The sequence below is a fragment of the Podarcis erhardii genome, assembly GCF_964252035.2.
Source record: "Podarcis erhardii genome assembly, chromosome: 6".
In the NCBI taxonomy this organism is placed as follows: domain Eukaryota; kingdom Metazoa; phylum Chordata; class Lepidosauria; order Squamata; family Lacertidae; genus Podarcis; species Podarcis erhardii.
Genome location: NC_138510.1, coordinates 91,149,049 through 91,260,341, shown reverse-complemented (window position 1 = coordinate 91,260,341; position 111,293 = coordinate 91,149,049). Strand labels below are relative to the sequence as shown.

General features: G+C 45.3%; 1 protein-coding gene across 2 annotated transcripts; it reads left to right on the top strand.

Annotated features, from left to right (window-relative positions):
• Positions 1–4,325: 4,325 nt before the first annotated feature.
• LMX1A (LIM homeobox transcription factor 1 alpha) lies at positions 4,326–87,770 on the top strand. Of its 2 annotated transcripts, XM_081866078.1 has the most exons (9): positions 4,326–4,533; positions 4,798–4,926; positions 7,178–7,367; positions 69,760–69,992; positions 79,603–79,772; positions 83,416–83,493; positions 84,649–84,718; positions 85,854–86,027; positions 86,924–87,770. In XM_081866078.1, exons 2-9 carry the CDS (start codon positions 4,839–4,841, stop codon positions 87,082–87,084), a joined length of 1,164 nt encoding a protein of 387 aa, XP_081722204.1. In that variant the 5' UTR covers positions 4,326–4,533; positions 4,798–4,838; the 3' UTR covers positions 87,085–87,770. The 2 variants fall into 2 exon arrangements, with proteins under 2 accessions (XP_081722204.1, XP_081722205.1); XM_081866079.1 differs by lacking the exons at positions 4,326–4,533; positions 4,798–4,926 and adding an exon at positions 5,610–5,813.
• The last annotated feature ends 23,523 nt before the right edge of the window (positions 87,771–111,293 follow it).

The following is a 111,293-nucleotide window of genomic DNA, read 5'->3' as shown; positions in this document are numbered from 1 at the left end:
GAATGTGTCTTTTGATGACTACCCAATTATATGCATTTCCCGCCCTTGTTGGCTTTCTTTTAATATCTGTATGTTGTTGTTTTACCTCGACCCTTTTCGGTAAATGTCCAGTTGTTGAATGGGACGCGGGTGTCGCTGTGGGTTAAATCACAGAGCCTAGGACTTGCTGATCGGAAGGTCGGCGGTTCAAATCCCCACGATGGGGTGAGCTCCCGTTGCTCGGTCCCTGCTCCTGCCAACCTAGCAGTTCGAAAGCACATCAAAGTGCAAGTAGATTAATAGGTACCGCTCCGGCAGGAAGGTAAACGGCGTTTCCGTGTGCTGCTCTGGTTCGCCAGAGGCGGCTTAGTCATGCTGGCCACATGACCCTGAAGCTGTATGCCGGCTTCCTCGGCCAGTAAAGCGAGATGAGCGCCGCAACCTCAGAGTCGTCCGCGACTGGACCTAATGGTCAGGAGTCCCTTTACCTTTACCTGCTGCTGGTGGCGCAATTGCCCCGGAGCCGGTTCTTCCTTTCCCAAGTTCCATCATTGCCCACAAGGAGGCACCCAAAGACTCCTCTGATGAGTCAGCAAGCGAATTGCGGACATTCCTCAAGATGTTGAGGGGGAGCAGTCCAGCCCAAGCAGCGGCTAGCGCGCCTCTTCCTTCTCAAAAGCTCTAAAAGCTAGCCCTGAAGCCACCTTGCGCCTTGGTCCTTCTCGCCGGTATTGCCTGGCGTGGCAGAGGCTCCCGTGGAGCTACCCTAGACTTGCTGCCTGAGATGCTTCAGCTGGGGTTGCCAGAGCCCGAACTCTCTGCGCGCAAAGCGCTGCTCTGCTTCTTAGTTCCCACGTTCCCCCAGAATCTCGCCTCCCCGTTGCAACAATGCTTTGTGGATGCTTGACGCCATGCATGGCGAAGGGGAGGCGTCGCTTTCCCTAGAGCTGCGCCGCCCGGCTGCGTAAACGGAGTGGCTTGGTTGTGGTCCACGCGCCACGCCACTAAGGCGGCGCGGGGACTGGCTGCATACCCACGGGCAGCCGATAACTGAACTCTGCTCTTTAAATTACATTTCCCAGTTGGTATACCGCCTCGTGCTCTGGAGATGGCAGGATGTGGAAGCAGAGAAGGAAAGAGCGAGGATTGGGTTGGTTGTCTGGAAGGATCCTTGGAGGTTTTGCGCGCAATATCCAAGAGGAGAGGAGCAAAGGTTCCCGAGGTCTCTCGCGCCATCGCGCAATTCTTCCTGGAGAGCTCTTTTCAACTCCCCTGCCTTCCCCTTCCGTGGAATCAGCTATAACGCAAAAGGCGAGGCCAGAGGTAAACAGTAATGTCCCCCTGCCCCAGGTTGCTGGACTCCAAACGCCAGCCAGCGTGGCCATATCCCTGCTCCAAGGCCACACGAAAGGAAACAAGGCTCCTCCAGTCCCAACCCCGCTCCGACGCACACCCCTCTTTCTTATATTGGGCCAAACCTGCTGTTAAAACGCCCTCATCAGAGCGCGTTGGAGTCTATTGCCCTGCACACTTCACAAGGGAATACATCCCATTGCAATCATTGGGAACTTACTTCTGAGTAAGCGTCTATATTGTTCAGGGGCGCCAGCTTGAACAAAATATAGGGTGGGGGCAGGTAAGCCCCGCCTCCCGTTATGGATCACACGACCTGGCCCACGCGCGCCACTGGAATGGCTTTTATTGCGAGGGATGAAGTGACCTCGGCCCCTAGGAGTTGGCTCCTGTGAGATTGTTGGTCAAGAACAATCAAAGCGGGAAATGATGGAGCAGGAGAGAGGATGGGAGCTGAAAAAGCAATGCATTTCAAGTCTCAGTCAGTCACTTATCGTGGCAAGCTGCGATGGCAGTGGGGGTGCAGTGGTTAAAGTGTGGGATTAGGCCCTGGGAGGCCACGGTTGGAATCCTCACTGGCCTTGGGCCAGTCAATGTCGCAGCCTAACCTACCTCACTGCTGGCCACATGACCCTGAAAAACTGCGGACAAACTCCGGCTCCCTCGGCCAGTAAAGCGAGATGAGAGCCGCAACCCCAGAGTCGTTCGCCACTGGACTTAACTGTCAGGGGTGGTCCTTTACCTTTAGGTACCTCACAGGTTTGTTGTGGGGATTAAATGAAGAGGGGGAGAACCGTGTGTGCCACCTTGGTCATGGGCGTAGCCAGGGTTTTTGTTAGGGGGGGGCAGGCTTTTGTTGGGGCGGCAGAACCTCAGATTTGTATTGATTTGATTTTGATGGACTTTGGAGGGCAGCTGCCCCCTTAGCTACGCCCATGCTCCTGGTGCGGAGAAGACAGGATATAAATGCAAGAAATAAACAAAAACAACAACCTAGAATCATAGAATCATAGAGTTGGAAGAGACCACCAGGGCCATCGAGTCCAACCCCCTGCCAAGCAGGAAACACCATCAGAGCACTCCTGACATATGGTTGTCAAGCCTCTGCTTAAAGACCTCCAAAGAAGGAGACTCCACCACACTCCTTGGCAGCAAATTCCACTGTCCAACAGCTCTTACTGTCAGGAAGTTCTTCCTAATGTTTAGGTGGAATCTTCTTTCTTGTAGTTTGGAACCATTGCTCCGTGTCCGCTTCTCTGGAGCAGCAGAAAACAGCCTTTCTCCCTCCTCTATGTGACATCCTTTTATATATTTGAACATGGCTATCATATCACCCCTTAACCTCCTCTTCTCCAGGCTAAACATGCCCAGCTCCCTTAGCCGTTCCTCATAAGGCATCGTTTCCAGGCCTTTGACCATTTTGGTTGCCCTCCTCTGGACACGTTCCAGTTTGTCAGTGTCCTTCTTGAACTGTGGTGCCCAGAACTGGACACAGTACTCCAGGTGAGGTCTGACCAGAGCAGAATACAGTGGCACTATTACTTCCCTTGATCTAGATGCTATACTCCTATTGATGCAGCCCAGAACTGCATTGGCTTTTTTAGCTGCCGCGTAATGGTTTTATCACGCAATCATCATGATCATGCACTATTCTTAGCATCTCATTGTTGAGGTGTTTGGCGTTTCCAGTTGCTCACTGAGATTCCCTGCTCTTATTTGGAACGAAGGAAGCCCTGCGGGAATGAATGGGACTTCCTTCTGAGTCGACATGAAAGCGCCTGGCGCGCATCCACACGTGACTGCATTTAAAGGTAGAACTTGATCGTATGCATGAGCCCTCATAAAGGCTTGTGTGAATTCCTGGACTGACGCGAAACCCGGTTGCGTCGACGTTCCTGCAGCAACTGCCCAACAACTTTGATTTAAAAGAGAGAAAGGAAAAAAAGCTCAACCACTTTGGCTGCCCCCCACAACAAAATTCCTGGCTACGCCCATGGTGGCGTCTACGGATATCATACTAACTTCGGGCACCCTTGGTGCTTGCCAAAGCCCCCTTTTATCTGTTAAAAAGATATAGGGGTGATAAACTTTTTTCCACTGTTAGTTTGAGGCGGAGTTTCTTGATTTTTCGGTGGGCTGCGGACGTTGCCTGCTTTCTTTGTCTTTATTTGGGTGTGTTTAGTTTGCTTTGGGAGGGAAGGATGGATTCTGAGCATCCCCGGTTTCTTCTCCTCCTACGAAATGCGTATATTAGGGTGCCTGGGGCTGGGTCTCCCCAGAACCAGGAATCCCTGGTGCAGAGGTATTCGCATACCGGTTCCTTCGCACGTGGATCGGGGTCGAAGCCAATGTAGCCTTAACTGGGCTGTGGGTCCCAGTCGCAGCGAAACTAAGGCTCCCATTCGATGCATCCTGAAATCAGCGGCATTTACTCCTGAGTAAAAGTGCCTCGGGCGTAAAGCGCTTCGCACAGCGAAGAACTCTTGCCTTTCCCGACGGCTCAGCGCCGCCCCACCCGGTCGCGTCTCCGGATCTAGAGGGAAGAACGGATGAGAATCGTCCCAGGAGCGGCAGCAACAGCAGTAACAACAAAGCAAATATAGCGCTAACCCTGTTGAGCCAAAGTGTGCGTTTTTCTAAACAACACGTCGTCTTGCGACGTCGGTCTCAGAAATACTTCGGCTGCTGCAAGTTGCAGATCGCCCTTGCCCGCCTCCCTCCGTCACTCCCTCATCTCAACTTGGGGGCCTCTGTCGATCTTTTTGGCCGGCTAAGGACAACCCCTCCCCGCCCTGACGTGTGAACGCGTCTCCTCCAAGCGGCACGGGCTCCTGTCCTGCTCCAGCGCCGGGTTTGCCGGCTTGAGGTGAGGTGGGGGGCAGGGATGAGCCTCGCACCGGGGGGAGGAAACCTCCGTCCTCCGACTGCGGGGCTCGCCCAGCGGGGAGGGGGCAGAGCCCAGTCCGAGCCGAGCCGAGCCCACCTGCAGGAGACCCGCGCGCCTGGCCCGGCTTCCGCAAGCCGGGGATGGCACCGCGGCTACCTCGGGCCGAGCTCCGGGCCGCTGGGGGCCGCCCGCCGCCCCTTGCTGGCGGCGCCCACCTCCCGCCTCGGAGCGCAGCGAAGGACGTGGCGCCCTTGTGAAGGCTGGGCTTCCCAACCCGGGCTCCGACGGCAGCCTCGGCCCGCTGCAGCAGCCAGGTAAGCGCTTTCTGCCGCGTGCGCCCCGCGCGCACGGAGAAGGCGGGAGGCACGCCAAGCCAGGAGGCACCCGGAACGCGGCCCCTCTCCGCGGGTTGCGGGGTCCGCGAGTTCCCGCAGGCGCCTTCGGGGCGTCCAGCAACCGCTAGAGGGAAAAAGCTGCGCGCGGCGGGAGGGAGCTGCAGGCCCAGCTTGCCGGAGGCGTGGAGGGGGAGATCCCAAGCGCCCTGGCTCTGACTTTCCCCCCTCCGGCCCTTTTTAAAGCGGAGTCGCGGGCGCACCTGCCCACCCTGCCTCTGTGGGTCATGTTGGACGGCCTGAAAATGGAGCAGACTCTGCACGACGCGCTCGAGCCGCCTCCGCCGCAGCCGACCTCCCTCTCCTCCGTGCTGGGTGAGTGCCAAAGTTCCCCGCGCGCCGCCGCCGAGGCAGCCCCTTCCCAAAGCGAGCCTTGCTTCCGTGCCGGATCCCTTCGGGTGCCGGAGTTGCTCCGCCTGCCTTTCTGCCCCGCGGGAGCTGCCCGTTTGATCCCGATCCCGAAGGAAGAAACGGAGGACAGGCGGCGCCTGCAGTCTCGCCAGCCCCGCGGGGTTCAAACGACCAGCTCCGGGGTGCGTCTTAGGTGGGAGGAAAAGAGGGCGGGGGGAGCGGTTTTCTCCGTAGTGGGAAGAAAATAAGCGTCCCAAGTGCCCTCGCGAGGAAGGAGAGAGAGAAGGGACCCCTTGCAATCTTCACCATCACCCACAGAATTTAAGAAAGAACCTGCCCAAATAGCAATATCTATACCTAGAACTAACTCAGTTGGTCTTTAAGGTGCTACTGGAAGGAATTTTTTTATTTTGTTTTAGCAATATCTATGTCTTTATTAGTTTACTTACCCAAGCCCACAAACATAGAGAGATCGATGAGGGTAATAACTAGTACTGTACAGAAATCTTATTCTGTACGCGCTGCATGGAGCTGGAGAGGATAATCATCGCGCCAGGGCTAATAACGTTTCTTGGAAGGGAATAGCGGAGAACTTCTTTCCTCCGCTTCTGTGTGCCCGCACCCTGCACGGCAGTTGTTCTTCTGCCGTCGTAGTCGGCGCATCTTCTCCGTCGGCTCACTCGGCAGCGCCGCGCAATGAAAGCCTCTTTGTCCTGGACCTTGCACGTTTCAAGTTTCGAGGGTCGCGCAGTGGGCAGATGGAGAACATCGCGACCACAGGTGGCACGGAATGCGATTGTCCCACACGAGGACAAAAAGCAACTTTTGTCTCGACGAATCATCTCTAAATGGTAATATAACAGGACCGCAAATTCTAGGCAGGAAAGATCGATTCTGTATCTAAGAAAACATGGATAAATTTTGAAATATTTCGCCCCTTCCAGGGAGCAAAATCTTGGCTCTGTCTTTGCCCTTCCCCTGGTGCCCAATATTTTCCAGCCTGGAAGGGGCGGAAGGGGACTTCGGGGAGCAGCGCGCCTTTGAATCGTTTGTTCAAGTCACCAAATGACCGAGTCTCAGAAGTATATTTCACATTATATTTCGAAAGAGAAGCAGATATGAATAAGACACCTTATTTTAAAAGAATTTTTCGTTTAGAATTCGAGGCCTTTTTCGTTTACGCTTCGCTTTGGCCCGGGGGCGGCAAACATTCGCTCAGCCTGAATCTTGCCTCCTTTCTTCAAGTGTAATAGGATTTTATTAGTCACAGCCTTAGAAAAAAGAAAATCAAACGAACAAAAAAGAAAACCACAGAGCCCCGTTTTTGTTGTCTAAAATCCAACTGCTTTTTTTTAAAAAAAATAAACTTTCTTTTCTTTACGCCACGATGGCGGGCGGGATGCTTTGCATCTAAACCAAAGAGCGTTTCGACAGCGGCTCAGGATCCCGCGCCTTCGTTTTGAAAGGACATTAAAGATCAGCTCGCTCCTTACTGAAAACAGACATCTTTAGGGAGAGAGAAATCCCCGTCGGGGTTTGCAAGGCACGCGATTAGTTTGGGAGATGTAGGGAAACGAGATAAAGTTTGTGGACTGAGAGGGATCCGGGTGCGAAGGCGCCCCGTCGCAAGTCCATTTGGGGCTGCGCAGATTCCCACCTCAAGGTCATAGCCTTGTTTTCTCCGACTGGCCTCAGGCCGGTGTTTACTTCCGAGCCACTGCCCGATTCTAACGCACGTTCCTAGCCGGGAGTCCCGTCCGGCTCCATGGAACTAAGGCCGGGGCGCACGGGAGGTGGGGAGGAGGCGCGTCCTGGCGCGTCCAAGGAACCAGAAGCGCCTCCGCCCCGTCGGAGAAAACGGGTTTGAGCCTCCGAATGGCGGCTGCCAAGGGCTGGCCCTTCCGCAGGCTGGAGTAGTTCGTTCTCGCGGAGCCTGTCTAAGCGGCCCTCCGCGGCCCCCCATGCCGAGAGAGCGCCGCGCGCCTTGTTCTCCAGTCCGCAGCGCGCAGGGAAAGCGGGCGGCGGAGGGGCGGGCGCCACTTTTCAGCTCCCTTGCGCCGGGGGCAAGCAAATGGTGCTTGCCGCGAGGGGATGGGGACGGCAGCGGGAGCAGGGGGCTTTCTTGGCCGTCGGGCTGAGTTGCGCCTTAGATGGCGAGGCTGAGGGGATGGGGAGTTCCCGGGACGGCTCCTCACGGCCCTCCCGTTCGTTGCAGGGGGAGCCCCGGCGCGGGCGCGCTCGGTGTGCGAGGGCTGCGGCGGCATCATCGCGGAGAGGTTCCTGCTGCGCCTCAACGAGCGCCTGTGGCACGAGCGCTGCGTGCGCTGCGCCGCCTGCCAGGATCCCCTGCAAGGCACCTGCTTCTTCCGCGACCAGAAACTCTACTGCCGCCTCGACTACGAGAAGTAAGTGGCGCGCCGGCGGGGCGGGCAGCGGGGCCCCGCGCTCACCTTAACCCAAGACCCGCGAGCGGAAGGCGCGTCGGAGCCAGTTCCCACGAGCGAAGCGCAGCGCAGCGAAGGCGCGGGGCTGCAGTCGAGGAAACCCGGGCGGCCAGTGGGGTCCAGGCGCCCAGACCCGCCGGGACCTGTGCGCCCGGAGCGCTCGCGTTTCCTCTCCATGCTGCAGTCCTAGGAGACTTGGCGGGCCAAAGCAGCGGGAGGACTTGGATATGACTAGGTTCGGGCAGCCAGGAGACACGGGATTGCAGTCTTAGACTTGGGGCACAGCTTGGTCTGCCAGTTGCAAGACCAGGAGTGCGATGGGGGCATCCTGCGGGTCTTTTCTCGCTCCGGGTTGAACGCGGCGCATCTCGCTTTAGAGGGAAGCAAAAGGTTTCTCGTCATGGCTGGAGTCCCTCCACCCCCCCCCCCAGTAAGGACCAACTTGGCAGTTACAGATAGACAGGTGCCCACCACCTCAGAAATCGTCTCTAGGACAATGGGGCAAAACTCTCTGGATCTCTCTCACTGAAACTGAGGGCGGGGGATAACAGCTCCCCACCCCACGGTTTGAGTGAGCGGCTGGTGAATAAATGCTGCCCTTTCATATTAAGGGCAGCTTGAGAATAAACAAGAGTCACAATTTGGCTCATGGCTTCACACTGCAGACATGTGATCTTGCTGCATATATATATATTGCTGCATTCTTTCCGGTTTCCTTCAAAGTGCTACTGGTCGGATGGCCCTCACTTCAGTGTTGAACTGACTCTCATTGCAACCCATAATAGAGCCCTGTTGGGTCATGTGGGTCCAGCATCCTGCTACATCCAAAGGCCTCCAGGAAACCCACAAGCAGAGGATGGGGGCAACCATCCTCACACATTCCCCCCCTCCCCCAGAACTGCCTCCAAAATGGATGTTCCAGTTACCTATAGTGACTTATTTCTATAGCAGTTCTCTATTAATCTGTCAAATTACCTTCCACCTTAGCTAAGTGCTTTAAACGGAAAGCCCCTATCCACCCATCCATTAGTGGAGTTTTACAGGGTGGGATAAGGGAGGCACCCAGTTTCAAATTATGCCAAGGCTGACTGCTGTCCTCCCAAGGCCAGTGGTTCTAGGACAGATTTATCTGTGAGAAACAAAGCAGTTTTTCAGAATAGTGGTGCTTGTGTCAAAGCTGGTACCATATTCTGTAGTCCTGAATCGGAAAGGGTTTGTGTTGGAATTTCCTTAACTGGTTTCATTCAGTGATTTGTGGAAGTGTTTTGCTCATATCATAGTGTTGAGACATCTGGCGGTACTGAATGCCCAGACACACCTACAAGAATCCTGGGTTTTCTCCCATGGCTTTACAGAGTTAATGTGGATTGGCAAGAATGGGTAGTATTCAACTAAGTTTTACTTGCCTGGGTGAACTTATTTCAATGGGTCTACTCTGACTAAAACCACGTGCACAACGGTTGTAATAATAAGAGATTTGGGACTTCTCCAGATTACCAGTTTGCTGGGTATTCATCCTGATTTACTTGCACAAAGCTTACACTGAGGTTATATGATGTCTGCTATTTACTGAGCATACATTATTATTTGTTTGCGGGGAGGTTATATGACAGTGAGTATTCATCCTGATTTTATTTTTTTGGGAGGAATATGCATTTCCATCAAATTGCTGCTACCCCACACTTTTTAATGCACTCCCTTGCTACTTTCTTAATCACAAAATGCACTTTCTAAAAAAAGTGGACGTGTTCTGCCAGAGCACTTGAATCCACTTTAATTGCGCAACCTAAATTTTCTGGTATGCAACTGAATCGCTCCTGCAAAACATTGACAGCCTAGAGGCAACCTGAGATTGTCCTTTTAAAGCACTTAAAGGTAAAGGTAAAGGACCCCTGACAGTCAAGTCCAGTTGTGAATGACTCTGGGGTTTCGGCGTTCATCTTGCTTTACTGGCCAAGGGAGCTGGCGTTTGTCCGCAGACAGCTTCTGGGTCATGTGGCTAGCATGACTAAGCCACTTCTGGCGAAACCAGTGCAATGCATGGAAACACCGTTTTTATCTACTATTTACTTTGACGTGCTTTTGAACTGCTAGATTGGCAAGAGCTGGGACAGAGCAACGGGAGCTCACTCCGTCACGGGGATTTGAACCGCTGACCTTCTGATCAGCAATCCAAGAGGCTCAGTGGTTTAGACTGAGGAGACTGTGGCGGTTGTGGTGCTGCTGAGCAGATGCAATTGCAGGCAGCTGGATAAGAAGGAGGGGGTAGCACCAGTAATCCTTTGTGTTTCCATACTAAGAAAATGATAGTTTTTTTTTTTTAAAGGAGTAACAACCCATTTTAACCCATAAGACACTTTTGTGGCAGAATACTTTCTTTACAGAGAGAAAGTAATGCCTAGGAAGGCCTCTAAATCTTAGCCAGAGTGCTTGTCATAAAGCTCTGCGCCATACACTGAATTTAACCCTGGTATAGTCTCCCAAAAGAATCTGAGGGAAATGTAGGGATTGCTAACAGAAAATGTTCAGCACCTTGCCAAACTACAACCCTCAGCATTCTTTGCAGGAGGTCGCTACCATTAAAGTGACATAAAACTGATATAAATATGTAATGTCGATTTGCATTTAATTGTAATGGAATTACAGCTATTAATAACATCTTTGTTGACATGAATGTTGTGGTTTTTTTAAAGTAAATATTTTGTTCCTGCTTTGGGTTTCTTCCCCTCTCTTGACATAGCGCAACCCAGCCTATACCTTTTTTTTTGTTGTTGTTGTTTAGTCATTTAGTCGTGTCTGACTCTTCGTGACCCCATGGACCAGAGCACGCCAGTCACTCCTGTCTTCCACTGCCTCCCGCAGTTTGGTCAGACTCATGTTTGTAGCTTTGAGAACACTGTCCAACCATCTCGTCCTCTGTTGTCCCCTTCTCTCTCTCTCTCTCTTTTTTTTTTTTGTAGACTTATCCAAATGGCAGTTCCCCTGGTTAGATTAAGGGCTGGATTTGCAGTGGGCATGGTAGAGGGAGAACCTATCACTCTTAATTTGTGGGTGCTTGCCTCCATTAAAGGCCTGCTGTTCTGTGTGAGTTTATGTCCATTGCTATTTCGCAGAGGAAAGTTTGGTGCCTACAATACTCTTATGTTGTGTTTGCTGCAATGGAGTAACATGAATACCCCTTTGGAAGTATTAGAATGGACGAACGTTTTGTGAATACCTTGTCGTTGTTGTTGTTCAAAATAGCATTTGTCAATATCTTTGCTGTGTGTGCAGCAGGAGATTTAGTTCCGTTTGGCTTGCGAATGAGCTCCGTGTAGCTGGGAAACGGGCATGATCTCGGGTCAGAGTTATACTGTTACTTGCTCTGTTCTCTCTCGACCTGAGTTTCTTTGCAGGGCCAGATTGCAAAGAGACCTTGAGCAGGTGCTGGGAAATGGTTGTGAGGAAGGCGCAGGGGAGGTTGTATTTCCTGAGAATGCTCAGAGGATTGAATCTATCTCAGCACCTACTTCTGTCCTATTATCATAGTACCATTGAGAGTGTCTTAACCTATAGTATATTATCGTGGTATGGGAGCAGCTCTGGAATGGATAAAAAAGCTTTACAGAGAATAATTAAAATTGCCCAGAATGTTATTGGGCTCCAACTACCAACCCTGGATGAGATCTTCACGTCCCGCAGCTTGAAGAAGTCACACAATATCCTGAGAGATCCCACCCATCCTGCTCACAACCTCTTTGAACTGTTGCCTTCGGGCAGAAGATATAGGACAATGAAAACACGAACCACATGCCTTCTGAACAGTTTCTATCCAAGAGCTCTGATTGCACTAAATAATGATCTCAGGGCCAGTTGTAAGAAATAGCAAGCAGTGAGTAGTAAGGAATGAGATAGGTTTTAGGTTATGCTATGCTTCTAATAGGTTGTGTTATATTCTGGATTATGTATGTTTTAATAGATTATGTCTGAATAGGATGAGAGTGTTGGAGATACGTGCAAATGTGTATGTGAATCCGGTCTTGGGTGTTTGATTTTCGTTGTTGTGTATACTGTGTATATGCGGACAATGACAATAAATTTATCTATCTATCTATCTATCTATCTATCTATCTATCTATCTATCTATCTATCTAAATGTAGACAGTGAATTGAGAGTGCAGGGAAAGTTCGCTCATTTGAAGGGCCACTGCAACAGACAGTTGTTGCTCAAGAACATTCTCTGCCCGTGAGGCATGGCCTTCAAATGTCACATGGCAGGTATATACGTTTGCAAGTGATAATTAAAGCATAATGCTTGTGAGGAAAAGAAAGGCAGCGTGCCTTCTGTATGAACCAAATTACCAAATAATTAGACAAAAGGCTAATGTTGTTAAGATGTACTGTTCCACCTTTTGCCTGTTTCCCATCGTCTGAAAAATTCACTTTTTCCCTTTGATTGCAGGATCAACTTTCTGTGCTGTATGATAAAATAGAATAATTTTCTCTTCTCCTGCTTCTGGCTAAACTCTCACTATTTGTTTATTTTGAGTTATGGTGACTAGCTGCAGAACAAACCTATCATAATAATAAATAATAAATTTATTATTTGCACCCCACCTATCTGACTGGGGCGCCCCGGCCACTCTGGGTGGCTTCCAGCATAAAAAAATAAATTTTAAAAAACACCTAACCTATCTCATATCTGTAATTATACCACTATGATTACTTCCATCGACTGGCCTGGGACATTTTGGTATCTGATACAGAAAATCTAGATGGCACTTTTGCTTCCACTAACTGGCATGCTGGGGAACGATCTACAAACAGAATGTTTTCCTGTGGAAACTTCATTGAAATGAGCAACTGCTCTGCGAAAGCGCTGCCATGTCTACAGGGCTTGTGCAAAAACAAACAAACAAATAAACAAACAAACAAATTACAGCTTCCTAGTGGTGAGTCAGATCTGTCTCTTCCATTCTGCCACCCTCAAAAGTGCCCCAAATCTGCTAGCTGAGGTGTCTGCCTCAGCAGGGGTGTAGGAAAGGGGGTGTGGGGGGGGGGCTGCCCCAAGTGCCATCATGGAGGGGGGTGACAAATTATCAAGGAACAATTACTAAAAAACTAAAAAATTACATTAAAACCTTTTAAAAAAAAAGTCTTCTCCAAAGGTCTTATCTTACTACACTAGGGATTATATAGCTACATGTGAAATTTCATGCATATCAGTTAATATCTTGACCCTCCTCCACGAAAATAGCTGTTTACTTGGCCGTTTTCCTATGTCGTGAAGGCTGAAATTTCAACAAAGCATGTGCCTTTGCTAGACTCTTTTTGGACACCTGCTAAAAGCATCCTTTTTAAGGCAAGCATACCTAGATGCTTAGGAAGTTGAAGTAATTTTAATCTTAACATTTTAGCTTTTGTATGTTTTAAAGTAGGGTTGTTCATTTTTCTTGGTTTTACTGCTGTGGTGTTTTTTGTTTTGTTTTGGCAAACCGCTTTGCAGGTTTTTAAAAATAAATGTTGTTAAATAAATAAACAATAAATATAAATAAAATAACACAAGCCAAAACACAATCCATCCTGTAGATTTAAGTATCTGTCCATAGTCGCCTACTCTTGTTATCAGAGGCTCAGAATCCACATTCCTTTGTAAGAAAATATGAAATAACGTAAAACCATTTTTGCAGGCAAAAAATAAAAATAAAAAAATCAATGGGGGGGGGGGTGACAAGAAATTTCGCACACCGGGTACCACCTGACTTTCCTACGCCTCTGTGCCTCAGATAATCTTATTGTCTGGTAGAACTGCCTCTGATTCCCAAAACCTTATAGTTTTCCAGTTGCAGGGTTTATGCTGTGCTCCCTATACCCACACTGCCCCATGATATGTTGTTAATTATATGCTATTGGTTATTGGAGTGAAGGAAAGAGTATTCCTCTTTTCTTTCTTTATGTCTTCTTTTTACTCATATATATATATTTACAGTAAGATACAACCTAGCCCTCAAGCAATTGGAAAAACGTTCTGTTCCTACGCGTTCAGCGGGACGTGAGAATTAAACAGGTTGACAATTGTGACCGTGAAGCTGTTTTGGGACCCCTCTTCTCGGATTTTTCTTTCAAGGCAGCCTTGTTCAGGGAAGTTTTTAATGTGTGACATTTTAATGTATTTTTAATCTTTGTTGGAAGCCGCCCAGAGTGGCTGGGGAGACCCAGCCAGATGGGCGGGGTACAAATAATAAATACTACTACTACTACTAATGTGCCCATTTACCACCCATTAAGCAAAGGGGTGTGTGGGATGTGATAAGAATGGGAACTACTTCACAAAAACGCAAGCAATAATCTGATGAATGAAGTTTATTCAGGGTGAAACCATGTTGATATTCTGCTGGCTTCTTGGCTCTCTTAACAGTGGCAAGATTCGACTTGGCGCCTTCAAAAGTTTGAACCACTTTTCTGCCTTCCCAGCAGTATTGCAAACAGATTAGATTTAACTGCTGTTGTGAATGTCCTGTTTGTTGTAATTACTGTGTTATTTTACATGGTCATGGTTGAAACAGCAAAGGCTGGCTAAGGGGCTGGAGACTGCAGCCTTCGTGTCTTCTTAAGATAGGAAAAATGAAAATTAAGTTCTGTTGGTGGGGATTAAGATTGCGTGTCGTTTGAGTCGCAGAGGCTGCCCAAGGGACTTTGATTTCTGTCACCTTTGGTTTCTTTGCTAATGACTCAGGTGTATAGTTTAGATAACTAGTTCATAGCAACGTTCAGATTTTAGTTTTGGTTCCTTCCACGAGACAGATTTGGTTACAATGGTTTAGACGATATGGGACATAAACAGTGCAAAGGTAATAGAAGACAGCATATTCATTTGCACAAGAGTTAGATAAAGGCTACATGCCAGATTGAACGAAGCAGTTGAGCTGAAATTAATTACACAGGCCACAGAATGAAATATTAAAGCAACTATTGTAGGGATGCTCAAAATACTGGTTCTTGCCAAATTCCACTTTGAGCTGGCCTCCTGGTTGGAAACATAGGTATCCTTCCGATTTCAAACTTCTCCATATTGTGCAATTCAGTTCTTCACTCAGAAAGCTGCTTGGATTGCGGGCATAACAGGGTTTGGTTTACTGCCCTCCTTGAAAAAACACCTCATATACTAAAAGTATCTAAAGGGCAGAGCTCAAATGACCTATACTGCATGATTTTATTTCTCATATATCGAGGCACATGGTCACACCGGTATATGCAAATGGCTGGCTTATTTAAGACTATATAGAACCTTTATTCTCAATAAAGGCAGGGCGTACTTTTATTTTTATATATCTGTATCATTTGTAAAGGGAATATTTGCTATTATCCCTTTGGAACTGTGCTGTATCTTTGTATTTTTGTCCTTCCAAGCAGTGTCACTTCATGGTTTGAATTTCAGCTTTTTTTTTTTTTGTTACTTTCTTTTTGTTATGTTTGTACTTTTTTTTTGCTAACAAATCAATAAAATGTTAACTTTTTAAAAAGCTGCTTTTAAAAATGTATATTTTAGGATAAAGTGCCGTTAAAAATGCAGACAGAGAGAAATTACATGGCAAATTTAGGGCAATATAGGTTGAAAAGTCTGTGTTTAAATGGCATTTAATCTGATCTCTTTTTTAAAACCAAACAAACAGAAAACCTTGCAGATTAATGCAAAAAGAGAATGAAACGGGCTTAGCCGTGAACACACACAAGAATAGCACAGACCAGAAATAAACAACGCTAAGCATTAACTAATAAAAAAATACAAATTCTCCTGAAGTTAAGCTTTTTTTTTTTTTTTTTTTTAAAAAAAAGTCCCACCAATTTAAATGCAGCATATTAAAAGGCATGTTTGGCACGCCCATTGAAATCAATGTTATTTGAAAGTCCTCAACTTTGGCTGGATCATGTTTCATAGTACAGTACATTGATTATTGCTTTCATTTTATGGATCAATGGTCTCGTTAGATAGTAAAATTCATGTTAAATTGCTGTTTTAGGCGTTGTTTTTAAAAGTCTTAAAGGATAAATCCATTTTGCATTACTTTCTATGGGAAAATGCGCCTTGGTTTTGGAATGCTTTGGTTTTGGAATGGACTTCCAGAATGGATAAAGTTTGAGAACCAAGGTAAAAAGGTAAAGGCAAAGGGACCCTTGACCATTAGGTCCAGTCGTGACCGACTCTGGGGTTGCGGTGCTCATCTCGCTTTATTGGCCAAGGGAGCCAGCGTACAGCTTCCAGGTCATGTGGCCAGCATGACTAAGCCGCTTCTTGCGAACCAGAGCAGTGCACGGAAATGCCGTTTACCCTCCCGCCGGAGCGGTATCTATTTATTTACTTGCACTTTGACGTGCTTTCGAACTGCTAGATTGGCAGGAGCAGGGACTGAGCAACAGGAGCTCACCCCGTTGCGGGGATTCGAACTGCCAACCTTCTGATCGGCAAGTCCTAGGCTCTGTGGTTTAACTCACAGCGCCACCTGCATCCGCGAGAACCAAGGTACCACTGTGTGTGTGTGTATATATATATATATATATATATATATATATATATAGACTGCTATGAACCCTTTGGGTCATCAGCTTTGGTGGGGAGCTGCCACTTTGTTAATGGCGGCCAACATTGAGCACTGGAAACAGCTGCCTCTTTGCCTGTCGTTGGACTGGCACTGTCTGCAGTTCTTGCACCAAATACTTGGGAGCTGCTCTACTGTTGAGTTCAGCTGGCTAACTGCCAAAGAAGTGGTTTGGGAAATGTAATATGTTGTTTCATGATAAACGAATGATTCCATTGCAGTGCAGTGTGACTTTGCCAACATTGTTCGATCAAACCCTCCACTGGCAGCGCTTACGTTTTGCAGCAGAAGAAACAAAGATGGAACAGGGCTGTGTTTCATCACGGTCGGTTTTTGTGTGAGCGGGAATGAAGTTTGGGTACCAACTTGAAGCTCAAAAATGACAGCTGTGACTACTTTTCCAAGAACTGCTTTTACAAAACCGCAATCACAATCATTTACTCAGGCTTCCATTTTACTGGGGGGGGGGGATAAAATAAAAACCACATTTGTAAGTTTTAGTCACTTGTAGCTAAGGTTCCAGATGATATGAAGCATGCTGTCCCAGAGCCCTTGTGACGGTAGAGAGCAGGATCTGAGTTCCGGTTTAGTCAATTGTTGGTTCAGTTCTGAATGCTCTTTGGATCATAGCTGTCAACATACAGATTTGAAAATAAGGGACCAGCAGCCTTGAAAATAAGGGATCAGCAGCCAAAATAAGGGATTTTAGTCAACCAGCAGCCAAACGAAGCCTCAAGCGGTGGTTCCCACAGCGCAGCAACCCGGCAAAGGGGATGCAGCAAGGAAAACCACCGTCACCTCTCCGCTGGGAAGCGCTGAGCAAAGACGAGTCCCCAGGCAACGCGGCCGATTTGATTGGCACAAGGCATGCACGCTCCACACCCCAGTCGTTCTCAGACTTCTTATTGGGTGAGCAACGCAGCCAAGCAACACAGTTGGAGCCTCCCTCCTCCCTGGCCGGCAGGGAGGGAGGGAGAGGAACTGCTTCCTTTGAAACCCGGGAAATTTAAGGGACATCATTAATAAGGGACAGCAGCGGGACACAGCGCTGGGATAAGGGACTGTCCCACCAAATAAGGGACGGTTGACAGCTATGCTTTGGATGAATGATTGACCAAGTTTTTTTTTTTTAACTCAGTGCCTGCACAGAATACAATGAATTAAAACAGAACAAGTAAACCAGAAGATTGAAGGCATCCATGTCCCAACACCATTCTTTCACTGAAGGACACTGCATCTTCTTTCTGGCTTTAATCTAATAAACCAAGGATGTGAGCAGTTCATCACAAACCCATATGGAAAAGCACTTCGCAAAACCGCAAGGACTTCATACAAACACCCACCCACCGATAAACTTCACGCCAACACATGGGAACACTTCGCACAAGCTCACGAATACAAAAGCACACACCCAAGGGATTCACAAGTAAACAAGAACTCATAATCAGGGCTATTTTTCTAGGAAAAGAGGTAGTGGAACTCACCATGAATGCCTCCCTCATTCTCATAGAGTGGCAATGGCGCCCACTTGAGTGGGGCCGGAACTGAGTTCTGGAGAGTTCTAGCCGAAAAAAAGCCCTGCACCTCATACTCATACAAATGCACAAGCCCTCACAGATTCATACATCCAGGACCTTTTCCCAACCTTTCATTCAATCATTCCTATCTATATCAAGATTTGTTGAGAAATAAATGAAATATACCGTATTTTTCTGTCTGCAAGATGCCCCCATGTATAAGACACACCCCTTGCTCGCGGCAGCAACCAATCGCCAGTCCACCCTCGGCAGTATCCGTGTATAAGATGCCCCCTGATTTTTGACCTTATTTTTTAGGGAAAAAAACCTAGTCTTATAAATGGAAAAATACGGTATTTCATGTATGCAATTACGGCAGCTAGAATACTCGTGGCGAGAAACTGGAAAAGTGAAACAACACCAACAATAACAGAGTGGCAGACACTTACGATAGAGTATTTGCAACTAGCAAAACTGATGGGAAGAGTTAGAGGAGCTTTAAATCAGAAAGTATATGGAGAATGGAGAATATTTAAGAAATATTTAAGACTATACTGTACAAATAATACCATACTAGCAGAACTTGAATGATACCTGTAAGTAAAAAAAGTAATAAATATTTTGTTGGATTATATGAAAAAAAAAATGATATAACGTAAAGCTGTGTGAGAAAACAATGACAGTATAAACAGTATAATGAGAACAACTGGAAGTTTTATATCCAATTTTTTTATTTGATTGTTATTTGAGAAGCTGCAGTTTCTTTTTGTATATAGTTTTTTCTTTTCTCTCTTTATCTTGACTCTTTTTTCTTTCCCTTTTCTTCTTTGTTTCTGCTGTAAATGATATTTTATGTCTGTATTTTAAACCAATAAAGATTATTAAAAAAGAAAAATACGGTATTTCCGCTCTTTGCCTTTCCTAGGAACCTATCGTATTTTTCGCTCTATAAGACGCACCAGACCACAAGACACACCTAGTTTTTGGAGGAGGAAAACAAGAAAAAAAATTTCTGAATCTCAGAAGCCAGAACAGCAAGAGGGATCGCTGCGCAGTGAAAGCAGCAATCCCTCTTGCTGTTCTGGCTTCTGGGATAGCTGCGCAGCCTGCATTCACTCCATAAGACGCACACACATTTCCCTTTACTTTTTAGGAGGGAAAAAGTGTGTCATATAGAGCAAAAAATACGGTACATGTTTAAGGCTTGGAATAGATATAGGTTACCAACCAGACTTTAATATCTCAGAGCATCCATTACTTCTTGATCTCAGGATCTTAGGTATGTAACCTGATATTTGTAGCAATTTTGTATATTTTACTTTTGTGTGTGTGCGCAAATTATCTTTTAACGTCAGATTTTCAAATTCTGCTGTTCCCCAAAGAGGGGTGTGTTTTGTTATCAGAGTATGAGCTATGTTCTTTATCTTTAACACTGAAAGTTGTGGGAAAGCCTGTTGCGTTTCATTGTTAAATGAAAAGTTTTAGAGATGCCGTCTCTGAATAGCTTTCTTAGTCCCATTAGTCCATGATTAGAGAGAAGTTAAAGATTACCCATTAAATTTCCTTATTCCATTTGCTTATTGTATTTTTTTTTTAACAGTTAGATTCCTTTTAATTTCATTCCAAATACTGAACAATGTTTCAGTGCAGGGATTTGATTTAATTATTTCTTTGTCTGATTGTGTTCAATGCCAGTGCTGAGGATCTGTCTGTCTGGAACCAGTTTTTCAAAATCGTCAATATGGCGGCCTGATCATTCACATTTATACATGGGAAGGCCAGTCCACAATCCTCAATTGTACTATATAATACTTTCCTAGCCACTTTTAGTTCTTTTCTTATTCTAGAAAAAACACACCAAACTTCCATTTTTGCCAGTTGTCAGTTATTCTGAATGCCTGCGGTTGATTTGTGCATTTCCCACTTAATATCTTTTTACAAAACATTGCAAAGAGGCAGCCAGCAAAGTCTAAATGCTCATATTGTTTTTCTTTGGCAATAAGGAGCAGTCGTGCTGGGCAAGACTTGTGTATAATTCAAGAGGGACCAAGGTGGGAAAGATTTGGTGGCTATAGAGGAGAAGGGGAGGGGCTAAAGAGAGAAGAGGCGGGGTTAGAAAGAAGTGGGAGGCGTCAAGTAGGGAAAGATCTTAGTCAGCAGAAAAAGGGCACTGCCTTAAGGGGCTCAGTGAATTTCTGTCCCTCAAGGCCCTCCAAAAATCTGGATGGAGTTAAAGGTAAAGGTAAAGGGACCCCTGACCATTAGGTCCAGTCATGGCCGACTCTGAGGTTCTGGTGCTCATCTCACCGAGGGAGCCGGCGTACAGCTTCCAGGTCATGTGACCAGCATGATTAAGCCGCTTCTGGCGAACCACAGCAGTGCATGGAAACGCCGTTTACCTTCCCGCTGGAGCGTTACCTATTTATCTACTTGCACTTTTGCTTTCGAACTGGTAGGTTGGCAGGAGCAGGGACCGAGCAACGGGAGCTCACCCCGTCGCAGGGATTCGAACCGCCGACCTTCTGATCGGCAAGCCCAAGGCTCTGTGGTTTAACTCACAGCGCCACCCGCGTCCCTTCTGGATGGAGTTACAGGCTTCTAAATCATTTGGTTGAAGGGCATACGGAATGCGAGCTGCTCTCACCCAGTTTAAGAATTCTATTTTAGAAAGAGCAAAGAATAGACATGGATTCCTGCCATTCAGTTCATCCCTGATTAGATTTGTGTCTAGCAATTATCATTGTATAGGAAGGAGCAGAGATGATGGATGTTTGGCAGCCTCAGTGTTTGGCTTACTCCCATGGATGAGGCAGACAGGCCAAGCAAACACCTCAGCTGTGTCCCATGTTGACAGGTATAGGACTCAGCTAGGACTTAAGCTGAGAGTGGTTTTGGATGGTATAGTTGTGACGTACTAAACTACAGCTAGGTTGTGGGGGGGGGGAATCAATAGGTTCTTTCTCTCCCTTTTTTCTTTTGAAGAGTGTTGAAGAAGTTACAACAAGCTGCCTATTTATCCCAGTACAGTAGAACCTCGGTTTTCGAACATAATCTGTTCTGGAAGACCATTCGACTTCCAAAACGTTCGGAAACCGAAGCAGGCATTTCCGGAAACATTTACGTCCAGAAAACTCAATACGGAAGTCACGTGGCACATTCGGCTTCTGAAAAGTGTTTGAAAACCGAAGCAATTACTTCCGGGTTTTCTGCGTTCGAAAGCCAAAACTTTCGATTTCTGAGACGTTCAAAAACCGAGGTTCCACTGTAGATGCACTGCAGATGCTCAAAATGATGTCACGCGCATTTGCAGAAGCAGTGAAACTTGACCCGCGCACACGCAGAGGCACAGTCGCGTCTTACGTTTACTTCAGGATGCGAACGGGGCTCTGGAACGGATCCTGTTTGTATCTAGAGGTACCACTGTATCACCTCAGGTCAAACAGCTTTTGTTTAACCAGAGACAAAAGGAAGGAGTTTATGCACCACAGGCGATGATGACTCAATCATACCATCTACAGCTCTCTGAAGGATAATTGTCTGTTGCTACCTAGAGTCCTTTTATTGCTTCTAGTATTGCTGAGTTCTACAGAAAAGTCCAGTGGCATCTGGTGGCGGCTGGACCAACAACAGGACTGCTAGGAGGTTATGGGGGCAACACCAGGTTCTGATCATCTCCCCATCCTCCTCCTTTGCAAATATACGGTGGGCACCTAAGTATTGGAGTTAGCAACTGCCTAGTTGATATCGCATATATAGCACTTAACTAAACTGAAAGTTTAGTTCTTTGTTTCAGAAGGGGTCCCTTGCTTCTTTGCTGGGAGAAAAGTTGTGTGGCTGCCCCCCCCCCGCCTGTTGGGTTTCTTTGCCTTCACTCCTCCTTTGCAAAGAAGCTGCAGGTCCTTAAACACTGCCATTTTATTAACATTCAACCGTGTCTTGCCTTGGTTCAGGACTGCCTGCTGTCACAATTGCTAGTGCAAGTTCATACCACAATAACTGTTCATTAAAGGTAAAGAACCCCTGACAGTTAAGTCCAGCCGCGAACGACTCTGGGGTTGCGGCACTCATCTCACTTTACTGGCCGAGGGAGCCGATGTTTGTCTGCAGAAAGTTTTTCTGGGTCATGTGGCCAACATGACTTACTTATAAAACAAGAAGGGAAATAATTTTTAAAAGGCAGTCCATGGAAGAGGCCTAATACCCACCTGCCAGTGTGTGGAACTGAGGGACAAGGATGTTCTGATGTACATGGTATTCCAGGAGAGGCAGATCAGGTGAATTCATACCTGAATACGAACTGACCAAATTCCTCATGCGTTTCTAGGTGACTCTTGAGATCTTTTTGCGCCAGACACAGATGATCCAGTTTTAGGAATTCAGCAAAAATCCTCCTCCCATTTTAAGATTGCTATAGACTGAAAACGAAGGTTTTCATCACGCCAAGAAAGAGTTTCTTTTTTCTCTCCTCCCTTCCTTTTTGCTCTTTGGTTTGTTTAACCTCCTCCCTGAAGAAGGGATGTGGTGAACTGAGAGCTTACTCACCACTTTGTGAATTTTAGTTGCTCAGGAAAACTTCTATTATAATATTATATGGTGATATTAAGTCATATCATATGGGTAGCATTACAAAATCATTCTACAGCCAGTTGATGTTTTGAATATATGCCACGGTTCCTTCTCCCACTCTCTCTGTTTCTTCTCTTTTGTTACTGGAGTTGAAAAAGCAGATTGCTACTAGTTTGATGGGGAAAGAACAGCGTTTGCTTGAACTGTTCAGTATGCTAATCAATCCTCCTTCGTGCTCTTCTGAGAAGGGTTTGCTGGGTTCCTCTGTAGGTTGTCACTGTGCAACTTTTAAGGCACAAATTCCTAGATGAGCTTATCGTGTTTGCTGCCTGTCCCCAAGACACTAATTGTACTCTTGCAGTCCTTCAGGGCCCTGTATTGATTCTGCCCAGCTGCTGACCTGTCATGGTTGACTATACACTGTCTGTCCCAGTCTTCCCCCTGTGGGCTCTGTCTCCTAATGCTACTCTTAGGGAGAGCTTTCTCTTGTTGACAGCGGAACAAATCGCTTTGAACAGAGCCATCATTCCTCTTCCCACTGTCCCTATCCCTTCTCCCTCACCCTCAGTGATAGCCATGAAAATCAAGCCTGTCTGTCTGCTTCCTCCCATGGGAGAAGCTCGCTCCAGAGTGCTACACCCACATTTACTGACGAAGCAGGACCACAAATCCTCTCAGCTGAGCAATAGGTAAAGGTAAAGGTACCCCTGACCATTAGGTCCAGTCGCAGACGACTATGGGGTTGTGCGCTCATCTCACTCTATAGGCCGAGGGAGCCGACGTTTGTCCGCAGACAACTTCCAGGTCATGTGGCCAGCATGACTAAGCCGCTTCTGGCGGACCAGAGCCACACACAGAAATGTCGTTTACCTTCCTGCTGGAGCGGTATCTATTTATCTACTTGCACTTTGATGTGCTTTCAAACTGCTAGGTGGGCAGGAGCTGGGACCAAGCAACGGGAGCTCACCCTGTCGTGGGGATTTGAACTGCTGACCTTCTGATCGGCAAGCCCTAGGCTCTGTGGTTTAGACCACACCGCCACCCGCGTCCCCCAGCTGAGCAATACTTCTCTCCAAAAGCAGCCAGACCCCTTTGGTCAAAACCAGCCACTGTTGCCTGATGAAGGTAAAGAGGTAAAGGACCCCTGAACGGTTAAGTCCAGTCAAAGGCAACTAAGGGGTTATGGCACTCATCTTGCTTTCAGGCTGAGGGAGCCGGCGTTCGTCCACAGACAGCTTTCCGGGTCATGTGGCCAGCAGGACTAAACCGCTTCTGGTACAACGGAACACCATGACGGAAACCAGATCACACAGAAACGCCATTTACATTCCCACTGCAGCGGTACCTATTTATCTACTTGCACTGGCATGCTTTCAAACTGTTAAGTTGGCAGGAGCTGGGACGGAGCAAAGGAAGCTCACTCCGTTTCAGGGATTCGAACCGCTGACCTTGTGATTGGCAAGCCCAAGAGACTCAGTGGTTTAGATGCATCGCAGGGGGGTGGACTCCTGGGACTCTTTCCAGCTCTACAATTCTATGATTGTATGGCCACTTTTTATCTCCTAAATTTCAAATAATTTTCAAGAACGTCGGGCTGCTTTTTTTTATGGCTGGTTGATCATGGGATTGCCTTGGGTGTGGGCTGTTAGCTGTTCACTGTGCACAAACTATAGGCAAGTACAATACGGGTTAGCTGATTTTCCTCTCAAGTAGCACTGATCGAAGCTTTGGGGGTATGGGTTTGTTCCAGGGAATATTGTGTGTGTGTGCGTGTGGTTTAAAGGTTCCGTTGTTCTGGGGCTGCTGCCATGATCCAAATTGCACTCCTTCCACCCACCTCCAATAGTTTTGTGCATTACTTGCTTTCTTTTCTCTCTCTGAAGACTCTTTGTGTGGGTGAGGGTTCCCTGATTCTTTTTATCTGAATAAATGCATATGTTAAAACAATTGCTATACAGTGGTGCCTCGCAAGACGAAAAGAATCTGTTCCGCGAGTCTCTTCGTCTAGCGGTTTTTTCGTCTTGCGAAGCAAGCCCATTAGCGGCTTAGCGGATTAGCGCTACAGTGGTGCCCCGCAAGACGAATGCCTTGCAAGACGGAAAACTCGCTACACGAAAGAGTTTTCCATTTTGGAGGTGCTTCGCAAAACGAATTTCCTATGGGCTTGCTTTGCAAGACGAAAATGTCTTGCGAGTTCCTGCGGGGGTTTTTCCCTCCCCCCCCTTTTTCTAAGCCGCTAAGCCGCTTATCCGCTAAGCCGACAAGCAGCTAAAAGCCGCTAAAAGCCGCTAAACCGCTAATAGCGCTAATCCACTAATCTGTCAATGGGCTTGCTTTGCAAGACGAAAAAACCGCTAGACGAAGAGACTCACGGAACGGATTCTTTTCGTCTTGCGAGGCACCACTGTATTAGCGGTTTAGTGGCTTTTAGCGGCTTTTAGCGACTTGTCGGCTTAGCAGATAAGCGGATAAGCGGCTTAGCGGCTTAGAAAAAGGGTGGGGGGAGGAAAAAGCAGGAACTCACAAGACATTTTCGTCTTGCGAAGCAAGCCCATAGGAAATTCGTTTTGCGAAGCACCTCCAAAACGGAAAACCCTTTCGTCTAGCGGGTTTTCCGTCTTGCGAGGCATTCATCTTGCGGGGCACCACTGTAATTTAACTAAAAATGCAATACATCTCATCCTAGCGGGGAAAGCTGTGGTCAGCTGACCTGCTCGCCTGCTGCCATCCTTTGGTGCTTTAGGCTTAAATCTGTCTTGGAACAGATACAGGACTTTGTCAAACAGAGGACCGTCTTCTACAAAGCAGGGCGTGTGATCACCCTGCCTAGAACGCGAGTCTTTTTTCTTACCTTCTCGCAGAGTTGCATGTCTGTGAAGCTCCCCGACACCTCGCAGATGCAACTTAACTTCTTTATTTTACTCTGCAGTGCAAAGCTGCTCGGCTGATAGGAATACTAAGAATACTCACCGCTTGGGGGAAGAGAGAAAAGATTTAATTATTTATATCTTTTGAATTCTCTGCTGACAGTTAAAGAGCTTGGGGGGGGGCGGGCAGGCGGGCATATGAAATGGAGACTTCCTTTTAAGCAGCAACATGGACACGGTGCAATGGTATGAAAACCATTAGGGGGCAAATCTACTTAAGACAAGCTCAGGTAAAAGCTCTCTTTCCCCGCTTCCATCCATAATAATTAGAAGCTTACGGGACGATCTCGACGGACCGGCTTAAAAGTTTAATGACGCTTTAAAATGCTTATACGTTGGACTATTAGGACCGGGCTTGTTTCTGATCTGGCCCTGAGAACGCTGGTTAACCAGAAAGAAAGGAAAGAGTTTTTATCGTACACCCACACATTACCTGCAGGGAAGCCACAAATGGTTGCTCGGTGAGGGCTTGTATCATAGAGACAGATGGATGGAGGAAGTAATGGGAGAGAGGTTGGCCGTCAGAGTTAGGGAGATCTAAAGAAAGTGCAGTTCACTTCGAGAATGAAGAAAGATCTCTTCAAGGAACGTCTGATGGCACAATGATATTCTGCATGCAATTGCATGAGCACATGCAAGCGTTATTTGGTGAGCCGTGGTCCCTTCTGTCAAAAATACTTGTGACAGTAGCAGTATTCTCTAACATCTCATGGTTGAAAACACTCGGCTTTATATGCCATTTACTACACCCTTGAGGGACGCGGGTAGCACTGTGGGTTAAACCAAAGAGCCTCTTGGCTTGCTGATCGGAAGGTCGGCGGTTCAAATCCCCGCGATGGGGTGAGCTTCCGTTGCTCAGTACCGGCTCCTGCCCACCTAGCAGTTCGAAAGCACATCAAAGTGCAAGTAGCTAAATAGGTACCACTCCAGCAGGAAGGTAAACGGTGTTTCCATGCATTGCTGTGGTTTGCGAAAAGTTGCTTAGTCATGCTGGCCACATGACCTGTACGCCGGCTCCCTCGGCCAATAAAGCGAGACCAGAGTCGGTCACGATTGGACCTAATGGTCAGGGGTCCCTTTACCTTTACCTGTACTACACCCTTGGGAGAAATCTGAGTTCTAAACCCAAATTGTGCAGGCCTCAATCAAATAGATGAGTCTGAACAGGCCGGATCTGAATCCTGAAAAGATGGAAGAGGCAGAGTCAGTCAGGACATTTCTGCTCTCCCTCATGTTATGTGTGTGTTGAACACCAGAATAGGACTTCAGTCAATTCTGGATTCAGATTCAGCCTATTTAACTTAATCTACCATATTTTTCGCCCTATAGGATGCATTTTTCCCCTCCAAAAATGAAGGGGAAATGTGTGTGCGTCCTATGGGGCGAATGCAGGCTTTCGCTGAAGCCTGGAGAGCGAGGGGGGTCGGTGCGCACCCCTCTCGCTCTCCAGGCTTCAGGAAGCTATCCGCTAGCCGTGGGAGATGCAGCTCTCCCACAGCTAGCAGAGAGCTTGCCTGCACCCAGAAGCCTGGGGCGCGCTGAGCTCAGCACGCCCCAAGCTTCGTACTTCGTGCAGTCCTCTGCTAGCCGTGGGAGAGCTGCACGACTTCTCCCACGGCTTGCGGATAGCAGCATGTTCTGGGGGCTGGGGTCGGGGGAAGCTCGGGCTTCCCCCGCCCCCGCCCCGCACCTGGGGGGAAAAATAATTTTTTTTCTTTATTCCCCCCCCCAAAAAAAAAACTAGGTGTGTCCTATGGGCCGGTGCGTCCTATGGGGCGAAAAATAAGGTACTTCAATCACCCTGGGTATTTTATGATGGTCATCTATCAATGTATTAGCTGTGATTTTCCACTTGTTGATATATTTCCAGTGTGATACACACCTCAGAAAGCTCATTGCTAGCACACAGTGTGTTGAATGCACTCTTAAGAAGGGTCACGGGTGGTGCTATGGTCGAAACCACTGAGCCTCTTGGGCATGCCGATCAGAAGGTCGGCAGTTCGAATCCCCACGACGGGGTGAGCTCCCGTTGCTCTGTCCCAGCTCCTGCCCACCTAGCAGTTCGAAAGCACACCAGGGCAAGTAGATAAATAGGTATCGCTGCAGCGGGAAGGTAAACGGCATTTCTGTGCGCTCTGGTTTCGTTCTGTTGCACCAGAAGAGGTTTAGTCATGCTGTCTGTGGACAAATGTCGGCTCCCTCGGCCTGAAGTTGCCTTTGACTGGACTTAACCATCCAGGGGTCCTTTACCTTTTCCTTTTTACCTAAGAAGGCCTGCTTTCAAGTTCTCCTTCCACAATAGTAGCTGAGTAGGGTCTGCCCCTTGTATGAGGTGACAAGTCGCATCCTTCTCATTTTCTTAATTTGTTTAATTGGAGAAACACAACCTGTGGGCTGGGGTGATGTGTAATGGCTAATGAGATAAAGAATTGTCATAACCTTTGAACAGATGCCAACTTGCTTCCACATCCTGGTTACAATCCTATGCACCCTCATTTCAGAGTAAGTCTCACTGAACTCAATTGGTCTTTCTTCTGAGTAAGGATGTATAGGAATAAACTATGAATAATGTAATTTTTTAGAAGAAGCCCTTTCAAAATCTCTCTGTTCTTTTTGCTCACTCCTAGGCCAAAGTGATGGGTGCATTGCTCTCCTGTCTGCCTCCATTTCTTCTCTTTCCAGAGGTGCATTCTACCTTTGTGGCAACGATTAATTGCTTCCTGAAGTTAAAACACATGAATAAAATAGTTTGCTTGGGAACAAGCTAGCCAGTCACTGAATACTTTGCTGTTGTTAATGCATTGTTGACCCTGAACCTTGTGGATGCAACAGAGCTCTCTCAACAGATTTACCAGAAAGCTTTTCAGCAAGAGGTGCCCACTGTAAATCTTTAAGTAATTTGATGCATGAAAGTGGATTAGATAATAGTTTGCAGTAAACCTTCTGGGCACAAGTCCTTTCTGAAAACCTTTCAACTGCTATAAATGTGGCATTGTGATACTGTGTTTTTTTGCCTGTGGTGTTCACCAGAAACTCACAGTGGATTTTATGCACTAAGTGATGCACACGGTATAAACATTACAAGAATAAACCTCAAAGCACTTTCCTTTCTTCGGAATGGAAAATCTTAAATGAGCAGTACTTCTCTGCTTTCCAGACTGATGGCTACACCAATCCTGCAACCGTTTTATCACCTTTCCACCCCCAACTCTTTCCTTCATTACTTTTAGGTATAGCAAATTCACCAAAGAGTGATTTATGTAGTGAGTTTTGGTGCTTAGCTTGCAGATAGCGCTGTGGCCTAAACTACTGAGCCTCTTGGGCTTGCCGATCAGAAGGTCAGCAGTTCGAATCCCCGCGACAGGGTGAGCTCCAGTTGCTCTTTCCCAGCTCCTGCCAACCTAGCAGTTCGAAAGCACGCCAGTGGAAGTAGATAAATACCATATTGGCCTGAATATAAGCCTTACTTTCCCCCAAAATTCTGACCGTGAAAAGTTAAAGTGTGGCTTAAATTACAAAAAATTGACTTTTACGATATCGCTGCTGCAACAGACATACAGTAAAACGGAATGGGTGTGAGTGCCTGCAGAATTTTAAGGGAGCGGCTTATATTCAGGTATTGTCTTTTCTCTACCCCCCCCCCCGAATTTTAAAGGTATGGTTTATATTCAGGTGCAGCTTATATTTGGGCCAATACAGTAGGTACCTCTGTGGCGGGAAGGTAAATGGTGTTTCAGTGCACTCTGGCTTCCGTCATGGTGTCCCATTGTGCCAGAAGCGGTTTACGCAGGCTGAGACCCTATCTGCCCACGGACTGTCTCGCCAGAGGTGTGCATGCTCTAGTTATCTCCCGCTTGGACTACTGCAATGCGCTCTACGTGGGGCTACCTTTGAAGGTGATCTGGAAACTACAATTAATCCAGAATGCGGCAGCTAGACTGGTGACTGGGGGCGGCCGCCGAGACCACATAACACCGGTCTTGAAAGACCTACATTGGCTCCCAGTTTGTTTCTGAGCACAATTCAAAGTGTTGGCGTTGACCTTTAAAGCCTAAACGGCCTCAGCCCAGTATACCTGAAGGAGCGTCTCCACCCCTATCGTTCTGCCCGGACGCTGAGCTCCACGCCAAGGGCCTTCTGGCGGTTCCCTCATTGCGAGAAGCAAAGCTACAGGGAACCAGGCAGAGGGCCTTCTCGGTAGTGGCACCCGCCCTGTGGAACGCCCTCCCATCAGATGTCAAAGTGATAAACAACTACCTGACATTCAGAAGACATCTTAAGGCAGCCCTGTTCAGGGAAGTTTTTAATGTGTGACATTTTAGTGTACTTTTGGTCTCTGTGGAAGCCCCCCAGAGTGGCTGGGGAAACCCAGCCAGATTGGCGGGGTACAAATAATACCATTATTATTATTATTATTATTATTATTATTATTATTTAGTCATGCTGGCCACATGACCCGGAAATCTGACTTCCTTCCAAGCATATAGCTGGGGTGACTAACCTTTGGCCTGTCCCGATTTTTCTCGACCACATCTCTCCCCATCTCTGACTTGTGGCCATGCTGGACTGATGGGAGTTGGGTCCAACAACATCTGAAGGGTTGTGCTTTAGTATTTGATGGAATATTGAATCGTAGAATTTTAGAATTGGAGGTGACTCCAAAGATGATCTAGTTCGATCCCCTGCAATACAGGAATCACAGCATATCGTAGCTGGCATGCAACAGCATTTAGTACCAGATTGTATCTGAAAGCTGAAATGGAACATATTGGTAAATGGTAGATTTCATTCATTTTAATCCAGCACCCCTCCAATAAGCTTCTTGGATGCTGTACATAGTTTATCCATGACAGCTGTTTGAGGTGGGTTTCTCTGAGTGAGCATGTCTGGCCCAAGGTCATTGAGTGAGCTACATGGCTGAGTAACAATTTGAAAGCTGTCCATGTCCAACATTCTACCTACTATTCCCCATGGTGGTTCAGTGTATATTTGCAAAAACAACCAAGAATGCCAACAACTCTAAAACATCAGCATTTTGATTTATTTATTTTTAAAGCAAACATTCACATACAAGGTGTGAATTCAGATTTTGATTTTGAAATGGTCACAGTCACAATCTAAGCCATGACACTGGAATGTTAGTTCATATTTCAATATTTGTGATTATTTGTTTCAGCTGTAGTGAATTCACTTTCCTGATATCTATACTGTGGGTTTTTGTTCCTGGGAATATCCAGCAAGCTCAGTTGATTGTGATCTTGAAGACTGCTGTAAATGTGCTTTTATTCCATTAACAACAACTTTTAAAAACTGCTACTGTAGAATCAGGATGCAGGTGGCGCTGTGGTCTAAACCACAGAGCCTAGGGCTTGCCGATCGGAAGGTCGGCGGTTTGAATCCCCGCGATGGGGTGAGCTCCCGTTGCTCGGTCCCTGCTCCTGCCAACCTAGCAGTTCAAAAGCACGTCAAAGTGCAAGTAGATAATTAGGAACTGCTCTGGCAGGAAGGTAAACGGCGTTTCCGTGCGCTGCTCTGGTTTCACCAGAGTCATGCCTCAGTCCAGTACACCTGAGGGAGCTTCTACACCCCCATCATTCTGCCCGGACACTGAAGTTAGCGCCGAGGCCCTTCTGGCAGTTCCTTCGCTGTGAGAAGCCAAGTTACAGGGAACCAGGCAGAGGGCCTTCTCGGTGGTGGCACCCGCCCTGTGGAACGCCCTCCCACCAGATGTCAAAGAGAAAAACAACTACCTGACTTTTAGAAGACATCTGAAGGCAGCCCTGTTTAGGGAATATTTTGTTGGAAGCCGCCCAGAGTGGCTGGGGAAACGTAGCCAGATGGGCGGGGAATGAAGAAATAAATAAATAAATAATAAAATAAAATAAAATAATATAATATAATGCTGTCGTTCGCGACTGCACTTAACTGTTGGGCGTCCTTTACCTTTTGACTGTATAATAGTATTATATTATAACTGCTATTACAACACAATTTTATTGTAAGCTACTTTGAGGAACTTACAGCTGAAAAGCGGCTTTAGTCAGATCCCGCCTTAAAATAGTAAATTTAACATCTGATGCCTTTGGGTCCTGTGATTCAGTTAGCTTGGGGCATGGCTATTTTGCCCTTTCATCTGTTACCTAAAAAGTCTTTAGCAAGTCTGAAGTATATGCTCTCATTTCATTGCTATCTCTGGCACCTACTACCACCGCCAACTTGCTGCAGAGTTATTTCACAGGTGGGTGGCGACGTGTGGTTCTGTTTGCTGCCAGCAGAAAGCCCCTTGTGCTCACTCACCAAATCTGATGGTTTGCTGCTACCCCTTTCTCCTTCTGGTTCAAAAGAGCAGTTACCAAACCCCTGCTATCTGCACGCTCCCAATAACTTTTGGCTACCATTTCCCAGAGTGAATGCAACGAACATGTGATGCAACAGCAGTTGAGGAAGCCGTTACCATGCCTAAAAATGGAGAGGAAAATGACTGACCCAATAGAAGAGAGGTGTATCTGTGTCCAACAGAATGGAATACAATGGTTCCCAGCTGTGCATGAGACAGACAGAGATTCCTTTTTATCAGCTTGACATTTCCAGGGGAAAGTTCTCCCATTGCTTCTCTTCTAAAAAGATGTACATGTTAAGCCCTATGATGGATTCAATTGGGGTTACAGTGTTTTTGTGTGTCAACCTGGGAGGTTGACACACAAAAACACTGTAACCTAATTGAATCCATCATAGGGCTTAACATGTACATCAGTGCAACTGATAGATTAAACAACTAAACCTTGATTGATTGGTGGGAACAATTTTTAATTGATAGACGGCCTCGGTCCAGTATACCTGAAGGAGTGTCTCCACCCCCATCGTTCTACCCAGACACTGAGGTCCAGCGCCGAGGGCCTTCTGGCGGTTCCCTCACTGCAAGAAGCCAAGTTACAGGGAACCAGGCAGAGGGCCTTCTCGGTAGTGGCACCCGCCCTGTGGAACACCCTCCCGTCATATGTCAAAGAGAAAAACAACTACCAGACTTTTAGAAGACATTGGAAGGCAGCCCTGTTTAGGGAAGCTTTTAATGTTTGATGCATTACTGTATTTTAATATTTTGTTGGAAGCTGCCCAGAGTGGCTGGGGAAACCCAGCCAGATGGGTGGGGTATAAATAATAAATTATTATGATTATGATTATGATTATTATGATTATTATTAGATTTGATAGAGCTGAGGCCTATTTACTATTTGAAGCCAAGGTATGTTAATTTAATACCACAATGAAAAGCAAACAGGAGCCAGTTCTTCTAACAATGAGCAGTAGTTTAACAAGCTAAAACTGCGAACATTTCCTGACCCTGCATAACTTGAGTAGGGTGCCTGTGCCTTTCGTTGCAGTGTGGCGAAATCATAGAATTGAAGAGTTGGAGGGGACTCCAAAGGACATCTAGTCGAACCCCCTGAAATTCATCCCTGACAGATGGCCACCCAGCCTCTGCTTAAAAACCTCCAGTGAAAGATAGCCCACAACCTTTTCAAGGGAGTCCGTTCCACTGTCAAACAGCTCCTTCTGACAGAAAGTTCTCCATGATGTTTAGTTAAAATCTCCTTTGCGTGTCAGGGCCCCCAAGCCACCCCCAGCAGAATAAAGACACAAGGACACAGAATTTTAGGTTAAGTGTTAATGGGCAAAATTTAGGCCACAGCTTTATTGGTTACAGAATGTGAGCGGTATTGGCTTAGGCACTGGCATCAACAGACTATATCTGACTCCTGCCCGCCTTGCAGGAAGTCTGGTAAGGGCAAACCACCAGTAGGGGGAGCCCCGCCGATGTGGATCGACTCAAGCATCCCCTGGGTTCTGATGGGGTCGTGGCATGGCCCTAGCCCTTTCCCAGGCTTCGGACGAGATCCACACACCCGGATTCCTTTAACACAGCCTTTCTCAACCTGTGGTTCCCCAGATGTTGTTGAACTACAACTCCCATCATCCCTAGCTAACAGGACCAGTGGTCAGGGATGATGGGAATAGCAGTCCCAAAACAGCTGGAGGGCCAAGTTTGGCCATCACTGATCTAGACACTTCTGATATGTTGCTCCTCTTGTTGCTGCAGAGTTGTGCTGGAAGTAGCCATAGCCTTTTCAGAATTCCTACCTAAAAGGAGAACCTCCAACACCCCCCTCCCTTTGGTCCTTCTTGTCTTCCATGAAGACAGTTGTGAGTCCGTAAGTGACTGTGGAGGCCAATTCTGGATCCACACGTCCTTCCACAGTGGGGACATAGGTTTCCAGGCGGGAGTTGATCATGGTGAGGGTTTGCCAAGCGTGCCTTCCTCTTAGCACATGTCTCCCTTTTGTCCTGAGTCTGAGCGTCTTCAAAGCCCATGACACCTCTGGAAAAGGCTGTTCTCCAATTGGAGCGCTTGCAGGCCAGTGTTTCCCAGTTGTCGGTGTTTCTACTACATTTTTTAGATTTGCCTTGGGAGAGTCTTTAAACATCTTTTGTTGGCCACCAGCATTACGCTTTCCATTTTTAAGTTCGGAATGGAGTAGCTGCTTTGGGAGACAATAATCAGGCATCCGAACAATGAAGTTGTCATTGCTTCGACACTGATGATCTTAATGTTGTGCCCGCAGATGAACGTTTGGGTGTTTTATTTATATGTCCTATAGAACAGGGAGTATATGGAAGGGAATTGCATGTCAGGGATACAGCTAGGTTGTGAGTCGAGGACCCGCCACCCGCATAGGATTATAATAAGACACAAAGACACATTATTTTAGGCCACAACTTTTATTGGTTACAGCATGTGAGTAGTATTGGCTTAGGCATTGGAGGAAACAGCAATACCAGACTCCACCCCGCTCAGCCGGGAGTCATATCAGGGTTAACAACCAATGGGAGGAGCTTGTTGATGCAAATACAACTGGAAGCTCCCCCATGATGTCACCGGGGGTCGTGCCATGGCCCTTGTCAGACGGAGCCGATCGGCAGACCTTAGCGATGTGGCCCCTTCTGGAACACGTCCGACAGATGGCGTCTCTGAATCAACACTTGGCACGGGAATGGTTGCCTCTGCAGCCGGCACATTCCGGTTGGCCCTTGGACTTCTGTTGGAACTTCCTGAGCTCCCGCTTTGTCTGGTCACGTCATTGTCTTCACTGGAGGATGCCTCATCACTGGTGGCCTCTTTGTGATGCACTGGAACTGGCTTCCTAGCAAGACGCGGGCTGCTGGACTTGCGGATCTCCTGGGTGGAGCGTTCAGCAGCTTCTGAGGCCACAGCCTCCTCAATGGCTTTCTGTAGTGTGAGGTCTGGCTTGGCGAGGAGACGCCGTTGCAGATGGATGTCCCGGACCCCGCAGGCAATTCGATCCATCAGGGCACCGTCTAAGTCTTGGAACTCACAGTGCATTGCAGCCTGTTTCAGGGCGGTGGTGTAGTTGTTGATTGACTCCCCCTCTGCCTGGTTCCGGTGGTAGAACGCATGGCGGGCAGCAATCTTGGACAGCTTTGGCGTGTAGTGGTTGCGGAGCTTCTCTTGGATCATGTCCCATGGTGTTGCCTGGACTGCTTCAGGCGCAACCAATGCTTGGGCCGTCTCAAACACCTCAGGCCCACAGAGGCTGAGGAATAGGCTCCGCTTCCGTTCCATTGATACTGCTGTCAGCTCGTTGGCTTGGAGGTAGCAGTCAAACCGAGCGAGGTAGGAGTCCCATGATTCAGAGGCTGGCGCAAACGGCGGTAGAGGCACAAGTGAAGCCATGATTCTGATGCCGGCGTGGAGGGCGATGGATGGAACACAGTGCTCTAGCCAGAACAGTCAGCTTTGAATTGGTTCTGTCCAGTGATTTCGCTCAGTGATTCAGCTCAGTTCATAGGATGGCCGCATCTGGCTGTGCTCTGATGTCCTTTGATCCCATCCTCGTCGCCAGTGTTAAGTTGTGGGCGAACATATCAGACGACACAGCAATTCTTCCAAAGCAGCTCTTTATTTGTAAGCTGTAATAGAACTGAGCTGAGGAGCTCAGTCAGCCTGCTTATATAGAGCTCCAGAAAAATGTAAGTGTTGCCATTTTCTAAAGCTATCCAATCACTAAACGTCACTTTTCAATCCTTCATTTACATACAAAAACTATCCAATCACCGAACGTCACTTTTCGATCCTTCATTTGCATAACTATCTACAGTATCCCCCTGCTGGCCCAGGGTGAGAACTTCAGTACATAACAGCCCTAGCCACTAGCAAGGCATCGGATAGGATCCACAACCGCCAGATTCCTTTACTGGAATACCCAAAAGAGGAGGGGTAGATGATGGCGCATACCCAATCCTCCAACACAGCACACCTATTCCAATGCCTAACCACCAATACCAGAAAGTTGTGGTGAATTGCTACGAGGTAGGCAAAAAAACCCAAGAGGCTGGTGCCAATTTGCCAAATGGATAAAAAAGTCCTACCAGGCCCCTTGGGCAACCAAGGCAACCAACCGAAGTCCATAGTAAGGTCAATATGCAAAGGAAGCTGACCTAAAAGGGAGGGAGGGCGGGCGGGCGGGAAATCTGATGCAAGCAGGAACCGACTGGGAACTGAGCGCTGCCATGGCTGTTTAAATGTGACTAGCCCCGCCCACCAGCCGGCCCTATTGGTCGGCTGGAAGGCTTGGCCGCAGCAGCAGAAGCAATCGCCGAATACGCCTCCCTTCCAGGCTAGTTGAAACTCCCTTCCGCCTCACTTCCAGGCTAGTTGAAGCTGGGGGACAATTGTACTGGGACATTTGAGGATGATGTGGTAAAAGATGTCCAGAGGCGCACTGGAGAATGTTGAGCAGCTTTTCAAATCACAAGGAGCTGAGAACATTGACATGAAGGTGTGCAGAGTAACAAGGGTTTGGGGTGTTTGGGAAGATACTTGGCAGGTAGCTATGAATTTCAAACCAGGCAGAGATCAGAACAGTCTGTTTCCAGCTGTTTGTAAGGATCTACAGCTTGGAATGATTGGCGGGGAGACACAAACACTGCTTGCCTTAAAATCACAGTCTTCAATTTTTTGTGGGAGTATCATTTTGGGACGTACCAGACTCATCCATGGAAGAAAAAGGGAACTCTGACCCCAGCATCATGTCGGTTTGAAGGCCATCTCGGAGGGGGAAATGCAGGATGCAGTGACTAAACCCAAAAGTATCTTGGAAGATGCTTCTTTCACATTGTCAAGAAGTTTAGTTTCCAAGAAAAAATATGTACCGGCCAGTTCATACATTCTACCACAACGATTTTCAACCATGTTCCAAAAAACCTTCTAAGCTTATCGGATGGTTCTTCAACGGGAAGTTCACAAATGGCAGGCAGAACTTTCCGAGGAACTGTAGGAGAGTGTTGGGTGTGTTCCATGGGTTACCCTTGGCTCAGGGCATTTGATGGGGCAGGGTAAAGTGGTGGCAAAATCAGGAAGCCTCAGGTTGGCATCACCATCTGCCACTCTGCCACTCTGCTTCTCTGCCCCCATCTGCCACACTCCACTCTGCTGATGCACCTGCTGATTTGCCTGGTTTGCCCACAGGGGTATTTAAGCGATTGGGTTACCGTATTTTTCGCTCTATAAGACGCACTTTCCCCCTCCTAAAAAGTAAGAGAAACGTGTGTGCATCTTATGGAGCGAATGCAGGCTGCGCGGCTATCCCAGAAGCCAGAACAGCAAGAGGGAGCGCTGCTCTGCTGTTCTAGCTTCTGGCTTAGCCACAGGAAGTCTCTGCAGGGCACAGGGAACCTTCATCCCGCTGCCCTGAGGACGCTTCACAGGCTATCCCAGAAGCCAGAACAGCTAGAAGGAGTGCTGCACAGCACTCCCTCTAGCTGTTCTAGCTTCTGGCTGAGCCACACAAAGCCTCCGCAGGGCACGGCAGCCTTCATCCCGCTGCCTGCAGAGGCTTCACGCAGCTATCCCTGGCTTTTGCGGGAGGTGGGGGAAGGGACAGAGCTCGCGACTCTGTCCCTTCCCCCACCTCCCAGAAAAGCCCCCAAGAGCCGCGTGGAGTGTGTGTGCGGCTCGTGAAAGGGAGTGCTGAGCAGAGCCTGGGATGCATGCAGCTCTACTCAGTGCTCCCTTTAAAGAATATTTTTTCTTGCATTCCCCCTTTAAAAACTAGGTGTGTCTTATGGAACGAAAAATACGGTAACTTGGAAGCTTCTTCCTAAAGGTAGAACATTTAAAAATGGCTGGTTTACAACACGAAAGAGCTTGGCCTTACAAACTTCTGTATCTTGACTCTGATTTGGACCTTGATTATTACAGTGGTACCTCGCAAGACGAATGCCTCGGAAGACGAAAAACTCGCAAAACGAAAGGGTTTTTCGTTTTTTGAGTTGCTTCGCAAGACGGATTTCCCTATGGGCTTGCTTTGCAAGACAAAAACGTCTTGCAAGTTTGTTTCCTTTTTCTTAAAACCGTGCATTCACTTCGAGGAGCAACTCATAGCACGCGGTGTGGTAGCCTTTTTTGAGGTTTTTGAAGACTTTGGTGATTTTTGAAGCTTTTCCAAAGTCCGTGCTTTGCAAGACGAAAAAATCGCAAGACGAAAAAACTCGCGGAATGAATTAATTTCGTCTTGTGAGGCGCCACTGTATTTTTTTAACCCACTCCCACAAGCTGGATAACACCACTTTCTGGTTTCCCCTCTTTCTCATAACTTACTTCATTTTTATTTCTTTTCTATCCTTTCTCTCCAGTTTCTTGCTTTTTCTTCATCCTACTGAGTTGAGTCAGACAACATAAACACCCAGGAAAAACCTTGCAGCTGCACATGGTCAGAGATAACTACTGAATGGATGCAGTATTATAAATTCAAAAACTTAGCCAGATTCCCCATATGTGTGCCATTGCTGAATACAATAGGAAAAATGCAAACAGAACAGTTGTGAAAGGATGGGCTGTGTGTGTATATGTTGAGTCTTGCGATCACTCGTCATTATCCAGATTAATATTTTCCCATCAGTCTTTAGTTATTGTGCAGCACTAATCATTTCCAAATGGTTCCGCTGCTCCTAGAAATCTGAGCAAGTGCTATATTTGGCCGGGCTGCTCAGTAGTTAAAGAGAATTTACAGTTTCATGCCGGATTTGGGAATAGCGTACCGGATATTGGGGAGCATCAGTTAATGTCACGTATAATATAACAACTTTACCTAATCAAGTTACAGATTAAAAGGAGATTGCCAGACAGGGCCAACAGCAGCCTAAAGTATCCTTGGTATCCCTATTTCTTCCCTTTTACTTCATTTTTTATAAAAAAAATCACTTTAGGTTTAATACAGAATCCAGCTAGGACGAAGAAGTTAAATCGGTCATGATACATTGGGCCAGGGATTTTGGTTATAATATACAATTAGCAGATTGGGAAAAAGTATGGAATGAAAATATGAAATCCACTGCAGGTACGACGATAAAGGAAAATATTATGAAAATGGTATACAGATGGTATATTACTCCGGTTAAACTTGCAAAAATGTTTAAAACATGTAATAAGTGTTGGAAATGTAAAGAAAAGGAAGGGTCGTTTTATCATATGTGGTGGGAATGTAAGAAGGTGAAGGGCTTCTGGGAAATGATATATAATGAGTTGAAAAAGATGTTTAAATATACATTTGTGAAGAAACCAGAAGCTTTTCTGTTAGGAATTACAGGAAGAGAAATTAACAGAAGTGATTATAAACTTTTCCAATATGCAGTGACCGCGGCAAGAATCCTAATGGCCCAAAAATGGAAACAAGAGGAATTACCGACATTGGAAGAGTGGAGGCTGAAACTTATGGACTTTGCAGAATTAGATAAAATGACTGGAAAAATTACATACCAGAAAGATCACAAGTTCACTCAGGACTGGAGAAAGTTTACGATTTATCTGGAAAATATTTGTGATGAACAGACAGCGCTAGTTGGATTTAAAGAGGCTTTGTGATGAGAAAGGGTATTGTGAAGAGAAAATAAGATGCAAGGATATTATAAACTGGCAATATAATATAAAGGAAATGTGGAACAAATATAAAAACATGAGGATTGTAGGATGAGCTGGTGGAAGTCAAAAATTTGTAAATTGTTGAATATGGTTGTGTTGGAATAATTTGTAAAAGAAAATTTGTTTAAAATTGTCAGGGGCTCAGGAGCAGAGGCACAGGGAAGATGGGAAATGGAGAGCGAGGGCGAGGAATCAGAGGGCAGTGTAGGAGGAGACAGTGGTCCGAGGGATTCCATAAGCCTCTCCAGCGAATCGGAAGATTCACAGAAGGGAGCGCCAGTGGCCAGGGGTAGGGGGGTCCCAAGGGGAACGCCCCAGGAGCAAGGGGGGAGCAGGGACTCCCAGAGTAGTAGTTGGAGATCAGGACCAGCTTCCCCACCAGAGCAGAGTGGGGGGGAAGGGTCCCAGGCATCGGGACCAGTACTTCCCCCACCAGGGAGAGAAGATGAGGCAGAGCTGACCACGCCTTCCTCGGAGAGTCGTACAACGGAGGGGAGGTCAGATCCGGCCAGTGTCACGGAAGAGGGAAGCAGTGATAGAAGCAGTGTAACGGTTAGGAGAAAGGTCACTGGGTTGGCGCGAGAAGCAAGTTCAAATGTACAGGAGCGCGGGACAGCAGAGAGTGAGGATTGGGAACCGGGTCCTAAAGCACGCCGGAGGCAAGGGGAGGAGCTAAGCGACTCAGCGTCGGAAGAGTCCAGGAAGGGCAATGCCCCAGAGGGCAGGAGGACCCAGAGGAGGAGAGAGCAGCGCAGAAGATGGAGCAGGGCTAGGATCTTAAACTGGTGCGGAAGGGGAAGTGATTCAGATAGGACTTCGCCGATCTAGAGTCTAGACGTAGGGTTGCACGCTCTGGCTTTAAAATGGAAATTATACTTCAATAAAGACTTTTGTACATAATATCAGCCTGGCGTTGGTCCTCTGTGAGCTGGGACCTAGAGGCAGCCCTGACAAAAATCATAAAAAAATACAGAATTTAGCTAAACTTTGGAAAAATAATACAAAAAATAGAATCGCATTCAGGTTTCTTTTAGACTGAAACATCACTGATTTATTGTGGGTGTGCTATGCGTTGAGGGCCTACCTATTGCATATTGCAATGGGCATTGAGATGCCTTGCAGACTTACACCCCATGAGACAGGCATACATGGCCATCTACTGGTTGCATTTCTGTTTCATATTTTTGAACCCCCAAACCAGGATCAGGAATGAGACCTCCGTTTGTTACTTCCCTCCTTCCGCATCCCTTTTCTGCTTCCCCCACTTGCGTCGCTTACAGAAATTCTTCCCAATTTGATCATACCAAAGTTTGCTATCATGTCCAAGGAAATCCTCTGAACTAGGATTGCAAATCTCAGTTTGGACAACTCGCTCAAACCGCAGTTTCCAAGCTCCGATGCAAGAGTAAACTGTGGTTTGAGCAAACTGGAAGTGTTCCATGAAGCTAAAATAAAACCGATTATGATAAGCTGGTGAAATTGAAAAAAATATTTTTGTTGCTTGTTTACCTTATGATAGAATTGTTAAGATGTTTATTAGACCTGTTTACATGATTTTGTAATTTTTGTATACAGTATTGTCTTTCTGTCTTTAATTTTATTACTTTGTTCTGCATTCCGGGACTGAAAACATTCCATGAAGAGTGGCCTATCAACACTGCAAATAAATAAAATAATAAGTGGATAAATATGTGAGGGCACAAGGGAAGAGGTGAGAGTGAAGGAGCTAGGAAAACTCAGGTCTTGTTTCTGATCCTGCAAACCATGGTTTGGATTGGAGGGCTAGAAATGTGTTGTCTGAATGAAGTCACAAAGGGTGTATTTTGGCTTCAACTCTTGTAATCAGCTGTTCTTGCAAGGTCAACCCACATAGGATATCTGCCCAAGCTGGCTGTTCACTGGCATTGTGGGTGGAGAGACTCCTTACTTTCCACTGGGAGTCGACATCATTGAGTTATCATTTTGTGACTGAGTCTGGCAAAGGGAAAAATACTCTGCAGTGATCTTCTAACAGGTATAATATTGTTTAACATTTTGATTTTCACCTCCTCTGCTTCTGGAGATAAATTTAGTGGAGGATTTTTAAAACCTTCCAAGGATACCTTTGAATTATGCTGTGAGTTTTGACACTAGTAGTACATATTTAGCAGTGTATTCCTATTCTTTGTTTCATTTTTCTTCTTCTAAATTCCAGCTAGATAATTTCAAACCTGGCATATTTTATGTCAAAGCACCCCTTTAGTGGATGGAGAACCATTTCATATTGGTAGTTCTATATAATTATTATTATTATTATTATTATTATTATTATTATTATTATTTATTTATACCCCGCAGCCACTCTGGGCGGCTTCCAACAAAATATTAAAATACAGTAGCAACAAGTAGGTTTGACTTCCAAATGCAAAATCCCAAATGCACGCCACGTTCTATCTTGGCTCTTTCCCTTGTGATTCTTGTGTTTTTAGAAATAATATTGGTTGGTTTCATAGTTTAAATAGCAGCATTAAAAAGCTTGGAACCTGGACCAGGCTCACCACTGCTTGCTTGAAAAGGTAAATAAAAGACATATAGGTCCTTTAAAAAAAAAAGGCTCTATCCTTGCAGTTTCTTAATATTTACAAGGATGGCTTTGGATTCTAAGCCTACATGGTAGAGCAAGCTTGGGGGTTATCTGTTAGTCTCAACCCTGCCCTCTACTAAATGGAAACATGCAAGGTTGCTTACACCCAACAGTGAGCGCACTGTTATATGGTCCATGCAGACTGCTATTTGTGATGTGTTTTTAGGCACAGGCCTGTGCTTTATAGGGCCATGTCCCCCCCCCCCCCAAATGCTTTCGCTATGAAAACCCACTCTTCACAACTCAACTAGAGCTAATGGCAAATGGGAGCAAATGTGAGGAAAACACCAATTGCTGTTTGTTCCAATTTGGCATTAAAGAGCAGGGGGAAAGCTCTGTGGCAAAACAAAACAAAACAAAAACCCAACAGTGTTCGGACACAGCACTTTAAAGCATGGACCTGTGCCTAGGAAGTGCAGAGGAAAATGTGAGTGTGGATGAGATAGATTATAAGCAAGGTTATACACTTAGGCAGGAATAATGAGCGGCACAAAAATAAGATGGGGAACACCTGGCTTACCAGTAGTACATGTGAAAAGGTTCTAGGGGTCTTGATGGACCACAAACTTCACATGAGTCAATAGTGTGACGCGGCATCAAAAAAGGCTATTCTAGGCTGCATCAACAGAAGTAAAAGGTAAAGCTAAAGGACCCCTGGATGGTTAAGTCCAGTCAAAGGTGACTATGGGGTTGCGGCGCTCATCTTGCTTTCAGGCTAAGGGAGCCAGCATTTGTCCGCAGAAAGTTTTCCAGGTCATGTGGCCAGCATGGCTAAACCGCATCTGGAGCAACAGGACACCGTGACGGAAACTAGAGTGCACCGAAACACTGTTTACGTTTCCGCCACAGCGGTACCTATTTATCTACTTGCACTGGCGTGCTTTCGAACTGCTAGGTTGGCAGGAGCTGGGACAAAGCAACAGGAGCTCACCATGTTGCATGGATTCAAACTGACGACCTTCTGATTGGCAAGCCCAAGAGGTGCGGTGGTTTAGACTACAGCACCACCCACATCCCTAGCAACAGAAGTATAGTGTCCAGTTCAAGGGAAGTAATGGTGCCACTCTATTCTGCCTTGATCAGACCCCACCAGGAATACTGTGTCCAATTCTGGGCACCACAGTCCAAGAAGGATGTTGACCAGCTGGAACATGTGCAGAGGGGGGCAACCAAAATGCTCAAGATCCTGGAAACAATTCAAGGAGGAATTGGGTATGACTCAAACCAATGGGGGACGCAGGTGGCGCTATGGGTTAAACCACAGATCCTAGGGCTTGCTGATCAGAAGGTCAGCGGTTCGAATCCCCGTGATGGGGTGAGCTCCCATTGCTCGGTCTCAGCTCCTGCCCACCTAGCAGTTCGAAAGCATGTCAAAGTGCAAGTAGATAAATAGGTACCGCTCTGGCGGGAAGGTAAACAGCATTTCTGTGCGCTGCTCTGGTTTGCCAGGCTTAGTCCTGCTGGCCACATGACCTGGAAGCTGTACGCTGGCTCCCTCAGCCAATAAAGCGAGACGAGCGCCGCAACCCCAGAGTTGGCCACGACTGGACCTAATGGCCAGGGGTCCCTTTACCCTTTACCAAACCAATGGCTTCAAGTTCAAATCCAGGGAAGGAGATTATTTGTAAATAACATGCCTGCACTTGTGTGGTTCACAATTATAAAACACTACTAGATGGCATCAGTTTCATAACAGAGTCTTGACCTTGCATGAAGTGGTTGATCTGTGAGCCTCACAGACCGGGGTTTCCTACCTAGAAAATACTGCGGCTTTTGAGAATCCAGAAGTTGCTCTTGCTCTTTGAGAAGCTGTGCTCAACTGAAGTATAGTAGGCCCAGTTTTTCCCTGCATGCAGTTACACGACTGAAAGAATGGAAGAAGACGTTTGGAGCTCTGGAGCCAAGTGAGGATTCCCAGGTAAGATCCTCCCTCTATTGTGTGGGCAGGTAATCCCTCCCCTACCTGGCCTGGTCTCATTGGCAACACTTCCCCCAGGTGGGATTGGACAACTGACTGAGGTAGGCGGAGACCTCCAGGTATCCCACCTGAGGGAAGGCAAAGCCAAGCCTATGCTGTTGGGGCCGCTCCAGATCTAGGGGCTGCACGCGTCCACGCAAAGGGCGCCCCCCGTTTTAAGTGGGGAGCGGTCATTGTCGGAGATTGCAAGATAACTCTTCCTGGTGTTGGGCAGGAAATGGTTACTTGGCATCTTCTAAGGGCATCTTTTCCTGAAGTGAACAAGGCAGGCCTTCGTTGGACCAGGTGTGTTTGTGAGGCTAGTTTTTGGTGTCGTGCTCAACGTTCATGTTGCCATCCATGCAGAATGGAAAACATTATGCAACTTTACATTATTTAGCTAGCAGTTAATTGGTATGATCAATATTTGCCTTGTAAGCTGAAATTATGGGAAAGAAAGATTTAGGAGAATCAGAAATTAATGGGGCCTGTTTTGACACAGATACCATGGAAAGAAACCTTTCCTTTGCCGAGCAAATATTTGCAGAGCAGAAGCAATAAAACGAATAGGTTTAAAGGTAATATCCTCTCTCTGAGTTGCTTGTATGAACAGTCTTTACATCTCACGCAACAATAAAAGGACCAGATTCTTCATCCTGGTGGCATAGACAAACTCACACTGCTCATCACTGGTGCAAGTTGTTCTCCTCTGGCTTTGAACAGCTATAAAATAGGGCTGTCCATATTCTGTACACACAATCACAGATCCCAAATTTTCAATAAAAAATAGTGAAGAGTTGTGCTACTTCAAAGATTAAGAGATCTGTTCTGTGATAAACTTCCATGGATTACACTCCATTTCATGAGATACATGAAGTGTTATTCTGAATTTCAGAATTATATGACATCATGATCAGGCGATCAGTCATTTTATTTGCATGCAGCCTTTCCAGAGTTAAAACCTTATTCAAGGCGGCTTACAACATATTAAGGAAAGACAAACATAACAAACATCCAAGAGGGCACAACGAACTGAAACAATTTCTACATAAATCATAAGATCCAAAATAAAGGTACAAAAAAATAGCAGCAGCAGCAATCACCTGTCCCCCACAACAAAACCACCTAAACTGTACACCAGGGGTCAGCAAACTTTTTCAGCAGGGGGCTGGTCCACTGTCCCTCAGACCTTGTGGGGGGCCGGACTATATTTTGAAAAAAAATATAAAAATGAACGAATTCCTATGCCCCACAAATAACCCAGAGATACATTTTAAATAAAAGCACACTGATTCCCGGACCGTCCACGGGCCAGATTGAGAAGGTAATTTGGCTGGATCTGGCCCCCGGGTCTTAGTTTGCCTACCAGGCTGTACAGTACACTATGCCCTATTCAGTTCTGTTACATGTGGATTGAAGCAGGACAAAGTGTTTATAAAGAAAACAGGGAAAAAGAAATCATATTATTGGTGTCTCCCCCTGCCCCCCAACACAGAACACACTTTCCTAGGTAACTCTGCTTCCTGGACTATTTTGATTTGACTAATTTGGCTAACTGTTTTGGTTTTTTTTTAAAAAAAACTTTTTAAAAAAACAGATCCTAAGCTGTTATAATTTAAGAAATATAACCTCTTTTGATGACATTTCTTGCATCTCTAGTCTTCGTTATGGGCACGAGGCAACGCCAGCACATCTGAGTCATAACCAACAACTGTTCTGCGAATGATATGTGACACCATTACATTATTTAGTCACCTTTGAGTTTTGTGCAGTATGTACCACTAACAACTCTTGCATCATTCACTCCACGAAGAATACAGCCAAGTAGCATAGGTAGAAAACAATAGCAATATTATGTGGAAATCTTTTCACTCCATAACTAAGCGTGGGGCTCACTCAGTTCAGTGGGGCTTACTCCTGAGTAAAAATACAAAGCCCGTTTCCTTTTGGCTTAGCATTTCCTGTTCGTTCAAGATACATTTCTTCAGCAAATCCTGAGCAGGATAGAGAAAGCGCATGCATATAGATGAGGGAGCAAAGGGTTGTATGAATGAGGAATGCCTCTTTTGAGACACTTAGATCCACTGTCCAGTTGGGGTTTGGGAGATTCTCATCTGGCTTGTAACTGATACCACAACAGCTGTTTTTCATTTTATAAATTAAATTTTGAAAACCAGTGGATTGCACGTTTCGGCTATAGAGCTTTAAAAAAAAAGGAGGAGGAGGATCAACAAAAATAATTTCCCACCTGCCACAGGGGAGTGAGCTGATAAATGAAAAGATGAAAGATTAGATCATGAAGTCAGAGTCTAACTGGAAACGGATAACTCCATTTTACAATCTCAGGCTTCCCCTCCACAACTCTGTTTGTCAGCCGCTTTGTTCGTCGACTATAGTTTACTCTGATTCAATGTTATATTGCCCACTGATTTTATGGCAGCTAATTCCTACGGAAATATAACAAACCATGCCTCGTACTGAAAGGATATTGCCTTTCAGCTACTTAGAATTATCAATGATGGGAGACAAGGATTGACAAGGAACCCGCACCTTGAATGCACCTGACAGCTTCTTTACTGGCACACCTGTACACAGACTGAACATCTGTAAAGTGCTATGTCCTTTTCCAGCTCTCCCCAACTGGTCTCCGGTCATAAGGAAGGGAAATGAGAGTCCTTGACTGCAGCTGAGGAGACAAAGAACCGCTTAGACCCAGTTGGAGGACTGATCTGCTCCAATATATCTGTTTCCTACTAGCCACTCGCTCAAGTTATCTCCACCTAATCCCTCGAACAATATACCCAGCAAATAATACAGTTTGCGTTGCTTAATCAAAAAAGGATACAGCCATCTGCCACCTCTGTGGGGGCTTGCAGATGGGGTTTTCTTGAGGAATCAGTGCTGCTCACATGACATTGTTGTTACCAAAATGTCAGGCCGCTTTTTAAAAACATTTAATTCAACCGCATCGTCTTACGTTGAACGTAACCAAAAGACTTTATAATCTGAACAACAACAGAAAGAGACATTGTACAGTGGTACCTCCGGTATCATTCCGGAGGTCCGTACTTAACCTGAAACTATTCTTAACCTGAAGCACCACTTTAGCTAATGGGGCCTCCCACTGCCACTGCGCAATTTGTGTTCTCATCCTGAAGCAAAGTTCTTAACCCGAGGTAATATTTCTGGGTTAGCGGAGTCTGTAACCTGAAGCGTATGTAACCTGAAACATATGTAACCCCAGGTACCACTGTACGCTCTTTTGTAATTCATGAAAATCTTTAATAATTAAAAGAACAACAACACTTAATTCAGATTTCCTCTTAACTCAGAAAAGCTGCTAAGAAAAAACAGTCAGTTATACATCTTCAGTCACCACTGGTGTGGCAGATCATTAGAACATTTTTCTTTTTGCCGTGTGTGGTGGTGATTCTAGGGGGTAGTCCCTATTTCCACACCCTTGATTCCCTTTGCTCCTCACTGGAGCAGAACCTCGGTGCTTTGTGGCAGCCCAAATTTCCGCTGGCTGAGTGTGCCAATTTCCGCTGGCTGCATGCTTGAGGTATGTTTGAACCCAGTGAAGCTCTTCTTTCAAGATGTCCACATTTGTGGAGGGTTACCTCGGAGATATTGGGACGCGGGTGGCGCTGTGGGTAAAAAATCAGCGCCTAGGGCTTGCCGATCGTATGGTCGGCGGTTCGAATCCCCGCGGTGGGGTTAGCTCCCATCTTTCGGTCCCAGCTCCTGCCCACCTAGCAGTTCAAAAGTACCCCTAAGTGCAAGTAGATAAATAGGTACCGCTTTATAGCGGGAAGGTAAACGATGTTTCCGTGTGTTGCGCTGGTGCTGGCTCGCCAGAGCAGCTTCGTCACGCTGGCCACGTGACCCGGAAGTGTCTCTGGACAGCGCTGGCCCCCGGCCTCTTAAGTGAGATGGGCGCACAACCCTACAGTCAGACACGACTGGCCCGTACGGGCAGGGGTACCTTTACCTTTACCTCGGAGATAAGGGACGCAGGTGGCGCTGTGGGTTAAACCACAGAGCCTAGGACTTGCCGATCAGAAGGTTGGCGGTTCGAATCCCTGTGACGGGGTGAGCTCCTGTTGCTCGGTCCCTGCTCCTGCCAACCTAGCAGTTTGAAAGCATGTCAAAGTGCAAGTAGATAAATAGGTACCGCTCTGGCAGGAAGGTAAATGGCATCTCCGTGCGCTGCTCTGGTTTGCCAGAAGTGGCTTAGTCATGCTGGCCACATGACCTGGAAGCTGTACGCTGGCTCCCTCGGCCAATAAAGCGAGATGAGCGCCGCAACCCCTGAGTCGGTCACAACTGGACCTAATGGTCAGGGGTCCCTTTACCTTTACCTTTGCCTCGGAGATAGGAATCGCAGTACAACCATTTGGACTTTAAAAAATTATAAAGCAAAGGTCCCGTGCAATACTTCTGCATTAGAATTTCAGTACAGTGGCACCTCGGGTTACATACGCTTCAGGTTACATACGCTTCAGCTTACAGACTCCGCTAATCCAGAAATGGTACTTCAGGTTAAGAACATTGCTTCAGGATGAGAACAGAAATCACGCAGCGGCAGCGGGAGGTCCCATTAGCTAAAGTGGTGCTTCAGGTTAAGAACAGTTTCAGGTTAAGAACGGACCTCTGGAACGAATTAAGTACTTAACCCGAGGTACCACTGTACAATGGAACCTCTACTCATGACCACAATCCGTTCCGGTGGCCTGTTTGGACGTCGAAATGGGTCACTGGGAGAGGTGTCTTTGTGCGCAGGCGCGGGTGGCGATTGCCCGCTTCTGCGCATACATGAACGGTGGCAAACCCCCACCCCACCCCGGTTACTTCCCTGATGTCCTTTTATTTAAAATGCATTTCTGGGTTATTTGTGGGGCATAGGAATTTGTTCATTTTTTCTTCTTCAAAATACAGTCTGGCCCACCACATGGTCTGAGGGACAGTGGACCAGCCCCCTGCTGAAAAAGTTTGCTGACACCTGCTTTAGATCTTAAGGAAGGCTGAGCTCCTGCTCATTTAATAACTAAGTAAAAGAAGAAATTTTGGCATGTGTAAACCCCCACGGCAGCATACCCTTTCCCCAACCTCGCACTACCTCTTATATTTCTGCGTGCCATCCAGCTGTTAATGTTTTTATTAAATTTGCCTTGTTCAGCTGGTAAATGAATGTTCCCCTTTTATCAAATGTGCATATTTTGATGCAGAAAAAGAAATTTTAATAGTTGGCTCTCTTCTAGTGGTACTGGAATAGTAGTAATACTGGTAATGGAAGGTGGTACTGGTGCAGTTTTGTACCCTGCACTATGTTCAGGATTAACATTCCAAATAAATGAAATAAACACACACATCCACCAAAGCATATCTCTCAAGAATTCTGAGCCCAGCAATTTACTTTGTGTACCAGAACTGAACTGCCAGCCCTTCCGTACGTGAATCTACTCTTGGTTACCCCAAGCTTTCTTCATTTTTGCACTAAAATTTAGTCGGGAGGTAGCTGTTTTGCTGCTGCTATTATCAGAAATCCTGGCTGAACTACTGCAAATCACCCAATTTTCCACTAGGATCCAGGTCTACTGACTCAAACCAAAGTGATTTTGATGAGGTTTTGCTTGGTCTCATATATATACAGTGGTACCTCAGGATGCGAACAGGATCCATTCCAGAGCCCCGTTCGCATCTTGAACAGAATGTTAGATGCGATGGTGCGTCTGCGCGTGCGTGGGTTGCGTTTTGCCGTTTCCGCGCATGCATGTGACGTCGTTTTGAGCATCTGCGCATGCGCAAGCAGCGAAACCCGGAAGTAAGGCGCACTGTTACCTTCAGGTTGCTGCAGAGTGCAACCCAAAAGCGCTCAACCTGAAGCACATTCAAAGCGAGGAATGACTGTATATATTTATTAAAAAATAGCTATCAAAACACTTTCACTCAAATTCCTCACAAAGGTTATTTTTTCCAGTTAATCCTTTAAAGGCTGTAATGTCAAGGCTGCTCTCAACACAGTTCTGTGTGTAACTCTTGTGTGTCTTCTTTGCCCCCCCCCCAGCAACTCCCCCCTCACTTTGGAGGTTATGGGATTCTCCTTCCTTAAAGGTTTTTAAGCAGAGGTTGGGTGACCATCTGTCATGGATGCTTTAGCTGAGATTCCTGCATCGCAGGGGGTTGGACCAAAGGACTCTTAGGGTCTCCTCAAAGTCTGCCGTTCTGTGATTCTATGATCCGACTGAAGGGACACTCAGCCTCCTAAATGGGCCACTGTGATTATATCTTCTGCCTAATCATAAATCTCAGCAGAAGCAGAAGCTCTGAGAAGAGTATTCAAAAGCTACTGGGGATACGTTTAAACTAGGACTTAATAATTAGCAAGGTCTGTTGGACCCCCACGCCACCCTGGAGGGGCATGTTCATGCTGTGCTATGCTGCAAATTGCCTGGGAGTAATTAATTCTGACCGTTAGCTTCTTCCCTGTTTTCTGATAATAAATTTGACTAGCGGTGTTATATTTTCCAGTTATCTTTGTTTTCTTGGCAACAGATTGCCCCCCCCCCCATTAAATTAAGGGGGCATGAAACTTACCTCCTGCTTACTATAGCAGGGATGGTGGGGGTGGGGGGAAGTTAGGAATATTAGGGAATGAAATTAAAAAGAAGGATGTGAAGTTATTTAGGTATGCAGTGACAGCAGCTAGAATTTTGATGGCCCAGAAATGGAAACAGGAAGAAATGCCGACGAGGGAGGAATGGAGAATGAAACTGATGGAATATGCAGAAATGGACAAATTAACAGGGAAAATTTGGAACCAATGCGATCAGAGATTCACCGAGGACTGGAATAAATTTACAGAGTATATCAAAAATGTATGTGAGGAGCAATTAACGCTTGTTGGCTTTCAAGAAGCTCTGTGAAAATGACTGATAGAAATGTTGCTTAAAAGATATGATAAGATTAAGATTGTTAAAGCGCACTATAAATTTAAGAAATGTGAGTAATTGTGATAATATGGAAAATTGTCAGACAGGCTGAGGGAAGTCTAAAAGATGTATATGTTAGAAGTGGATGTTAAACATGGATGGAATGCATATTGGAAAATGAATAAAAATTAATTATTTAAAAAAAATTAAGGGGGCATGAAACTTACCTCCTGCTTACTGTAGCAAGGATGGTGGGGGTGGGGGGAAGTTTGGATACTACAGTGGTACCTCAGGTTACAGATGCTTCAGGTTACAGACTCCGCTAACCCAGAAATAGTTCCTCGGGTTAAGAACTTTGCTTCAGGATGAGAACAGAAATCGTGCTCCAGCAGTGTGGCAGCAGCGGGAGGCCCCATTAGCTAAAGTGGTGCTTCAGGTTAAGAACAGTTTCAAGTTAAGAACGGACCTCCAGAACAAATTGAGTTCTTAACCCGAGGTACCACTGTATTTAGGGGGAGGCCAGGACTTCAGTCTGAACTAAACGAGAACAGCTTAATCACCGTGCATGCAAATGAAGAACCATAATCTTTCTAGGAAGTTGTCCCGAATGTTTATTTTGCCTTACTATGGTTTCAATAGCTTCTTTAGGTTTCCCTATTATTGTACAAACCTGCATGACTTGTTTTTACTAGAGGGGCTCATAGGACATGGGCATACACACATAAATACCCCACCCAAATGAGTAGGTATAACCCAGGCAATGGCGGCTTTATTGTAACATTGTCCTCTCCCTTAAAATCTATTTTCTGTCTTCAGCTGGTGTGCATTTTATGTCTTTGATTTGGGGATGGGAGGCTTCAATACCTGCCATCCCACAAACACCTCATGCATATAATCTGTTTATTTTCCACTGGGGTTAGAGCGGGAGTTCTTCCCAGTGTAACATGGCCTAACAGCGGCAATTGTGCTATTTGTCTTCTAATATTTCTTCATGCGTCATTTCAAGCCACAAGTCGGGAAACATAAAGTGGTTTTTACACGGATGTCATTTCTTGTCTTCTTTGCAGTGCATCCATGTGCTAGGGCATTAGCTGAAATTAATGGAGTTTTTCCGATATACCTAATTTTTGCCCTGGTAGCTAAACCTCTGGGAGCCTTAAACGTTGCACTGTTGGCATGAATGGGCATGAATTTAGTCAAGGAAGGGATGCAGAGAAAGGGGTGGGTGGACCACAAAATTCTCCAATAAACCTGATTCTGCTGAGAATACATTTTACAAACATGCAGCTAAGTTGGCTCCTTTTGTTGAAGGGTTTGTTAAGCATTAGCTAAAGAATGCCATGGTCCAGCCTTCACGGTATGAAACCTAATTCTTCCCCTTTCTGGAGCCATGGCATGGGGTGTTTAATTTTTCTCTCTCGGTAGGGCTGCAGGCCCTCCGGTACTCCAGCCAAAAAAACACTCATATTTTTGCAGGCTTAGCCCCTAACCCGTTGCCAGGCAGTAAAATGGACGTTTGTCCACCACGGGGGGGGGGGGGGGGGGAGGTAGGAGAGGCAAAGGGAGATAAGGGTTGTGCTAACAACCTCAGAAATTGTCCCTCTTCAATCTGTTTACTTGACAATGGCGATATTTTATTTACAGAAAGAGCACACTACAAAGGTTTAAAGGAATGACTATGGCAAGCCTCAGATATCTAAATCTCGAAATGTTCCATTGATGGTTGAAGATTGAGACTATTTGCCTCATGACAATGGTTGGAGAGGTTAAAGAGGGACCTTTTAATTTTGCTGTACTTTCGTTCTGTAAAAGAAGAAGAAGAAAACAAAACAGGGAGACCTCACCAGCAATGACAGAGCCTCTCTGTCTAAGCTTGGGTCCACCCTTCTTAAAGTAGAAAGGCTTTTTCAAATGTGCAGTTCCCTCAGCCAGAACTCAGTTCTGGCACCTCTCAGGTGGGCACCCTTGCCATTATAAGAGAACAAGGCAGGCGTTCATGGTGAGTTCCACCACCTCTTTTATTATTATAGAAAAATAGCACTGGTGTGAACACATGCAAGCAAGCAAGAGGGAGCAGGATTGTGATGGCAGCATCGCCCCCTCTGACGTACTGTCTGCACAAATCCACAGCGTATACAAGTGGGACATATATAAACTCTGTACAGTCATACCTCGGGTTACAGCCGCTTCAGGTTTTGTTTTTTCCGGGGTACCCACCCGCCGAAACCCGGAAGTACGGGAACTAGTTACTTCTGGGTTTCGGCGGTTGCGCATGTGTAGAAGTGCTAAATCGCGCTTTGCGCATGCACAGAAGACCAAATCGCAACCCGCGCGTGCGCAGATGCGCCACTGCGGTTTGCAAATGTGCATCCTGCACGGATCACGTTCGCAACCTGAGCGTTCACTGTACTCATGGCCAAGACCTCTGTAAAAGCAGAAAGCAAAAAGCACTCAGTGAGTTCTCAACCATGCATACAGAGCCTAAACACATACAGTTAGTATCCTTGCAGTGTCTGTGCACACAGTCTAATGCAGGCTTCCTCAACCTCAGCCCTCTGGATGTTTTGAGACTACAATTCCCATCATCCCTGACCACTGGTCCTGGTAGCTAGGGCTCATGGGAATTGTAGGCCAAAAACATCTGGAGGGCCGAGGTTGAGGAAGCCTGGTCTAGTGAATGTATGGGGGGGGGCTGGACTTTAATTTCTGCTGGACTTTAATTTCTCATAATATGTTTCATTTATATGATAAGTTGGTCTATAGAACCATATATGTTGATATGATATGTTGAATCGCATTTGAAAAGAATTTATATAGTTGCATACAGCCTGTTACGTTGTTTGTGTTGTTATCAGCTTTGCAAGGAAGGCTGGCCACACCTTTGGTGACCTGCTGTTGGCAGAATAAACATGCTTTTATTTAGACAGGACTTTGGCCTGTAGGCTGACTTGAAAAAGATGTTGCAATTGATTTTTAAATTGGTTTTTAGTGGTGTTTTGCCTCCTTTGGTTTTATCGTGTTTGTTAGCTGTCTTGAGCACCATTTGGTGGAAAGGCGGGGTACAGAAACATAAAATAATAAATAGTATTCATAAGGTCACAGCATTAGGCATGAAGTGCTAAAAAGGGGCAGAGTGATGTTCTCTCCCTCCCTTTCTTAATACAGTGGTACCTCGGATTACAGACACTTCAGGTTACAGACGCTTCAAGTTACAGACGCTTCAGGTTACAGACTCCACTAACCCAGAAATAGTACCTCGGGTTAAGAAATTTGCTTCAGGATGAGAACAGAAGTCGCACGGTGGCAGCGGGAGGCCCCATTAGCTAAAGTGGTACCTCAGGTTAAGAACAGTTTCAGGTTAAGAACAGACCCCCAGAATGAATTAAGTTCTTAACCTGAGGTTCCACTGTACTGGAACTCGCAGTCACCAAATGAAGTAAATTCCAGATGGGTGAGATAATATGCTTCTTCACACGGTGCATAATTAACTTTCAGAATTAATTGCCAAAAAGACATTGTGGTGATCCTGACTTAGAATGTTTAAAAGAGGATTTGACAAATTTGTGGAACAGGAGTGGTTTTCTAAACTAACAGCACTCCCAGATTGCACTCCTTATTATTCAAGGAAAGGCCCTTCCAGAGTTGGTTGCATATCACATCTCTGGCCAGACAAGCCACCAACCAACAGAACCTCCACCTTGTCAAGATTGAGTTTCAGTATTTTTTCACTCTCATCTGGGGCATTATGGCTTCCAAATGAGCCACACTTGGCTCAGCTTGGGAACACAGATAGAGACAGGTGCTATCAGTGTATCACTGACACCATCTCCATACTCTCTGACTTCATTTGAAAGTTGAACACAATGGATACTTGAGGGATCCCATAATGTGAATATCAAGGGGCAGAACCCTTGCCTAATATCACCCTCTGCAATCAATCCTCCAGACGCTTCAGGTTACAGACTCTGCTAAGCCAGAAATAGTACCTCAGGTTAAGAACTTTGCTTCAGGATGAGAACAGAAATCGCACGATGGCTGCGCAGCAGCAGGAAGCCCCATAGGCTAAAGTGGTGCTTAAGGTTAAGAACAGTTTTGGGTTAAGAACGGACCTCCAGAACAAATTCAGTTCTTAACCTGAGGTACCACTGTACCTCCGATCCACAACCCAGAAAACCAACCAGAGTATTACCAACGCAAGCTGTTATTATCTCAAACTCAGATTTACCTCAAGACTTACCAAATATCAGAAAGAAAGCTTGACGGCATTGTTTACGGTATGTCCACATCGTTGATCGTTCCAACATGGTAAAAGAAGCATAAACGAACCAAAGTTTTATCATCGTTTTAATGTATTATTTCATTTCCTTTTAATTGTGCATTTTTGATTAAAAAAAAATTAGATGGGGAAGTGAAACTACTGTAGAAGAAACTTTGTGTTTTGAAAGAAACTTAAGAGAATAAGCACAGCAAGGACGGAATAGGGTGTGGATGGAATTTATTGTTTTCTCTTTGCCCGTCTTTGTTTCCTTAAGCCTTCAAACTTAATAAATGGTGAGTCCTTTGGAGACAGCAATGGATTCTGATGCAATTGCTATCAGCTGCCCAGAGCCCACAGGATAGAATCACCCACCAACTGCCTCATTCTCAGCCTGGGCTTCTGTGTTTTTCTAAGCACTGCACTGGTGGGGGGGGGGCGCAGGGGGACCACCCTCCAAGCAACCTGATTTGGGGGGAGCAGTTTGTTCCTCCTCTCTCCCTCCCCGCCCCCCCAGTTTCCATTTCCTTTCAGATGGAGAAAACGCATTATGCACATTAATGGCAGCTAAACTGTGGGATAAGGAGATGGAGGGAGTTTGTGAATTGTGTCCGTCCAGTATTTATCATGGAATCCCTGACTCTCCACGGCCTGTTCTGGAGGGATTTGAAGGTCATACTTCAAATGCGTCACATGCAACTATCATGGTAACAACAATCTAGAAGCCCCTGTCAATCACGTTCCTTTCTGTTCTGTCATGTCAGAAAAATGTTGTTCGTTGGGAGGGGCAGCCCTGCAAATCCCATCTATTTCCACCCCCCCTTCCATCTGTGATAGCCTCACAATTAACGCTTTGTGCCAAGGAAAGTCAGTTAAAGAAGGCAAATGTATCATCAGCGGCACCTGATTGCAACTCCTTCAGTTGCTCTGGATAGTTTTATATCAGGTGTTAGATTTGGTGATAGCCTGTGGCCTCTATCCTATCAAGTAATGAAATAATGAAATGAAAACAAGGCCTGGGGGGCAGAGAGGAATAATAATAATAATAATAATAATAATAATAATAATAATAATAATTTATTATTTATACCCCGCCCATCTGGCTGGGCCTCCCCAGCCACTCTGGGCGGCTTCCATAGAAACCAAAAATACAGTAAAATATCACACGTTAAAAACTTCCCTGAACAGGGCTGCCTTAAGCTGTCTTCTGAATGTCAGGTAGTTGTTTATCGCTTTGACATCTGGTGGGAGGGCGTTCCACAGGGTGGGCGCCACTACCGAGAAGGCCCTCTGCCTGGTTCCCTGTAGCTTTGCTTCTCGCAATGAGGGAACCGCCAGAAGGCCCTCAGCGCTGGACCTCAGCGTCCGGGCAGAATGATGGGGGTGGAGACGCTCCGTCAGGTATACTGGACCGAGGCCGTTTAGGGCTTTAAAGGTCAGCACCAACACTTTGAATTGTGCTCGGAAACGTACTGGGAGCCAATGTAGGTCTTTCAAGACCGGTGTTATGTGGTCTCGGCGGCCACCCCCAGTCACCAGTCTAGCTGCCGCATTCTGGATTAGTTGTAGTTTCCGAGTCACCTTCAAAGGTAGCCCCACGTAGAGTGTATTGCAGTAGTCCAAGCGGGAGATAACCAGAGCATGCACCACTCTGGCGAGACAGTCCGCAGGCAGATAGGGTCTCAGCCTACGTACCAGATGGAGCTGGTAAACAGCTGCCCTGGACACAGATTTAACCTGTGCCTCCATGGACAGCTGTGAGTCCAAAATGACTCCCAGGCTGCGCACCTGGTCCTTCAGGGGCACAGTTACCCCATTCAGGACCAGGGAATCCTCCACACCTGCCCGCCTCCTGTCCCCCCAAAACGGTACTTCTGTCTTGTCAGGATTCAACCTCAGTCTGTTAGCCGCCATCCATCCTCCAACCGCCTCCAGACACTCACACAGGACCTTCACCGCCTTCACTGGTTCTGATTTAAAAGAGAGGTAGAGCTGGGTATCATCCGCATACTGACTTCTCAGTAGGCTAGTTGACTTCTCATCTCACCCTCATGTAATCTGTGAAGTCACTGTTAGTGGAGATTCTGTAGCAGCACTCGCCCATCTGGGGTTTGAGAGGGTCAGGGAGGGAGAGGAGATACATTTTGTCCTTGCGAACCATTCGGAGCGCTGATCTTTTGTCTCCAGTGTGGCAGGGCCCCGGCTGCATGAGCACGCATGTTTGCTGGATGCTCTCACTGCTGCTGTTGCCGGATCTCAGCAGACCTTTGAAAAATAGTACCCTTAGTAAGAGCAGCAAGTGTTTGCAATTAGCTTCCCCATATGGTGGGTTTTGTTTTCTGCATCTTCTCGGCAGAATAAGAGCCAAATATCTGGCATAGCACAATATCCAGTGTGGTGTTAGCTCATCTTACAAAAACCACAGGCTTGTCAGAGTTAAGTGGTGCTTCAGAAAGTCAGCGAAGGAATCTCCCATCCGTCAGTGGGTCAAGCTCATTCTCATGTCTCCTGTTACCAGGCAGCTCAGTGCTGTGTCTACCACAGGATCGTACCTCCTCCTGCTGCTATCCCTGGCCAGGACTGGAAGATTATCTTTTCTTCCTCCCTGGGCTGAATTTGAGATATGATGTGGTGCAGCGCCTTGCGGCTGTCTGTCTGCATTTTCATTGTTCTTTTCTTCCAGCAACAACCACTGGTGGTCCATTTTGCAGGGAGAAGAAGCCCCCTTTCATAATCAGCCCGGCTTCTTCTTGTTGCTTCAATCAGTAATATATTTCAATATTTCATTATTGGGAACAATAAATAATAGACGAAATGAAGGTCTGGGGGGGCACACTTAAAAAATGAAAAAGCAGATACAGTGGTACCTTGTTTTGAGAACAGCTTTGTTTATGAACAACTTGGATTAAGAACGCTGCAAACCCAGAAGTAGGTGTTTTGGTTTGTGAACTTTGCCTTGGAATAAGAACATGTTTCGCTTCCTGTTGAGTGTGTTCCATTTGTAAATTGAGTCCCCCACTGCTATGGGGAAAGCACGCCTTGGTTTAAGAATGCTTTGGTTTAAGAACAGACTTTGGGAACGGATTAATTTCGTAAACCAAGGTACCACTGTACATACCTTGGGGTAAGGCTGGAGTATTTGGTAAGCTGAAAATGCACCCTGAGACTGGAATGATTTTGGAGAGCTTGGTGAAAACTTGACTACTTTTCAGGGGCGGGTGGCATTATTGACAAGGCTGCTGTGGTTTTCGATTTGCTTTTCCACAATGAAAACATTACCATCTAATATCTCCTCTTCTCCCCCCTCGGACATTGCCATCAAAACAGCAGTCTGCTGTGCTGCTCTGCCACAGTTTGAAGGAGGGGGAAAGCATTTTTACTGGATGGGGGGGCCTTCTGCTGCCTCAGTCATGGTAAGACCCCCACCTAATAGACAAGTATACGCATTTGCTAAGCCTCCGCCCAAGTTGCTGGAAATGGCTCCACAAAAGTTTGTGCATGCTATGTTCAGTTCAACACTAATAATCATTAGGAAGAAAAGAGCTTACAATAATTACAATAAATTATGCTCCCGTTACAACAGTTTTGGACATCTGCAGAATTATTACATATCTGGTCTTTCGTCTTCAGTCAGATAAGTAGAAAGATAAGCAAGACCAGGAACGGCAAGGGCGGTTGTAAGTTTTTGTGTGCCACTGAGCAAAGAAGGTCATCACAATTGTTGTGATGACCTGCAATTAGATTTATGTATGGCATTCCATGTTGGATCCCTGCCTTTCATATAATGTAGCCCCTGTGGTGTAAGCTTAACATAGGGTTACCAGACGTCCCCGTTTCCCGGGGACAGTCCCCGGATTTGCAAATAAGTCCCCGGACAAATTCCATCCCCGGAATGTCCCTGGATTTCATCTAATGTCCCCAGGAAACGCAGCGGTGACAGTCTCAGCAGCCCGGAGCAGTTGGCTCTGGCTGGCTTCAGGAGCTGCTCGGAAGTCCCCATATGATAGTGGTGCAGCGGCTTGAAGATGCAGCTACCGGGCTGCCTACACCTTCCCTGACCCCAGCAACTAAGCTGTGAAGGGAGGCTTCACGCTGCCTATCAGAGCTTGTGTGCAAGCGGGAGGGAGCAGGGATCTCTCAGTTAGGCAACAGGAAGCCTCCCTTCCCAGCTGAGGGATCCCACCCCCTCCTGCTTTCACGCAAGTAGGAATGGGATTGGGGCTGCTCTGATGGGAAGGGAGGCATCGTGTTGCCCAAGCCTCACCGCCACTCTCTGCTCTCCTTCTCCGCCTTCCATGCCTGATCCACCGCGCACCGCTCCCCCCCTCCAAAGAACCAACAACTCAGGGGCTGCCCAGGCTCATGGAGAAAGGAGATATAAGCCTCGGAGGAAGGGGAAAGATCGCGGTTGAGGTCAAGGGGGCAATCGCCCCTCTGCCACCGCCATCGCTGCAGCATCAACGTCCCGAACGTGTAGTATTTATTTATTTTTTTAAAGTGTCCCCGGATTCATTGGGAAAAAAATCTGGTAACCTTAGCTTAACAACCCATCTGGAAACCTGATACTGTTTGGTATTTGGAGACAGAGATACCACGATTGGAGCCAGGAGACCTTGGAATTGAGGTACCTTGCTTTGTCATTAAGGTTTAGCAAAGCTCACATTTACTCTCACAAGAGCTGAGCACCTGGAAGCAGCTTCATTTTGATGGGCATCTCATCAACCTTGACCCGAACCCCCCAAAACAGGGTTTTCCTTCCTAAAAAAAGCTTAACAACTTGACCTGAACCCCCCAAAAGGGGGTAGATCACTCCCAGTTTTTAACTCTGTGAGTAGATCACAGTCTCTTGGAAGTTGGCCACCCCTGGTCTACAGTAAAGTTGTCATATCTCTAGCTAAACAAGCCTAGCTCTTGCAGAGTTTTGCCATAATGGCCACTAATAGGAAATCTCAAAAGAGATCCAAATGATTGAGATAAAGAGACATGAATTGACCTTTAAAATGGGCATCTTGGGTACATAGAAGAAGAAGAAGAGGAGGAGGTGTTTGGATTTGATATCCCGCTTTATCACTACCTGAAGGAGTCTCAAAGCGGCTAACATTCTCCTTTCCCTTCCTCCCCCACAACAAACACTCTGTGAGGTGAGCGGGGCTGAGAGACTTCAGAGAAGTGTGACTGGCCCATTGTAACCCAGCAGCTGCATGTGGAGGAATGGGGAAGTGAATCCGGTTCACCAGATTACGAGTCTACCGCTCTTAACCACTACACCACACTGGCTCCCAGTGTGAAGATTTGTCACAGCAGCTTCTGCGTTCTGGAGCAAAAACCTTAGGGCTAGGCCTAGTTCATTCAAACAACAGATGAGGTAGTAAACTTCCTCCCTGGATAACAGGGATGCCAGCAAGATGGGACGCAGGTGGCGCTGTGGTGTAAACCACTGAGCCTCTTGGGCTTGCCGATTGGAAGGTTGGCGGTTTGAACCCCCATGACGGGGTGAGCTCCCGTTGCTCTGTCCCAGCTTCTGCCAACCTAGTATTTCAAAAGCACGCCAGTGAAAGTAGATAAACAAGTACCACTGTGGTGGGAAGGTAAATGGCATTTTCATGCGCTCTGGTTTCTGTCACAGTGTCCCATTGTGCCAGAAGCAGTTTAGTCATGCTGTCCACATGACCCAGAAAACTGTCTGTGGACAAACGCCAGCTCCCTCAGCCTGAAAGCAAGATGAACGCCGCAACCCCATAGACGCCTTTGACTGGACTTAACCGTCCAGGGGTCCTTTATCTTTTACTTTTTTCTGTGCATGTTTACTGTATGTGGATTGGATCCACAAAAGAGGGCACAATTTGCATGAACATTTGTATATACTTATTTATACTTTGTTTATATATGCAAAATTAGGAATAATTTATTAAAAGAAAAATATACACCTCACCATAGTGGAAGAGGCCATAACCAGGTGTAAAAGGTAAAAGGTAAAGGGTAAAGGGACCCCTGACCATTAGGTCCAGTCATGACTGACTCTGGGGTTGCGGCGCTCATCTCACTTTATTGGCCGAGGGAGCCAGCGTACAGCTTCCGGGTCATGTGGCCAGCATGACTAAGCTGCTTCTGGCGAACCAGAGCACTGCACGGAAATGCCATTTATCTTCCCACCAGAGCGATACCTATTTATCTACTTGCACTTTGACCTGCTTTCAAACTGCTAGGTTGGCAGGAGCAGGGACCGAGCAATGGGACCTCACCCCGTTGCGGGGATTCAAACTGTGACCTTCTGATCAAGTCCTAGACTCTGTGGTTTAACCCACAGCGCCACCCGCATCCCATAACCAGGTGAGATCCCCTCTAATCCCCATTTGGACCCTCTTGGTTTCAGTAAGCATATGGCAGGGATAGGAAGCTGTCCCCACTGCCCACCCCATAAAAGGTCCCCATAAAGTGTCGTTGACTCATGGGCTGGAGGGATCAACCAGGAGCTGAACATGAGCAATATGATTGATAGGCACAGCATGTCTACAGGCGAACCCATAAACGAAATCTAGAAAAAGGGCCAGCCAGTTGAATTTCTGCCAGCCGCACAGCTGTTAAAGAAACAAGAGCCCTGCTCTCTCGCCATGGCAACCTTAAACCATGTCAAGAATTCAAGTTTCTTGGAGACTTCCGGTCGGCGCCAGCGTTTGATGGCGGTCCTAGCCTCGAGCTCCGAGGCAGGACTGCTCCGTAAGTTCGGGTCTTACCCGCTACGGCAAGCGGGGGACCCCTAAAATCACAGGCGCTGAAGCCTGTGAGCAAGGAGATTCGGTGGGCACCTTTGCGCCCCCCGGTATCGTGAAAGAGCCTTTTTAAAGGCTCCGGAGCGGCATCGGGGTGAGCGCGGTGCTGAGGATCGCTACCCAGCTTACGGAGTGAAGCCGCGTCGCCATTAACGGAGAGCGCCGATTCCTTTCTGAAATCAACGATTGGCAACAACAATACCCGTGAGTAAGATCGCAAAAGTAAAACGGGACTTAAAAAATTCAGAAGATTTGGCTGAAAACGGGAAGGCAAAAATTAAGGAAGTCAGCCTCCCGGAGCTGCATGATTAACGGAGCAATGAAAAGATTAAGCTGTGTTTAAATGGACTTTCCTTTTAACTCTTATTAAACCAGACATTGAAAGGATCTCCCCCCTGTTGTGCAGGAGAAGGGGGGGAGGAAACAGAACTAATTTAACCTGCAAAAGAAAGGGATAAGGAATAAAAAACCTCTGCTGCTGATACTTCTGGCCAGGCTGCCGGAGCAGCGATCGCCTGAAAAAAGGAACTGTCAAGTGAGCTGTCAAAGGACAGCGGCTACAAAATAAGACTTATTTTGAAACATACTTGGGACTTTGGTGGATTACAATTCTAACAGTAAAGTGCTACAAACTAAAGACTTTTAATGGGACTTTTGCCTTTGGACTTTCTGTTTCTTTGTTCTGGGTGCCTTTGGATGGTTACAATTTCCTCCTCTAGAGGGCTTTAGTTACATTACGGTGTATCCAGTGGGATTTTCCACTTGCAACTTTCCTGTGTGAATGACCTTGAGTTATGAGCAACCCGCCAGAAGAGATTTCAACAAGAAGTAAAACAAAGCAGGCTCAAAAACAAGCTCAAAAAAGAGGCTCCTTATCAGGAGCAGCAGCTGCACAAGAAAAAATAACAGCAGCATCAATGGAGTCAATGACACAGGCCCTGCTTAAAATAAATCAGTCACTAGAAGTACTCACTAAGCAATCTGCAGAACTTACCAAACAGTCTACAGAGAACTCTAAGAAACTGACGGAGTTGACAACAAGACTAGACTTGAATACAACAATAATTTCATCTAATACAGATTCTATAAACCGTTTGGTTCAAGAATCTACGGAAACAAGGAGAATAGCTGAGAGTGCTAGGTCCACTGCTGAAGAAACCAAAGGAAAGTTTGCGCCTATTGTAAAAAAAGTACATGAACATGATTCAGCATTAGCCCTACTAGAACTGGAAAGGAAAAGTAAGAATCTGAAATTAAGACTGGTTCCAGAAGAGGAAGAGGACAAGCTTGGGGAATTCCTCACAGATAAATTTCAAGACTTCTGGAATGATGAGCTAGATGGAGAGGAAGATGAATTTATGATAACTTCAGCCTTTCGGATTGGCAGGAAGCAAGGGAAGAAGCCAAGAGATTGTTTAATTACCTTAGGATCAAAGGAACAAAGAGACAAAATATTGAACCTACACTTCCAGAAGGCCTTGGTCATTAAAAATTCTCAGATTCAAATCTTCAAGGATATTCCTAAATATTTTTTGGAGGTTAGATCTCAATTTAAAGAACTAGTTGATCTACTTAAGAAGAATAATATCCCATTCAGGTGGGAATTTCCACAAGGGCTGTCCTTTAGCTTCAAAGGGAAGAAAATTAAAATAAAAACAAACCAGGATAAAGAGTTTTTTTTGGAAAGAAATCAAGAGGATCTTCAGAAAGGAACTGTCAGTGAGGAGGAAGTACCGGACATCTCAAATCTATCTTTTGGACTGAACCGAGCACCGACCGAGGAGGAACAACAACTTGGTGCAGTCGGTGGAAGATCTACCCAGTAACCAAAATGTCTCTGCAACTCTTCAGTTGGAACTGCAATGGCTTGAACCACCCTCGAAAAAGGGGCCAAGTATTTCATTTATTAAAGAAGGAACATCTAGATGTAATCTGTTTACAAGAAACCCACATTGCCAGGATACATAGAAAACTTTTAACAAACAAGAGATTAGGACAAGAATTTATATCATCAGATAGAGTCAAGAAAAGAGGAGTTGTGATTTATGTCAAGGAAAAATTTGAACCAAAATTGATCTTTAAGGATGACCAAGGAAGATACCTGGCAGTGGAAATCCAAATTCATGGAGAAAAAACATTGATTGTTGGAGTTTATGCACCAAATGAGGGGAAGGCTGAATTCTTCAAGAAGTTGCATGAGACTTTAATGGACTTTTTGGACTTTAAAATTATAATGATGGGTGACATGAATGGAGTCGTCTCTACAAATATGGATAAGGCCCAAAGACAAACAATATCTAATGATGGAAGACTACCAAAGACTTTTTTTGACCTGACTGACACTATGGATCTGATTGATATTTGGAGAACTAGGAACCCTCTGGAAAGGGAGGGGACCTTCTTCTCTGAAGCAAAAATGACATGGACTAGAATTGATCAAATATGGATTTCTAGTAATCTGGCATCAAAGGTTAAAAAAACAGAAATCTGCCCAAAGACCTGCTCTGACCACAATGCTGTCAAGATGGAAATGAAACTGACAACAGCTGGAACCTTTAGATGGAGAATGAATGACACCCTCTTTGGAGATGAGGAAATTTGCAAAAAGGCCCAAAAAACACTTAAAGACTACTTCGAGATCAATTTGAGATCAGACACAGAAAAAAGAATCATTTGGGACGCAAGTAAAGCCGTGATGCGTGGCTTCCTAATACAACAGAATTCAATAAAGAGGAAAAAACAGAATGAGAAGAAAGAGAAAATTTGGAATCTAATAAAAGAAGGAGAGAAGAAACTGAGATCTAAGCCTAAATCCCAGGAGATATTAAGAGAAATAAAATTTTATCAAACACAATATATGGAATTGATGAACCAGGAAATAGAATGGAAAATTAAACAAATGAGACAAAAGACTTTTGAGTCTGCAGATAAATGTGGGAAGCTACTGTCTTGGCAACTGAAAAAGAGACAAAAACTGAATACAGTGACATCACTCGAAGTAGATGGGAAGTCTATTAATAAACCAAATGAGATAAGTAATTGTTTTCAAAGTTTCTTTAAGAAATTATACAAACAAGGGCCAAAAAATGAACAGGAGATAGAAGAATTTATTGGAAAATACGGACTATCAAAAATCTCTGAAAACAACAGAAGGAGTTTAAATGAGAAAATTACAGATCAAGAAATAGAGAGTGCCATCCAGGATATGAAGTTGGGAAAATCACCAGGACCAGATGGACTAACTGCGAGATATTATAAAGTATTGAAGGATTGGTTAATACAACCACTGAAAGAAGTCTGCAATCAAATTTTGGAGGGGAAAAAGGCTCCCGAATCGTGGAAGGAAGCATTCATCTCACTTATACCAAAGACAGAAACTGAGAAACATCAAGTTAAGAATTACCGCCCTATATCACTTTTGAATGTGGATTATAAAATTTTTGCAGACATTCTAGCAAAAAGATTCAAAAAGGTTTTGTTAGAGGAGATTCACAGGGACCAAACAGGCTTTCTACCAGGCAGGCAATTGTCAGACAATGTGAGGAATATTATAGATATTCTAGAACTTTTGGAAACTGATATAAATAGAAAAGCTGTTTTGATTTTTGTGGATGCAGAGAAAGCCTTTGACAATATTTGTTGGAGCTTTATGAAGAGGAATCTCCAAGGAATGGGGGTAGGCAAGAACTTTGAAAATGGTATAAGTGCAATTTATTCTGAGCAAAAGGCCAAACTTATTGTAAATGGTATGGTTATGGATGAAATTCCAATAGAGAAAGGGACACGACAGGGATGCCCAATTTCCCCTCTATTGTTTATATCGGTACTGGAGGTTTTCCTTAATATGATTAGAAGAGACCAGCTGGTTAAAGGTATACAGGTCGGAACTAAACATTATAAGCTAAGAGCATTTGCAGATGACTTAGTTTTGACATTACAACAGCCAGAAACTAGTACAAAAAGAGTTCTGGAACTTATTGAAATATTTGGTCAGGTAGCAGGTTTTAAATTGAATAAACACAAGACAAAGGTGTTGGAAAAAAATCTTACGGTGGGGGAAAAAGACAGTTTTCAAAGAGAAACTGGTTTGGAAATTACTAAAAAGGTAAAATATCTGGGGGTGAATTTAACATCTAAGAATGTGAACCTATTTAAAGATAACTATGAGAAATGCTGGGCTGAAGTGAAGAAAGATTTCGATATATGGTCAAGATTGAGACTTTCCTTGTTAGGCCGAATTGCTGTAATTAAGATGAATGTATTGCCGAGATTGTTGTTTTTGTTCCAGACATTGCAAATTTTAGATAAGATGGACTGTTTCAAGAAGTGGCAGAAAGATATATCTAAATTTGTCTGGCAGGGCAAAAAACCCAGAATTAAATTTAAGATTTTGACTGATGCAAAGGATAGAGGGGGCTTTGCCCTGCCGGACTTAAAACTTTATTATGAAGCAGCAGCTTTTTGCTGGCTGAAACCATGGCTACTTCTTGAGAATACAGACATTCTGGACTTGGAAGGTTATGATAATAGTTTTGGTTGGCATGCATATTTATGGTATGACAAGGTAAAGGTACATAGAAATTTTAAAAATCATATTATTAGGAAAGCATTGTATAATGTATGGAATCGATATAAAGATTTGTTTGAAAGTAAAACCCCCAGGTGGCTGTCACCAATGGAAGCTAAGGCGGTAAAAAGATTGAACATGGATACAGACTGGCCAAAATATTGTGAAATTATAGAATATGATGGTGAAAAGTTGAAACTACAGAGTTTTGAGAAATTGAAACCTAAAGTCCGAGATTGGTTACATTACTACCAGATTAATGAAACTTTTAAGCAGGACAGAAAACTAGGATTTCAGAAGGAGAGGTCAAAGTTAGAAACAGAATTGCTAGAACCCAATACTAAGAATTTGTCTAGAATGTATAATCTGCTGCTAAAATGGAACACACAAGATGAAACGGTTAAATCAGCCATGATTAAGTGGGCACAAGATATTGGTCATGATATTATGTTTGCTGACTGGGAGCAGTTATGGACCACAGGTATTAAATTTACGGCATGTAGTGCCCTGAAAGAGAACATAATGAAAATGATCTATAGGTGGTACATGACCCCAGTCAAGCTTGCAAAGATATATCATTTGCCCAATAACAATTGCTGGAAGTGTAATGAATGTGAAGGAACCTTTTATCACCTTTGGTGGACCTGCCCAAAGATTAAGGCCTACTGGGAAATGATCTATAATGAAATTAAGAAAATCCTTAAGTGGACATTTGTAAAGAAACAAGCCTAGCTCTTGCAGAGTTTTGCCATAATGGCCACTAATAGGAAATCTCAAAAGAGATCCAAATGATTGAGATAAAGAGACATGAATTGACCTTTAAAATGGGCATCTTGGGTACATAGAAGAAGAAGAAGAGGAGGAGGTGTTTGGATTTGATATCCCGCTTTATCACTACCTGAAGGAGTCTCAAAGCGGCTAACATTCTCCTTTCCCTTCCTCCCCCACAACAAACACTCTGTGAGGTGAGCGGGGCTGAGAGACTTCAGAGAAGTGTGACTGGCCCATTGTAACCCAGCAGCTGCATGTGGAGGAATGGGGAAGTGAATCCGGTTCACCAGATTACGAGTCTACCGCTCTTAACCACTACACCACACTGGCTCCCAGTGTGAAGATTTGTCACAGCAGCTTCTGCGTTCTGGAGCAAAAACCTTAGGGCTAGGCCTAGTTCATTCAAACAACAGATGAGGTAGTAAACTTCCTCCCTGGATAACAGGGATGCCAGCAAGATGGGACGCAGGTGGCGCTGTGGTGTAAACCACTGAGCCTCTTGGGCTTGCCGATTGGAAGGTTGGCGGTTTGAACCCCCATGACGGGGTGAGCTCCCGTTGCTCTGTCCCAGCTTCTGCCAACCTAGTATTTCAAAAGCACGCCAGTGAAAGTAGATAAACAAGTACCACTGTGGTGGGAAGGTAAATGGCATTTTCATGCGCTCTGGTTTCTGTCACAGTGTCCCATTGTGCCAGAAGCAGTTTAGTCATGCTGTCCACATGACCCAGAAAACTGTCTGTGGACAAACGCCAGCTCCCTCAGCCTGAAAGCAAGATGAACGCCGCAACCCCATAGACGCCTTTGACTGGACTTAACCGTCCAGGGGTCCTTTATCTTTTACTTTTTTCTGTGCATGTTTACTGTATGTGGATTGGATCCACAAAAGAGGGCACAATTTGCATGAACATTTGTATATACTTATTTATACTTTGTTTATATATGCAAAATTAGGAATAATTTATTAAAAGAAAAATATACACCTCACCATAGTGGAAGAGGCCATAACCAGGTGTAAAAGGTAAAAGGTAAAGGGTAAAGGGACCCCTGACCATTAGGTCCAGTCATGACTGACTCTGGGGTTGCGGCGCTCATCTCACTTTATTGGCCGAGGGAGCCAGCGTACAGCTTCCGGGTCATGTGGCCAGCATGACTAAGCTGCTTCTGGCGAACCAGAGCACTGCACGGAAATGCCATTTATCTTCCCACCAGAGCGATACCTATTTATCTACTTGCACTTTGACCTGCTTTCAAACTGCTAGGTTGGCAGGAGCAGGGACCGAGCAATGGGACCTCACCCCGTTGCGGGGATTCAAACTGTGACCTTCTGATCAAGTCCTAGACTCTGTGGTTTAACCCACAGCGCCACCCGCATCCCATAACCAGGTGAGATCCCCTCTAATCCCCATTTGGACCCTCTTGGTTTCAGTAAGCATATGGCAGGGATAGGAAGCTGTCCCCACTGCCCACCCCATAAAAGGTCCCCATAAAGTGTCGTTGACTCATGGGCTGGAGGGATCAACCAGGAGCTGAACATGAGCAATATGATTGATAGGCACAGCATGTCTACAGGCGAACCCATAAACGAAATCTAGAAAAAGGGCCAGCCAGTTGAATTTCTGCCAGCCGCACAGCTGTTAAAGAAACAAGAGCCCTGCTCTCTCGCCATGGCAACCTTAAACCATGTCAAGAATTCAAGTTTCTTGAGTCTTAAACTAGTTGCAGGTCTTTCATCACTTGATCTTAGACTAGCAATCCAGTACAAGATCATGTGCGATATTTCAGGTGGCAGGGAAGTGTTTTAAGTCAACAGAGATTTACGGCAACCTGTGTTTAGGTGACCAGGTCTGGATAAATTCAAGATCTAACTGGAAGGCAAGCAGTGTATTCTAAGAACTCTTATTGTGCTCTTTATTTATACTTCATAATAATTTCTGCAATGTGATCAGTACATGTACAACAGCCAGTCATGAACTCCATTCTTTGCTGCAACCTTTTGCTTCTGGGTAGACATGTTACGGCCCTCTTCAGGTTTCTGAGCTCAGCCACTGTGACACTTTCACACATTGCTGCATGTGAGACTGAAGTCTGCAGGTTTGTGATTCCCCCCATTGGCTCTCGTGAGCTGCCAAATACATGCACTGTATGTGTGTTTGTTGTGCTGGGAGGGCAAAGCTATATGGTGATCGGGCAGCAGTAGATCACAGAGATTACTCTCACACCTGTTTCTGCATTTTGCCTCAACCCTCAACCTGTCACAGGTGCAGCCCACTTGCCAGAATGTTCGAAATCAAAAGTTTGCAATGGCAACCCTGTCTCTGCAAGACGAGCCCTTCTCTTCTTTGAGGCCTGCTTGCCTTTTATGAGAAAGCAGTGTGTCGTTTAAAGTGGAGAAACTTTGGGTCATTCCCCACCCCTTCTGCCCCCGCCACAATCTGGAGCAGCACACAGTCCAGGAAATATTTTAACGCCTTAGTTCAGACTAGTTCAGGGCTTTGCCACCTTGCACCATGGCTATTGCAAGGTTCAAGAAGCTCAAAGGTTGATATTCCCTCCAACCCATGACATAAGGGCTACAAACTGGTGGGTGTTTGGCTAGTTGTGTTCTAGAGTGAGATTTTCCTCAGAAAGCCAGAGGGCACCCTAGTTGCCCTGAACTGAAATTCAGTGACACAAAAAATTGTCAGTAAAAGCGAGATTAAAGCGCAAGCTTGGGGCAATGTCATTGCAGAGAAAGAAAAACAAGCAATTTCTGCCTTCCGTTTCCAGCACAAGATAGCCTTAACTTTTGGGGGGCAACGTAAGGGAGTAATGGGGTCTGTTCCAAACCCACTGCTGAGCTGACCATCCCAATCAAGGCCTAAACCTAACACTCTGCTTTGGGACTTTTGCATGGCAGACTCTTTGCAGTGAAGTGCAGCAGCTGCTTTGGAGCCATTGCCCCCAGCGAGTTCGTCATGCGAGCCCAAAAAAGTGTCTACCACGTAGGCTGCTTCTGCTGTTGCGTCTGTGAGAAGCAGCTTCAGAAGGGGGACGAATTTGTCCTGAAGGAGGACCAGCTGCTTTGCAAGAGCGACTATGAGAAGGAGCGTGAACTACTCAGCCTAGTGAGCCCAACTGCGTCTGATTCTGGTAAGAGGGTCTTAAGGGTGCTGCTGGTTACTGTCTGCCACAGAAGGGCTCTTGTTGTGATATTTGGGGGTCAGGATATCAAATGTTCCCCGGTGACATTCCCCAATCTGCTCTTAGTTTTATAATTCGAAATCCTCTGGGCTGCAAAATATCTGTTCTTTATTTCTGATTCACACCAACCCCAGGGGAAGGGAGCAATGTTGTTGCTGTTGTTTAGTTGTTTACTCTTGTCCGACTCTTCATGACCCCATGGACCAGAGCACGCCAGGCTCTCCTGTCTTCCACTGCCTCCCGCAGTTTGGTCAAACTCATGCTGGTAGCTTCGAGAACACTGTCCAACCATCTCCTCCTCTGTCGCCCCCTTCTCCTTGTGCCCTCCATCTTTCCCAACATCAGGGTCTTTTCCAGGGAGTCTTCTCTTCTCATGAGGTGGCCAACATATTGGAGCCTCAGCTTCACAATCTGTCCTTCCAGTGAGCACTCAGGGCTGATTTCCTTAAGAATGGATAGGTTTGATCTTCTTGCAGTCCATGGGACTCTAAAGAGTCTCCTCCAGCACCATAATTCAAAAGCATCAATCATTTCAGCAGTCAGCCTCCTTTATGGTCCAGCTCTCACTTCCATACATCACTACTGGGAAAACCATAGCTTTAACTATACGGACCTTTGTTGGCAAGGTGATGTCTCTGCTTTTTAAGATGCTGTCTAGGCTTGTCATTGCTTTTCTCCCAAGAAGCAGGCGTCTTTTAATTTTGTGACTGCTGTCACCATCTGCAGTGATCATGGAGCCCAAGAAAGTAAAATCCCTCACTGCCTCCATTTCTTCCCCTTCTATTTGCCAGGAGGTGATAGGACCAGTGGCCATGATCTTCGTTTTTTTGATGTTGAGCTTCAGCTGAAGCTCAAGGGAGCAATATTTAAAAGCAATAGAATAAAACACAGCTAACTTTAAAACAAGCAAGCAAGCAAGCAAGCAAGCAAGCAAGCAAGCAAGCAAGCAAGCAAGCAAGCAAGGAAACAAACATGTATCTGATTAAAATAACTCCATATCTGCTTAATCCATCAAAAAACTTTGTGGAGAATGTTCCCTCACAAACCTGTTTCTGGATTGTGTCTCAGTTCTGACTTAGCCTTCTCCCCAACATGTTAGTGTTCCATGCACAGGGAATTGTTTTGCAAGGAGGAGTGATATATATTGTGGCCCAACAGCCACAGCCTCAGCCCAAAGGTAGTTTTGTAAACTCAGTTAAAACTAGGTTTCGGACTCTGTCAAGTCTTGTGCATTGTCTTGAACTGCCCAATTATCCCCCCCCCCACTTAACATTGTGAATAAATCTTGAAGCAGTTTATAAAGAAGTAAATAAAAATGCATTCAAAACCATTTCAGTTTCAAAAATAGTACAGGTATCTCATACCATTCAAGGCAGTAGGATCAGTGCTACAAATCAGGGGAACAAACAAGCGAGCTTTTAATAAATGCCAGAAGCACCCAAAGGTTGATGCCTCCTGAGTGCAAGAGGACAGGCACAACTATGGAGAACGCTCACTTTTATAGGGTGACCAGATGATGTTCCACAAGTTCCGGCACAAAACCTCTTGGGAAGATCTCAGGGATCTACTGGGTCTGCACCCTTTCAGTCCCTTGTTATCTAATGTCCCAATGGTCTCCTTGACCTCTTTCTTACTTCTCATGTATTTAATTTTTTTTCCAGAAAACTATTGCTCTTAGTGTTTTTATCAATATCCTCCTCATTTTTTTTATTTGCTTGCCTTATTTTCTGCTGATATACGTTTTCCTTGAGTTTGTACCCTTTTTTTTGGTTCTCATTTGGTCAAGACTCTCATTTTCCGAAGGAAGCCTTCTTGCCTCTTATGATTCTCTTTGTTTCTTTGTCATGACTCAAGCATGCACCTATCCTTTCAGTGTGAGATTCGTTGTTACAACACATTATCCTTTAGTCGTCTCCTTGATTTCTTCCTCCATCTCAAGATCACCTTCCAAATCTTTGGTCGGGGTCAGGGGCGGGCAGTGCTGAGCAGTGGGCAGGGACCGCACGTCCAATCAGAAACCAAGAAACGTTGAAACAAAGTTAGCAACTGGGCCTTCAGTACCCTGGACAGATCACAAGGGACAGACAATTTCAGCAGGTTCTTGGCACTTCCTGAGCTTTTCCATACCCCCTGTGGTTCTGAGGGTGCCAATCCCTTGGGAGAATCTGATTCAGTGGGCGCTGCCTTCAAAGATTCCAGTCTATGGCTTGAAAGACTGTTTGCTTGGGTGCTGGGGCCTTAACACTTGTGCAGTTTCTGCCACTGGCCCTCCTGGCATTCCTCTCCCTCCATGTCAGAGTCTTGGCTCTGGTTGGAGCAACGAGAGAGATAAGAAGCAGAGAGCAGGATTGAGTATGAGTGTACATAGGAAAAGCTTTCTTCTTTTGCCAGCTGTAAATCCAAGAGTGGGGATGAGACCTTTTTCAGAGAAAGGTTAGGATTGTAGGACGGACCGGACTCTCTCACACACTCACCCACATCACAAACAGCACCCTGATGGCTTTGATAATGACAGTTTTGACAGAGAGGTGACATTAGACAATACAGCTGCCATGTAGAACAAAACCAGCAAAATGCTGCCATCTTCTGGCAGACGGGCGGTAAACAGAGTGAAGTAACTAGATACGCAATGAGAAAGAGCCAGGTTTGATTGAAAAGACTCAGTTGCTCTGCCCAGATAGTTCTCAGAAGTGAGAGCAGTTGCATCACGTTCTTCAAGAAGGAGACTGGGCTCAATGGAGCAGAAGACCGAGACTGCCAGACTTGGCCTATTGAGCCTCAGGCCCATTCCACGGCTTGCTGCCAGGTTGTCATGCGTCTCTGATTGCCCCTTAGAGGTACCATTCACAGGTTTCTTCCAGGAATATTTCCTGAAATTGAACACAACGCCCCAACTCTGATATCACGCCGAACACTGAGTAGAATGAGGCAAAAGCAATAAAGAGTCTTGTGGCAGAAATTGATTATGGCAGAAACTTTTGAGGACCACAGTCCATTTCATCAGATGCACGTATTGTAATTCTAAATTGGAAAGATATGGTGGTTGAAAAAGTAACGGAGGGAAGCCAAATGGAAATGAAATGCAAAAACAATAGACATTAAGGACTCCTCCAGACGACCTGTTCAGGGAGCATTTGTCCTGATTTGCTTGCACAAAGCTTCATGTCGAGGTTATGTGGTGTCTCCTCATTACAGAGCATTGTTTCTGATTTGTTAGTGAGGAGATCATGTGACAACAGGCATTTATTTTGATTTATCTGCCTGGTGGTGTCATTATCGCACATTTTTTTGTCCGTGTCCCTTTTCTTTTTCTTTTGCTTGAAGTTTTCTTTATTTATTTATTTATTTAAGTTCTTATGTTACATCGGCAAACATTATCATATTACATCACAAGGCTTATTATACTGTAATTTTCAGCATGTATACAAAGTTTATATACTTAAAGGAAAAAAACAACAACAACAAACCACAAGGACAAAAAAACTATTCCAAAATCATATATATACCAACACTTTGGCCTTCCTGTCTATCCCGTTGTATATTCCTTTTTTACAAATGAATGTACTCTTATTATTGTACATTTCTTTACATTTTATCGAATACATTCCTATATCAATATGTAACCTTGGTCTTATTTCTTAACTCAGTCTCTCTCCAATGTCAATCGAATGCTAGCACAGATAGCGAACCTTTACCGTATTTTTGAACATATATCTTATATCTATCCCATCCGTGTCCCTTTCCTAAGGACAATCTGACCTTTCTTTCCCCCTAAAGAAAGAAAATGTGCTTTAATTCACTTTCCTTGCACAAACCTAGATCTCTGCTACACTACATTCCTAGAAGAGAAGACAATGGAGCACAACTTGATGTCCTCTACAGCTCAAAACCGAAGTTGCTCCAACATACTTCCAGCACCAGTATAAATGTGGCAATATAAATGTGGAGCACTCCATAGCTCAGTCAGTACAGCATTAGACTCTTAATCTCAGGGCTGTGGGTTCAAGCCCCACGTTGGGCAAAAGATTCCTGCATTGCAGGGGGTTGGACTAGATGACCCTCGTGGTCCCTTCCAACTCTACAATTCTTTGATTCTATCATTCTCTGTCTAAGAGAAAGGACAGACTTTCCCCCGTGACATTTAATTGCGAGGCTATGACATTATGGCGTTGCGAGGCTATGACATTATGGCATTGACCAGTCATCATATATGTATCTTTAAAGACCCAGTCAGAAACATAAGGGAACAAGGAGCACAATGCAAACTTAGGACCACTTTATGAGAAAATGAAAATAAAGAGCAAATCACTGGAAGCCATATGCTGCCCATAATCTGCAAAGCCCTCAGTTCAATGACTCCTTCCCTTGAGCCCCAGTGTCCAAGCCTAAGTAAACAGGCGCCTGTGAAAGAGGAGCCCCCTTTCCAATTAAAAGTGTACTAACATCCCTCCTTTCCCTAATTCCCTCTAACCAAAGAATTTCTTCATCTTCATACACGAAGCCGGTTCTTCATCATTCCCCCAGTGAGCCTTGGGGTTGCGCAGAGGTCACGGCAGACAATATAAACCGCCTGTAGTCCTTTCCCATGTGACACCAGGAGGAGTCTTAAAGATTAATTAATTCCTACCCTGTTCGAGGAAGGCTTGAAAGGCAGAGTTAATTAAAAGCATTGCCACGTTAAAGCAGAATCAACTTTCCATCATTTGGAGGGATTTGGCGAGCAGGTGTCTGGGGTGGCGGGGGAACATGGCCACTCTTCTTTCGTGGGATGGGATTCCCCCAGACTTCTCTGCACTGTTCCCCCCCCCTTCCCCATCCATTTCAAAGCATTTCCCTGTTTCATTCTCCTATATGGACAGACGTGGGAAATATTTGATCAGCCCGTTTCTCTCTCTTTTTCACTTATATAATTTTTAAATTAATTTTCAACATATCATTTTCAACAATAATTAAACGTACTTTAACATCTTTTACAACTTTTTTGACTTCCATCAATCACATCTGAAAATTTTCCAATCTATTTATTTGATTTACATTTCTTATTTTCACTATTTCATTTAAATCTCATAACTGGTATCTCTCTTCTTTCTCTTTTTTGCAATATTTCACATATTTCTCCTTACAAAACTTCTTGTAGTCCTACTAGCATAATTTGTTGATTGCTCTTCAAATAGTTTGTATATTTCTTCCAATCTTCTGTAAATCTCTGGTCCCACAGGTTTCGAATCCTTCCTGGCATTTTATCCAATTCTGCGTAATCCATTAATTTTGTCTGCCATTCTTCTTTTGTCGGTATTTCTTCTTGTTTCCATTTCTGAGCCAACAATACTCTTGCCGCTGTTGTTGGATATAAAAACAATTTTACATCCTTTCTATTAATATCCTCTCCTATAATGCCAAGTAAAAATGCTTCTAGTTTTTTATAGAAATGTATATTTTAACATCTTTTTCATCTCATTATATATCATTTCCCATTTACTTTCTTACATTCCCACCACATGTGATAAAATGTTCCTTCTGATCAGCCCGTTTCTCTTTTTTAAAAAAAATATATTTATTATGATTTTACAAAGAAAAAAAACACATAAATACATACCACAAAGAAAAAAAACAGACATAGTCAAAAATACAAAAAAGATACACAGAATACAGAAAAAATACACAAAAAACATCAAAAAAAATCATCCAAAAAACAATAATAAAACATATAAAGAAGAAAAAAATCCAACTTTTAACTTTATACTTATTTAACTCTGTTTCTTGACTTCCTCACATCTCCTTTTTTTGTGTTCCCATTTACCCAATCAGATTCAGCAAATCCTTACCCTCTTTCAAATCTCATTGTCAATTATATAGTTCAACCTATTATGTCTCCAATCCTTCTTCTCATTTTAGTTCATTCTTACCTATTCCTTATAATTTAGTCACTTATACCATATTATTTAAATTTGACATAATATAACTCTAGTCTTTCACCCTTTTTAAAATTCATCTTTACATACTCCTTCTAACTTTATCACTAATGCCATATTGTTTTAATATCCAACATCGTTTTAACATTCATAAATTTTGCAGTGTTTCTGCAAGTAGTGTTTTTGCAGTGTTTCTGCAACTTCTTCCAGTCCTCTTCCACCGACTCTTCTCCCAGGTCTCAGATTCTGCCCGTTTCTCTAGTCATCCTGTGAAAGAGAAACAGGAATGCCTCGTATCAATAATGCACTGACGGGCAAACGCAGCATCAGGGAGGTGTTTTGCTCTAGTTAAGAATCTGGCAGCATTGTAGACACTGAACTACAAGCCCAGACAGGAGTCCACACAGGCGCATGGAGACAGTGCTGAGTTCTGGAATATCATGCTTACCCAAATGATTGGCCCCCAAACACAAACCAACCAATCGTCACTTCTCCAATGCGATTGATTTCAGAGTGGCCAACATAATAATTTGAAGTCCAACGTGGGGTATCAGAATTTGAAAAATTCAGTAGGCATTTTCTTGAATCATAAATTCATTGCAAATTTAGCAGTTGAGGAACCTGTTGTTGTAAAGTGCCAGAAGGCTCAGAAAAAATCTTAAGCACCTTTGTCTAGGAACAGTGTCACACTACATACGGCAATCAGATGTGTTTATCGAGCACTTGTGCTGTTTCCTGCAGCAAACATAGGGACAAGATACATTCACTGTTGCCCACTTGGAGGTTTAAGTTCAAGAGACTCTGTGGAGGGAACGAAATCCTGAACAATAACACAACATTCACACTATATTTTACCAAAACATCATCCAGTGGTAAAAATGAGACCATGATTTGTCAGCAACTAGAAAATACGTAGGTTCAATTGGTGTGTATTCTGAATAGACTCCAAGTCTTGGGACTTGATGCCCTTTCAATTAAAAGTGGCAAAATATAGAGCATTTTCAGAAGTTGGTCCAAACTAGGAGTCTGCCTAGTTTCTGAAACATGTGGGAATGCACAACATGTGTTTGCACAATTCAAACTTGACTCCTTTTTGTCTCATTGCCTCCAGTTTTCCCATATTCTGCACTGTAAAATAAACTGTTGAATGTATGCAAACCACATGCGCAACATTGTGTGAGGTGCCTTTTTAAAAGGTTATTCAGAATCAGGAGCATACACTCCTGAGCATTAGAGCAATCAACTCCTTGTTTTCAAATACTATTCATTAGTAAAATGCTACTATTTTGAACTCTACTCAGGCCTATTTCACACATGCAACACATCATGAGATGGGACTGAGGTGGAAGTATGGACCATACTTAGTCCAGACTGCAAGTGAGGATTTGTTGTTTTTATTTTATTTATTTTTTATTAAAAAAATTATTGGTTTTACATACTTTTATACATTTTAACTTTAACCATTTGAAAACATTAAAGTAAAAGGTTCTTTCAAACCTTCAGACCCTCTTCCCTCCCTCCCTCCAAAAGTTCCATATTAAAAAAATATATATTCTGTATCTTTTACTGTTATCTATCTACAGATAGGTAGCTGTGTTGGTCTGCCATAGTCAAAACAAAAAATTCCTTCCAGTAGCACCTTAAAGACCAACTAAGTTAGTTCTAGGTATGAGCTTTCGTGTGCATGCACACTTCTTCAGATACCGTATTCTTCAGATTCTTCAGATACCGTAGTTCATTTCACATTACAAGTGTCATTGTATCTCTGCCAATGATTTTAACTGTTTACAGTGGTCTTTTAAATACATTAAAATTTTGTTCCAGTCTTTTATAAATACTTGGTCTTCCTGGTTTCTGATATTTCCCGTCAGTCTCACCATCTCTGCATACTCCGTCAATTTAGTCTACCATTCTTCTCTAGTCAGCCCTTTCCCTCCTTCCATCTCTGGTCTAGTAGTATTCTTGCTGACGTCGTTGTGTACATAAAAAGTATTATGTCTTCTTTTGGTATCTCTTCACCTTTTACAGTGGTACCTTGAGTTACAAACACCTCAGGTTACAAATGCTTCAGGTTACACACTCTACTAACCGGGAAGAGTTACCTTGAGTTGAGAACTTTGCCCCAAGATGAGAACGGAAATTGTGTGCCGGCGGCAGCAAGAGGCCCCATTAGCGAAAGCACACCTCTAGTTAAGAACAGTTTCAGATTAAGAACGGACCTCCGGAACGAATTAAGTTCGTAACTAGAGGTACCACTGTATACCTAACAAAAAAATCTTCTGGTCTTTTTAACAAAAGTTCTCTTAAACAGTTTCTTTAACTCATTATATATCATCTCCCAGAAAGCTTTTACCGCTCCACAGATTTGTTGTCATTTTTAAATGCACCGTGCAAGTTGAAAATTATCACAGCTGGGTCTTGGTTTAGGGCCAGAACCATTCTCCACTGTTGTGCTCATTTTCTGTTTGCAAGGAACTGTTAACATGAGGGAACATTTTTTAAAAATGGCGCGCCCCCCTCCACGTGCAACCTGAAGCGGCATAGTATTGAAGGCACACACTCTAGTGCTAAACATTTTACTGGTGTGCTAACCTTGCCAAATTAGGACTACCTTATTCCAGACATTTACTTAGAGTAATGGAGGCCGATGGCTTAAGAGCTTCCAAACCTCCCAGGCAAAGTGTCCCGGCATCTCACACATATCCTAATTGAAAAGCCTGCTTAATTACTCTTCAGTGGAGTTCTGGCTGCCATGATGCATGTTTTGAGAGCCTTGAGGTGAGATTTCTCCCCTGCAATGGGGACATTTTTAAAGATCATTTGGAGTTGAGCTATAGGTTGGGTGTTAGCTAAAAACACCATATGATACCTGTACGTATAATCTCTGAGCTTAATTCCATGTGTTACTGTTGACTTTAAAAGTTTGAAATGGTCTGAATCTAGGGTTAGGGTTAGGCTGTCTGAGATTCCATTAGTGGCAACTGGAGCAAAGCTAATTCCTGCTTTGAAACCTTTGCCCAGAGAAGCCTGTCTGGCCATTTTGTTTCTAGTTTGCAGAAGGATGTTTAAATATCCTTCTTTAGGAAGAAGAAGAAGAGTTTGGATTTGATATCCCGCTTTATCACTATCCAAAGGAGTCTCAAAGCGGCTAACATTCTCCTTTCCCTTCCTCCCCCATAACAAACACTGTGAGGTGAGTGGGGCCGAGAGACTTCAAAGAAGTGTGACTAGCCCAAGGTCACGCAGCAGCTGCATGTGGAGGAGCGGGGAATCGAACCCGGTTCACCAGATTACGAGTTCACCGCTCTTAACCACTACACCACATTGGCATTTAGGCCCCTGGGAGATGGCTGCTGACTTGTTGTGTAACCAGATTTGAATTTCCTTACAACCACCCCAGCCACACCCCTGTAAAAGTTGCAAAACAGGGCCCTGGCTTCTCTCCACTGTCTTTACTTTCCTTACCAAATGCTTCTGAATGCTTTGTAGCCCTACTTGTGCAAATTCTGAAAGGATTTTTGAGCATCTTCCTGTTAGCATGGATCTTTTCCATGCGGCTTCTCAATTTGGGGTGATTTCGTTTTAAGCAAAGGCTGGCTTGTGAATCGTGCTGTGTGGGATTTTATCCCCTTCCCCAATCTTTTCAGGTAAAAGTGATGATGAAGGGAGCCTGTGCAAAATGGGAGATGGCACTGGGAAAACAGCTGAGGAAAGCAAGGACCACAAGCGGCCGAAACGACCCCGGACCATCTTGACAACCCAGCAGCGCCGGGCATTCAAGGCGTCGTTTGAAGTGTCTTCTAAACCATGCAGGAAGGTACAGTTTGATCATAAGAAGGAACTGGCACCATGAACACTGGAATCACCAGAGGCAGCCAGTTTACACCGCCTAAGATGTTGTTGAATTCCGTGGCCATAGAGTGACTCCTGTCTTAATAATTCCTAGACATTGTGCTCTGTCGGTGGCAGTCAGATTCAGGCGTGTGGTCCGCTAAACAGAATGCAGCCCAACAGACAAGTGTTGTGATTTCCCAGGCACTTGACCATCACTCCTGAGCAGTCAGCAAAAGGAGAAGAGAGATTTAATGACCCAGGTGTGAGCCACTGTATGTAAATGACAGGCTGATGGACTGCAAGTTGTGCAGCCCTACTCAAGTCGGAGAGCCCCTTACCTGCTGGGAAAACTCAATAATTGTGGGTTGTTTAGTTTAGAAAAAAGATTCCCTGATGGATCAAACCAAAGGCCCAACTATTCCCACATCCTGTTCTCACAATGACCAGTGAGGTGCCCTGTGGGAATGTTCAGGGAGGCAGGAGAGGATATATTGTTTAATAATAACCTTCCTAACCAGTTCTATGATTTAGCAGAGTAACATTCCCTCTTTAAACTTACACAGCGGATCGGTTTGCCAAGCTTGCATAAGCCTCTAAAATAAGTTTCCTGGTAATACCCCTTTTATTCTCTCCTAAAAAGAATAGACACAGCACAGTCTTGTAGAAAAGTATAAAAAGAGTTTACTCACACGTTCTGTTCACAAATGGATCCCAGAAGGCAGACTTAAGTTACAAAATATATACACGTTATCTATCCCATAAGGAGATATTATCTATCCCATAAGGAGATAGTTCCTTTGTCCTCTCTTGGCTGGTAGCCAAGAGAGCATCTCAGGCTAAGGAGATGTTGCTTCTTTGAGGAATGGAGTCAGAGAGAGATGGCCGCCTGCCCTGTGCTATTTTGTTACCTGCACAGGTAAGGTCACGCCCACCTCTGGTCACATGTAGAGGAAGTTTGTCCCAGCACAGGAGGAAACAGGAAGTTTATCTACTGTCTGGACAAACATCCCTCTTTATGTCTAAATATGTCCACTCTAGGAATGTTGTATTTGACTGCTCTGTGTTTCACACCCCACATGCCCGTGGAAAGCCCCAAACAGGATTTGAGCAGCACAGCACACTCCCCCACTTCAGTTCCCCAGCGGCTACTGTTCAGAGGATGTGGATGGCACTGTGGTCTAAACCACTGAGCCTCTTGGGCTTGCCAATCGAAACCGCATGACAGGGTGGGCTCCCATTGCTCTGTCCCAGCTCCTGCCAACCTAGCAGTTCAAAAGCACACCAGTGCAAGTAGATAAATAGGTGCTGCTGTGGCGGGAAGGTAAACGGCATTTCTGTGTGCTCTGGTTTCCGTCATGGTGTCCCGTTGTGCCAGAAGCGGTTTAGTCATGCTAGCCACATGACCCGGAAAGCTGGCAAACGCCGGCTCCCTTGGCCTGAAAGCGAGATGAGCACTGCAACCCCCTAGTTGCCTTTGACTGGACTTAACTGTCCAGGGGTCCTTTACCTTTTTTACCTTTACAGTGAAAAACTAAAGAGTTGTGGGTTGCCTTGGTCGCGCTGGTTGATGATCTCCGGCGGGCTAGGGACAAAGGTGAGAGCTGTTTCCTAGTTCTGCTGGATCTCTCAGCGGCCTTTGACACCATCGACCATAACATCCTTCTGGACCGTCTAGAGGGGCTGGGAGCTGGGGGCACTGTTATACAGTGGTTCCGCTCCTTCCTCCTGGGCCGTGTCCAGAAGGTGGTGGTGGGGGGTGAGTGTTCAGACCCCTGGGCTCTCACTTGTGGGGTGCCTCAGGGTTCTGTCCTCTCCCCCATGCTTTTTAATATCTATATGAAGCCGCTGGGAGAGATCATCAGGGGGTTTGGACTGGGTGTTCATCAGTATGCAGATGACACCCAGCTCTACCTCTCCTTTAAATCAGAACCAGTGAAGGCGGTGAAGGTCCTGTGTGAGTGCCTGGAGGCGGTTGGAGGTTGGATGGCGGCTAACAGATTGAGGTTGAATCCTGACAAGACAGAAGTACTGTTTTTGGGGGACAGGAGGCGGGCAGGTGTGGAGGATTCCCTGGTCCTGAATGGGGTAACTGTGCCCCTGAAGGACCAGGTGCGCAGCCTGGGAGTCATTTTGGACTCACAGCTGTCCATGGAGGCGCAGATTAACTCTGTGTCCAGGGCAGCTGTCTACCAGCTCCACCTGGTACGCAGGCTAAGACCCTACCTCCCCGCGGACTGTCTCGCCAGAGTGGTGCATGCTCTAGTTATCTCACACTTGGACTACTGCAATGCGCTCTACGTGGGGCTACCTTTGAAGGTGACCCGGAAACTGCAATTAATCCAGAATGCGGCAGCTAGACTGGTGACTGGGAGTGGCCGCCGGGACCACATAACACCGGTTCTGAGAGATCTGCATTGGCTCCCAGTACGTTTCCGAGCACGATTCAAAGTGTTGGTGCTGACCTTTAAAGCCCTAAACAGCCTCGGTCCTGTATACCTGAAGGAGCGTCTCCACCCCCATCGTTCAGCCCGGACACTGAGATCCAGCGCCGAGGGCCTTCTGGCGGTTCCCTCATTGCGAGAAGTGAGGCTACAGGGAACCAGACAGAGGGCCTTCTCGGTAGTGGCGCCCGCCCTGTGGAACGCCCTCCCATCAGATGTCAAAGAGATAAAGAATTACCTGACGTTCAGAAGACATCTTAAGGCAGCCCTGTTCAGGGATGTTTTTAATATGTAATGCTGTATTGTTTTTAATACTGATTGGGAGCCGCCCAGAGTGGCTGGGGAAACTCAGCCAGATGGGCGGGGTATAAATAATAAATTATTATTATTATTATTATTATTATGTTTAGAAAAATAATAATCCCACATTAAACCATAAGATTCCTGCTGGATCAAACCAAAGGTCCAGCCATTCCTGCATCTTTTTCTCACAATGGCCAGTGAGGAGCCTGTGGAAAGCCCTCGCCCACTTCCGTTCCCCAGCCGCTACTCTTCAGAGGCATATTGCCCCTGGATAGGACATAGTCATTGTAGCTAATAGCCATTTCTCTGAAGCCATCCAAGTTGGTGTCCATTGCTACCTCTTGTGGGATAAAATTCCATAGTTTACACACTGAGCGAAGAAGCACTTTCTTTTGACTGTCCTGCATCTTCCAACATTCAGTGTTATGAGACAGTAAGGAAAACCTTTCTTCACCCGCTTTCTCCATGCCATGCATAATTTTTAAAACTTCTATCCTGTCACCTGCTACTAGCCTTTGCTCTAAACCAAAAAGTCCTGAATGCTGCAACTTTCCTCCCTAGGGGAGTTGCTTCATCCCCATGATCACTTTTGATACGCACTGATCAGTATTCTGCGTGTTTTCACAGCTCCCCTGTTTGGAGACACATGTTTGAAATCTGACTGCTGAACTCCAAAAACTTCCAGTTCTGGTGGTTTTGGATTTTGGTAAGAAATCTAGGGAGCAACTGCAAACACTGAGATTTTGTGCCAAAAAATGAAAAAACGCTTTTATGAAAATGTTGAAATTTGTGTTGAGAGTCCTACACATTTAGTATTTTTCTGATCCTTTTGCCTCTGTTTTAAACGAATAATCATGTCTGCTGTTCTGATATTTCATGAAGGTAAGGGAAACGTTAGCAGCCGAGACGGGTCTGAGTGTCCGAGTTGTTCAGGTCTGGTTCCAGAATCAAAGAGCTAAGGTAACAACATTTCCCTTGAATCACTTACTACATAATGATGCTGGGGCCTTTCATCCATTTTTAGATAGGAGGGCTACCTATCTAAACAGGAGATGTAGTCCTAGTTTGGAGTCGGAATAGGCAATTTGCAGATGGCATTTTTGGATTTAGGAAGCTGTCTAACAGACCATTGGTCCGTCTAGCATAGTTGCACTGAGCTGCACAGGCTGGCAGAAGTTGCGTGGCAAGTCCCCCCCACCCCCCGTGGAAATAATGACACATGATACAATTATTAAGGTTAATGGGCTAAAAAAAGGCCACAACTTTATTGGTTACAGGTGATGAGCGGTATTGGCTTAGGCATTGGTTGTAACCGACCATATCTGGCTTCAGCCTATCCGCTTGAAGTCCGGGAAGGGTTAACCACCAGTAGGTGGAGTCCTGCTGATACACATCAACTAGGAACTCCCCCGGGGTCACCGATCGGGGGCGTGCCTTAGGCCCTCACCTCCCTAGGCTTCAGACAGGGCCATGCCCCCCGGAATCCTTTAATGGACTACCCTTCAATATGCGAGGCAGGCGATGGCGCTATCTCCCCTCTTCCATCTACAGAACTATACCAATGCCTAACCGCCGATACCCAGAAAGTTGTGATGATTTGTATGAGGTGGGCGAAAACCAAGTGGCTGGTGCCAATTTGCCAAGTGGAAAAATTCCTACCAGGCCCCTTAACGGCGACCAACCAAGGTCCATAGCAAGGTCAAAGAACAAAACCTTAGAGGGCGGGAGGGTGGGAAAAACAGGAACAGCTGGCGAGCGGCAAAGAGGGAGACCCCTGGCCACATCCTGCCTTTATAGGCCCCCTGAACCAGCAATTGGTCAGCCAGGGGGTGACGTGGCTGGGAATCCCCCCAATCGCGCAGGGGCTGGCCTCCACCCACCATGCGTGTGGAGGGGCCATGAAGCCCGCAACCCCACCTCCTCCTTAGGGCGGAAGTGGCTCTCTCAGACAGGGCTCTCTCTCTCAGCCCATCTTAAGATGCCCATCTTAATAACTATCAGAGTGTAACGGCAGCATCGTGCTTCTGCTAACCCTGTGGATGCTTTCCCACCATTTAAGAAAAGAAGAGGAGGGGATATTGGCTTGTTCTAACCTTTCCTCCTTTTCTGTAACAGATGAAGAAATTAGCAAGACGGCAGCAGCAACAACAGCAAGATCAGCAAACAACACAGAGGCTCACTTCTGGTAAGCCTGTCTCCTAACCCCCTTTTGTCACGGGCCTGCCTGTTCCCTTTTCCTTTAAACTCCACCACCTACAGCCAGGATTCTGAAAATGGAAAGTGGATTCTCTTTCCATGGAGGCACCAGGAGTTGCTGGACAGGAGGACCGAATAATTTCCTAGCTCCCCTCCTTTCAAATGCAGGTGCTTCCTACTTGAGCCAGAAGGCAGAATATGCCACGCTGAAGGAGGGAGGGCATCAACAATATATGGCGGCCAGTGAACCAGTCCTCTGCAATGGGCAAGATTTCATTTCCTCAGAGACTTTAATAGCATGCCATGAACAGCTATGGTCCTCCCCACAATACATTTATCTTTCAGCATCTTTTCTGGATTGACTATAAGACTGAACATGTTGAGGGTTCTTTTGCATGTCAAAGAATGAAAGAAAGAGAGAAAGAGAGAGGGGGGAGAGAAGGTTGAATATGGGGGGGGGGAGAATTCCATTCTGTGCAACAGAGGGCCTTCTCAGTAGTGGCACCTACCCTGTGGAATGCCCTCCCATCAGATGTCAAGGAAATAAACAGCTGTCTGACTTTTAGAAGACATCTGAAGGCAGTCCTGTTTACGGAAGTTTTTAATGTCTAATGTTTTGCAATTTTTTATTTGCTGTAAGCCGCCTAGAGTGGCTGGGGAAACCCAGCCAGATGAGCAGGGTATAAATATCATCATCATCATCATCATCATCATCATCATCATCATCATCACAGGAGTCCTGTCTTACAGTGAACTTGGCATCCCAGTTCCAAAGGAGCATATAGTTATATTTTTCATGAACTTGATAATATGTAGGTCTGTCTGTCTGTGACCCTTTAAGCAGCTCATATATTTGAGTCGACTGATGGTTTAATTCATTTATTCCAAGACTGAAAAAATGAGAAGTCGTATATGGGTTCGTTGGGTATGGCTTTGAAAATAGGGGAGCTGGGAAAGAGTTCACACCTTCTGGGACTAGAAATTCAAGAAAAAAGTTCTTTAAGAAAAAAGGCACCAGTATAGAAGACAGATAAGAGCCAGGTCTTGCTGACATAAGTGAAATAATAAGGTACTGGGAGACTGATCTTATGAACTCATGCATTTTATTTGCCATTGTCTTCCAGCTCAGACAAACAGTGGCAACAACACAGGCCTCGAAGGAATCATGAACTCTTATACCACCTTGCAACCACCTCCACAACAAGTATTGGTCATTGATCAAAGTGTTTACAGCTCAGACCCCTTCCGGCAAGGGCTCACTCCACCACAAATGCCAGGAGACCACATGTACCCTTATGGTAAGAACGGAAACCCTGCATATTGCACATTTTGAGGGAGCTGTAAATTGAGTCAGAGTTTGAAACGGCTTTTTCTTTATGTCCCATTGCAACGTCTCATACGGACTAAGAGGAACCCCTTAACAATGTGAATTTAGAGCCCATAGAGCATGTCAAGAGCCCATAGCCCTCTAAGACAATATCCGTGCTGGGTTTGGGCTTCCAGGCTTAAGCTAGTGGAGCTTGAGATTTTAAACATGTCTGGTTTCCATCTAAATCAGGCATAGACAAACTCCGGCCCTCCAGATGCTTGGGAATACAATTCCCATCATCCCTGACCACTGGTCCTGTTAGCTAGGGATGATGGGAATTGTAGTCCCAAACATCTGGAGGGCTGGAGTTTGCCTATGCCTGGTATATATCCCTGATTCAGGTTGTATGTCTGTTTAGCTACCTCAAATACATGAGAGATACAGTGGTACCTCGGGTTAAGTACTTAATTCGTTCTGGAGGTCCATACTTAACCTGAAACTGTTCTTAACCTGAAGCACCACTTTAGCTAATGGGGCCTCCTGTTGCTGCCATGCCACCGGAGCACGATTTCTGTTCTCATCCTGAAGCAAAGTTCTGAAGCACTATTTCTGGGTTAGCGGAGTCTGTAACCTGAAGCGTATATAACCTGAAGCGTATGTAACCCAAGGTACCACTGTATCATCATCATCATCATCATCATCATCATCATTAGAGTTGCTTAGTCAAAATTCTGATGGCACTTCTGAAAGAAGTTCTCACGTGCAAGCGCCAATAAAAAGAATGGCGCAAGAGCCCGACTCTGCACCCAAGCAGCTCCCGTTCATTTCAGTGTTGTGTGAGTGGATTGTGCCTGAGTGGAACAAATCTTTCTCTCTGTTCTGAAGGTTCTGAGCACCTTTTGTGTGAGATGGACAGTGACGACGCCTCCCTCAGCAACCTGGGCGACTGTTTCTTAACAACTGTGGAAGCTGGGCCCTTGCAGTCCAGAGTGGGGAACCCCATTGACCACCTGTATTCCATGCAGAGCTCCTACTTCACATCTTGAGGCATTTGAGGCTCTGAGCAGACCACGGCTGGGCTCACTGCAGGTGCCACCTGGAGAGAAGGAGAGGAAAGGATTTTGAAGTTGCTAGCTTCGTTTCCCACTTGAAAAATTCAGCGGAAATCAGGAACATTTGTGAAGGAAGAACTCAAAACTCCGTTCTCCTTTTGCTAACCCATTTGTGGAACGACTTTTTGAAACTGAGTTTTAAATTTTGAAGTGTCAAGGAATGCATGAAAGAAGACAACAACTTATCCCGCCCCCCGCCCCCCCACCGTGTTTTATTTAAGGCTGTCTTGAAGGCAAGTTGCAAAAAATCAGTACTTTAGGCTTAGACTAGATAGGCAAGCAATATTTCCCACTTTGAACTTTGGGGCTGAAACAAAAGTTCCTCATTTGGGTGGACTACCCTTCTGGGGGAAAAAAACACTTAGATCATTTTCAATAATTTGCGCATTTTGCAATCCTTTTTGGCAACGTGGTTCCTCCTGGTGGCTTCTGCGATTTCTGCATTGCTATCATTTCTTCCTTGGTTGCTATTTCTTTCTCCTTCCTGCATTAATCACGTAAGTGAACCCACCTTATCAGAATCACACAGTGAACAGGATGATATCAGAATGAAGTCAATTAGATCTGGGCATGTGAGAGTGAGAGCAATTTAAACTAATAAATGAACATTATTATTATTATTATTTTGCAATGAGTGACAGAAAATAATTGACATGGGAGGCATTTTTGACACTGCCAAAAATGTATGGGGGGTGGGAAGGTTCATGGTTTATTCATATAGTTATCAATTTAGAAAGCTGTAAGCTCTTGGTGCCTGGCAAACATGTGTGTCAAGGTGTTTGAGTGTGTTCATGAAAGGGCGTGTGCATTTATATACAAGATACAAGCGCACCTAATATTGCATCAGGTTTATCTCTTATGATAGAAAAGTTCTGCACAGCAAAAAATAACTTTATTTTCTGAGTGAACTATATTGAAGAAATTGCTCAATGCACTTAAGTTATGAAACGAAAGAATTGGGTTTTCTAAAATATCACATTTGGTTTGCAAAGACGGAAAAGCAGAGTTAGAGCAGCAGTCTCAGCTGGAGGCAATTTGATGCTTTCCATTTCTTCATTGGTTTTCAAATGAAAATCCACGTCTGAAAATATCAGGGTTTCCCATCCTCCCTTCTGCATGCAATCTAGTTCCATTAGAATAAAGGAAAACTCTGCTATTGACTTCAGTGCAATTCGGGTTGCAGCCAACATTAGTTCTATACAAGAGAATTGTCATCCCAAGAAAGAGACACATCATGCTTCGTGTCCCATCAGCAGCACAGAGGTTAGCCTTATACATTGACCATGCTCCTCTGTGTAGCAGGAGGAAGCATGTAACATTTCTCCCCCAGCTTCCCTAAAACATGGTGATCAGTAATATTCAGTTTGTCTAAAACTGGAGACAGACAATATTTCAGAGCTGATCATGTTAAGAGGGAGCACTGCCCATAATATGTGTCCTGACCCTTCTTTTTTCTCTACTGAAACATGTCTTGCAAGTTTAGGTATTGCTTCAAAAACCTGCTTGATCCATGTCAACAAAAGTAATACTAGAAGAAATGAAGCTTCTCTCATATCACTTTCAGCTCTTGAAAAATAACGGTCTATCTCCAATCTAAAAGAACGTAATAATAATAATAATAAAATTTATTTATATCCCGCCCTCCCCAGCCAAAGCCAGGCTCAGGGCGGCTAACAACAATCAAATAATCAAACAATCAAATAATCAAACAACATTCTAAAAACATTTCATTATAAAAATTAATTAAAATCAAATTAATGGCAACCGTTAAGCAAAATTCTGTGCAGGTTGCCAGAGGAGGGAGTCAGGCTGCACCCTGACCAAAGGCCTGGTGGAACAACTCTGTCTTGCAGGCCCTGCGGAAAGATGCCAGGTCCCGCAAGGCCCTAGTCTCTTGTGACAGAGACGTAGTACTTCACAAGCAATCTACCATAAAATGCTATGATGCAAATGAGTATAAAGGTTACCCCACCCCCAACAGATTGGGTGAACATGTGGAGACAGGTCTGTCAATGACTACCAGGTGTCAGGTTCCAGCTACAAGAAATGATATCTCCACTGTGATCCTGAGGCCACTGGTGGTCCACTGGAATGACCAAGCATGGCAAAGAGGTATATGGATAGTTGAGTTAGCAACTCTCAACTTTGACACTTTGGGATAATAAAAGGTACAGAGACCTAGCATGGGTTCTCATCATCATGTTTTCCAAGTAATGATTGCAGCACTCACATGGTAAGTCCATTTTCAGAATGACAAGGCAGGCTATCTTGGAAGTTGCTAAGGCACCCCATAAAAACAGTATAGCTCTCCCTTCCTCACCAGATTACTTCTCTGCTGGCCGTCGCACTGTTAGGCCTGCAGTATTGCAACCTCCCTGCGCTCTCCAAGGTGAGGTCTTGTATCCTGCAGCTTTTTCTTCCTCAGAGCCCTGGTACAAAGATGTGTCTCCTGGTGGAAGCAGAAGAGGAGTCGGACACAGCATCTGTGGAAGAATGAGCCACTGAACGCAGTTCAGAGGAAGTTAGAAATGAATGCACTGGTTCACTGTCAAGCCCAGCTGCATGGGTTTGGCCTGATAGGAGACCAAAGGACTCTACTACTTTGGTGTGGGGTGCCTCTCTTTACTTTTCTACCCATGTAGGGACAACAGGGTTGCAGCCCTAATTGTCAGGATGCTGTCAGCAACTTCTGGCTCATTGCCCAGGAAAGTATAAAGACAATGAAAAGTATCTTACCATTATTTTTTTATTTCAATCTTCACAGACAGAGGCTATTGAACCCAGCCTCTTGGTTAATGGCATTGTCCCGAGTGAATCTCCACCCCCGTCTCTCCCACTTCTTCATTCGTCACTTCTATGGGTGCTGCTACGTGCCCTCTGTCTTTGAGCTCTTTGCTTTCCTACTTTCAAGGCTCGCCAGTTCTGGGAGATGGGAGGTCTGGGATGCTTTCTAATGACACTGTGTCAGCCAGCTGCTAACCTGGTTCTGCCTCCTCCTCTCCCATAATTTCCCAGCTTTCCCCCTCATCTGCCTCTGAGCTGCTACCTCCCTCAAACCCCTGTTGGAAATCTATACTGTCTTCCTCTTCCTCCTCTTCCCTGGAAGGGTGAGGATTGAGAGGCGATTTCCACTATTCCTCCTCTGCCCAGTCCCTGACACTAACTTAGGGAAATTACTGTGAACACTGTGAAAGCATACATGAAAAATCTATTATTGCTCAGTAGTGGTAATTTTTTGGAACCACACAGAATGAACTTGCAAACATTTGTCCACGCAAAGCCATACATACAAGGAAATTGTCTTCTCTTAAAACAGAAATTTCTTATGGAACTCATGAGTCATGTCCCTTTAAAGCCTTTGCCGAGGTTAGTTGCACACACAGCCTCGTTGTTCCTATCATAGTTTGTGTTGTATAAAAATATTATGCTCTTCATTAATAAATTATGTAAAGAAAAGAAACTGAATGAAAAGTAGTTGTGATGCTATAGGTTTTGGCCACGCTAAAGATTATACACTGAATGTAACAGAATGTGACAAGTTGTTGGAACTGCTGCATCAATGGAAGTAAGATTATGAGAATAAATGAGGGGTTTGAGAATAAACAATATGAAAAAAGACTGATCTGTCGTGAAAGTTTGTAGAATAGCTGATGTAGAATAGTAGCTAAGACTCTGAGCCCAGAAGTCCCCGGTTCAAAGTTCACTTCGGAATGAATTATCTAGGTGGTTTCTGTGTCAGTTTGCACATCACATCAGCTGTGTTACAGCATCTAATGGAACTATAGTTTTACACAAAAATGGCCACTCAGTTCTCAGTGGTGAAACAAATACATTTTGCACATGGCCAGACCTACATGTCTCTCTAGCAAGCCTGCAGCTGCGAGGCGGAAGTCTCAGTGAATGCTGATATTACATAGGAAACATGAATATTTGTGCTGCTGAAAACAGTTTCTGGAGAATCTCTTGTTGCTACTTGTTGCTAAAGGATAATCCACAGACCGGGGAAAACTGACCACACCCCAGGAGTGTTGTAGCTTTGCTCTCAATCGCTCAAACCTCAATGGAACAGAGTGCCTTTTCAATTTTATTTGATTTTTGATTTTTTTATTAACATATAAAACACATACATTTGCATTTATACAATGCACATACACAACACACTACCTTATTTTCATAACATAAAACATACCTAAAGGTAAAGGTAAAGGGACCCCTGACCATTAGGTCCAGTCGTGACTGACTCTGGGGTTGCGGCGCTCATCTCGCTTTATGGGCCGAGGGAGCTGGCGTACAGCTTCCAGGTCCTGTGGCCAGCATGACTAAACCGCTTCTGGTGAATCAGAGCAGCACATGGAAACGCCGTTTACCTTCCCGCCAGAGCAGTACCTATTTATCTACTTGCACTTTGATGTGCTTTTGAACTACTAGGTTGGCAGGAGCTAGGACCGAGCAACGGGAGTTCACCCTTTTGCGGGGATTCAAACCGCCGACCTTCTGATTGGCAAGTCCTAGGCTCTGTGGTTTAACCCACAATGCCACCCGCGTCCCATAGGGGTTGTCTTTAAAACATAGGGGGCGTCTTATACCTGGGGGCGTCTTATACATGGAAAATACGGTATCTCTCGGGGGACAAAGCTTCCAGGAAACTGGGCTGCCAGTACCAACACTTTCTGTTCATCTGGTCTATGTAGCCTTATCTCCTCATCAGGACAGTTCGAAAGCACGTCAAAGTGCAAGTAGATAAATAGGTACCGCTCCGGTAGGAAGGTAAATGGCGTTTCCGTGCGCTGCTCTAGTTCACCAGAAGCGGCTTAGTCATGCTGGCCACATGACCCGGAAGCTGTACACCGGCTCCCTCGTCCAATAAAGCGAGATGAGTGCCACAATCCCAGAGTCGGCCATGACTGGACCTAATGGTCAGGGGTTCCTTTACCTTTAATAGAGCTCAGGGAGCCATTTACCAGGCTCTGAGCAGCAAGGCCCAAAGGAAAACAAATAATAGATTCAGGAAAGCTCATGCCCCTCTCCTGTTCCACAAGACGCTGGAAAAATGGGCTCTGCAACAGATGCCTCAGTAACAGGAGTGACACTATTTTGGAAACTTGGTGCTTTCTTCTGTGAGGTACATCATCAGCTCTCGTTTTCCCTGCAAGGGTATCGTCCATGGGTCCGTACTGGGAACTGGGGGGGGGCATGGGCCGTATCTTTGCAGATACCTGGACATTGCTTGCTTTGCTGCTGCAGCCAAGGGCAAGGAAGGGAGGGGGCCCTGAGGGATCTGACCTTCCTGTATCAGCTGTAACATTGAATAAACAAAGCATCCATTATTCCTGGAAGCTGTGTGATGGCCAAGGGGAGATCAGCAGAGATTACCTTTCAGGTAAGGATGCTGATTAGATGCTATTGATAGGGAGGAACAAGCTTGCTCTAACTAATATTATGTTAATTTTAAGTTGCTTCCAGCAAAAGAGATTATGCCACATCTTGGCAAGAGGGAGAAGAGAAAGAACCTGGAAATCGAGACTGGGCCAAAGTCAACCACTGACATGGGCTGACATTAGGATAGTTAATGATGAAAAGACTTATGGAAAGAGAGGAATGGTCGGAAGAAAGGCTTCCCAACCCCCCCCCCTTTAAAAAAAAATATCATTGCTGGGAAGATTATAAATCAAATTAAGCTAGGCAGAGCTAAACCAGAGACCTTCCTGCTTTCCTGGAGTCCTTGGACTGGGTTTGGCAGAGATCTTGTAAAATCAGCCCCTTCACTGTATATTTAAAGGATAATAATAATAATAATAATAATAATAATAATAATAATAATTTATTTATATCCTGCCCTCCCCAGCTGAAGCCGGGCTCAGATAATGGCATCGCACAAAGATTCATAGGAACTGTCGTTTACCTCTCATGGAGCTACAATTCCCAATACACTTAACATACTACACTATAATGTGGATGTGCCAAAACTCTGGAAAAAAAATGTATGTTCTAGTAATTTTAGGCCAAAGCTTTGTATTTCAAGCCTCCATTTGGAGGTTTGAAACCTCAGAAAAGGAGCACCGGACCTTATAAGCACCTGCAGATTCCCTGCAAACCATAGCTGCATTTTCATTGCCTTTCCTATCCTATCTACCGTATTTTTCACCCTATAGGATGCACCTTTTCCCCTCCAAAAATGAAGGGGAAATGTGTGTGTGTCCTATGGGGCGAATGCAGGCTTTCGCTGAAGCCTGGAGAGCGAGAGGGGTCCGTGCGCACCGACCCCTCTTGCTCTCCAGGCTTCGCGCACCTCTCCGCAAGCAGCGGGAGCCCAGCACTGGGTCCCCGCTGCTTGCGGAGAGTTGCCTGCATGCTGAAGCCTGCCTGCACTGAGCTCAGCGCGTCCAGGCTTTGCGGACCTCTCAGCAAGCAGCGGGAGCCAGCGCTGGGCTCCCACGGCTTGCAGAGAGCTGCCTGTTTGGGGGCTGGGGTCGGGGGAAGCTCGGGCTTCCCCCGCCCCAGCCCCGTGCTTGGGGGGGAAATAATTTTTTTCCCTTTATTTCCCCCCCAAAAAACTAGGTGCGCCTTATGGGACGGTGCGTCCTATAGGGCGAAAAATACGGTAAATACTTTTGCCCAAGTATGTAGCAGGAAAGGCAAAACAAGGCCAAGAGCTAAGCTACCTGCCCCCTGGGTCAGTTCCCTGCTTTGGGACTCCTTGAAGTGCAGAAACTGCTTGATTTGAAACATCTGGCTGCTCTTACCTGGACATATGTCAACACAGGGGCAATCTTGCCATTAGAGAGAGTGACAGCACCCCACTTCCAGTCACACCCCCCCCCCGAGTCATGTGGCCATTCACCTCTGATGGAGATCAGAGCTCTGGGTGCCATAAACCTGTTGTGAATCCCCATCATTACTCTGCTCCTCTCAAGTGCGCTTGGAGACACTATCACGTTGCCGGTATTGACGTAAAATTTGACTGTGCGCGCACATCTTCTTTTGGGCTGGGCCCTCTGCTTCACTGTCTCTCCAACCTCTCGGCAGTTCATCATTCTGTAACCTGGAAGACGAGAATGGCACTAGTCTGTCTATGTTTACTCATGCATTGGTAACATACGAACATATGCCTTAGGTTACTGCAACATGCTTTAAGCACGGCTGTATTTAAAACATGCTCAGAAACTACAGCTGGTCCAGGACTCACCTGGAAGATCCAGTTTCACAGCAACATCACCTCACTAGTTACTGGGGACAATTTAAGGTGGGGGTCTTGATCTTTAAACCTTGTCTTCTAGGGTACCGAGTCACACAGGGAGCTGCCATGGATTCAGAAGGCTCCGTGCTACAGAAGTGCACACTCATCACAAGAGGGGCTCAAATTGTCGCGTGACCTTGGGGTCAGGGATAAATGTGCCTCTTCCCTCCAGGTATATATGAATACAGTGGTACCTCGGGTTAAGTACTTAATTCGTTCGGAGGTCTGTTCTTAACCTGAAACTGTTCTTAACCTGAAGCACCACTTTAGCTAATGGGGCCTCCTGCTGCCGCTACGCCACCAGAGCACGATTTCTGTTCTTATCCTGAAGCAAAGTTCTTAACCTGAAGCATTATTTCTGGGTTAGCAGAGTCTGTAACCTGAAGCATATGTAACCTGAAGCATATGTAACCCGAGGTACCACTGTAAAGTTTGCATCTTTTTACTATAGCCGAGCTCCACCTCCTAAAAAGGCTCTCTTCACCATTAGCTTTTAGTTTCCAACTCTAATAGTGATTTTTCACTTTTAAGTTTGTTTGTTTGTTTGTTTTATCAGGTAAAGGGCATGCATGCCCACACAAATACACAGGGCTGTTGTAGTGGTTAAAATGGATGAGAACACATAAATACAGAATCAGGTAAGTCACTTCACTTGCATTCACCACAAAGAGAGGTGAGGATACATATTGTTTGCATTATATATCATTACATAACATTATGAGAATTTCAAACTGCAGCTCATTTTATTGTTTTTAGGCATTAGCCATGACAGAACACACACACAGATAGATTTTTACAGTTAAGCCAAAGAAAACACAAAGAAAACACACACATGACAATTTTTTTTACAGTTAAGCAATAAAATAATAACCCCATCAAATATTTGTGATACTGTCATTACACTCTGTTTAGCAAAGCTCACTCCAGTGCCAGTAAACTTGTAGCAACTCTGTTTAGCACCCTTAAAATAATGAGTAAAAACAATAAAATAATAAAATCTGTCTTTTGAAGGACAGACCAGGTGTCACGTTCCCTAAAAATGTCCACAAAGTATTTTCCTGCTTATAGCTGGCATCAATGGCCTATCAGCTGATAAGGAAGAATCTCCAAGTTTGGTATCTGCCATGATAATATAAATGCACATTGTACAGGTCTTAAGATAGCCTATTCTCTCACACAGTGTAAGGCATCCTTTGAAATCCGGCTAGGCTTAAAATGCCTTCTCAAATAGAATCTTTCACACATACTATTGATTGATTGATTGATTGATTCGATTTCTTACCCGATTTCTGGCCTCTTGAAAATCATATGAGGTCATGTGTAGCATCCTATTACATCAGAGCATCTTTCTCTTTTATTCCTGTGCCAATGTTCTATGGCACTCTTTTCCCTCAGTGCTTTTGTAGCTACTTTGGACATTTTTTTAAAAAAAATTGTAATGACAGCTAATAAGCCCAGATAAATAACATAATGTGCATGATAGCCATAGCTCAGGCTGGCAACCATTTACTTAGCTGATATTCTTCAGGGTACCATATCCTAGCATCCCTTAGCAGGAGAAATTACCATCAATCAAGTAATTATCTCTTATTCCAGAATGCTTTTAAACGCAAACAGGCCTATTAAAGAAGATGGGGCTATCACTTAATTAATTGCTCCTGCAGTTTCACATCTGTTTCTCTTGAGTACCAGCTCTCATACAGCCCCACTCACCTCAGGCCAGTACTTGCAAAGAGCTAGAAAAGGCTTATTTTGATGCCTGATTGATGTGGGATGGGTGGTTGAAGGGAAAGGTTGTATGTAGGGAGACGGGGAGGGGGGTACATGTCTACCAGGCACACCAAGCTGTGCCCAACATTTTTGGGGAAGTAACATCCCATGTCAGGACGCGGGTGGCGCTGTGGGTTAAACCACAGAGCCTAGGACTTGCCAATCAGAAGGTCGGCGGTTCGAATCCCCACGACGGGGTGAGCTCTCATTGCTTGGTCCCTGCTCCTGCCAACCTAGCAGTTCGAAAGCACGTCAAAGTGCAAGTAGATAAATAGGTACCACTCCGGCGGGAAGGTAAACGGCGTTTCCGTGTGCTGCTCTGGTTTGCCAGAAGCAGCTTAGTCATGCTGGCCACATGACCCGGAAGCTGTACGCCGGCTCCCTCGGCCAATAAAGCGAGATGAATGCCGCAACCCCAGAGTCGGCCACAATTGGGCCTAATAGTCAGGGCTCCCTTTACCTTTTTAACATCCCATGTGCATGATGTCGTACGTACAAGCCCCCCCCCCATCCGGTCAGGCCAACTCGGCCCACCATCCCCCACCCAGCCACTGCCAACCTCCTTACCTTGTGAAATGGATGCGTGGGGGGAAGATGTTTTGCCCTGCCTCATGCCTGGCAATCCTCAAAAGGATCTTCATCATGGCCCGTCTTTTTAAGTACCACTGCAGATCTTGGGGGGTGACCCCCTTCTTTAAAATATCAGGGGGCGGCCTCCCAACCCCCCCCCCCGATGTCTACATCTTTGCCAAGGGACTCCCCTTGCAAGCAAGCAGTGTGTCTCACACCCCTTTGCTCAGCTTTTGAACACCTTTTTTCCACTGTGTTTACAGATCCTTGCACAAGCTTGAAGCACAAGTCACAATTCATAGGAGCCAACTCCTAGGGTCTCTCTCCCCCCCCCCCATAAAATAATTGAGGGGCATTGCCATTCAAATGGTGCATCATGTCTTCTGATCCATTATGCGGGGTGTGCCTTAACTGTCCCCTCCCCCTGATATTTTATTTGAATTGATTCACATGCACGATTCATTCCCATTGCTTAAGAGCGTCACTTTACATGCAGTATCTGATCGTGATCGCTCGTATGCGTTACTGCTTGTTGGATGACATTGCCTGTTTCCCTGTGAATAATTTTATTCTTTTAATGGCCAGTTTTTCTAGTGCTGGCCATAAGGGTCAGGGCTGCCGGCTTTTGAGGCAAGACTAACCGTTTGTACTGTTCGTTTCAGCTGTTGGATGGATAGTCAATAGCCTTTGGAAGGTGTGGCCACTTCATCCAGTTCTTTAGAGGCTTGGTCCAGATGTAATAGGAAACCATGAACACAGAAGGCTGCCAGGGTTTGGGGCAAGCCTTCATCATGGAAAACCACAGATTCCCGTTATATCTGCACCAGGCCAGGGAGATGGTCTAGATCAGGGCTTCTCAAACTTCTGAGTTCATTGACCCCTTGATGAGCTTATACATCATCATTGATTCCAAATTCTTTCAAATAATAATAATAATAATAATAATAATAATAATTTTTATTATTTATATCCCGCCCATCCAACTGGGCTTCCCCAACCACTCTGGGCAGCTTACAGCAAGAGTAGTTCATTTTCAAAACAGGTAAAATTCAGTCTTCAGGTATGAATGGGACCAACAATTCTGAATTAACATATCTGTTGTGATATGTGTGTGATTGTTTCCTTGCCCATAATTCAATACACAATTCCATAAAGCTAAGGTGGCAATCCTAAACACTAATCTCTGATGCAGAGAGGCAATTATTCCAGAAATTTTTCTTTTGGAGGAAATGCATTATGTTTGCTTTTGCATTCAATTATAATGTCAGCTGTATTAAAAGTACAGGTTATTCAGTCAATAATTAAATTTATTATTTAAAGTTTTTGCTACAAATGGAGCTACTAGCTAGCATCACTTTGCTTTTGCCAAAGGAGCAGACAAACAAAACTGAGTAGCCTTTAAAATGAAATAGTAAAATGGTCAAGAAAAATCCATGTACTATCAACGTTTATTAATCATCAATTACCATAACTAGGAATCATAAAAAATAAGGATACTGTTGTACTGTGGAATCTTCTAATTAAATACAGATGTTGTTCATTGGCAAAGTTCAGTACCTGTGACTGCCCTTTATTTATGAAGATCATAGTACCTAATTACATTTTTTCACGCTGTACACATAAACTTTTTTACCTCCAGACTGTTTTCAACCCCCTTTCAGTCCCTAGGTCTTTATTCACTCCCTGCACAGTCCCATAGACCTCAGGGGGTCGATATTGAGCACTATGGGAAACCCTTGTCTAGAAACAGGGGGAAAAAACACCAAATATTCCACAGTCCTAACAGCTCTTCTCCTTACTTCTCATGTACAAAGGAGGGGAATGCGAAGCCTTGGCTTCCCTTTATATCTGAGCCAGGGCAACGAGAAACAGAAAACGCAGAGGACTGAGTTGGTGTAAACAGAAGTAATTGCATTTATCAAGCATGTGTAGTAGGAGAGCAAAAAGACAGATTGAACGTTTCTCTGGCGATGGGTGATAAAATGCAGTACTTGTAACACAAACAGATGGGGGGGGGGTTAGAACAAAAGAGCTTTAAAGGAAGGCCTCTGTCAGACTAAACGAAATTGACTAACGTTATATTAATCTCGCTAATGGTTGTTTTTTTCTTTCCAGTGGAGTGTGTGGAGTAGTTTGATTTGGGGGCAGTGGCGCTGTTCCATGTGCAAAGGCTTAAATGGATCAACATGTGCAGTGCAGCCATTGGTTATCACCATAGCTGTCAACTTTCCGATTTGAAAATAAGGGATCAGCAGCCTCAAAAATAAGGGATCAGCAGTCTCACCTGTCCTGGGGACAGTCTATGGGATATCTAACAATCTGGGATAGCAGCGGGAAACGGCGCTGGAATAAGGGAATTTCCCGCAAAAAAAAGGGAAGGTTGACAGCTACGGTTATCACACACGTATGTATACATGTGTGTGTGTGTGTGTGTGTGCGTGCACACACACACACACCCCCAACAAAAAAATATTTTACTCTCTTGGGCGAGTTGGTGACCCTAAATACCAACAACACACAAGCAGAAATGTGTTTGGCTCCCAAAAGGCCTCACAAAGCCCAGAGTGTATTAGACGGAGGATCAGGAGTCTTGTTTCAGTCTGTCAGCCTTGGCCACCCCAGCTTAGCGGCTGTCTGACTGTGTGCTCCAGGCCAAGCTCGCTCCGATAACATCGTCCCCAGTACAGAAGAAGCATTGTATGTCTGCAAGGATCCTGTTTCTTGGGAAAATGTCAGCGGAGGCAGAGTGCAAAATGGCAAGAACAAAGCAAGGGGTAAGTAAAGACCGCATTAAATAATAATGGACTCGAAATCTTAGCTGCCTCTTTCGTCACTTGTCCTTAGGGTGATTCCTAGCCATCGTGCCCAGTCCTTAGCCAGTGTCCTAGTGCCCAATTGATTTCAAAGTATCTCTCCTGGGTGGTTCAAGGCTTCTGTCTGCAGAAGGTTGACACACCAGGCGTGGAACTTTGTTCCTTTCTTTTAAGTGTACTCTCTCAATCCCTGGCCACAGGGGTCAACTGCAGCCCAAGTAGAGTCCAACCAAACTGGAGGGTTTGTTCTGCAGATTACCCGTGGTCTGACAACAATTTTATAAAATTAATTTAAGATGCAATAGAATCAACAGGCAAACGCTCTTTACTATTTTTTTAAGTGATGACCTTGAATTTCACTGCAACACCAGGTGATAAGATTTTATATTTATTGGGGTTATTAACAGAGGGTTGTATCTGCTTTCCAACTAATCAATTAAATTTAGCCCTCGGAGTCATACTGCAACCAATTTGCTAACCCAGGGGTCAGCAACCTTTTTCAACCATGGGCTGGTCCACTGTCCCTCAGACCATGTGGTGGGCTGGACTATATTTTTTTTTTGGGGGGGGAATGAATGAATTCCTATGCCCCCAAAATAACCCAGAGATGCAATTTAAATAAAAGCACATATTCTACTCATGTAAAAGCACCAGGCAGGCCCCACAAATAACCCAGAGATGCATTTTAAATAAAAGGACACATTCTACTCATGTAAAAACATGGTGATTCCCGGACCGTCCGCAGACCGAATTGAGAAGGCGATTGGGCCACATCCGGCCCCCGGGCCTTAGGTTGCCTACGCCAGATAAAATCAGTTAAATCTGTTCCGACTTGGGCACAACATTGAGTGTGGAATAAAATGCTACTCCTTACAGCTGGCACATAGGTAAAAAGGTAAAGGACCCCTGGATGGTTAAAAGTCCAGTCAAAGGTGACTATGGGGTGCTGCGCTCATCTCGCTTTCAGGCCGAGGGAGCCAGTGTTTGTCCACAGACAGCTTTCCGGGTCATGTGGTCAGCAGGACTAAACCGCTTCTGGTGCAACGGGACACCGTGATGGAAGCCAGAGCGCACGGAAATGCTGTTTACCTTCCCGCCACAAAGGTACCTATTTATCTACTTGCACTGGCATACTTTCAAACTGCTAGGCTGGCAAGAGCTGGGACAGAGCAATGGGAGCTCACCCCATCACTGGGATTCTAATTGGCAACCCCAAGAGACTCAGTGGTTTAGATCACTGTGCCACCCATGTCCCTGCACATGCAGCCACACCAAACCAATCACATAGGTTCCTTCCTTGCAGAAAACCACCACACTTAGGCATATGAGTTTGTCTAGCATTGAGAGCAGAGCCAGGAGCTCCCCAGTCACCTCTGAATTCCAGTGCAAACAGACCTGATCTGCGCCTCCCAAATTATCCTTCGGTTTTCGCACTTCTCTGGATTTTATTTATTTATGTATTTAATATTTGTTTTTATTTATTAAATTTCTAAACCGCCCTTCATCCAAGGATCATAGGGTGGTTGAGATATACTCAGAGTCGAGAGTGGATTTCATGCTCTTTATTCAGCTCATAGTGGTGAGGAGGAATGGAAGTTCCCCCAGGATGTCTGCTTTATATACATTATTTACACAATGGGCCCCACGTGATTGGCTAATTCCGGGATTCACCTGTAGGCTAATCAGGTTGCAGATTCACTTCCACCTGGAGCTGGATTGGGTGGCTCTTGTGGACCAATCAGACTGCTGCATTCTGGATCCTATTGTTCTAGGACCAATCAGACCAGTGGCGTAGCGTGGGGGGTGCAGGGGGGCTGGCCGCTCCGGCCGCAACATCGGGGGGGGGGGGGCGTGCTCGCACTAACTAATCTAGTGGAAGAGACTCGAGTGCTAAAATCCACGGGTTAGGGGGCGCAAATTACTTGCCTTGCCCCGGGTGCTGACAACCCACCCTACGCCACTGAATCAGACTGCTGCATTTTGGATCCTATTCAACTCAGTACATAACAGTGGCTTACAATATAAAGACACAAAAATACACAGCATAGTAGCAAGCAAAAAGCGATAACCTCCCTGCACACCATTTAAAAGACCATAGTTTGTTTAATTGGCCAAAGGCCTGGGAGAAGAAGAATGGTTTTGCCTGCTGCCTAAAGTTATGTAATGAAGGAACCAGGTGAGCCTTTCTGGGGAGAGCGTTCCACAAACGAGGAGCCACTGCAGAAATGTCCCACTCTCATTTTGCTGCCACCCTCCACATTTCAAATCAAAATAATAACAAATAAAGTGAGGGAAAGAATTTGTATGAGAAAAACAATGAAACAATATTTTACATACTATTACTAATAATAATTTATTATTTATACCCCGCCCATCTGGCTGGGTTTCCCCAGCCACTCTGGGCGGCTTCCAACCGAATATTAAAAACAATACAGCGTCAGACATTAAAAACTTTCCTAAACAGGGCCACCTTCAGTTGTCTTTTAAAAGTAAAATAGTTGTTTATTGCCTTGACATCTGCTGGGAGGGCATCCCACAGGGCGGGCGCCACTACTGAGAAGGCCCTCTGCCTGGTTCCCTGTAACCTCACTTCTCGCAGCCAGGGAACCACCAGAAGGCCCTCGGCGTTGGACCTCAGCGTCCGGGCTGAACAATGGTGTGGAGATGCTCCTTCAAGTATACTGGACTGAGGCCGTTTAGGGCTTTAAAAATCAGCACCAACACTTTGAATTGTGCTCGGAAACGTACTGGGAGCCAATGAAGATCTTTCAGGACCGGTGTAATATGGTCTCGGCGGCCACTTCCAGTCACCAGTCTAGCTGCCACGTTCTGGATTAATTGCAGTTTCCTGGTCACCTTCAAAGGTAGCCCCATGTAGAGCGCATTGCAGTAGTCCATATATATATACTCTCTCTCTCTATACATACTATATATACATATATATACTATATATACATTTATATAGTATATATACACATATATATATACTATATATACATATATATATACTATATATACATATATATATATATATACTATATATACATATATATACTAACTGCTGAGATTCAGTAAATTCATCAAAATTGAATATAGTCAATTTGATACATAAAACACTCTCAATGACACACACAAAGAAAAGGGAGTCCAAGATGGATGAAAGTTTCTTAAAGGAGAAATATTGAAGGCCCAAATGCAGACAATTCCAACAGGAAATAACAGGCATCTAAGGAAACTGGTATGGCTGCATAAGGAGCTTGAGGATGAGCTGAGATTTTTAAAAAGGGCATGTATAAGAAATGGAAGAAAAGGGAAATCACAAAAGAGGAGTATACACAAGTAGCCAGCAGTTGCAGGGTGAAAGTCAGGCTGGCTAAAGCTCAGAATGAGCTCAGGCTTGCAAGAGAGGTTAAAAATAATAGTAATACTAAAATGTTTGTTTGGTTATGTTTGAAGCAAGAGGAAGAACAAGCAAGTGGTAGGTCCTCTACGTGGAGAAGACAGAGAAATGCTATTGGGTGACAGAGAGATGGCGGAACTACTTAACACTTAGTATGCCTCTGTCATCACCCAAAAGGAAAGTGATGCCCAACCTGGTGATAACAAAATAAATGATGTAAGGAGAGAGCTACAGCCCAAGATAGGGAAAGAGGTCATAAGGGAACATCTGGCAACTTTAAATGAGTTCAAATCTCCAGGGCCTGATGAGATGCACCCAAGGGGCTTGTGAATGGAATCTCAGAGTCTTTGTCTATGATCTTTGAAAATTCTTGGGGAACATGTGAGGTCCCTTCAGACTGGAGTTAGGCAAATGTTGTCCCCATCTTCAAAATGGGGAAAAAGAAGAAGAATCAGGTAACCACCGACCAATGAGCTTCACATCAATACCTAGAAAGGTCCTAGAACATATAATTCAACAATCCTTAAACAATTTAACAAGACTTAAACAAGACCCAGCATGGGTTTCTCAAAAACAAGTCGTGGCAGAAAAATCTCATTTCTTTTTTTGATGGTGTTTTTTTTTCCTTTCAGTAAGGCTTTTGACAAAGTCCCCCATGATATTGTTGCGAGGAAGCTGATAAAATGTGGGCTGCATGAGTAACTGTTATGTGGATTTGTAGCTGGTTGACTGACCAAATTCAAAGAGTGCTCATTAATGGTTCCTCATCATCCTGGAAAAAGGTGACAGGGTTCTGTCCTGGGCCCGTTGTTGTTCAACGTCTTTATAAATGACTTGGGTGAAGGAGTTGAGGAGATGCTCGTCAAATTTGCAGATGTCACCACACTGGAAAGAGTAGCGTTTACCGCAGAAGACAGAATCAGGATTCAAAATGACCTTAACAGATTGGAGAACTGGCCCAAACGAGCAAAATAAATTTCAGTTAGGGACAAATGTGAGGACCTGCACTTCGACTGGAAGAACCAGCTGCACAAATATAAGATGGGGAACACCTGGCTTGCCAGTAGTACATGTGAAAAGGATCTAGGGGTCTCAGTAGACCACAAACTGCATCAATAGAAGTATAGTGTGCAGATCAAGGGAAGTAATAGTACTACTCTATTCTGCAATCACACCTGGAATACTGTGTCCTGTTCTGGGTGCCACAATTCAAGCAGGATGTTGATAAGCTGGAATGTTTGGAGCCAAGATGATGAAGGGTCTGGAAACCAAGCCTTATGAGGAACGGTTGAAGGAGGTGGGTATGTTTAGCCTGGAAGAGAGGGAAGTGAGAGGAGATATGATAGCCACCTTCAAATATCTCAGGGGCTGTCACAAGGAAGATGGAGCAAGATTTTTTTCTCCTGCTCTGGAGAGTAGTCTTGAACCAAGGCTTCAAGTTACAAGCTGGGAAGCAGCAAGTTTGAATGAAGACATTCTTGTTAGTGTTGTTAGTCTAGGTACAAATAGGAGGAATTCATGCTTAATGCAGCCCATGGTGTGCTGTATAGAAATAGAAAATTCATCTAACTAGTTGTAGTGGATGTGTTTAGATTACAGAGGCTTGTGGTTGACAAGTTTCTATGGGAACTAGCTAACAAAACTCAAATTATTGTACAGAAGGATAAGGAAAAAATTCTGCATCAAAGCCGTATCGCCTCAACCTCTTTCATCACTAGTGGACTACTACTGGAAAACGCAGAACATTTTTACCTCTGCTCAAGCGAGCACAGGTGCACTGAGTTGGTTCCCCTTTAAACTCTGGTCCACCTGTTGGAAAAGACTGACAGGCAGGCAGACAGATGCACTTTTATAAAGCTTGGAGCAGCATTTCAATTGCACCTTAATCAAATGTGTGTTTGTGCCACAAATGCTTATGTGAAATGTATGCAGACATGGAAATTAAGAAGTCTGGTATCTGCTTTCTTTGGGGGAAAACACTTTTAAAAAACCAGAACAATGCAGAGGAATGCTGTGGACATAGAATATTGTGATATCAGCAAGGCTTTTGACAATTTCCCATGTGATATTCTTGTTAGCAAGCTAGTAAAATGTGGTCTAGATGATGCTTCTGTTCGGTGAACGTGTAGCTGGTTGATGGTCCATTCAGCTAAAGAGTAACAACAACAACAACAACAACAACAACAACAACATTTATACCCCACCCATCTGGTTGGGTTTCCCCAGCCACTCTGGGTGGCTCCCAACAGAATATTAAAAACACAATAAAACATCAAACATTAAAAACTTCCCTAAACAGGGCTGCCTTCAGATGTCTTCTAAAAGTCAGATAGTTGTTTATTTCCTTAACATCTGATGGGAGGGTGTTCCACAGGGCGGGTGCCACCACCGAGAAGGCCCTCTGCCTGTTTCTCAGTCTGGAGAAGAATGTCCTGGGAATAGTGTCCTGGGGCTGCCATTGTTTGACATATTTATACATGACTTTGATAAAGGATGCCCATCAACTATGCAGATGATTCCAAATTGGGTGGGGTACCTAATACCTTAGAAGACAGAAACAAGATTCAATATGACCTAGACAGGGAGTAGTGCTTGGCAGAACACTAACAAAATAAATTTCAGCAGAGGTAAAGCTCTGCATTTAGGCAGGAAGAATCAGATGCACAAATAAAGTATGGGGGACACCTGACTTGACAGTAGTACATGTAGAAAAGTATCTACACCAGAAGCTAAACAAGAATCAGCAATATGATGTGGTGGTAGAATATTTTTGCACGCTATTTTAAGTAATACATGCATTTTTGTAAACGTGGCGTGGTTGGAGAATCACGCCACAAAATTCAGATAAGTGCAGATTTCAAAGGATGGGTGTGTCTTAGTCCTCTTTTGTTTCAGAAAGTGCACCTTTAAATCAAATTTCTCCTCCCTCCCTGGTCACCATCTTGCAGTCTAATGAGTGCTACGCAGAGAGAAGTTTGTACCCCATGGCTCCCCTGCAGATTTGCCTCCAGATCTCCCTCCTGGCTTCCCTTGTAAATCTGCTTTGCTGGAACAGGGTCAGCCCTCCCTGCTGCATTTAAACATATTTGATTTTATTGCGCAGCAAAATGCTTCTGAAAAGCTTTGCTATTATCCTCCAACTTAAAAAAAAATCAAGCCCCACCAAAGTGTCTTTGAAGTGAGCTACCTGAACGAAACCTGTGACCTCAGTGAGATGGCAGATAGACAGCAGAAACAAACCTGCCTTTCACCTGCGCACCAGGCCACCGAGAACACCCTTTACATGCCACCAATATAAGTCCGAGATGAAAGACGTCCTGGGCAGCCTGCCTGACCCCATTGCCTCCACTATCTCTACTTGATTGCACAGTGTTTTGCTTTGAACAATTCCTCACTGTCTGCCCCACGCAGGTGAATCTCTTGCCTTGGCACAGGTTTGAAAATACCATGCATAGTCCAAGTGCTTTGCTATGGACTCCTGCCCACTGAAAGCTCTGGCCAACTCATGCCTCGCATTTTTCTGCAGCGCATGAGGGAAGAGAGCTGGGCACACACTGAAAGGAACAGATATCTCTGGATAGAGAGAGGGATTTGCAAGAATCACAAAACAGAGAGATGCCTTGTCTGTGCGAGGAATTTAATGCACACCAATCTCTCTCTCCCTCTCCCTCTCCCTCTCTCTCTCTCTCTCTCTCTCTCTCTGTGTGTGTGTGTGTGTGTTTCCTTGCTTTACCATAAGATTCTTCTGCATAAGCTGCATTGACGGTTATATATTTATTCAAGAATTGTATACACTACTAAACGTTATCAAATATCCTAGCCAGGTACAACATAAAAATACAATAAGGCAGATAAAGCCACTTTTCCGAAATGAATGGGAAGCTTACAACCCCTCTGCTATAGGAAGGAGACGACATACTCACTGCCCCCCAACTGTTTCCCATGTGAAAATAGAGACAACAGAGGCACAATTTTTGCACCCAGGGGTTCCAATTTGAATAAAATAGTGAGGATCACAGATTTGGATATCCCGCAAAAAATGAAGAGTACCGTATTTTTCGCTCCATAAGACACACCTAGTTTTTAGAGGAGGAAAACAAGTAAAAAAATATTCTGAAAGAAACAGTGGATGTATGATTTTTGTGGTTCATGCTGTGGCCACAGACATGATATGTGATTTGATGGTGAATTTGGGGTGACCCAATGCAAAAACTCTTAGGATCCATGTGGATCCGTGCTTTGTAACCACGTTTTTGTGCCTGTTTGCACTGTGGAAATGAGTCTGCAGATCTATAAGCTAAAAAACAGCAGCACTTATATTGACCGGATATGGCAGGGGTCAGCAAACTTTTTCAGCAGGGGGCTGGTCCACTGTCCCTCAGACCTTGTGGGGGACGGACTATATTTTTTTTTTTGGGGGGGGAAATGAACGAATTCCTATCCCCCCCCAAATAACCCAGAGATGTGTTTTCAATAAAAGCACACATTCTACTTATGTAAAAACACCAGGCAAGACCCACAAATAACCCAGAGATGCATTTTAAATAAAAGGACATATTCCACTCATGTAAAAACACGCTGATTTCCGGACCGTCCAAGGGCTGGATTTAGAAGGCGATTGGGCCAGATCCAGCCCCCGGGCCTTAGGTTAGCTACCCATGGGATATGGGATTCCCAAAGAAAGAAGACTCAAAGGGACTTGTTTCCTTGTGCATTAAGTAGTTTCAAAGAAATGACTTAAAGGAACTATTTATTAAGATAATTTTTATATATTGCCTTTTGCACAGCCCACAGGGTAGTGCACAACAGGCAGATAAATAAAAAAATCCATAAAATAACATAATCCTTAAAAACACATAACAAATCGCTTAAAAGGAAACAAAAATAACTCACCCAGTTACTAATAGTAGCAGTAGCCAGGTCCCCACTCCCTCAGACACCTGTAGAAAAATATTACGGGATGAGGCCGGACATACCTCAGTAGGGAGGGAATTCAACACGTGAAGGAATACCATCCTTTCCTGCGGCCCCAAACCATGTGAAGAGGAATCACCAGGAGGGCATTGTCTGCTGTTCTTACAATTGGTGTCCTTATTTTTGTTGTTGAGTTCAGTTCAATTCTTTCTTTTCTTTCTTTCTTTTTACAGGATGGCGGCTAATGGATTGAGGTTGAATCCTGACAAGACAGAAGTACTGTTTTGGGGGGACAGGGGGCGGGCTGGTGTGGAGGATTCCCTGGTCCTGAATGGGGTAACTGTGCCCCTGAAGGACCAGGTGCGCAGCCTGGGAGTCATTTTGGACTCACAGCTGTCTATGGAGGTGCAGGTCAATTCTGTGTCCAGGGCAGCTGTTTATCAGCTCCATCTGGTACGCAGGATGAGACCCTCCCTGCCCGCGGACTGTCTCGCCAGAGTGGTGCATGCTCTAGTTATCTCCCGCTTGGACTACTGCAATGCGCTCTACGTGGGGCTACCTTTGAAGGTGACTCGGAAACTACAACTAATCCAGAATGCGGCAGCTAGACTGGTGACTGGGGGCGGCAGCCGAGACCACATAACACCGGTCTTGAAAGACCTACATTGGCTCCCAGTACGTTTCCGAACACAATTCAAAGTGCTGGTGTTTAAAGCCCTAAACGGCCTCGGCCCAGTATACCTGAATGAGCGTCTCCACCCCCATCGTTCTGCCCGGACGCTGAGGTCCAGCGCCGAGGGCCTTCTGGCGGTTCCCTCATTACGAGAAGCAAAGCTACAGGGAACCAGGCAGAGGGCCTTCTCGGTAGTGGCGCCCGCCTTGTGGAACGCCCTCCCATCAGATGTCAAAGCGATAAATAACTACCTGACATTCAGAAGACATCTTAAGGCAGCCCTGTTCAGGGAAGTTTTTAATCTGTGATATTTTAGTGTATTTCTGGTTTTTATGGAAGCCGCCCAGAGTGGCTGGGGAAACCCAGCCAGATGGGCGGGGTACAAATAATAAATTATTATTATTATTATTATTATTATTATTATTATTATTACTCAGCAAGCCACACCCAAACCAGTTTTGAATGTCTCCCTCTCACCACCCTGGAAAATATACTGGATTATGTCCCATATGCAGGTGGCGCTGTGGGTTAAAACACAGAGCCTAGGACTTGCTGATCAGAAGGTCGGCGGTTCAAATCCCCATGACGGGGTGAGCTCCCGTTGCTCGGTCCCTGCTCCTGACAACCTAGCAGTTTGAAAGCACATCAAAGTGCAAGTAGATAAATAGGTACCTCTCTGGCGGGAAGGTAAACGGCGTTTCCGTGCGCTGCTCTGGTTCGCCAGAAGCGGCTTAGTCATGCTGGCCACATGACCCGGAAGCTGTACGTTGGCTCCCTCGGCCAATAAAGTGAGATGAGCGCCGCAACCCCAGAGTCGGCCACGACTGGACCTAATGGTCAGGGGTCCCTTTACCTTATGTCCCATACAGTGGTACCTCAGGTTACATATGCATCAGCTTACAGACGCTTCAGGTTACAGACTCCACTAACCCAGAAATAGTACCTCAGGTTAAGAACTTTGCTTCAGGATGAGAACAGAAATCGTGCTCCAGCAGTGTGGCAGCAGCGGGAGGCCCCATTAGCTAAAATGGTGCTTCAGGTTAAGAACAGTTTCAGGTTAAGAACGGACCTCTGGAACGAATTAAGTTCTTAACACGAGGTACCACTGTAGTTGGCTTCCATCTCCCCACCCCAACCACCACTCGTCTTTGTCACCAAGGGAAGGTTTTGTGTGGTTTGTTTTTTTAGGTTTGGGGGTAACAAAGCAGTTGAGACTCCACAGAAGCTGCAAATGAGGCATTCTGGCTGGGTATAATCCAGGCACACGAACAGATGACAGGACTGCAGGCAGCCCAGCCCTTTCAAGGGAATATGCTGAGGATTCCTTTAACACAATGTGACAACTAATATCTGAGTGAACAATTTTAATTACTGAGGCTGTACATATGCACGCTATGCTATATGCTCCCATGCTGAAGAGTGTTAAAACGTTAAAAAATTCCCAAAGCGCATAGGCATACATTCCTGAAAACATGGGATATATGTTCTCATGTTGTTGTAACATTTTATTTAAAGAAATCCATTCCTCTTTGTCACATGCAAAGCCTCCAGCAGGGAATTATTTTTAAAGTAACGCTCTGTCTCTTACACGCTACCTCTCAAAGCTCATCATCTGCTGACTTCTCCTCCTCTGGAGGCTGTGACATAAACAGGAAACAAATGCCATAGTTGTTATAGGACTTTTGGGTGTTTCCACAAGCATATAAACTCTGCTAAATTATGGGAGAGGGATGCGGGTGGCACTGTGGGTTAAACCACAGAGCCTAGGACTTGCCAATCAGAAGGTCGGCGGTTCGAATCTCCGCGATGGGGTGAGCTCCCATTGCTCGGTCCCTGCTCCTGCCAACCTAGCAGTTCTAAAGCATGTCAAAGTGCAAGTAGATAAATAGGTACCGCTCCAGCAGGGGTAGGCAAACAGCGTTTCCGTGCGCTGCTCTGGTTCGCCAGAAGTGGCTTAGTCATGCTGGCCACATGACCCAGAAGCTGTACGCCGGCTCCCTCGGCCAATAAAGTGAGATGAGCGCCGTAACCCCAGAGTCGATCACGACTCAACCTAATGGTCAGGGGTCCCTTTACCTTTAATGTACTTTCACTTTTGCTTGTTCTGTTTGTTCTCTCGGAGCTAGAGAGAACGGATGCCATGATGCTTCTGTCTGTACCTGGTGTGTAAACAAATAGTAGATTAGCTCTATGATGTCTCACGCTTCTTGCTGTGTTACGCCAGAAGAATAGTGTGCATATATCAATGTGATGCATGTCGCTAGAAGCAAAGGGAGATGCCTTTTCCAGAGCTGCTCATACTCGAGGATGCTCAGAATTCTGGGGTTTTGCAGGCACCCCAGGGCATTTTCAAACACTGACTTGTAGGCTCTCCAAACCACTGGATTCTCAATATACCAGGGGGCAGCCAACTGCCCCTGTGCTGCAGAAAACAGAGATAAAAACTCCTGAAGGCTTTTTGGGAGGAAAAAAATGTGGAACTAAATAGTGAAGACCTAAATAGAGGTCTTCAGCCACGGGTCTTGCTCTATGGAAAAAGCTCTTGGTTTGTCACCACCTTCGTGGCTTGTTATTTTACCTGCTGACAAGCTTTCTGATTTTGTAGGTCACACAATGACATCTTCCTTGACATTTAACTAATGACCATTCATCATGTACAGCAGCAGGTTTGAAGCACTTTCCGCACAACCACCTCCTGAACTTGGTAAAACAATTAGAAGAATCAGGATCCTGTCCTGAGTCAACTTAGCAAACATCAGGTAACAG

Coding starts and splice junctions, on each gene's coding strand:
- LMX1A (XM_081866078.1), top strand. CDS start 4,839: ATGTTGGACGGCCTGAAAATGGAGCAGACTCTGCACGACGCGCTCGAG. Junction 69,993..79,602: donor CCCAACTGCGTCTGATTCTG/GTAAGAGGGTCT, acceptor CAATCTTTTCAG/GTAAAAGTGATGATGAAGGG. Junction 83,494..84,648: donor TCCAGAATCAAAGAGCTAAG/GTAACAACATTT, acceptor TTTCTGTAACAG/ATGAAGAAATTAGCAAGACG.